Source organism: Anser brachyrhynchus (assembly GCF_964034855.1).
Source record: "Anser brachyrhynchus genome assembly, chromosome: 1".
Taxonomy (NCBI): Eukaryota; Metazoa; Chordata; class Aves; order Anseriformes; family Anatidae; genus Anser; species Anser brachyrhynchus.
The window spans coordinates 32,399,352-32,543,530 of record NC_137694.1 but is presented as its reverse complement, the minus strand read 5'-3'; the positions used below and the strand labels follow the sequence as shown (position 1 = coordinate 32,543,530).

The following is a 144,179-nucleotide window of genomic DNA, read 5'->3' as shown; positions in this document are numbered from 1 at the left end:
TGTTACCAGTAATAAACATCAAAATTTACTTTTACTGTATTTTAAGTTAAATGTTTTACATTATTGCAATAAAGTTAGTAATCAAAGTTAAAATAAAAACTTACATTAATACAGTAAAACAGTAAGAAATAAATAAGAAAATATAAAATTCCCCAGATTTTTCCCCATAGTTCAGCAAACCCTTTTGAATTTTCCAATGCCCTTCTGCAAAGACTGTAGCCCATAATTTTAAATATTCTGCATCAGAGTTTTCTGCAAAAGAAGGCCATGAACACCTCCTTCTCTTTATTTATTTTTTTAAAGGAAGACTACATCTCCTGCCCTCTTTTAGGAAGAATGTATCTGCCTAAGAAGCCCCAGGCTGGCGGCTGTGGCTGAGCAAGCCCTGGTCTGCTGCTCCCCTTGCGCTGCCCTGGGAGGGCCGAGGGCCTTGGTAGTGATTATTAGATAAGGTTGTGATTGTGTGCTTACTTTCCCCCCAAGAAAAGGGGCTGATTGTTAAAACATTCTCTGAAGAAGCTGTTTCAAGCTTTTCTGCTGTGCTAGGCTTCATCCCTGGTGATTAGCAGCCTCTTTGCTTTGAAGATTTCGTGCAAGAAAACTATACTTGTGTGACCTTTCATTTATGCTCTGAAACCTCTGAAAATTCTTGTTTGGCACAAAAGAAGCAACGCTCATGCCAGCCTGACAAAAGGAAAACTGCTTTCTGAAATGGACAGATACAAATTAGGCAGCAATTCCTCATCTTTGCCTAGCTGCATATTCACTTTTTCTTTCTCTAACACAAGTAATGTAATTTATTTTTATGAAGTAGTTGCCATTCAGAGATTGCACCACTTCTGTTCCCAACGTTTGCTGGAAGGCAGGGTGCCCTCACAGCTAAGGCTCTGACTTGACACAGCAGAAATGTGTTTGCAGTTTGTGGCTCCGCTTTAGACTCATTGTGCAGCTTGTTGAGTGACCGGGGACAGGAGTGATCAGCCCTAACAGGCATCCGAGAGGGAGACTTCTAAATCGAGTGAGTCACTGACAGCCTGCTAGGCTGAGCTGGGCTCTCTTTATAGATACAGATTCCATTTTCTCCTAACATAGACATTGGGAATAGGTCCTGTGATGGTGCCTATTTATTTTCTTTAACCATGGAGGGACTCTAAGGTGACATATTCCTACTTAGCATTAAACTTTCGAAAAAAAGAGTTCTGGAGAAAAGACTCCCACTTAAAGTCTCTCCATACATACTTTCTACCCATAAAATTTCAATTATGATATCTTCTTCCTGTTCTTTGTTTTCCTCTTCTCTTTAAATAAGAGATTTCTGGGGAAAAATCAATGTTGTATCATGTGAGTTTATGGTGCCTACTTTGGATGGTTGGTGGAGGGGAGTCTCGGGTTCAGGCAGGGCTCTTGCTTCATTGCTGAAGTTAGATTCTTAATTTTCACTGCCCAGCTGGTGAAAAGGTGGGAATGATTTACCTGGCTGCAACAAACTTACCTCTTGCCACAGATAATCCACGTCTAGCTTTCTAAAATGCACTGCCACCTCTAGCAAAGCCATTCTGTAATTATGTTCCTTTTGGCAGAGCTTTATTCATGGCAAAATATTTACAAATAATTACTTTGCGTTGCTCAAAAGTCATAAGATGATGTATATACTGAACCCCCTCCTGGTGGTTTTGCACAGTTGTTGCTTAATGATCCTTCCCATCAAACTATGGAAGTCTTGTTTCCAATCACCAGCATCCATATTGGCTTGAATTAATTTTTTCAGAAGCTCTTGTCAAAATATTTTTTGATGTCCTTTCCTCTCTAGCGTTTTCTAAACAGTTCACAACTGCCTGGTGATTTGCTTGTTGGTATCTAGATCTTCCCTTCCAGAGAACCACTGGAATACTGCAGTTAAGGAGTTTTCTTTGACATTATTCACAAACAGATAAATCAAATAAATTAGTTCCATCTGACTTTCTCTCATCTTACTGCAATAACTGGCTAACTCAAAGGATTTCTAAACAATGAAGAGAGTGAAGTTACTGAAGTTCATACATATTTGCTGTTTGCCTCCATTAGAGAGCTGGGTTTGAGTGGTGCAGAATGATCCAGATGGAGCTAGTGCCTGAGGACAGGCTGTCTAGCTGGATACTGTGGTTCGATAGATAATAATACGTCTTCCTCTTAACTAGCAGATGTTGCTCTTTCTCTCCTCAAAATTCACCCTATCAAAATAAAATGCTGTGAAATGATAGTTCTGGTCCAGGAGGAACTACTTGCGCCCCGAGGTTGCAAGTGATGCAGAAATAGTCATTTTGACAGAAGAGCTCTGGTAAAAAGCGGGTCACTTGGTAAGGTGAAAAAGATAAAAAAACAAAACAAAACATAATAACCCAACATCAAAAAAACAAGCAAACAACTACAACAAACAGAAAACAAAGCCAAAAAAATGAAGTAGGAGAAAGAATGGGAAAAAAAATAACATTGATGTTGAGGAATAGAGAGGCATGAAGAGAGGAAAGGAAATATGAGAACGTACTAAAGTAAAAAATTACTCTGCAAATATCTGGAAGACTTCTCAGAGGGAAAACACGGGAAGTAAAATTACAAATGAATAAAGGAGATTAAGCCACATGTTCAGAGATAGTTGGAGAGATCATAGCTTCATGCAGCATGATGAAAGCCTTTATTTATAACAATACACTCTACATCCCTTAAATAAGTCTGAGCTGATTCCATTGACATAATTGGCTTTCCATGTAACAGTTTTCAAATTGAAAAACATCAGAAAAGTCAGATGATGCCCCTGGAATTCATTGGATATGCAGCCATGTCACCTGAAAGCAGAATTTAGCAAAGTAAGTTGAGCCAGTGCCAGCAGTGATCGTTTTCTCTGCTGTTATTTTGGGATTAGTTTTATAAAGACATAAAGTTTGTTCAGAGTAAGTATCCAAAGTTTTCTTTGTGGTGTTAATTTGATGATGATCCTGATTTGATGATTTGATCCTGAGAGGTGTATTTTCTTGGACACACTCATGAAAATCTCCAAAAATAAGCCTAAGTCAGAAAATTATTACTAATTATCGTAATAATTCAATATAATAGCTGGTAAGTAAGCCTTTAAAACCATTTATTACCCAGCTACTTATTTCCACACTTATTTTAAGATATGAATTAATATTTTCTTCACCTTTATAAAAAATACTAGCCATAGAAGACTTTCATGTGTGCTTTTCCCATGTTTTTCTATTGGGATCAGTAGTGCCCTGCGGGTTACTGTGCTCAATTTTTCTTTCTTGCTGGAGGTTACGGCAGGTCCTAGGGACCATCCCTCTGAAGTTGGAACAAAGGCGATACTTGAGCCTATCCTTTCTAATTGAAGCAAAACAGTGGGAAAGAAAATTTCAGGCTCTGGGACTGGGGTGAGAGGTTGGAGTGTAGGAAGAGTGTAAACTTCTCTTTATGCTTTTTGATACATCGAACGGAGATAAATAAAGAGCAGCTATTGTCCAACAGATGTACTCCAAGCTAAGCCTTTATCAGTCTGATCATCGTTGCATTAATGAAGGGGGATAAAGAGTTTGCCCTGCAGAAAGTGACATAAGTCCTACTCTTTTCCCAGCTCCCTAATAATTTCCTTCCTTGATTTTCTTTTATTGCACCATCCCTATTATTAGATGCCAAAAGTTCAGAGGATTTGGCAGACTGCTGCTATCATGTGGCAACCCCCTTTGGTGCGCAGTAGATATGTTGTGGGTTTACATTGTGTATCTCCTTTCCACATGCTTGAATCAGAGCGCTCTTTTTATCCTGTACAATGCTGAAACATTGCCACGAAACTGCAGCTGGAGCTGTAAAGAACACCATAGGCTTGAGGGCCAGGCCTCAGAGCCACTTTATTGGGCAACAAGGCAAAATTTTAAACAGAAAGGAAGAAAAAAAGACACCAAGCACAGCAGGCTTTTTTCTTCCATTCCGCAGAAGTGGAGTTCCCAAGCAGGGCTGCAGATTTCAGCTAGTAGCGGGTTGCAATAGTTTGCCAGCTGCAAGCACCTTTAATACCACCAAAGTAACTATTAAAACTTTTATTCACAATACATCAGATCCCATTTTTGTAAGAGAAGATAAAATCAGCTGTTCTCTAGACCCTGCACGTATGGAAGATAGCACTACTTCCAACACAGTGCCACATCACATCCTTTAGCTCTAAAATCTTCAAATGAGGGATCTTTCATCTTACACTTTATCTATTAAAAAAAATAAAAACCTTAAAGAAATGGTAAAAAGCAATTCTTATTTTTAGTAACAAAAGAAATTAAAAAGTTTAATGTTTGGCTTACATGAGCAGAAAAGAATATTTAAATCCTTTTCTGAAAGACAATGAATGCATTTGTACTTTGGTGGACAAATCCAGCTGTGAGGGTGGAGAGTTTCTCATTTGTTCTGTTATCATCTGGAGAACAAGGTATTTTATGTCAGAAGTAATTTCATATATGACTGAAATCCTCTAGTTTCCTCTTCGTAGATGTTAGGAATTTAATTTTTCTCAAGATTAAAATAAATCTGTTTGCAGTCTTGTTATATTGGAAAAGAATTTTTGGAAAAGTGATTTCAATTAAATTCAAGAGTTACTGGTCCTTCACATGGACATTTTTTCACTCTCATTGTCATTGTACCTGAGCAAATTCAGTTGGCTGTAGGCATGAGGAGGCTATTGATGAGGAGGTTGTAAATGAGTCTGGAAATTGCATTCAGTCTTTCTCTTCAGTTTCATGTTTTCTGCCATACAGAATCTACAAACTTGAATACAGGTGGAAGGTGTAAAATGTCAAATTTTAAAGAATAAAGCTCAAATTACCAGATAAGGCTAGAATAAAAGCTATAATACAATAGTAAAAATTATGATACAAAATTAAAATTGCTTCTGAGCTCTCCCAGTGATTGAATCAGATTGACATTGCAAATATTCCTGCAATGGAGATGTCAGAGATATTTTTAAGATGCTCATGTAACAGAATTCAATTGGACACCTTCAAATGTTTCATAAAGAAGAGACCAGGACAGGTGAACCGACTTAATTCTTCTGGATTTTTTTTTCATTTTTTTTTTCTGAATCTTGTTAATACTGGGGATACACAGAATTTTCTGCCCCTCCTGCAATATGAGGTGAGATAGCAAGAGATGGGGTTCTAGTCTGACTGAAGATGGGTGTGAAGAAGCTGGACCTGGAAGAACTTTTTTCCCAATAGAAGACGATCCCACACAAGAAGGAAAACCTAGGGACTTGCATTCTTATGTACCAGAATAGACATTTAAAGGATTTTGTGACCCTTCTCCTCACACCTATCTTTGCCTTTTTTGTGGTTGAAATGTAATTATGAGAGTGGATTTTTTCTCCCTCTCCCTAAAGAGATCTGGAGGCTAGCTCTACTTCCAAGCTGATGAAAGAAATATGCAGATTGCTGCTTACAAAGGAGATTAAGAACATCAGGGTACCACCTGCCTTATGCTGAACCAACAGAATGCCTTAATAAAACATTAGGAGATGTGGAGGCACTTTCCAAAGGGAAGTGACCATCTTTTGTTCTTCTCCTGCTTTAGGTTATCAAAGAGCTTAAAAACTCAGGCTTGTCCATTCTCTTCCTCCAAGGCTTCCAATCTTGTGATTAATCTAGACACCATGTAGGGAGGACCAAGCAGGTCAGGTAGCCAGAACAATAATGGTGTTCTTTATGATTATGGATCATGCTGGAAACAAATATGTGACTTGGTGATAATGTGATGGAGTCTTAAGGAGACCAGTAAGAGCTGTGAGGGTATGACCCAAAGAGCTCCTTACCTTGGCACAAGGTACCAGCAGAATTACACAATTTATAGTTTCAGATAAAAAAATATCCGTGGCCAGATATTCTTCCCATTACACTGGAGAAAACCATGTAAAACTGGTGAAATTACAGCAGATAAAGTGAAGTTCCCTGTCCTGATACGTGTGTTAGTGGAATAAATGAAACCTTTCCATATTTAAGAAGACACAAAACAGTGAAATCAAATATTGTTACAAATACTGAATTTCAGAGAGATCAGAACAGCTAAGTGTAATGATATAAGTTAAAGATGTAGATTCACCCCTTGGTCTGGTAAGTGTTACAAAGGCCATTAAGTTCATTTTAGGAAATTACTAAATACCAAGGCTAAATAACAAGAGTTTGACTGCGCTTCTTGAATATTATATAAGATGGATCTGAGGACAGATTCCAGGACATTGAAAGTACAAAAGAAGAATCCACTAAGAGGAAGACAGCTGTCCTCAAAGCAGGAATGACTGCCTGTTGGACAGGTGGAAGGCAGCTGAAGGTTCTCAGCATCACAGATGCAGAGGCAATTTTAATGTCAGAGTTTGAGCTCAGTTGATTGCATCTTCAGAAGAAGGTTGGAAGCCCATTAAAAGTGAAACCCATCACTGTCAAAGGGATCAATATAATCACATATTGCTTTCCATGCATTGTAGAGTACCTTATAGATATTTTTGAAGACACAAAGCAGGAATGTTTAAAAGAGAAATGAAACCAACGATTTTCCAAATTAATTACATGAAAGTTGAAAGTCTTTAGCTTTCAAGAGTAAGCAAAAAAAAGTTTTAAGTTAGAACAAAGTTAAAAATGCTGAGATTGGGCTTCTTTTTAAAGCAGCCAAACCCAAATATTGTTACTTTGGAGTCTGGTTTCTTTGCTTATCAGAAGTTGCTTCCTGAGCAAGTTTTGCAATGCAGAGTGACTTTGTATGCAACTTTGTCCTTAGAAGAGAAGCCATGACTCTAGTCATGGGAGTGGAGTCCTCCCACCAGTGGGAGGAGTCCTTTATGGATTAATTACGTGGAATGTACTACTTTATAGGAGAAAGAGCTGTTTTATACTGTTGGCCTTATAATAACCATTGCTAAACATAATACTGTACACTACAGCACACTGTAGAAATACTAATGGAAAGTTTAATACAGTGGCTTTGGATTTTCACTAACTCACATTCGTTTGTTATTTTAATTCACTAGCAGGATGAGCCACCATGAAAAAAAAATTAGCTTTCAGAAAGAAAGTTATTCTGTCAATGCACAGCAGTAAAAAGATTCAGAGAATGAGGATTTTCAGATAACACAGTAAATCTGTTGAGTTCAATAAATTAAATATCTCAACTGAAGGAGTCATGCAAAGCTTCTGTTGTAAACATTTCCAATACAATTAAAGAATTTATCTTACAAAAATTTAGTTGATGAACTTGATGAAGAGTTAAACATAGAGAAATATGTTATAAAAGTCAGGGAAAAGACAACAAAATAGTGTAGTGGGTTGCTCCGTGAAATGTGCTGTAACGTATAAATAAGCGATGTACAGAGCCTTTCTGCGTGTTTATCAAAGCCCTTCAAAGCACCCAGAATAAAGAGCAAGCCTAAACAGTTTCCGGAAATTGAAATCCCCTTGTATAATGATCTGACTTGCCATCAGATGCTACAGAAGCCCAGCCAAAAAAAAGAGTAGATTCTTATGTTTATATTGTTCGGTATCTCTTTGACTTCACTATGAATTAGTTCTCATTTTTTACTTCCAGAGCAAGTCAGCTCAGCTATGCTCAGGGAGTAATGTGAACCATATTGAGGGCAAAACCTGCAGGGATTTAACAAGCATTGGAGCTATCTAGGCAGCTTGGAGCCCTGAATTAAAACCAAGTTCAGTACATCATACATAATTTCCTTGATTTATTTGAACTCTATTGTTACTGTTAATAGTGCTCCTTTGAATGCTAAACTGCTTGCTTGCTAATGACAAAAATATAAATTGTACATTAGGGAGGGATGTGGCACTAATAAAACATCCTAATTTCTTCCCTATGTGATGTTGTTTCAGTATTTGAATTATTTGCTATTTATATGCCTTTGAAAATGCCTTAGTAAAACCTACAGGTATTGAACTAACGTTGTGTTTTGCTGGCAGGAATTGCTGAAAGCTCCTGTGGATGCTCTCTGGTAATGGCAACATTGCTTCTTCTGGCATCTAGCTCACCAGGCTGCTGCTTTTAAAACGTTATCTGCTGAATTACAGCAATGTGGAGGCAAAAGCCCGAACAGTTGCCCATTTATGGAAATATCAACAGAGAATTGGTTGGAATCAGAGATTTTTTTGAACCTGGACAGTAGAAGAAAGAGTCTAAAGTCTCATGTGCTAGAGTATGGGAGTTTGGGAATATCCTGCAGGAGACAGAAAGAGCAGCTGAGGATAAAACGAAGGAGTTGGAGGAGAGAAAGAAGGAGTAGAGAAGAAATTTCTCAGAACAAAGCGGGCAGGAAGATGCTAAGCTTGGGGACAGTCAGAAATGACCAGGAGGTTCGGTATCATTCTTCAGTCAGCCTTTTCTCAACAACACAGTTCCCTTAAATCCTCTCCTGAAGATCACCAAGAGGTATGTTATGCAAAAGTAGATGTTTTTGTTTTATCATGTTGTGAGAACTGCTTCCTCAGCTCTGCCTCACCCTTCCCCGTGCAGATAGCCCTGGTTGCCCTTCCAGGAGGGAGGACTCGTGGAGTTCGGTGACCAAATGCAAAGAGAGCTCAATGAATGCAAAGCCTCACCATTCCTCAGTTTAGCCTCTCTGACAGAACAAGACAATCTCTGTACCAGTAGACAATTTAGGTCGAATCCTGGCCTTGCTGAAATGACAAAATCCCTGGTGAATTTATGGAGCCAGAATTTTTCATCCTTGTGTTCTCTTAGAGGACTGTTATATAAGGAGAATTAACTTACTGCCACAGAGGTCAGAGTAGGTCTCAGTGTGAAACAAGTTAAATTTAATAAATAAAAGGAATAGGAAATCTTCCTTTATTTATTTATTTATTTATTTATTTTGCTCATGTTTTTAAAAGGTCTGGCAATTTAATAAAAAAATTCATTTTGATTTAAGAAACAAATCTGTTCTACATAATAGCTCATCCTGTTTCTTAATAATAAATTGTATAATTTACTGTCAGAAGACACTAAAAATATGCTGTAAGCACGGTCAAATAGAATGACCCAAAATTCCAGAGATCTGGAAACTGTTGTTAGCATAAAGAGCTGTGTTCATTAAAGTACTTTTTTATACTTGCCCAGAGTACTAGTATATATAATACCCATCCATGGAACAATATAGAATTTAATTAACAGCTTTTGTTAAATTGAAACAACGCGTATATAAAAAATCACTCATTCAAGGAAATACAAATATCCACTTCCAGAAACTGGCATTTGAGTCATACATGGAGCTTAAAATTTGGAAATTGTTCCATGCATCTTATCTGCAATGCTGTTCCCTGCCAGTAGTTCCGATCTGCTTTATTTCAGTAGATCTGCTCAGGGTGAAGAACTGATTCCTAATTATTTCAGCTAGCTACAGAATACATGAAGCAAGGGAGTGCTGAACGTGAATCGCATCAGCAGAATCAGATCAGTATTTGAAAGCAGACTATGGTGTAAAGGATGGAAACTAATTACTGCAGGCAGCATATTTTGCTATTTCATTGTAGGCAGCTGTGTACCCTTTTTCTGTTTTCTTTGAAAATTTGGTAAAATCATAAAGAATATGGGAAAAATCCTTTCTTCCCTGTTTCCCATTAAAAAAACTTGTCCGTGAAAATATAATAAAATAAAAATTAAAAGAAACCCGAGTGTAAAAAAGTTAAAAGGGAGGTTTTGTCAGGGTAGATCAAACCCTGTTGCGCCTTACTTCATGTACAAGGCCCGTTCAGTGAAAGCTGCTGTCTTTAAAGTTATAGCTCTCTGTTACTCTAACCCTCTCACAGACTTTGGTTTATAACCAAAATCTTGGCACACAATTTGGCAAAAGTTAACACTGTGTAATCTGTCGCTATTTATAGCGCTTGCTGTCTTGCTGTCTCACTGATTGTAGCCTATTGTGATGCTTACATACCTTTCTTACTTTGTGATATGTAAGGGAACACCAAAACACTGCAAAGAGTGAGCACCTCAGAAGAGCTGTGCGTACTTCCCACTTGCAGGAGACAACGGAACGGTTCTGCCAAGCCATCACCTCCCTTTCTTTTAAACCCACTCCAGAAGGGTTTCTTCAACTAAAATGCGACATAGCACTAACAGATGACAACCACAAACAAAAATTCTAGTCAAATCCTCCTGGTTCACCTGTTCTATGTTTTCTGAAGGCAATAAACTCTTGCAGGAGAAGCACGTAGGTTGTTTGGGGCCTTCTCTGAGCATACTGTTACCAGTTAATAATTGCAGAAAACAACAGAGGAAAATTCTATCAGAGATGAACTGCTGAGCTTGCAAAACTGAATGACACTAAAGTTGTGAAGTTCAGAAATCCCCATGAAAATAAAACAGCTCTCAGGAAGCAATAAGTTCTCTTTCCAGAAATTAGTGATGCTAGACTAGGCCAAGAGAACAGCAATCCAGGCTCCATTAGGTCTGCGATAAACAAGAGACCAGCCCCTAGAATAAATCAAAATAACGTCAGCAGAACAGAAACTAATGTCAACAGAAGCAGAGTATGAGCATTTCTTGAAACTGCAGAGATCTGTAAGGACTGGGAAAAAGAATGACATTTTCCTGGAAATAGCAAGCATATAGAGAGCTACAGCCAAGTGTGAGTAGATTATTTAACCTGTCAGGAATGGGACTCTGCTCTACCCCCTGATTTTCTTTGCAAGCCACATGGCAGTGTGTTGGATCAAGGTCTGTGCCATGCTGTAGCTTCACTCACCCAGAAACGTGAGGGTCACTTCTGTGCTGGTACAAACCCAGCTACTATGGAGCCAAAAGCTGCTCTAAAGCCTGAGAGCTTCCAAAAGATTTTCAGCATCAAGGGTAGCTGCATCAAAATGTCTCCTCCTCTGTCAACAACATGGGTCCAGCTATGTGATTGAGCTCAGTTTGAAATTCAGAAACCTAAATACGGTTTGGAATAGGCACCAGTCTTTCTGTACATCTAGACTGCTCAAAAAGATGCAACTCTCTTTTGCTAAAGCATTGCATCAGTGAATAAATGATCCCAGAATAAAAAGGAAGGAAGCAATGATGATGTCTTCTGCACACATGTGCCTCTCCCATCAAAAATGACAAACTCATTTTTGTTCATTTCTGCAGAGCTTCAGCTTCTGCACTTATGCTTTCAATTATTTACATTTTTTCACCATGCTTTCAAATATTTATTATCATTTAAGCTTTTTCAGCTAAAGAGTTAAAAGATTGTTTTCACTCTTACAATGCAACTTAATTCCTGTATTGATGTTGCCTTGACAACCCTGAAGAATGGAGTCTGCTCATCCCCGGAACAGGTACAACACAAGCAAAACCACTGCATTTATTTCCACGTTGCCCTCCCAATACATCACAGCTGTTGCTCGAAGAGAGTACTTCTAGGAGTGAAACAACAGTTTAATCTCCATGTCCATTCAATTTCTGCCCTCTGTAAAGAGACTGCCAAAAAAGTTGCCAATTAGTGCTAATTGTAGGGGAGGTTTTTGTGATGTGCTCCCTTGTCCACTGAAAATTGGATTACAACCATCAACCTCATTTCCTATGCTGCCGATACGCTTAATTCAGGTCACCAGCACTTCTCCAGTTAGCCTTTTTTAAAATGTTGCCTGATCATACATGAAGAGAACAGAGGTTGAAGACTCATTGTTATCTTCACTCTCTTTTCTCCCAATGTGTTAGATTTATCTGGGGGGGTTATGTTCGTTGAATTTTCTCAACCACAATGCATGAAAACAAAATAAGACTTCAAGAGCCTTTCGGTTCTCATGTGGTTATGTAATAATACATTAATATAAAGGATTTCCATTTTTAGACATCAAACCCCTGACAGATGTTTTTGGATCTAGTTGCCTTTAGTTAGTCTCCATTATTATGGCACACTTTGATCTGGAGCATTCCTTGTTTGTGATCAAATGCAAAATGAATTCAGATTCATTCCCTTTCATCTCATGTGAGCAAGACGTGTGAACCATTTACTTAGCTCTGCGACTCTGTATGATGAGTATTGTCTTTTCCACTGGTTCCTGGTGGGATTTTTTTCTTTTTTTTCTTTTTTTTTGGTAGATGAACCAGCTCCTTTATATGATCTTACAAAAGACACTGGCAGAATGTCACTTCACATTTGTCAAGAGCAAGCCCCACAATCTCTTTAACAAGTGATGTTTTACAATGTCTTGCAGGAGATTTTTGAGAACTGATGTTAATTAGCCTAGGGAAAAAAAAAAGGAAAAAAAAAAAAAAGATAGCAATTAAGGCATCAAATCTGTCTTCAGAAAATCTGAAAGGTGTTACTCAACCCCAGAGAGGTAGACATTACAAAGGCTAACACTACAAAAGACTCCTTAACTCATCTCCATGTAACAAAGCATTGTAGTAATCAGACAAGAAGGATTGCCCCCGCTTAGCACTCCTAAGGCTCAACAAAGTGTGCTGAAAGAGATATTCAGTAATACTAGTTTCTATGTTTTCTCAGGTTTACACTATATCAATATCATAGCTGTACGCATTTCTTACACCTTGATATTGTTTCTACAAGGAACATGGGAAAGAGAAGTACGTAGAACAAAAATACTTTCCCTACACGCTTTTAGGATCAGTAGCTTAAAGTGCTAATACATGTGTTGGGCATCATGTCAACCATTTAAATTCCGAGCTTTCAGCGTCTGTAATATCTTCTGTAACCCATCAGAACAACTAAGTAATGTTCATACAAGTTTTGAAGAACAGGTTCCTACGTATGTATTTTGTACGTATGATTTTTTATACATGTATTTGTAAATTATAACTGACTCCTATGTTTTACGCTCACATACTTGAAAGCAAAATACTGCCATGGACTACAATCCCACGGCATATAAGTGTGCATTTAACTTCAGCAATTTAAACAGTCTTACAAACATAAGAGATGTCTGCTCAGCACTCACAGCAGAGACATATTTAGGCAGAATGGGATAGTTTTAAACCTGTGGGCCTGGGTGCTGCTAGCAGTTCAACCTCTGCAGAAATTTGTCTCAATAACCAAAATCAGCCTAGGGCTCTGCAACTCCTCTGTCCTTGTAAACTAGAAATGGAGAAGGGTAATATGGCAAATAACAGTATCAAAATGGATTCTAATTTCAACCTTAAGATACATTTTTTTTTTGTCCAGATTATTAACCTATGACTTCAAACCATGTAATAAAATCCACTGACCTTCTTGCTAACAATGACAATTATTTACTTGAACAATTCTTTACTTGAACATGTGTGATGCTTAATTTAACTCCCAAGTGGTACTGATGATATCACAAGTTGTTTTTATTGTCAGCCTAGTGCTTTGAAACTGCTTCTTCAGAGAAAGCTTCTTTAATGTCATATCACATAGTAGGTTAGAAAGGAGGAGCAAAGTTTATGAAATTTTGTGGAAAGATCAGTGACATTGATCGTTGCTGAACTGACTCAGTACACAAAGTCTGCGTAAGACTATCTTCATCTTTTCAGCCTCTCTTATGTCCATGTGGCAGCTGCTTTTGCAAGGACAGAGAAATTTCTGGTCAGTCTTTTGGAGTGAAAGGAATTAAAAAGCAAGTGCAGCAGCTGGCTGGATGTAAGAGCAGAGGCAGGGCTGGGGCTGGGCGCTCTGTGGGGATGAGCTGCAGTCCTCCTGCAGAAGCAGTTTCTGCACATAGGTTACTCAATAGCAAATAGTGAGTTTAGTGTCATAAGCAGAAGCATAAAACTTTTATAAACTATCTATTGCTGTCCTTTTGGGCAGCATTTTAGCCGATGGATGCTTGGAAAGCACAAATGTAATTTCCAATGTATGTGAAAAGGGACAATAAATACGGAGAGTTATGTAAACTTTTGAAAATTCACAGGTTTTCAAAATAGATGGTTAAAAGTATGATGTGAACGAGCTGATAATATCACCTTTTCCCACCTGCCATGGTCCAAGAGTGTGCACTCTGAGCATTACTGTTGTGCAGCTGATGTGGACATCTATCAAGCAGTGGTGGCAGCGCCCTTACAAATGCGTGGGCAGTCCAGGGCATTTCCAAGGCAAAACTCTATTTTCACTTTCTTACTGCTTTGTAAAACTTTCTTCTGTTTTGGCAGAAATTCAGCTCAGTGGAGTTTTCTCTCCAAGTTAAGCTTTTGGAGGGGACACTGAACAATAAAAGTATATGTTGGGGTAGTATGCAGATATTACGAATGGGAATACCTAAAGATATAAAGAAATAAAAAGATCCATGTGGAATGACCTGTAACTCTTATTGGCACTTGTTTGAAATACTTTCCATAATCTTTTTTTTCTCCTCAGTCATGTAGACAAGTATAAATCCCAAATTTATGCTGGTGAAATCTTAACATCACACAACCTTTAATCTTATTTCAGAATTTATTATTGTCATTTTAGTTATTGGTGGTTGGGATGCAAAGTCAGTGCATGCAACACCTGCCATCATTTCTGTCTGCTTTACTGATGGCTGAAAGTCCTTTGCTGATTTTATTCTTCCAACTTTTTCTGCTTCTGGCATGGTGCATACACGTAATTATTATTAATATTGGTTCTATATTGCCTCTGGATGGCAGTAAAGAGACTGATGTTAGAGAGATTATTTTTTCACACAGGGTATTTGTAGGCTGCATTGTGCTGTACGCTATGCCAGGCACTTTGAGTTCCCAAATGTTACAGTTCTGGGATAATAGGAAGGCAGTGAATCTTAGTCCCAAACTGAAGCATTCCAGGCTTCAAGAAACGTTTGTGACCTCAATTTTCTCTCAGTAAATCCCAACCTTTCTGGCTTGTGCACAATCCTGCAGGTTATGGCCACATAACTTAATGCCTTTTGAAATCATTTAAATGTCATGCATGCTTTCTCCAGCAGTACGCACACAGAATAAATTGAAACAGTCTGAAAATTAGCTCCTGCAAAGGTGCATAAGCCTACACCATCTTATTTCTTAGGCAACTGATGGAATGCTTCGACAGTCGAACAAATGGTCCAAAAGATGCCATCATTTAAAAATTCTGTATTTTGAACAGCGTTACATCCTGAAGAAATGAATACACAAAAGCTACTTTGCAGCTGTGGAAAAGATTGCAAATAGTTTTGTTCTGCCAACAACTGCCAGCCAGAAAGGGCACGCAGCGTCACAGTTTGCCGTTCTGTGTGGCCACGGTTATGTTTTCTGTATGCAACAGAAAAAGCGTTATGCACTTGTAGGCAAATTTCACTCAAAATAGTAGGGTTCACAGAGGGCCCATAGTTTCATCCCGTGAAGGGTGATAAGAAGAGCTGTAAACCAGGCAGACAAGGGGCTTTTTGGTGCTCATGAGCGTACCGGAATTACTTTGCTATTTTCTTCCAGGATGTTGGGCTTTCCCCTTCCTCGCATTCAGAGGGCAGAAAGGAATTCAGTGGATGTCAAATATTACCAGCGCAACCAAAAGAAACCTCCAAGGGACTGGCAGGGGGATCAGCCTGTTAGCAGATGTGTGCAGCACCCTTGGAGATGCCCTCCAGAAGCAGTGCCACAGATCCTTCCCCATGGCCTCTCCAGCATCCCCTGAAGCTCACGGTGTGCCTGAAGAGGCCGCAGCAGCAGGCAAGAATTTCGTGTTTCTGTGCTATAAATCTCTAAGGCCAATCCTTCATTTCCATCAGGTACTGCCAGTGAGTATTTCCCTGATGGCACTGCATATCCCTGTTTCTACACAGCGTGGTGACCCCAAAAGCAGCTTGGGCTCAAGTGCAGAAGTCATTTCTACCCAGGACTGTCTGTAACCTGCCTGCTGAGCTTGAACTCACCTAAAGAAAACATCTAAGAGAAACTTCACATTGGGTGTCAGTGCAGACAGAACTAGATATCTCGTCTACCTAAAATTACTTCTAGACTAGACTTATGTTTTTCTGGCTGTTGGCTTTGTAAGAGCTTGTCTTTTTGAAGAAACTCAAACCTGCAGTGACCAAACCAGGGAGAAATACAGGTAAACTAATGGAATCCTGAGAGAATCCTTTCTGCAGCTCCATTTTTGTTTCTGTTTAATTCCCAGCAGCCATTTTTTTTCAGAATCTTCGTGAGGAAGTCCTACAAAAACAGAATATAGTCCCTGTCTTCTTAAGGTCTGGACTATATCCATCTGAAAACTTTTCCTCTGTTAAATGTGCCATATCCATCAACAAATTTGGAGCCCTTCACTTTGGCTCACAGTGGAATTAATCTTCTGGCTCTGGTACTCGTACACAAAACTTTTTCTACTTGTGATTTTTTTTTCAATGCTATATAGTAAGCATGTTCTTTATAGTCACCTCTGAAAATTTGCTAACTGGTTTTCAGTGTCAGCAGGTAGGAAAAGTTGGGGAAATGTTTTTGTCTGTCTACTTGATGACCTGCAAATCTATCAATAGCAGCTTCTGACAAAAATAAAAGTAAAATGCCTTTTACACCAAAGTTGAGAGAAGATGGTTGTTGGACTACCCAGAGATACCACTTTAAACCATGATGATTTTTGTAGTCCCTGTATATAATGTCACACAGTGAATCAAACACATGCCAATGTATCAGAGAGCTGATCAACTTTCTGAGTTTCTTTCCTGCTGCAAACTTGAACAGGTGTCTTGGACAACACGTCTTTCAAGTGTTGTTGGAGTGGGATCATTAACTTACATTAGGATATTAGGTTATCAGGATTTTAGGATATTAGGAAAAGGTTCTTCACCAAGAGGGTGGTTGGGCACAGGAACAGGCTCCCCATGGTAGTGGTCATGGCACCTGCTGGAGTTCAAGAAGCATTTCGGCAACACTCCCAGACATAGGGTCTGAGTTTTGTGTGGTCCTGTGTGGAGCCAGGAGTTGCGCTCAACAATCCTTGTGGGCCCCTTCAAGCTGGGGATATTCTATGGTTCTATGATACATTCAGTATAACATACTTTGGCTATTCCTTTTTATTTTTTCTGCTGCCACAATGTGGGCAGCAAGATGTCTTTTGTATTGATGCCTCACTGCAGGAAGAGGAAAAACAAGCACATATCAGTGCCTTCTTGTCAATCATTTAAAATAATGGTACAGGAAAGGTATGACAAGAAACTTTGACATTTGTATGGGCAAGTTTGTTTTTATCATTGCTGTGCTAAAATGGTGAAAGTTCTACCAGAGTTCCACTAGTTTGTCCATTTTTCATAAACTTTTAGCCTGCTGCATTTCAGTCCTTAACATTCAGAGTCTTCTAAGGTGTTTCCTTCCTTTACAGAAGCTATTTCTCTGAGAACTGAATTCAGACAGGTTTACTGTGCAGACTCATGGGACTGGAAACTCAAACTTGTTCTGAAAGCCTCTGAGTAAAACACAACATCTCAGGGTCTGGTAAGTCGATGCTTTTATCACTTATGTCTGTCTCTAAGCAAAGAGAAGTGCACTGATATTCAGGAGAGAAAAAAGTAGCACACTATGATTCCTACATGTGTTTACCAAGCATGACAATTAGGCTAATCTTGGGTATTTTTCAGCTGTCAGAGAAACACTCCAGGATTAAAAGAGATGTCTTGCTAAAATTTTTATCTACCACATTTGGAAGGGAGGGGAAGTGGAGGACGTAACTAACTTTGTATTGTTATACTGGAACACAGAAACACAGCCATTGAAATCAATGTTTTGGAACTTGGTTAAACACATTCCTCCTGACAGTGCATGCCTCACATAACCTTTAGTGCCTCCAAGGAGGAGTGTGAAAGTGGTCTCTCTCAGATTGGAAGTACAAACTAATATAGCACTCTAAAGAATGTAAAGCCACATACTTAACTCTCTCTTCACTTTAACACCATTTATGAGATCCTTGCATACTATGCTAAGTGATATAATAACAAGGTGTTGATGATTTAGTTAAAGACATTTGTGGGAAAGTTATATTCACCTTGTGTTCAGACAAAGTCTCCAGCTACGTTAACAGAGTTTTATTGTGGGTCACAGCATACGAATGGTAAGACTTTAAACTGAGAGTTTAAATTAAGTTTGAAGTTCTGGACAAAGATCAAATACAAAGGCATGTTGCATTGAAGTGTAAGACTTTAGACTGAGAGTTTAAAATGTGAGGTCCTCATATCTGGACATGTTTCATGGCTCTGCTACAGATTTCTTGAGTGAAGCTAGCAAGTCATTTAAATCACGATGTGTTGCAGTGTTTTGATCTCTGAAATGAGGACAATGACAACTGTTCATCAGGAATGTCATGATGACTAATATCCCATCGAAGCATTTTGAAGGCTCTGGATGGAAGTTGCTCTACAAATATACAGTATTACTATTGTAACTGGGTAATTTACTCTCAGAGGTTGCTACAGTTATAATATAGATATCACTTTATGTCTTAAGTCTTTGTTTGCTGTGGTTATTTTTTGGTTATTTTAGGCTGCAAACTTATATATCCACCTTATCCCAGAAGCCTGAAGGAAAGCCATTCAGCTGTTAACAGAATATTTTAAAAAATGATTTCTTTCAGCTGTTAAAGAAATTGAGCAGGAGTATTTGGCACTTGGCTTCTAATATGCATGTGTGGTAATCGCCACAATGAACTGCTGCTTTGTTAAAAATAGTTTGAGATCCAAATTCAGTTATCTGCTTCATAAAGAAGAAGCATATTCTTCTTAACTAAGGAGATGGAAAATATAACACACACGCACACGTATTTGAATAACTAAAAACACATTGGCAGCTCCTATGGGAATATATGAAAAACGTAAGGGTAACTGAAATAAATAAAGTACAAGTAAGACAAGCTAAATCTTTTATACCGTGGATTCCAAACTACAGCTGTTGTGAGAGCCAGCAGCCCTAAATCTTCATCCCCTGGCTGCTTTGCACCAGCCTATCCATGGAGTGTGCTTCGCTCGGGATTTTCTTTATGGAGCGAGAATCTCTCCTGGCATTACGATAATTGTGCTCCAGCTTTCTGGAAGTGGAAAGGAAGAGGTTAGAGCAGGGCTATGCATCCTTAAATTATGTTTTTGCAGGCACTGCCAACTTTGCCTAAAGCACAAGACTTCTGAGTCTGGTATCGGTTCTGCCAAGGACTAAGCGTTGCCCCACTCCTCCCCAGCATTGTGCAGCTCAGAGAGGAGCATTATTTTGGCTCTCATCCCCTTGCCTTGTCTCCTGAGCTGCTTACCTGCACCAGAGTCTTGTTTCCATAAACTGTTGTCTCAAAATATAGTGAGGATAATACTCTCTGTGGATACAGTCACATAGTCCTGAATTAAGGAGAATTGTATCTCTATGCCATTGACACGGCTGACCCATAGTTTTCCTCCATTTAAGCTGATAAGATTATGCCAGTTTATCCAGCTGGAGTCTGAGCCAATGAGTTGAAAAATATTCTCCACCCCTGTGACTGATCGTATCTGATTTCTTTTTGTTAATCAAAGACATCCAGACTAACGTTAGTGTAAATGAAATCAGAATGGCATTCAAGACTCCAATTTTTGTTTTAACCAGTTACTACACAGAAACGTAGTATGCTTACTGCCCAAGTATTGCTGAATGTGACTGCTGTAAACCAGATGAGATTTACATACCGACAGGTGGGATTCGAGCCACGTACTCTAAAGCTGAATTTGGGCAGAAGTCTGACTCCCAGCTGTATAGACAAGGATAAATGTGCCCCCTTAGCTTGCTTGTTTTAAAGTCTGCATATTTTCAAATAAGGATATTTTTACCATGAATATCTACATTTATATATACACAAACTCATGCACACATACACGCACATTTTTTTGCTTGTATTCACAAGTGGTTTCCACATCTCAGGCTATAACAACATGAATTTCTCACTAGCACAGTCTTTTGTTCATACATCCTACCTGTACTCCGCTGCCTTGGCAGCTTGTTTTGAAGAACCCAGGCCTTAGCAGACGAAGATCAGTCTCAGCAGTCAGACAGAGCACTGACACTGATGTGCGCAGCTTTTCTGTGTCTCGATCTTGACAGATCACGTCAGTCTCTTGGTCTGTGGAGATAAAAAAAAGACAGGTCTGGCTTTTATGTCCTTTTGCAAGAAGCGGGGAAGAGCCAGCTAGCACATGTTTAACAAAATCATGCAGAAAGCCATGTCTGTTTTTCCTAAAGCCCCTATTAGTATAAAGATCCAAAGTATGAAATATTTATTTACTTACTTTCTGCTAACATAAGTAGCCATGGTAGATAAGACTTGTATGATTGCTTAGAATTAAGACTGTAGAAGGCAAACTTTACTGGATCCTGTTTTCATTGCTCATTACTTTACCAGACCTTGGATTGATTATGTTTGCAAAAATTCAGATAAGACATTGTAGCCATCTCTGATTACTAGATTACATGAAAAGAAAGTTGTTTTGTACTCACTGAAAAAAATGCTGTTTACTTAAAAGTTTCTTGGAGGAGAGATATGCTATATATAATAGTTTATTGGCCTTCGCATTCTCACAGGCTTGGCAAATTATAAAGCTCTGAAAATTCAGATTGCAGTAGAGATTTACATGGTTAAAGAGCTCAGTTCCTTATAGGTTCTGTCCACATGGAATTTGCTTTGTTCCCTTGCAGCCCCTGTGCTGATCAGACTGCATATATAGCATCCTCAACTTGCTATAAGTGAGCAAGCTGTGGAACACCAGACGAGACGTTCTGGCAAAGGGTTTATTACTGTGCAAAACAATAAGCTGCAAAAAGCTAAATTTAACCAGAAAAAAAAAAATCAACAACAACAACAAAAAAAACAGATCTGCCAGGAGCCACCAGCATAAGCTGAGATGTCTGCAAGGAATTCTGTCTTTGCCATGGGGACCTTTTTCCCCAGCTGAGACCTCCTGCAGGCTCAGTTCATGATACAGACAAAGGTGCCTATGGCCATGCACTGCTAGGGATGATAAAACCAGCCAGAGACACCCCGCTTGTGTTAGAGGACCTGAAAACAGGCATTGGGGCAGAGGAGACAGCGGCTATGAAGTGGCAAAGAAGCAGTCCCCTAAGGGTAGTGTGATTCCCTGTCCCCCTCTGGCAACACCTGATGCAGAAATCCTGGCTCCCTGGAGCTCTTTCTCTAGCTCTCCAGTGAAATTCCTCCTTCTTCCCCTTTCCTCCTTTCTCTCTCCTGAGACACAAGTGAACTTTCTCCTAACTTCATTTTTTTCAGGCAGCAAAATTTAGTTTTGCTTCCCATGCTGAGAAGCTTTGAGCTGTTTTTGACTTCACTGCAGGAGAATCAGGAAAATGATGAAAGAAAGCAGATCAGAATAAAGCACTTTCCACTAATTAAATATTTAGCCACACTTTAAAAAGCAGGATACTTGTAATGAATTCTGTTGCACTTTTATCTTGGCATATTTTAACACTACTACAGGTTCATGAAAACTAGCTTTAATATATTGAGTGGTCATAATTAAAAAAAAAAAAGAAAAGAAAACAGGTTGTATAATTTCATCTTTCTTACGCCGCTGCAAGTAATTTTGTATATTATATAACCTTTTATTGTCAATCAAACTGACTACAAAAAGCTCTTTTTAAAGAAGAGATATACTTTAATAATCAGCTACATGGTGGCATCTCTTGTAGCAGCTTTGGAAGCACATTTTAAGCAAGTGTAAAGTTATATTCTGGCATTTCTTCAGGACCCTGTTTCTTCCTGACAACGTTTTATTTTACAGAAGTGTAAAAGAAGTGACAGGTTATTGTGTATGTAATCATGGTTACTTTTTAACTTCAAAAACTGCTCTCTGATCTTAAAAGCTTTTAATTTGTTCATAGGCACAGGTTTGTACAAGCCCTGTGCAACATCTGTGCGCTGTTTTAATGATTAGGTGTAGTGGTAACTTGCTCCCAATCCAAAAAAGTTTAATTAGATTTGAAAAGTGGGTTAAGCTCTTGCCTGACTTTGACATGGACGTTCACACTTTGAACCTGGTACTGAAAGGTGCTATGGTTTTCATGGAAAAATGTCCCTTCCCAAATCCTGCTGAGACTGGTGGGTTTCAAGGTGCTCGGCATCTCTGAAGACATGGTCAGTGACTTGTTGAACTTCACTCAGCATACATGGGATAAATATCTGGGAACTCTGTAGTTCAAGTTCTCTGTAGTACAAGTCTCGCGTGCGCTTTGGTAAGGTTAGGAATTTTCAGTGAAGATGCTCAAATATGTACCTGATCCTTCAATGATATTAGGGGTCAAGAAAATAGAAAACATAACTGTGTAGGCCCATGTTCCCAAATATACATTCTCCACTACTCCAACATGCACTATATCACAAATACTCCTCTTTAAGAGGTATTTTATTTAAAAAGACCTAAACTCTGTGACTAACAGCATCACAAACATCATCACAGTTAAAATACAATGTTTACGTATTGTCGTGTGCACAAAAATTTACATATCATTCAACAGATGACTAAATACAACTAAAACTAATAATATTCATCAGTAATATTTTTAACTTTGTAGTCAGTCCAATGGCATTTGAGGAAGCCTATATGTACTTCAAAATAACTTAAAATTAGTTAAAGTGTTTCCTTTTCTGAAATTCATATCAATTTCCATTCATTCAAAAAATCTTGAAATAATTAAGCTCGTTCTCTGTATTTAATACTTAAGTAAGTAGAATGTCTTTAAATAGTTCTTGATATACATTTCTTTAAGAATTATGGCTATTTCCTAATAACCAATTTAACATCTTTGTAAGAGCCTGAAACACCTCTACATTTTTAATTTGTAGTAGAAGTAAATGTTGGATAGTTAGGAAAGATGGAATTAATTTTTAAACAATGACCAAAATTTGCTGCTTTGGTAGAGCTATATCTATTTATGTAACCGGAACATTTGATACTCTTTGTGTTCAAGCAAAAATACATGATTATTCTGAAAAATACACAGGTGCCCTTAGGGTCATTTCACACTTCAGTCATTCCCTTGTCCTCAACATTAGTTGCAGAAGTCCCGCTGATGTTGCCAGGAGCTGCACTGACCCCGTAAAATTTCTTCTTGTGCAGCTGGATCCGGCCTACTATCCAAAATCCAGAGCAAGGGGTGAGGTTTACGGTAACACCTATTTATAATTCCTGCTTGCTCCAGAAAGCACGAGCAGGGAGTGAAATGGGATATGTCTGCCCAGTTAGGTGATCTGAAGCCCGCAGGCGAGTGAGCACTTCTGGGCTTTAGAGGACGGACATGGTATGACCTGGGTCTGTGACCAAAATGCAGTCCTCTGCCACCCTCGTAGGTGTCACTTGCAGTTTCACGTTTAGTCTTCTTTGCTTTGGGCTCGCTTAGTGCATGGCATAGTTTGCTAAAAAGTGTAATTCCTAACATTCATCTTTCAGCTGCTCTTATTCAGGTGCCTTTTGGCATACCCCAGCAGGAGCAGATTTGAACTGCAGGTCAGACTTGGATACAGCTGAAGCTAGAGCAACCAAGGTAATCTCCCTCCCTGCTCTAAAATGGCTAGATAAAAGGAGATATTAATAAAGCAGAGGTTTAATATCAACATTCAGAAATAACAAGCTGTTTGCTCTGCATTTCTATTTTTTATGACGTAGCTCTCTTTAAGGATTAAGGTTTTAAAATTTAAATTAAAAAAAAAACAACCTACAACAGCAGTGATGTAGGAAAATATATCTATTCGCATTGCGTGGAGATCATCTGGTCAGTATTTCTACCAGAGGGTGCTGAGAATCGCCCGTTGTTGCTGGATGTGTCCTGCAGAGAGCCTGGGGGAAATGCGAGGACTTCTTCAATGGTGCCGTGAGTCCCGGCTGCTACGTGCCCCCTAACCCAGCACAGCCCCCTCTGGCTGGGTCTCAGAGCTGCTGCTCACTCTCACTCTTAGCTGGCCCTGCAGCTTCACGTCCATGCACCAAAGCCTTTCTGAGAGGTGTGTGCCACACAGCGCTCGCTCTGGTTGCTGCTCTCCGGTCACCCCGTGTGAGGGTTTTCCCTCTCTGCTTCTGGGCACACAGGAGAGGTAAGAGAGGACAACAGGGAGTGCTTGGGTCTGGCAGGGAATCAGCTACTCCTGGTGTACACGGTCACACGTCCCTTCTCTGTGTTGGTCTCTAAGCACAGCAAGATTTCAAAATGCCAGGAGATTTTCACTGCAGAAATACCTCTGAGTATTCATTTACACGAGCGTCCGTAGCTCCTCGGCTCCACACAAACGCTTTCACCTCCAGAAGCTTACCTTTCTGAGTATTTGCCAGCAACAAACCCGGCAAGCTCCAAATACTAACACAGCACAGGTCTATGTTTTAAGTCCCCAGGAATTAGGAAAGAGATGCTTGCTGTGCTTAGCCCGCTCGGCCTGCCAGTAAGGGCAAGGCAAGTGTCCTGTGGCCGTGCTTGGAGTCCTGCCCTCCGGCCCTTGACATGAATGGCTGGTGGCTCTTTGCCTCTTGTCACCTCCACCCTGGTGTCACCCTACCTCACTCGGCTTTCTGTCAGATCACTGGGCCAAGTGCTGCAGGAGGAGATCTTCCCTTTCAACTCCTGCTGGGCTCTTTCCTTGGCCAGGACCCTGTTTGGATGTGTGACATTCAGTCCACTTCTACTTTTAAACCTTTCTTGTAAAAGGATGTTATTTTCTAATTCTCTAGCTTTAGGGTCTTTCATTTAAATTTGAAGCCTTCTGCTGCTCCCTCCGTTTTTATGACATCCACCAATATGACAAAAAGTCAAAAGTATATAAGCTAAAGCCCACAGAGTACTTAACAATACTACCTGCAGAAATTATAGTTTAAAAAAGAAATCCAACATCATTTAATTTTTTCATAACGGTTTTTCAAAAAGACCATGAAAAATCTACCTAATATATTCAGATTTAGTATGTCAGGCAAGGAATATATCTGTTGCCCTGTAGGATTTTTTTTCTATGGTTATGCAGATCAAGTTTTAGATATTTTATCACCTATTTGAAAGGAATGAAGGGTCGGGTAGATTCTGGTTGTCTAACAGTTCGCCATAGTCGGTCATTGCTGCTAATTGTTTTCATCTTTAAAAAAACAGTAGGAAAGACACAGGTAATTGTATTTTACTGTCCCTCTGCAAGGTATTACATGTCTGCCTGTACACTGCAACAAACTGGTATCAGACAAATTCAATAAGCAAGCATACTGCAGTGCACGGGAAAGTTTGGTATTCACTAAGTGTGTAAGCAGATAATCATTTTCCAACAAGGAATGAGATACAGTAATAATAGTAGTATTGTGTAAGCAACACGGGTTAGTTTCTACTTCCAGATACATAATGTGCTGGCCATATTTCTGAGCGAGCCTTTTACTGCGCCTGCAGTATTATATAACGCGTTACTGCGTGCACACAAGAGCATATTGTTGGGGCATTCACTCATGCAAGCGGCGTGTGTCAAAGCCGGCTGCTGAAAGCTGTAGAAGTTTCCATGTATTATCAGTAGTTATCTCGTAGCAAATCGAGAACGTAATCTTCCCTAGCATGCTTTCGAGAAAATTGGATGTAAAGTGTTTCAAAACCAGAAAGACTGTATTCAATGACCACAAGCTATGAGTATTAAAAACTATTTAACACTACGCATAGTGTACAGCCTAGAGTCAGCTGTGAGAACAGTGTGTGTGTGCATGAATACATTTGTTAAAAAAAGAGTACATTTAGCAGCAAAATCCTCTAGAAACAGAAGTTTAAGGGAACTTGACTATTGAAAACAAAGCTATATTTCTTAGAAAATGCATTATGCATAAAGAACTGTTACAGGTATACCTGCTGCATTTTTAAAATCTATTTCTCTGTGAGGATATATACTGAATGGGTGGCCCAGTAAATGAACTGAAAGGAAGTTAGGAGAAAAAAAAATCATAAACTGTATAAATGAAAATATTGTTTAGAAAAGGGGAATAACAGAGCACATGACATTACCTCACCAAAGAAATATGATTGCATATTTTAAAGTAACATTTTCTTATTGATGGCCTGGAGTGCAATGAATGTAGGAAGAGGAGTGTAACAAGGACGTCATTGCTGACCCGCTGGGAGCAGAGAAGTTTGCAGGCACTTTGCAGACTGTGTGCAGACAGATCCACTGAGTAAAAAGACAGAGGGATCATGGAGTAATGGAGACTTCACAGTATCTTTGCACTCATTTTGAAGTGCAAATAGTAGAATCAGTATCAAAACTAAAACCCCAAAATAAACAAACAATACTGATATGTATACTGACTTAATTGTATTAATTAAGACAGCTCCCGCATTTCTTACATGCTTCTGATTTACTGCAACTGGTTGAAATACTTGTGAAATGAATCAGTAACACATATTAAGGAGGTATGGTGTTTTTCTCTATTTGTTGTTAATCTTCCTGATGAGGCTGATTTGTTTTTTATTAAAAGTCTGAGTGATGCCACCACCTGCTGACTTGGGATCACTGTATCAGATAAGGCACTATTTCCTTCTACCACCTGCTGGATGGGATACAGCTGGAATTCAGCTGATGTTTTTGGATACTGGTGACAAGATTATAACTCCTTCTGTAACCAGTATTTTAATCTAGGTGTTTCCCCAGGATTCTTCTGTTAATTTTAGCTAGTTCAAAAGGCTGCATTGAATAAAAAATTTGGACTCTGATGATCCAGATTTTAAGAATTATGCTTTCCTATCTCTTAATTTACTTTGGTTCCCTACCAAATCCAAGTATTGAATTTACTTTAGATCTTCTACTTTTTTTTTTTTTTTTTTATCAGTTGGTACTTGTTTTGCATTGGGTTACTTGGCTACAAGATGTCAAGCCACAGAGGATGGCACAGTACCTGTAATAATAAAATCTCATTATTTATAAAGTAGGATGTAGACTGTCCAGGTATTCCAGAAATAGAAGTAGGGTAGCCATTTAGAAATTACCATAACTACTCTTTTTGTCTGAATAGCTTACAAGAACGCAAACGTGACATACCTCCACATGCACACTGATTTGACGTGGCCAGTCTTAGAGAACAGGTAACTCTCTATTTAAACATAGAGGTAGTTTTGTGTCCAGAAGGAAGTGTGCATTTCAGCAAAGCAATTTTCCCTGTAAATGGTTTACATGCAGTTGGATAATTCTGTGAGTTGTATTACACAATGCACAGATCTGTATGTCAGCATATCTCCATTGCAACTTTTAAGAAAACCTTATTTTATTAATATTGAAAAGCCTTTTCTCAATAGGATAAACCAGAAGTAGAAAACATGCAGTTTGTCTATAAACATTTAATTCACGTTTTCTGTGCACATAAATGGCGCATCGTCTTCTGCAGTTTGAGATGATCTGAGGATGGGGTAGTAGTAAAGATCTTGACTGGTATCTCTATGCTAGGATATGTTTTCAAGAATAACTAGCACTAAACAAAGTTTCAAGAGTATCTAACAGATTTCATAAGTTTCAAGAATAGGCAATTAGCCAAAGGCACAGTTGCTCTTGTTTGGCAAAGGTGCAACTTAACAGTTATATTTCTGTAGGCAGTCAAATTCACAATAAGAAATGCTCTCAGACTTTTATTATCTATTGAATAAGACTGCTCATAATTGTTTAAAAGTGTCATGAAAGAGCTTATCGTTATGCATGTGTGGGAGAGTAATGCTAAAATCACAGTGGAACTACTTGGGGTTTCTCATTCTTTAATAACAAATGCATTATCGAGTACAGAAACTTAATATATCTTTGGTTTTAGAAATGAAAATGTTTAAAAGAAGAGGGAACTGGTCTTAGGAAGGAAAAAAAGAGGGAGTGAAAGTGTCTTGTTGCTAGATAGCTCAAATTCAAAGTGGTTTACAACTGACCCAAATATTGTCCATTTCGTGACTCTCCAAGTTCTTAAATCAAATGTTCTGGTGATTCTGCCTCAGGCCTTAGCAAACAGGATCTACAACACAAACCCCTTTGTTTGGCAGGAAAGTTAGGCCATCAGTAATAGGTATTTGGATTTTGCTAGTCACTAATGTTAAAGTTTGTGTCCTAGTTACAGAAGCACAAACACTCTGAACACTGGTTTTAGTGAAATGCCCTGGCTTTGTACCTCTCACTTGTTGGAAGTGACTTTATAAGTCTTACATCAAGTTGAACAGTGGCATCTCAGAAAAATAACATAAGCTCTTAATAAATCACTTTTTGAAGCACTGAGGAAAGTATCCTTGTACCAAAATACCAAAATACCCAAATCCCATCATTTAAACATTTTTTGCACTTTGTGACCTGTCCATCCTCAAATCTGTTCACAAATGTAAACATTAAAGGAAAATATTTCAGGTCCTGTGTGGTAGTATACAAAAAAATTAGCTTTTTGTTCAGGGGCTGAAACAAATTTTTATTTTAATTCCTTTGTTCAGACCTGATCTAAATATTTTCCTGACATTCTTGACTAGAAAATGTAAAAGGGAAATCTGGAAAAGCTTCTATTTTGATGCCATTTCTTTCAAGCTTTCAGAAGTAAAGCAGGGGACTCCAGCTATAAGGAAAGAAGTTCTACTCCATAACCCAGGCTTACAGACCTCAACAAGAATGATGCAGGATCCTGGAGTTTATTTTCTGTCACTGCCATAACGAGATATGAAACCATGCAACAGAAAGCTGATCTAACTGCTATACTGTAACAGATTTTCCACTAGCGAAATGGAAAGTATGTGGAAAATACATAGTGGAACATCATCAAGAAAATGGGTTACAAGCATGCCCAGCTTACTCTACTGCATAGCTAATGGAAACATCAGATCAAATCTCCTTTGGATGAAATAGGATTAAACCTGGGCTTTCCCTTAGATCAATTCTGCAACTGATGGCTGGGATAAAAAAGCTCTCATCCTTCATTAGTTTTGTAAATCTAAAACTAAATTCAGCAAAATCATCTAGTGAACAGAAATTTGTTTATCAAAATAAAAATCTCAGTGTATTCTCCTTGAATTTGTAACCAATTAGTCCAGTTGGGGCATCACTGCTTTCTGCAAAGACAGCACATACAACCTGACTACTGGGAGATAACCCTTCAGATTTAATAAAGACAGAGATACAATATTTCCAAGCCTTACAAAATAATGGGTTCCAAACCAGGGTGACTGAAGTAACTGAAATTAATTGATTTTGGTAAGTGTCTTAGTGTACATACTGGAGAAAATGTCTTAGTATACATAATGGAGAAAAACAACAACAACAACAACAACAACAAACACGACAAACTATTAAATGCACATGTGATGTTTCTATCAAGGAAAAACACTCCTTTTATAAAAGGAGGGTTCCTGTACCCATAATTCAGCTTTGAATATTGAGTGTGTACAGACCAGATACAATAAACACAGTTCCACACATACAGTTTTTTATTGCTTTGCCACTGGAGCCCTCATCCATTCTTTGTCCTGGTAGCCAGTTTTTCTTGTGACTCTTCAACTCGGAAAAATAGCGTATGAGGAGAGGTTAAAAAATCATGTATCTGAATGAACAGAATAAAGATGGTAGCTGGTGGTGTGCCAATTCAGTGACTGTCACCTGGCAGAGAGCTAACAACTCTGTTCCTAGAAGTTTCTTGCAAGGCGTGAAGCACATACTGTCTCCATGAATGGTCTGTTAATGCTATAGAAAATTTCACCCTCCCTTTGTCTTCAGCAATTGCGTATTCAGAATTATATATTCTAATATCTGAATGGTATTCTAATATTGAATGATAACATCTTGCCCAGCAACATACAACTAAGGCCCATGAATCTGAGATGTTGCTGTAATATAATGTCAGAACAGTGAAGTTAGTGCAAAAGAAGCTCACAGCCTCTCCGAATCGCAACACAGTGATATGAGGCTGTCTGATGATGCTCTTGTAGCCCTAGTGATATGCTCTTACTAAACTTTTTTATTTCTCTGTACAGCCATAGTAGCACAGTGAATTCACTTCAGATGCTTCTGAATCTTTCTCTTTGTGCAGCTCTCTCATGTTGACTTTAACACAAATTTTTGACTTTGAGGAGTCTAATTCCTGCTAAAGACAGCATTTCTAGAGGGTGCGGAATAACACTGCAGGATAACACATGCAAGCACTGGTTTGAATTACCACAATGAGGAGCTTTTTCACTTGTTATTAGCAATTTGATGTTCACATGATATGACTGTTGGTAGTGTCTTGCAATATTAAAGCTACATTCTCTTGTGGAGTAATTTTAGGGTGCTGCCCAGAGTGAGACTCTGGAAAAGGCTTGGTAGCTAGGAGAGTGCTATGTGAGCCAAATTATCCCTTGCATAACTAACAGGGTTGATACAAGAGATGAATTGGGCGCTATGTCTCCTTAGTGTAGGAATACTTTCTCTCGAGCCAAAGTAACAGCTGCAGTGTTCTTGTGACTGAAAAAAAAATAAAAAAACTTGCATTTTTGGCAGAGTGAGTGCACATGCTTTTGTCTTCACACTACAGAAATGCTTATTCTTCTGAATGATTTGTGTGGGGTCACTCGTGAATCTCAGGTTGGAAGTTTTTTTCTTATGCACTCACCTCCATGAGTACGTGGTGACCTACACTTGTCTGCCCTGGAAAGCTGAAATTCCTCCGGCTGATAGTGACAGGTGCACTGTGCTGACGGAGCTCCAAGACGGGGTGAAGTTCAGAGCAGGATTCCTGCCCCGGGGTTAGCAGAAAGCACAGAGCACTCTGCCAGCTCCTGTCCCGGGACACTGAGCCCGTGTACTTCCACGGTGATTGCACAACCCAGGGTGTGATACCATGTAGCTGGCACACGCTTCTTCACTTTCCTTCCCAGCTCATTTGTAATGATATCAAACTGCCTGTCTTCACCTGTAATACAAAGAACCTATTTGAATCAATCCTTAAATTAGTAGCTATGACTGTCTGGCATATATTTTATTATTTGCAAATAATAATTTTACCAGTAAGACAGCATTTCATTTTCTCAAATTGTCAAAAGACAATACTGCAAAATTATTCCCATCAAAAGTAATGCAAAATCCCAATAAAAGCTATGGGAAACCAGTTCCAATTACACAGTATGGTATGTCTTATCACTATGGCAGTCACTATGTAAGCCTGTATTTCACAAGATGAAACTTGGCAAAAGGCTGCATGTTAAATAACATAAGAGTAATGCACTTCCACTTACCTTTGATTAAGGGAAGAGTAAATGTGCAGACATTAACCTTGGAGTAAGTGATCACTGTTGCACAACTATTATACATTGTTAACATGGATAATAACAGAAATGCATACATACCATAGGGCAAACCCCACCATCTGAAAATCTTTTGAATCATGCTAAGAATGAAACAGATTATTGCATCAATGTGTTGAAATAATTTGTAATATTGTTCAAAACCCCTATAAATTTCTACTGGACCTCTATAAAATTTCATTGATTTCACAGAATCATCTAGGTTGGAAGAGACCTCCAAGGTCACCCAGTCCAACCTCTGCCCTAACACCAACAAGTCCTCCACTAAACCATATCACTAAGCTCTACATCTAAACGTCTTTCAAAGACCTCCAGGGATGGTGACTGAACCACTTCCCTGGGCAAAAACTGTCAGAGCCCGTGTGCCGTGGTACCGCCGGGGCGATGCCGTGACTCGGATTCGAACCGAGGTTGCTGCGGCCACAACGCAGAGTACTAACCACTATACGATCACGGCACGCTACCGGGGCTCTCGTTTCTCTCCTGTTAAATTCTCTGGGTTTGTGGGCTCATCTACATGCTCACATTGAATTGCTCCTCAGTACCCTGGTGTCCTCAGCACCCGCACCGCACACAGAGTAGTGCCCTCCTGGGTTGCCAGGTTGGTGGAAATCACAGTCCCTCTAGGGAGAGAGGATCAGACCATGCCAGGGTAAGCCCCCTGACTTACCTAAGAGCTTCTCCAGCAGCACTCCTGCTGTCCTCACACCCTCACCCATATTTATACACTGCTCAAGTCTCACAGACCTTGGCATCCTGCTCCCAAGGCTAGAGAAGACCCTAGAGCTCTGCTATCCAGGACACATTTTTAATAAACTTAGGCCCTTTATTAAGACCCTAAGGCAATTAAGCCTCTATTTTACTTGCATCAGTGGCAATATTTCATTGTGACCTCTGTGCTGTCCTCCTGTACCGTGGGGGTCTCCTAGACAGATGCCCTCGCGAAGCCCTGGAGCTGCAGCTGGGCTGGTGGGTGGGCAGCCCTCTGCCAGGGGAGCTGAGGGCTGGGCAGGATGGCATGGCGTGTGCCTAAGGAGGAGAAAGCAGGGTGGAGAATCAGACTAACATGGGCTTAAAGTTATTTGGAGCGCGCCCAGAGACCTTGCTAAATGGCTCTGATGGTGTTCTGATGGATGATACTGCCAGCTCCAAGTCTCACTGGAGAAGCCAAAGCTGCCTGCAGTGGCAGTGGCTGGGCACGCAGAAGAGCCCAGCTGTCACCACGCACAAGTCACCTGCATGAATCCATCCAGACAGATGTCTCCATCCAACTGGGCACAGCAGAGCTGTGGCACTGAGCAGCGCTCCCTTCGGTGCTGAGTGTCTGGGCACGGCCAGCCCGCTCCCGGTGACAGTGGCCTCAGCGGCCTCGAGCAACGGGTACTCAAGCCACTCCTGAGCTGGTGCCAGGGATCGGGTGTCTCCATGGTGTATGTCCCATCACAGTACAAATATAACCTCTGGGACTTCTCAGGACAAGCATCAGTCAAGGTGATGAACACAAGAAGTGACTGAGCAGATTTGTGCAACGGGCTTTGTCTCTTGACAAGAATGGTAAATAAAAAGCCTGGAGGATTGATTTAAATTGTACTTCATGAGACAGAAAAATGCCAAGGTATAGTAATGAGGATGTAGAATACATACTTCATATAGTCTCCTTCTCCAAATAAAACTTGTTCATCTATCTTGTTTTTAATAACAATTTCACTTAAATGCGGCCTTCACCTTTTCTAAACAACCGGCTTTTATCCTGCTACTATCTCCCACTTTATGATTTTCAGTCAAACCGCTTACAAAAGACCACTTTAAAAAAGCGGAGGCAAGGACAGCCAGAATGATTTAATAGCTAATCTGTGGTAGAATGTGCTGGAGCTAAGGAGGAAATTCATTAACCACTAAATGTGCATTTTTACAAATCCCACTCTTTTATCTGGAAAGCCTTATCTGCTGCAGTGCGTTAAGTGTACACTGCAAATATTTGAATAATCATGACATAATTGCGATTCAGTTGGTCCACGCAGTCCCACTGAAACCCAGAGGAAAGCAAGTGGTTTCAGCGAGCACACAATATTCTTGTATTTCATTCATTTGCAAAGTAATTGGCACAACGCGCTTCATTCCAAACATTTCCACTGAAAGAGATAAGCGAAAAGAATAAACAGTGTAAATAGATGGATTTATTTCACTGATGTAGGAGGCATTTTAAAGGCAACTGTTCAATAGCAAGCTTTAATGTCAGTGCAGATTTAATTAAGTCGGAATACATTACATCTCTGAGGACTGTGTTTGCAGTTGTAAACCAGCACAGTCCCATGGCCTTAGCTGGAGCTTTACCCATCTGCAACTTCCAGCCTTGATAACATGCCAAATATTTTCAGTTGCTTCTCCTTTCTATTTGTTCCATTTCTTTGTAGCTTTTCTCCTGCTTTTTCCCCTCATATCTCTGTTCTTTCAATAGGGCTAATGATTCTCTTTTTCCGAAGTGAAGGCACTTTGGTCTCTATGGATTTCTCCAGGACCCTTTTAAATGTGTTTAACAGAATCAAAGATTAATTTGGGCAGGAAGGAGCCTCTGGTGGTCATCTAGCCCAAGGTCCTGCTCAAAGCTAATTTCAAAGTCAGATCAAGTTGCTTGGTGACTTCTTGTCCCACTGAATTTCAAGTATGTACAAGGATGGAGATTGCACAGCCTCTCTGGGTCATTGTTCCAGCACTCAACCCCTCATTTATAGCTTTTTTTTTTTTTTTTTCCATATATCTAGTTGGAACTTCCCTTGCTGTAACTTCTGACCATTGCTTTTTAATTGTTTAAGTGTGCATCTGTGAGAAGCACCTGGCTCTGTCTTCCCTATACCTCTCCATCAGGTGCTTGACACAACTAGATACTCCTTAGCCTTCTCCTTTCCAGGCAAAGCAAAATTCATTCCTCTGCTTGTTTCAGTTCCAGCCAAGCTTGGGCCTTCTTAATTTTGTGTGCCTGGCTGGTGCTTCCATATTCGTTAGGGGTAGTTCGTTGTGACTTTCTGTAGGCTTTCATTTATTTATTTATTTGCTTTTGAGTTCAGTCAGGACGTCCCCATCAGCCACGCTGGCAGCCACGCTGGCAGCCTGCTAAACCTGCCTGTTTTCTTTATAGACAGGGATGAATAGTTCTTGTGCTTTGAGAAGTTGTTCTTGCCCATTGAACAGCTTTTCTGGTCTTCTTTGCCAGGGAGGGCAACCTAGATCCCACCTGCCTGGTTTTTGAACAAAATGAAGGTTTTTCTCCTGAAGTCTCCTTTTTCCAGGCTCTCCCCAGTATCCAAAAGCCTCCATCTGCAGCCAAGGTTGCTGTAGCGTAGGCTGCCATTGACTGCCCAGCCCCTCATCGGTTCTTTCTTTTGCAGACAGTAGATCCAGTAGGGCTGTCACCAATTATTCTAAAACCAATGCTATTTTTCAACTCACTCTTTCATTATGTATTTCTGCAGTTGTTCCTTAAAAAAGCTTCTGTAATTCTCCAACTCTGTTTCATCCTCATGCCTCACCATTATACCCCTTAATGTCATAGCAAACACACTATGTCTATGCCTTGTGAATTTTCTGATGCACTTATGTTTCCTCTTAATAAAAATATACCTCTTCCTTTGATATACAGGGTTATATTTACTTGTCACAAGACTCAAACTGATGCCATATGGGCAGAGGTCAGGTTGAATGACCGCAGCTTATTGCCCAAAGCCATTCAGGTAACATGAATACTACTACAACTGCCTAAAAAAATCCTTCTTTTTCTCCTTTGCTCTGCACAACTAGCCCATCTTGTGATTGACAATCAGCCTTGTGCATAATATCTGTAGGGCTTCTCTTTTTGTTAAATACAGTGTTCAGTGGTTTCTGAGAAAGACGTGGCTTCTACATACAAAAAGGGTTTAGATTTGAATGCTTGGCATGATCTAAATCACCAGACGTCTGGAAAATGTGACTGTATAATCTGGCCACTTTTTGAAATTTATTTTTTCTTTAAGACAAAAATTTGAAAAAATAATTGAAAAAATCGGCCCAACTGGCACTGGATTTTTAGCAATAGTCCCATGGCACTACCAGGAACTACTGGAACAACGTTTGGCAATCTAAATAAATGTTGTGAATTCTCAATTGCTCTAAGAAGTCCATCTTTAGACAGAAATGGACCTTCCATATTTACTATAGGAGTGTTCCATTCTAATGGGGAATACAGGAAAAGTTAAGCGTGTTAAAACGGTATCTAAGATAAGTAGTTATCATTTCTGAAATACTCACATTTTGAAGTAAATGTTGCCTTTTCTAAAATACTGGAAATACATACTACTCTAAATTTCCAACAAGACTCAATGTTCTCAAGATTGTGCCAGACAAAAATACCAATATGCTTTGGAACAATCCAGATACCTCTTCTACAATCCTGGACTCCAACAGAGGAAATCTGACTTGAGCAGTGAAGGTTCTTCCCCTACTACTCACCTTCATTCAAAGCCTGATCATCTCATCCGTTCTTCAGGAGAAGAAAGCATGTCCTCCGACTCCATTTCCATCTTACAAGATTCCTACAGTAACAAGTGAACTAGATTGCAAAACAGCATGAAGACATAAGAGGAACTTCAAGCTCAAAGGCCATTCCTGAGGCCGTTTTTCCTGTGACAGAACTGTCATTGACTCCTCCTGCATGCTGGTAAGAACAGTTGAAGAGGTTTGACAAGCTCCGTTCCACCTGTACAGACACTTCCAGCCATACAATTAGCACCATCTTGACGGCACTGAGTTGAAGGAGCTTGCAAACAAGATGGTATTTCTGACACACATGGCCATACTCTTCCCAGCAGTGCCAACATTGGTAATGGTGGCCAAATTAGTATGGCTTCCAATTAGTAACTATCAACAATAAAGAGAATTGTGTCTTCGCCTTTTTCTGGAACCTTGGTGCCCACAAAGACGCTGGCTTAAGTACCAGTCAAGTCACTGCATTTTAAAGCAGCATATAGACCTCTTTTCTCCACTTTTCTAATGCTGTTTCATATGATCTGATGAAGATTTATTCACACAGCCTGATTTAAAATTTAGCAGAGGCACTTTATTGGGCCCACCTCGGAGATGCAGCCTCCAAAGTTGTTCACATTATCTTGGCCACCAGCACACCGATAAACAAGCTCATTGAACACAGCACGTACCAAGGTTATAAACAGCTTTGTATACCTGACTTACTATTTGCTGAAGGAGACCAGAAAAGGTTGAGACAAAGCACTTTATAAAGAGAAGACAAAAGGAATATTTGGGGAAAAAGAGAAAAAAAGTTGTATGTACAGTGCACATTTTCTGGAGAGCATTTGCGGCTAAACACATGGATCTCTCAGCGTGCATTGACTAGACCAGTTTCCAGCTTACAAACCTTAGTCACGATAGGTATAAGCATTGTTGATGTTTTCATCTAGATTTCAGAAGCTAAAAATGATTCTTCCATTCCATGTACATTTTTAACAGTAATTGGTCATCAGATAAATGAATTCTCCAGCTTGGAGATTTTTTAGTGCAAGGTTAGACTTCTTTACCCCAAAGATATAGGTTTAATCACAACTGTAAAAAATAGAGTTGATTTGAGGGAGTTTTGTAGTTTGAGTTATGTACAAGGTCGGCCCAGTATGTCCTTGTGGCCTTAAAATCTGCAAAGCTATTTTCTGCAAAGGATTTATGTATCTGTATGTATGTGGGCTACATCCACAGAACTTAGACAGCAATGCTGAACGCTGCAGCATCCAATATTTAACTTGTTTGTATTGCACAGCAAAACTGTTTTTGTTCTCAAGGCTGTGAAAATACCGTCTCTCTGTCATCTTTTTCTGGAATATTTAGTTATTCTGAGAAAAGAGGAGCAGCTTTGACAGGAAGAACTGAGAACTTCTGTGGCTAAATCCCTGTTGCAGCAGCAGTGTAATCAGCAAAGTTTCCGGAATACCTAAGATCAAATCTAGTTTAAGAAGGAAGACTTTGAAAAAATATTTAATTAAGCTGCTCAACATAATGAATGTACAGAATGTTAGTTATTAAGCTGTTAATAAGTACTGACATTGTTTATACTGCGTATAATATACAGTATAAATACTGTATAATTAACACAGATGGGGTTGCACTCCTTTGAAGGGTTGTGGCTAGCACTAGGTTGGCACAGGCTTTGTGTGAGGAAGGGCTAGATGTATCTGGGGCCATCGATCCTGGAGTAGCCCTTACTCAACAGACTCACTGGGCTCCTCAAAGTCCTGTGTGGGGGTCAAGATGACTCTGCCTTACCCCAGGCATCCCACTGCCTCTAGGAGCCACTGGGACAACCTCAAAGTGCTGCTGTAGAAGGTACACAGTGATGCGACCCACACATGTGAGCATGGGGTGGGCTGGGGACCTTCCTGCCCTCTGGCTGATAGTGACTGCTAGTACGGTCTCCAAACAAACCATTTTCAGCAAGGTTGTTAGTCCATAATCTCCACATAATGGATGCAGGGCCTTCCTGAATGCTGCTTTAAGCAGTTTTATGAAGACTTTGCTCAGACAGAATAAGCAGGGGATTCAGCATTAAAGAAAAACAAGTCGAGTCTGTTGACACCGCGGTGTCAGCCTGCGCTCCGTGCCGAGATCCCCTTCCTTCAAAGCTGTGCGTGAGGAGGTCCTCGCCCTACAGGTGTGAGCAAAATCTCAAACAGGTACCTCAGAGGTGGTCAGCGGGGTGCATGTGGGCAACCACAGAAGCTGATGGGCCACCCCCTAACCGCACGGAGCTCCCTTTGCCCTTCTCAGGGTGAACTCGGGACTGCCAGCCTCCCTGATTCTCCTTCAAAAAAAGTAAACACAGCTAGCGTTTGCTCGAAAAGCCCCATTTTTCCCTTTCAGCCACACCTTTCCCTCGCCGGCCGGCCGGGCCCCGTCCCCCCTCAGCCGCCCCGCGGGGTGCGGGCGGAGGAGGCGCTGCGCGGCGGGCGGCTGCGCTCCGCCATTGGGCCCGGCCTGCCCCGGGGGCGGGCCGGGCCCCGGGGCCCCGCTTTGAAGCGCGGCTCCGGGGATGGCCCCCGCCTGAAGGCGGCTGGGCAGCCTCGCCTCCGGCGGCTGCGGCAGGGGCGAGGGGAGGCGGAGGGAGGGAAGGAGGGAAAGGCCGGGCCGCCCTCGCCCACCGAGGAGGAGGAGGAGGAGAGGGAGCTGGGGGCGGCATGAGGGAGCCGAGCGGTGGCAGCGGCTGAGGCAGCGGCCCCGGGGCGCGCCGCGGGCGGAGCGAGCCATGCGGGCGGCGGGGTGGCTGGCGGCCGTGCTCTGCCCCCTCGCCCTGCTCGGCGCCGGGTCGCGGGGGCTCCGCTTCCACCCCGGGCAAGGTAAAGGAGCGGCAACAAAGGAGGAGGCGGCCGGGGGGTGCCGGGGGGCTGCGGAAGGGGCCGCGGAGCGGGAGGGAAGCTTCTGGAGAGCGCTGCGGCTCGTCCTGTCACCGGCAGGGAGCGGGCGGAGGTGGCTCCCGAGCTGCCCGGGGAGGCTGAGTGTCCGTCTGTCCGTTGCAGAGACCTTGGTGAAGCGGCTGTCCTCCTACGAAATCGTCACGCCCGTCCGGGTGAATGAGTTCGGCGAAGCTTTCCCTCACACGCATCACTTCAGCAGGAGGAGAAGGAGCTTGGAGGGTCCACCGGAGCCCGCCGCTTTCCGGACGCACTACCAGCTCGCTGCCTACGGGCAGGTCTTCCAGCTCAACCTGAGCGCTGATGCTGCCTTCATCGCCGCTCAGTACACCACGGTGCACGTCGGGGCCCCGCAGGAGCAGGAGACCCCAGATCTGCGCCACTGCTTCTACCGCGGGCACGTCAACGCGCAGGAGGCGCACATGGCCGTCTTCAGCATCTGCGGCGGCTTGGTAAGCGGCTCGGTTGCTCCCTCCTGTCTCCATTCACGCTCTTTTCCCTCCCAGAAAGAAGTGTAGTGGGATGCCTTCGCCACGGAGCCGAGCTGGAAGTTCTCGGGCGTCGTTCCAAGTAGTTGGTCGCGAAATGTCTTGGCGTTGGCAGCGTGCGGTCATGATGAGCCGCTTCTGGCGGGATGTACAAACGCTGCTTTCAAAGAATCTGTTGCTGGCCAGCGACAGGATGGTTGATGTAACTCTTGACACTTATGGCATTATAATGGAGGGAAAAAACCATGCATCAGAAACTCAGTAAGCTATTGTTTTAGTAAAATGCTGCTGTGAGTTGGCATCAGCTATGCGTTTGCAGCTAGATGGATGTGATGTGGTTATGAGTGAGAAACAGTGGTGCTTGAGATGATGAGAGAACAACTAACGTTGGTACTTTTCTTCCTGTGCTTTCAGTCACCCTGTAGCCGTGTGTCATGTTCCAGTAGATGCACTGCAGTGCTCTCTAATTGTGTTTCTATTAAAGTGAATGGGAAGTTTCCCATTGACTTCGCTGGGAGTGTGACTGTAAAATGCTTCTTTACTTAACTGAATTGAGCAAAGGAATCAAAACTCTATTGAAGTGCGTTCTTTACTCGTACTTTGATAGCATTCCTTGTGTTTTTTTTCCAAAGGTATAATCAAGAAATAGTACCACACAGCTGTCTGTCAAAGCCATTGTACTGTGTTGCTGCATTTCATAGTTTTATATCTAGAGACAAGACTCCCACGTGCCTGGTGATAGGATGAGGGGGAATGGGCTGAAGTTGCGTCAGGCGAGGTTTGGGTTGGATATTAGGAAAGAATTTGTTTACTGAAAGGGTCGTTAGGCATTGGAATGGGCTGCCCAGGAAAGTGGTTGAGTCACCATCCCTGGAGGTCTTTGAAAGACGTTTAGATGTAGAGCTTAGTGATATGGTTTAGTGGAGGACTTGTTAGTGTTAGGTCAGAGGTTGGACTGGGTGACCTTGGAGGTCTCTTCCAACCTAGATGATTCTGTGAAGACATGATATCTGGTGCTTTACCATACTACTGTTTATTGAAATACTGAGGACAGCTACAATGGTTGCCAGACCAGCCATTCCTTTGCAGTGCTTTAAAATAGCTGCACACCTTAAAAATACAATGTTGTAAACTTTCCGGTGAATGGCAGTTGAGGTTGAGACAAGGTTTTTATTGTAGCCGATGAGGAATGTAAAGGTGCAAGACTTATTTCTGGGAAGTGAAAAAATCTAGTGGTATCATATTCTAGTCTCTTTCTGGTAGCATATAGAAGATAGAATGGAATTGGCTGGATGCATGTGGGCGAGAGAGATGCATATTAAAAGAAGGCAATACGTGTGGTGGAAAAGAGGATCAGAAGTAAATGGTACTTCCAAGAGACACCTCTACTGTCTAGTGCTTATTCTTGGATATGTGGATAGATGCCATCTTGTCTTCGGGTTTGAAGCCTGTAGACTTGGGCTGTTCTGTGGAAATTACTGAAGAAGCAAGCATTCTAAACCATTAATTCTGAATTCACCACAGTTTTGCCTAAGTATCTTTCTTTACAAACAGATCTCATTGGTTCATCTGCTTTGTACAAAACCCAACTTGAACCTATGCCAAAGCCTTCAGTATGTTGTACACCTAGCTCAAAGGGAAGTAGAAAAGAGGAGGAGTCACAAATAATTGCAAATAGGTTTTCATGTTCTTGTTCGTTCATATACCATGGGACTGGAGATAGTGTCATACCCTATAATAAACATGAGAAACTTAAAATCTTCTCTTTTCATGACTTTTATTGTCTGTTTTAATCCTCTCCCTGCAAATAATCTCTTCTTATTGCTTGAAGGGGCTGCATGTGCTGAAAATCATTTATCTGAAAAACATGTACCTACCACACTTCAAAGCTGTCCCAACTGCCTACTGCTTCATGGTTTTCAATTCTTCAGTGCAAGACCTTCTTTGCTATAGTAATTCGAATGTCTCACTTCTCTTGTTTTTTTCCCTATTTCAGTTGTACTACGGTCTGTACCATGCATTCTTCCACTTGTAAATCCTTGAACGCCAGTAAACTGAGCCTTTTCCTCTTCTAGATGAACCTTGTAAACTTTCACTACAGCTTCCAGCTGGACTTCATGTCCTCCATCATTGCCTGGCTGTCGTTACGAGTTCCTTGTCTGAACCACCACCAAAGGCCTTGCTATCCCAGAGCTTGCAGGACTTTCTCTTGCTGCTTGTTTCACCTTTTTCCACGCAGACAAAGCCATTGTGGCCGCCTTTCTGTTGCTAATGAACCTGGTATGGTTTTGAGAAGATGAAGCAGAGCCTTGCATGGTGGCTGGTGCACTTCTTGTGGTACATGACCACAGCTCCCAAAGAGGGATTGTTTGAGTGTGAGGAGATGTTGCTGATACCTGCACAGAGTACCCTCCTAACCTCACTTAGAGCTTTCAGCTTACTGTTCTTCATCCGTAGTCAGGCATTGGGACGGGTTGCCCAGGGAGGTGGTGGAGTCACTGTCCCTGGGGGTGTTCAAGGAAACGTTGGACATGGTGTTTTGGGACATGGTTTAGTGGGTGACATTGGTAGGGTGATGGTTGGACCAGATGATCCTGAAGGTCTTTTCCAACCTTAATGATTCTATGACTACCAGGGGAGCTAATTTCTTTGGAAGAGAAGAATGGGCATAAAAGCAGGGGGACAGAGGCCAGGTGGGTTTTCTTTTTCTGTGAAATCTTGTCTTCCTGGAACACATTCTGCACTCCTGGGTACAGCTGTCCTCATGTTTAAGGACTGTTGTAATGGACTTGTTGTAAAAGTTAGTGGAAAGATCCTTTTTTTTCTTTTTTTTCCCAGTGTTTTTAAAACGTGTTTGTTTTGTGCATTCAACAAATGTACCTGCAAAAATAGGCTAGTCAGTCATTTCTCTTTTATCGAACTGCACTCTGCTTTGTGAATAAATGCAAAGATTTAAGTGATTTAAGGACTACAGATGAGGTAAGATGAGGTATTTATTGTGAGATACTAGAAACTAGACTGTAGTGACTCAGCAACCCTGTATGATATTTATTTGAAGTAAAATCCAGTCTCTTCTTAGGATCCGTTTTCTCCCTTGCTGAACTTCGGTTTGGCGTATAGAAATTAAAATAGACGGGGTTGCTTAGAGTTATTAGGTATAATTGTATCTTCCAAACTTGCATCTATGAGGCAGTTGCAGTAGACCAATGCTGTAAAAGCTAGGGATTAAAAAAGGATGTGGACTTAGGAAAAAAACAAACAAACAAACAAAAAAAAAACAGGAAAACTAACAATGGAATCTTAAAAGTTGCTCTGAAGATCTGCCTGAGAGTGATCTGAAGTTAAACTAGGTGCTTGCACTCACTGTATCCTGTAGGCGCCTTTCCCCAACCTCTGCACTGCCTGCATTGGCAGCTTCACTGCTGGTTCCCAAGTTCCTTCTCCTCTTGTTTGCATTCTCAGGTTGTGTTCTCCCCCTCGAGCTCTGCTTTCCCTTTTCACCCTCAGTTAAGCCTTTTTCCGAGTGTGCCAAGAGCATGTACAGCCCAGAGTACCCGTGGAGCTTTGCTTAATGGCTCCTGACACCCTGTATGCAGTTTTGTTGTGTTACATTTCAGAGCGTGCCCTGGGTTCAGGGATGCAAATGGCAAAGGGAGGTTAGAAGGTCAGCGGGGAGCCTGTAGTAATTGCTAGGAGGGAGCCTGTAATTAGGGAAGTTTGGGAGGCTGTCAAAGGCAGAAGGTCATTTGGAGTGATGGCCTGGCTGCCTCGTTGAACATCTGATCACATACAGGCATATTTCTTACATCTTGAGAGTAATTTTTGAAATTTCAAACTCAATTTCACTTTATTTTCCTAAGTTCTATATCTTTTTTGCTTTTACTGCATTAGTCAACTTTAACTTCCTACAGACATGGGAAACAGGATCTGCTGAGGATGTCACTGGATTCATGTGGACTAAAGTGACCTCTCATACATTATCCAGACAGCAAAATCAGAGGTAAAAATGCTTAATTTAACTTTCAAGAACATAGGCTACAAGTTGATTGACAAATACCAATGAGTAAAGTATCAAGATGTGAGGCAGATATCATGAGTTTTAACTGGAATGTTACCAGCAGGCTCAGGAGAAGAAAAAAAAAAAAAGAGCTTTTTGAAGTTATTTTGCTTTTTATCCCGAATGCTATAGAAAAAAATGTTTAGTCCCTTGAGAAGCCTGGTATTCTTCCTTGGAGGTCAGGGATGTGTTGCCAGACTCTGGGGACAGCTAAAATTTGTTTTTGTGAACTGGGAGAGTGCCTAAATGCCAAAGGTATTTGATGTGATTTTACTCTGAGAAGGGAAATTAAGTGAGGAAGAAACCAACATTTCTTTGGGTGTGCAGTCTCTGGGGTATAGAGAAATGTCACATGCTAAGTGACTGGCAAAAGTTAGGAGTACATGTGAATTTTTTTTCTTGCATGGATTTGCAGATCAGCTTTCTGTAGTCCAGGAAGGCAGGGCTGCTGTGTTCTAGTGTAGCTTCTGCAGAGTAGTGAGGTCTGCACGACAAATTTCTTCCTCCCTTAGGAGTTCAAGGAAGCCCCTTTTTTGAACATCAAGCTTATATTCTTGCCATTCTCCATGTAAAAATGAACTGAAGTGAATCTTCAGAGTTTGCTCAGTACAAGAGGCTGTACTTATTTTTTATTATTGTGGATCACCGGATCACCTTTTTGGGAGATTTTGAAAACAATTCTGTCTGCTATGTATGACTACAATGGTCCTTTTTTTTAGGGAAAGTAGGCAGCTCTGGAATTTATTTTAATGAAATTCTAATTGGTTTAAAAAATAAATTGTGCAGGAGTTAGAAGCTGTCACTAGTGTAGTCAGCATACAGTTTCTTGTGGAGTTGTAGTGCAGGTGATGTACTCCTTCCCTTTATCGTTCTGCCCTCCACAGTTTTGTGCTGTGTGGTACTAGTAGCTTCAGCGAGTTAAACTAGTGATTTTTTTTTTTTCCCAAAAAGAACTTTTAACACTTGTAACTGAAAGATATGCTTACCCTAGGGCAATTTAATGTTTTAACTTAGTGGCTGCAACTTCAAGAAAGTTACCATGTAAATCTGAAAGGCAAATCAGTTTCCAGCATTCAGGTCACATTTATAAATCTTAGCCACATACTAGTTTCTATAGATTTTATCTTCTTAATGTAGAGATTCCATCATAAACAAGGAATAAGTCATGTTAAAGTGTCAAGAGAATCACTTCTTGTTTGGACAAACCAAGTCTTATTAGTGCTGACAGACTGACCTGATGACTTCTACTTGATAGTTCTGGTTTCACTTGTTGTATAGGTATACAAGGTGAGTCAGCTAGCCCTGAATCCCTGCGACGTAACAACAACAAATTGCAGTGCTACCACTACAGTCCCTTGCACTTATTTCATCTCTCACAAGCGCGAAATGAGTTTAGGTATAAGGAATGAACTTCAGTAAAAGATAATTTTTTTGTTTAATTTTTTTTTAGCTAAACAGAATGAAAGCGTATTAGGAAGTAGGTTGAACCCCACCTTCTCTATAGTGTAAGAATCTACATAGCAATGGAGTAGAAAAATCTCTTCATTTGAATCTTTCTTTATTTTTATTTTTTTCTTCTCTGTTTTCCTCTCTGATTATTTCTTCTTTTGCTATGGCTTTTGCATAGTCTTTTGCTATGGACTTCATTTCATTGCAATTTTTGTCTTTCTTACTTTGGCTTATTTTCCTGTTAGCTTTTCTCTAACCTGTATGCTCAGAAGCAGGACCATTTTGTTGTTATTATTTTTATTTAATTATTTGACTTGTGTGACGTTTGATCCTCAGTTGCCCGAAGTCTTCCCAGTCTTGCTCTGTTGGCCACAGAGTGGATGATGCAGACCTTTTTACTCTTGCTGTCTTGTCTTTTCTTAGCTTTGTTTTCCTGCATGAAGGCACTAGAGATCTTTTTTACATACATTAGAGAGCGGACCATAGTACTTGAAGATGGTCCTTTATCCCTGACTAAATTTCTGCTTGCGTGTTTGCCTGTTTTGGCAAAATAACTATTTATTGCACAATTCATTAAAAAATAGTAAGACGGCTTAAGTTGTGCCCCCCCCCCAACCGTTAGACATCAAAATATTCCCAATACATTTTTTCCCAATCTGTGAGCATCTCTGCTTCCAGAGATGCTCTGCTTCTACCCAGGAACCAGCACAGATCAGCAAATACAGGCAGAATTAATAAAACTTTAAAATGAGAAAACATATGGGGAAGGGAATTGTACAGCTGAAGGTCTGTCACAGAAAATGTTTATCAGAAACAGTAGGCTCTGAGTATGTGTGTGTCTGCTCTTTTGACCAGCCGTTCTACAAGAACTGTCCTTCATCTAGGCATGTCCCAGGCGGCTTAGCATCCTTGACATAAGATGTTCAGCAGTCTCTGTTCTGCCTTTTGCCCACATCCTGTGTCTGGTAGCCTCCTTTCCTGACAGCTTCCTGAGTGCATTCTGTTTGCCAGATAAATTGTTCTGGTGGCAGTGGCCTCATGGAATTGCTACTTTTTACAGGCAACAGTCAATCTTTCATTGGTTTGGGTTTGTGACACAGGTGGACTTGCTGGAAGGCTGCGTGCAGCCACAGAAGACTGGATTTGCTTATAAAAATGTTTTCATTAAACTCTTGGGAAGCATACAGAGGGTGTTGTGCATGAACATACTCGGTTGAGTTAGGGGAGGAGGAAGGACACATCATGTGGCCCTCTGTCACTAGAAGAACTAAATCACTGTTCAGTGAACTGTGTAAACCTGCTTTTCCTGCATTAAACTAATGCTTCCACCCCCTGGGGCAGGCAACAGTTAACTGTCATGGATCCCAGGAGATTGTGCGTGCTTGGGGAATATAAATGGGCTTTCCATGTGAGATATCGGATCTGCAATATGTTCAGTTCTACTTCCATGATCTACTTTCATGTAGAAAACGGCAAGGTTATGGTAGCTAAGTTAAACCATGAAAAGAGACTGTATCTTCCGGGTATACGTACATTGACAGAAGTTCTCCAGGTAACTACTGTGTGATTGACTAAAACAAGGTGAAAATCTAGCTATAGCTGTGTGTGCTTGAGTGATAACTGCCTGGTGATGTATGTGAGGTTGAGGTTGAAAGGTCCCTTTGGAGCTATTCACCTCCCTAGGAGAATGAAAGGTGGTTCTGCGTGTTCTTAAAACTAGAAGAAGCTAGCAACTTCTTCTTAGAAGAAGAAGCTGGGAACTTCTTCTCCCTGTTCTTCTAACAGGGATAAATATCAAATGCAGATTCGCTTCTCATTCACTGAGACAGGCAAGGTTATATAGTAGTTTCCTTCCAGACTCTAGTGTGGAGGATCCCTTAGGTCTGTGTTCTAGGGAAATACTTAGCTTGATGATAGCTTATTCACGTGTGTTTAACTAAATTTGTGTATACGTACACTTCACTTTCCAGTTTCGCTGGATATTACAGAATAGCTACTTTTCTATAATGAAATCTCTGTAATGTTTCCGCCGCGAAAGCTGTTACATTGTTAAAAAATTGATTTGTCTGACTAGTTCACTGTAAATTTTATATAAAGGTAACAATAAATAAACTGGCCCTCTCATTTCCTTCCACTCCAATGAATCTTGGTAATTGCTGTGATCCCTGCAGGCTTTTCTGCCTGCTTTTTCCAGCTGTCCTTGAGATTGTTGCTATAACACTCTCAAGTTCTCCACTATTTAGCTAGTCTGTTACTCCAGATTGTATTTAGAAACTTCAGAAATGCCATTTTACTTGGCTTCAGCCAGGCTTTTTGTTGTCTGGAATAGTCTTACCAAGAGATGCTCAGGGTACCTACCACTGGGTTTTCCACTTCCCACATGTATAGGCTTTCCCCTAGGCTGTTATGCAGAATAGAAATTGTCTCTTTTGTGTGTTCCTGAGTGGAAGTAACCCACTGGGGGGCTGCTAGGGTACTGGATCCAAGACTACAGTTTTCAGTATGGTTAGATCAGGCATGATCTAAACACATTAGTAGGTAAGAGCCCTTCAGGATTTTACGTGGAACTTAATTATGTAATTCCAAATTGGAACTTGTATTCAGCCAGTGACTAGGGACCTGTCTTCTCAGACGAGGATACTTCTGAGCAAGGATGGGTTGCCTTACTAATTCTGTTACAGGTGTGATTTAGTACGCCAAAGGTATGATTTCTATCTGCTAATGAAATCCTAGTGTCACTGAATTTGTGAGGAAATGTGAAGTCAGATCATATGGTTCAACTGATGATCAAATATTTTTCCCCATTCTTTTTGTAGCACTTTATTCTATCAGTCTTTAAGAGCTTGAAATGTAATGCTGCTTCTAATCACTCCTAAAAAGGTGTTCTACCAGGTAACATTTTTTCATTGCTAGGTAGATTTTTTTAATGTTGTTTTGCTGGTATATTATTTATTATTTTATTCCTATTTCCTTTATTATATTATCTGTAGTTGTAATAAGTGAGCTGGCAATCACTACATCTTACTGTGCTTCTCGTTTGTTTTCTGGTAAAAATCTCTCTTCCAGATGTTGGCACTGTACCATGATCAGATAGCCTCTAACACTTTTTTTCTTCGGTGAACTAATTAGGCTATTCTTCTCAAGTCTTTCATTAGAAAATGTTGTAACAGTGGAACAGGCAGAGAAGGGCGAAGGGCTTCTCACATTATTTGGAAGAGTTTTGAATTAACACAACACTGAACGAGAGAGAGAAAATAATACGAAAGAAAGGTATTTTCTAACTTTGACTGAGAAAGTACCTGTTCTGTAAACTACTTGCAGGTTTTTGAGCTGGAGTTGAGAAGCCATGCTATGAGGGCACGAAAAATACTTAAGCATAGGAGCAGAGCTTACCTGGGAGGGAGTCTGCCAGTTTGGAGTCATGTTTTCCAGAACTTCAGTCATTCGTTTAGCATTTTTCTGAAATCTTTCCAATTTTGCTGTTGGACATATTAAGATTAATTCCATGTTTCTGAAACCTGCTGTATATCCCTTATGTCTTCCATGTGTTCGTCCAAGTTGCCATTATACACAAGGATGTAATTTGTATATATGGGTATGGTCCGTACTTTACCCATAAATCCTGCAATACTTATTTCTACTACTCCTGGAATAGAGCAAACGCATTGATTAAGACTATACACTTTTAAGCCACTTTAAACCACTGAGACATACCATACAGAGTGAGTAGCTGCCTTGATCCATTGAACCTTGATTCAATATAACGTGTCTAGCTCATCCAGAAGATCTTAAATCCAAGAAATAAATTATCTTTCTCATGTGGGCTTTCTCATAAATTTCCTCAAATCTGTGCATACGCACACAGTTCTGCGTAGTGCTCACTCTTTCCTACTTTCTTTGGACCACTTATTTATGATGTGCAAGAGACTGTTTTCAATTTTGTATTCCACTTCCACCGAAGAGATCTTTTAAATGTACTTTTCCCTCTTTATCTGAGAACAGAAATAGAATGTTTAGGGCAGATTTCTTGTTACATGATTTCAGAGGCATCTGTGGCTGATAAGTAAATCCAGTTCATTTCTGATTTCATTTCCTGCAAATGCTTGGGCTCCTGTTTCAGCAACCTGCCTCTGTACATCTCAGTGACTTTGTTTGGTTTATTTGTTTTTACCAAAGTAATCTTCACTTGGATCTTACAGCCCTCTTCCTTGCGAGCCTAACTCACAGTAATGGCTCCATTTGTATCTGCAGGATCTGCCACCAGATCACCAGAAGAAGCAGCGCTTTTGTGAATGAAGGACTGCACACCAGGCAGAACAACGTATTTGTAGACCTCTGTGCTAGGCAAATGAGGAGAAAACCATGTGTAGCTAATCAAAATCCAGCTTTAGTCTAAGAATTGATATTGGTGGTTTCAAGCTTAGCTTCTCTTAACTTTTTCTTTTGACTGGGTTGCTTTCTGAGATGCTGGTTTCCACTCATTAATCCGACTGCGACCACATATGGGTAGTGCTGTCTCCCAGAGCTTGGATTTTTGTTAGTTTAGTATTCCACTCCAAACTTATTTCACTGGTGACTGTTGAATAAATTGTAATGTCTGCTTGGGTTTTAAATTACAGATATAATACGCTCTTCTGATGTTAGAGCACTTTTTCCTCATCTCTTATCCTTTGTGTTTTCACTTGCAATATAAAGAGTTCTCTTGAACTTGCACAGGGGATGTGCAACAAAATAAAGTTATCGTGGGCTGCTGCTGGGAGGTGTTCCTAAACAATGGCAGTAGTTATTGCTTGTGTATCCATATACTGTTGATGAGGAGAGAATTAAGGAGAGAATAAAAGTTTTTTGCATTATGGGTTTTGATCAGCCATTTTGTATACGACTAAACAGTGGTCCTGGGATACTGGGCCAGAGCGTGAACAAGAGAGAAGAAACCCAGCACTGTTTTTCTAAAGTGGCTAGCCCAAACATCTGGAAAGTTGGAATCTCCTGTTTTAAGGACATTATTATGCTTTTGGTATTAATCTGGTTTCAAACAAAAAGGAAAAACACTAAGAACAATTTTGAGGGCATGAAATATAATGGAGGATTCCTTCCTTCCAGCTGTCTGTCCGAATTTTTTGGATTGTAAGCGTATGATGTTTTGTTTTTTTCTTTGCTATTTTTAACAAAGGAGAATTTGTTTCTTTTGCTTTCTAGGCATTTTCTCTATTTAATGTAAACTAGAGGTAAACACAGTTACTGCTACTTCTGAATATCTTTTAAGAGGGAAAATTGCCTGCCTTTTTTCCCTAGGCAACTTCAACGCATCTATTCTTAGGACAGGATTCTGGATTTCAATTAAGAAGATACTTGTATGAGTTCTGACTGAGATATTTAAACTATAAGGTAATGAAAGTTACGCCCAGATGTTGCTAGGCATTTGATACTGTGTATTTGTTGTTAGGCCCCGTGGGATAGGCAGGCATTAGAGCACCTTCTGAGGTGCCCGATAGTCTGGTTTTGCAGTTAGCTTTTGCTAACAAGGCTTATTTTTTATTTATGTATCTATTTTCAGGAGAAATGGTCCTCTGTTCCCAGGTAACCCTTGCTGTTTTGGTTGAAAAATAATTTTCCTTGATAGGAGGCTTAGATTTTACTTGGAGAGGGGTTGGTGCACTTTTCATTGCTGCTGCTGAAATGCAGTGTGGGAGTGCACAAAGAGGAAAGGGGAAAGGCAGGAATGCTGCTGTTGGAATATCAGCAATGTTAGACTGACTTAGGTTAGCCATGATGCCTCGTGATGACTCTCTCCATGAACTGGACAGGTCAATGCATTCAGAAATGTAATTCCAAATTCCTAGGTAGTGTACCACTCACAGCATTTGATTGAGTACAGGATCAGGAATCTGAGTGGAGTTCTCAAAGTTATCAAACTCACTCAAAAACATCTTAGCCATTTTTTTTTAACTTTTTTTTTTTTTGAGTTTGAAATGGTAGAGATATAAACTCTTGTTCTTGCAGCTCTCTTTTTTTTTTTTCAGTGGAAGTTTGCTATTGTGGAAGATGAGTTTGAAAACGCAGCACAAACACTTTCCTTGTTAGTTCTGTGCTATTATTCTCATACTTGGTATGTTTCTCATAGCTGAAACCATTTCTTTGTAAGATCTGAAAGCCTGTTAATTGGAAAAGCCATTGACGTAGCCAATAAAGAACCTGCTCTAGCTGTTAGGGGTAGAGGGAAATAAAATGTACATGTGGGAATAAAGCAGCAGCAGTGAAGTCTTTGCTTTTATTAAATCTTAAAAATAATAATAATAAAAAAAGACTCTGTTACCTAGTAATAGGGCTTAGGATATGCCAGGAGAAAAGAATTAATTAGCGTGTTAGTGTTCACAAATCTAAATTTATGCCACTTGGGTGGTTCGGACTTGAACAGTTTAAATAAAAACATTGATGTGAGTCTTAGCATCCCTTCTTACTGCTTTGCCCCTTAGGGATAGGATCCCCACATCTGTGCCTGTCAATTTGCCCAGAAGGTTGCACCCACCTGGGTCTAACTGACAAGCTGTAGCATAGCTATTGCATAGCATAACTAACGGTCTTTTAAAAACAGAAAACTGGCCACTGCTAGAAGGGCCCTGAATTCAAGGGGATATTATAATTCAGGTGTAATGCCCTGGTTACAAAAGTAGTCTGCAGCAGATTTTAAAAGACTACCGTAGGCTGCTGGGGAAAAAAATATATATATTCTCACATCTATTCTTAGATATCTTGCTCTGCCGCTCACTCTTCGTTTGCAAGGTTGACTTGAATACCTAATCTCTTAATCCATATAATGTAAATGTTTACTGTTCTCTTTATAGATAAAAAGCCTATAATAGTTAGCCTACTAATATAATATGGCAAAACAGTCAACGAGATGCTATGCGCTCCCTCTTTCTGGATGCTAAATTGAAATTCTTACATGTTTTTTCCTCCTTCTAGCAGTTGCACTAGCCTCAATTGTGTTTTATAGAACTATGTCCTCATTTGTTGCTGCGTAGTTTCTAAGCAAACCTTGTGCCTGTCCTCGCCTCTGCTAGTTACACATCTTTTGTTTCACATCTTTTCATAATCTTCTGAAATATGGCACTAAAGCCATAGGAAACCATAAATTTTTGTTAGAAGTGCAGAGAGAAGGAAGAGATTCCACGTTAGGATTTTGTAATTGAATGGATTATGGGGTGGTGGGAAAAGGAGCTTAATTTTTGTTCTTTTCCTTTGTATGTATGCCAGTGCTTTGGTTGGTAATCAAGTTCTTTTGGTTCCCAGTACATAGTTAACCATGTGTGTCCCCTAGGGAAAAAAAAAAAAAGAGAGAAGAAACATATTTATGAAACTGTCAACCCTGAATTCCTGAAACTAGTTTCAGTCTTTTAAAAATACTGAAAAGAATATCAGGTTAACACTGTTGCTAATATGTGGACAAAACGCAATTTTAGAATAAAAGTATCAACGATATAAAGGACAGAAGGCCTCATCTAGAACTCAGACAACACAAATCCTGAATTTCTTGATGGCTTCCACTCCCCTCTGCACAGTTTCCCAGGTGATCTTGCTTGGTTATACCTACATTGTTTTGACTTCTCTGATCTTCTTTGTTTCATTAACTATGTAAGGCTTATGTAAGTTTTATTGGTAATACGTAAGGTGGTCTTTGTTGTGGTTTACACTGGTGGGACAAGATTCTCAAAGAGAAACTTTGCCTTACTTCCAGCTTCCGTCTCTGCAGCTCCTGCTGAAGTTTCCTCCGTCTCAAGTGCAAATTTATTTCTGTTATTCTGAAAATATTATTTTAGTTTACTTCCATTAAAATTGTTTTTATATTGGTATTTTAGTGCAAAATAATTTTATTACTTCTTTACTTTCAGATGGGCACCTTTAAAGCACATGATGGTGAATATTTTTTAGAACCTCTCATGAAAACGGATGGAGGTGAACACGAAGATGAGCATAACAAACCACATCTTATATACAGGCATGAAGAATTTAATAAAAAGTATCAGAAATCCCACAAACCATGTGAAGTTTCAGGTATAGTCCTACTTTAAATTTCAGTGTGACTTTTTCAAGTGTCTGTGTTCTGATATTTAAAAAAAAAAAAAAAGAAAGATTGTTCCACTAGAACTTATGCTTTTCTTTCACATAGGCTTGGCAACAATTTTTTTTTTCTTGCCAGTGGCTAGTTTAGATGTGGGAGAAAATGGGTATGTAGAAGTGTATCCTGACTTTTCAAGAACTTCTCTGTGGATTTATTTTTACACCTGTGTGTCATATGTAAACATTTAAGGAGCAGATCCACAGGAGTTTATGTTGCTTATATTCACAAAAGATAATGAATTTATTGCAAATCTAATGGATAATATAGGACATCTGTCCTTAAAAATGGAAGTATATAATATTACCCATCGATACAGGTGTTTTTCTGTATGGATATTTTAATGTAGTCATACTACAAAGCAATATTTAGCTTTATTTAAACTAAGTAGAAGCAAGGGGGTATAATATACAAGCATACTGTTAGGATGTATCACAAGTGAATGTGTCACATTCTAAATACTGAGATGTCATCTGCTTTGAGATATTATGATGTAGAAGCCTTTGAAGGCCCTGTCTGAGTAGTGTCCGTCTGAAGCTTTGCTAGTAGTGCCATTTTAAAAACATTTTTGCTGTATCTGAAGCATTTCTTATTTTTTAAATTTAGCGAGAGATTAAATGCCTTCTTTTAATAGATGCATATGGGCTTCATTTAGTGGGCATCAAAGAAAACACAACTGGGTGGAGACCCAAAATAGGAGAAAGCAGCTTAAATTTGGTTCAGCTTGGCATTTAGAAATATCCTGTCTAATTAAAATTCTCCACTTTACATGAGACTAAAATCTGCATTTCTTGCATTTTGAATCTACTTGCATTTCAGGAATGTTTATGCAACGCTGAGTACATCTGGAGAAAAGGAAATTCAGAAAGTCTCAAATATTACTTTCTTTTAAGGAATATCTGACCAGCTGTTTTCAACCATAAGTTGCAAAAATAGTGGAGTAGCTTGTGGCTAGTGTTAGAATTTTGGGAAATTCTTAGATCGCATTTTGTACTCAGAAAAATATGTTGAGAATTCTGCTTTTCTTTAGAAGATGGCTGCTTTCTGGCCTTAATTATGGTCATCTTCCGTTGAACAAATTCTGCTGAAATGTATTTATTTTCTTGAGTCTGTTTTTCTGGAAGCTGTTGCTACCTGTTTATTTGTGGTTGCTATTGCAGAACATGGAGTTAGTACTTTGAAAGCCAGGCAACTATTGATTAAAAATATATATATATATTTTTAAATTATGAATGGTATATACTGAACCAAAGAAGAGATCTTTAAGGTTGTGTTTTTTTCCTATGCTGCATGTGATAGAATATGCTTAATATAAACAATTTACTGTAAGAAAAGGCTCTCCCAGCATTAAGAATATGGTCATTTTCCCCTTTTCATGTATTGTATCAGCTACAGAAGACTGTGAGCCAGGGATTACTGTAACTTATTTTGAGGGACGGTGGACATTGCACAAATATATATGGAGAAAAAAGCTTGTGTGGTTATATTTCTCCTAAGAGATTTGTCTCCTTTAATGCTAGCCTTGCCTGTCTATTTCTTTTTCTTTTTTTTTTTTTTCCTTCAAGGAGAAACAGTGTATCTAGCAATACTTGTGATCATGAGAGTTTGTTGTTCTTTAGTTGGTGGATTTTGACAAGGGGATGTGGAGAGGCTTTCTATTTGGCAGTATTATTTCTAAGTTAAGCAGTGGATGTTTGATCAGGTTGTGATTTATAACAATAATGACAATAGTGATCCGTCTCATCCCACTCCAGACATTGTACATCTGCATTAGTCATCCTTAGCCCCTTTTTAACTTTAAAGGAGAGAAAGTCACTTATATTTACTATCATTCATGTGCTTATTTTGGACATGTTCTTTAGGGTAAGATGATTTGTTACCAAAAAATGTGAGTTTCATTGCACTGACTGTAAGGAGAAGCTGGATGATTAGACATACATGTTTAATATAGTCAGATGAATTCCATTATCTGTGTTTAAAGAAAATTAGTATTGGATATATCTAAATTTTCTTTGAATCCCTCATCTATTTTCTTTTGTTTTAAACTGTTTCTTACTTGTTCATCGATACAGTATCAAAATGTTAAATCTTTCATCTTGACTTGCCATATTCTGTTTTACCTTTACAGTATTTCCTAATTTGTGCATATATTATTTGTTTTCTTAAAATATATTACAAGAAGTACTGAAAGAAGGATTGAAAGAAAATAAGATTGCTTATGTTACTGTAGCAAGTCAAGGTCAACTCTTCCTCCATTTCTAATATTCATTTGTCAGATCTCTATGGAAATTACAAACTTTCCTAGACTTCCTATCCCTGCATGTAACTGTTTGTGAAATAATGTTTTCCTTATAACCATACCCACAGTTGCCTTTTAACAATTTAAGTCCAGGAGGTATTCAGCATTTTTTCGGAGTTGATAGTGTATTCTTTTCCTTGCAGATCTGAAGAAGGTCTGCTAGTAACATACTTCTCTTTGGAGTAAACATACCCTTTTTTCTAAACTGTTCTGTATGGATCATGTGTTCAGGTTTCTTCACATAGTTGTATTTTGCTGGATTTTTCCAGATTTTGTGTTTTGTATTTGAAAAAAAAAAAAACCACGAAAAAATATTAGTTTAATAAATAGTTAAGCTATTCAAATTAGTTTACTTTAAAAAAAAAAATAAATCCCAAAACACGAGGTTTTAGCAGAAGCAGAGTCTATGCTGAGCAGCGTGGAAGGAATACCTTAGATGCATATGGACAACGTAGCAATTTATACATTCCAAGATAACTTACTCTGTTGTTGTTGTTGTCTATGTCTGTCCTGTCCCATCCCCCTCCCCACTAACCCCAGAAAAAAACACTATTGTTTCAACTTGTCATTGACTGTAATGTTTGAGATCCTTTGCTTAAAAATAAAAATATGTTATTTAACTTGTCACTTTTCATCCCATGCATCTCTGGCCAAATGCAGAACTTCTCATTTCTTTCCCTTGAATTGCAGCTTTTCTTTTTCTAAGCCACTGCCTCCGTTTTTCTAGATCATTCTGAGATCTGATGCTGTCCCCCAACATGTGTAGTACTCTTCCCAACCTCTGACATCTGCACATCTAGTTTTTTACTTTGTGAATAAAATATTTTGAATAGCAGATATACAACATGTCACCTTTTGAAATCTCATTTAATACATCTTTTTAGTTTGGAATCAGGCCATGGTAATTACTTCTATAGATGTCTAGCTAATCTTTTTCACACTTGTTTCTAGTTTCTTTTTAACTTGCTGATGAAAAGTTAATTGGAAACTGTGCTATAAGCCCTACTCAAGTCAGGGTAAGACATCTGTTGCATTTCCTTTATTCATAAATTCTGTTCCCTCAGTACAGGGAAACTAGAAGAGTTTGTCACAACGTTTTTGATAAATATGATAGCTATTACTCATCCTTTTCTTTATTTATAAGCACAGTTATTTTTATTTGTTCGAGTACTGGAGCTGTCTTGGCTGGTCTGCAAATTTGTCTTAAACTCTCATTTTAAATACGGGTGCTGTTTTGCGCTTTTTCCAGTAGTCTAGTCTCAGACACCTTCTGTACCTTACTAAAGATGATGTGAATGTGAGACTGCTTCAGCTAGTTCTCTTTAATCAGGCTCAGTCAGTCTGAAAATATCTGATATAGGTAGGTACTCACTAACATGTTCCTCTTCTATGCCAGCCCCCACATTTCTTTTGAATTCCCTCTTTAATTGTTAGTGCCAATATTTTTGCAATTACTGTGCTTATATTTTGTGACTGATTCTCAGGTGACTACTCAGCAAACTTAAAGGTGCTTGCTGTTGTCCCTTTACTGCCATTTTGGACAAGAGGAAATGGCCTCAAGTGTTGCCGGGGAGGTTCAGGTTGGAAATGAGGAAACACTTCTTCTCAGAAAGAGCAGTCAGGCGTTGGGATGGGTCGTCCAGGGAGGTGGTGGAGTCACCGTCCCTGGGGGTGTTCAAGGAAAGGTTGGACGTGGTGCTTAGGGACATGGTTTAGTGGGTGACATTGGTGGTAAAGGGATGGTTGGACCAGATGATCTTGGAGCTCTTTTCCAACCTTAATGATTCTATGATTTTCTGGCTGTATTGTGCCCTGACTTTAATGGGGACAGATAGTTTACCTGTCAAAAGTAGCTTAAAGTTTACTGATGAGGGATCTTCCACTGAAATATGGAATGCATAGATTTAAATCCTCTCCAATTGAGAATGACACCGAGTCAGGATCTTTATAGTCAGTACTGTAGTCCTTCTAAGTCACTGGAATGATGTAGTTAGTTACTGGGACTATATTCTATATATTCTATATTCTATGGTTATATTATGAGCCATATTCTTCAGTAGCTGCTCATTAAGAAGACGTCTAGCCTCCAGAAAAACAGTGAAGACTGCTTCTGAGTGGCTTCTGAGTGGCTTGAAGTATCTCAGTAGGTGCTCAAGTTCCTGAGAACAGTTAGAATTCAGACGTGCTTCTCAGCTAAGTATTTCTGTGGGCTGCTGCTGAGGTGACTGTGATCAATGCATGGGTTTTATCAGGCATCAGAAGTCCCTGGTGGCTGGAGTACATGCTATAACTGGGAAGTGTTACAATACTAAAATGCCTCCAAACTATATCTTTTAAACCCTGATTCAATATGATGAATATTAATGAAGCTGTCAAGGAAATCACTTTATACAAATTTAATGATACATAAATGAAAAAGTCGACAGGGACTTGAATTCAGGACTCAGGTCTAGTCTTTGTCATGGCTTGCAATGGTTGGTTTTATTGATGTTAAAGGTTTGTGTGTAAAAATGGATATTTTAATTTGCTCTTTTCTTGCACTGCTTAGATTGTAGTACGTATCTCCTTCCAGCCTGCCTGTTTGAATTACGCTGTATTCCAGGAACAATATTACCACTGTCTAATTCTTAACCAACTTTCAACAATTAATTTGTATATGGAGGGAGTAAATGCTAATGTTCCAGATAGCTATTTTGGTGTTCCTATTACAGCATTTCATGTTTAATTTATTTTTTTGTTCTTGTACTGGTTTCATTGGAAGTAAGCTCATAATTACAATTTTTCTTTGTCTATTTTAGGCAGAGTTTTACCTGTCTATTTCTAAATTTAAAAACTGCATTCTACATTAAGTCTTTTTTTGCTTTACAGAAAACAAGCTGAAAGAAAGCACTTTACTACATCCAGACTTCAGCAATTTAAATGAAGAGAGAAATGTTTTACAGAAGTCCCCAAGTATAGAGTATGCTTTTAAAAATCTATCTTTAAAGGATGGTGGCAATAATTCACATTCCCGGAAAAAACGTTTTCTTTCTTATCCACGATATGTAGAAGTGATGGTTACAGCTGACACCAAAATGGTTCGTCACCACGGGCAGAATCTACAGCACTATATATTAACACTGATGTCAATAGTAAGTAAAACCAAAGTTCATAATTATTAGCAATTTTTGTTATTTCTGTTCTGGTGTTTTCTCTTTTGCAACTCCCCACTCTTCTGATTTGACTGAATTCTGTATTAAAAATAAAGATTCCATAAACAAAAAATGTAAAGCCCAAATTTCAGATTCGTCATCTTTCCAGCTTAATGCAGTAAGGTGTGTAGGTGAAATACTCTGACCCATTTCCTGATTTGCTGTTACATTAAAAGAACTGTTAAGCTTCAGTGAGTTAAACATACAGATTAATTACAGCAGACACAGAGGTTAAAAGGCATTGTGAAAAAATGCTTGATTATAGTAATCCTACTTTTTCAAGTAACTTTGAATTAATATGGGTCAGATTTTGAGTTGACATTTGGTTCAAGGAAGAATTCAACACAGAAAGAGCTCAACTAAAAGTCACCTCTTGTATTGGCTCTGAACTCAGGACAACATGCTCTGTAAAATCAAAAGGTTTACTATGACATCTGTTGAGCGGTTTTTCATTAAAACATGTGCTAAAACACTCTCTATAATTTGTGTTCAAATCTCTAGATTTGTGTCCTTGCATAAATTAAACTTCTTTAGTAGATGAAAGCTGTATCTTTTTGTTGGGCTTGCAGATGAAGATACCTACACTTAGGTTTCTGTGGAGGTATCTGGTTTAAATAAGAGAGCTCTTTGCTTGATCAGTTATAGACATCTACTTTTGGATGAACAGAATAGCTCAATAGTTTCCCCGGGGCTCAATTAATTGGCACTGGATACTTCTATGAAACAAATTAAGATGCCATAGGATATCCACCTTGGCCCCAGCTGCTGCTTCACAAAGGTGTGCAGGTCTCGTGTAGACTCTGTCATACGTGCTAGTTCTTTGTAGGGATAAAATATCGTAAAGCATCTGAAATGACACTAGATACAGGTATGTAGGCAACTGAACCGAGTTCTGTTCACTCTCATGACTACATGACCAGCTGACAGAGGTGCTGTCACCTCTTACACAGATGTAGGTATCAGAGTTTAGAAGTCTTAATGCGCCACATTGATTTTTATTTTTGATTTTTATTATTTTAAAAAATTAGGAGGGTGGGGGAGGGGGATTTTCAAAATGTAAAAACTGTTTTCTCCCTATTGTGCACCTTACAGTGCAATTACAGTAGCACTACAATCTCTTGTTAAATGCTGCCTTCGTCCTGTGCGGTTGCACACTTTATCTCTATCTTACAAAGAAAATTGCATTTGAAGTATGACTAACATCTGTATCATACTTAAATAATTTTTTTTTGTAGAGCTTCTTATATAACTTCAGAACTCTGCTATCATTGCACAATAGCAGAGTTGGATGGAATCTTCTTTGATCATTTTATAAGAAAAATTATGGAAATTAAATGTGTGCTGAATCTCATGTCAGGTTTTTAGTAATTCGGTATAGTCTTTGAGTTTTTATGCTAGCACTGAAGGTCTGAAAGGTCATGTCTGACCAAAAAAAATCACTGTTGGAAGGTGTTTTTTCCTTTTAAACTTACAGCGCAAATTCAGTTTGAAAATCATTTAGAAACTATTGGTCCTGCAAATGTCATTATTATAAAATGACATTTTAATACAGAGTTGTACTACAAATCAAAATGAAGTGGTCCAAACATAATTTTAAAATAGAAGCTGTTTTTCTATAAAAACCTTGCAGTTAGATGAAATGATACATTTAATTTTTTTTTGTTGTTTAGAGCAAACACAGTTCCTGCATCTGTAGAGGTCATTCATTCAGCCACTATGCCTTATAATGTTTGTTTCCTGTGTCTCTTCACTCACATAATTGGACTTCTACTAACTAAATGGGGTATTCACTGTATAACTGCTTCTAAAGAGAGCCTATATAAGCTGTTTTTAAGATTAGCGTTTAACACATACATGGTGAATGAAAAAAACACCAGTTCTTTGCTATAAATCTTGTGACTTCATTCTTGCATGCACCTGTCAATACTGTAGAACTAGGGCTTAGGTCATTTATTGCTGGCTTTGAGGTAATGGCACACAACAAAAAGGCACCTTTAATGTGAATTTAATATCTTTATCTACTACAGTTTTCAGCAAGATGTATAATGAGCATCTTTTGGCAGCTATTAGTCCACATGCACATCTGCTAATTCTGAAGGTAATCTTGAAACAGAAGCTTGTTTAAACCTTTGCGTAGAAATACTTAGCTTTTATAAATGCAAAACTTCTTGGAAATACAAAATTGGATCCTAACTGTGGAAAATTTTTCTTCACAGTTGAGTTAATTTTTCCCACCAAGAGTACGTATCCCAGCTTAGTGTCCTCTACTTCTTTAAGCATTTCAAATAGTCATAGAATCACTGAGTAATGTAAGTTGTAAGGGACCTCTGGAAAGTCATCTGGTCTAACCCTTTACACACATACATGTTGCTTTGTCAAACGAATCCAATATATGCATATGAAGATACTATCTTCGCTATCTTTTCTTCCTTCTCATGTATGCCCCAGCATACTTGTGCTTCAATAAGCTAGTAATAAATGTGGAGAATAGGAAAACAGGTAACTACCACTCTTTGCTATGTAATCTATATCAGAATTCATCAGTAGGCAGGTGGGTATTTTCTTGATGCACAGCCTATTCCTGTTTGAAATAGAATCCTTATTAGTCTTATTTCATTACCCACAAAGGGAAGAAATGAAACTATTAAATTTTATCCTTTCTACCATAATACAGATAGCTTTGATTATTAAACTTAACTGGTACTTGTGTCTGGTCAAGCAACTTCTACTGTTACAGGAAATTGTCAGATTGCTGGCATTTTAAATGAATCAAGCATTATATTTTGCTCTTATCATTCTGAAACTTCTAAGGATATCCAGTTTTGGCTTGGATTTTAAAGAAACCTAAAGTTTAAGCGTATAAATCCCATTAAATTTTAATGAAACTTAGATATCTAGCTCCCAGAAGAACCTTTCAGATCCTGGCCCATTTTTTTTTTTTCTTCTTATTTTAAACATCAACAAAACCAGAAAAGTAAACTTGCTGCTATAGGATATTTTTTTTTTTATGGGTGGAAAATAAGAACCAAAATGTACTGCTAAATATTTTTAGGGTTTTAAGTGTCTTGTCACTCATCCAATTCAACCTGAAAAGGCTTAACTCTCAGCATGCGAGTAATCCCATTGAACTGAAACTGGAATGCATTTAAACTGGAATGAGTATTCATAGTATTTACTCTGTCTTGGAAATGCTTTTTACTGCTGGTTGAAGGATGTATTTGAAAGTACAAAGAATAGCTTTGCCATGGAAAGGCTTAGGACTTTATCAAAATTTTTATATTGAAATACAATAAACAGTGGCATTATTTAATGTGAAGTGATTAATAAAAAAAATCTGCATTCACTTAACTCCCCATGTTCTTTCTTGTTCTTCTAAATGTTGCACCAACATAGCAGGTTCTGTCTTAATAGATGTCGTGGCTGGAAGACTCTGTCTTAGGCATTTAGGTTGCAGCAGTTCAAAGTTCCTAACAGTAAAGTGAGATCTTAGAAGTTGAGATAATTCATTAAAATTCATTAAAACCCTGGAGTTTACTATAAAAACACCAGAAAATTGTCACATCAGGTTCCATAATACACTTTGTGGCACTGTCTTTTTGTCCATCAGGCACCTTAGTACTGACCCATTTAAAGATATTTACAGTTTAAATAGTTATTTTGGAGTCTTCTTAGTCTATAATTAGCCTGCTTGCAGCAAGACCTGTGTAATCTCTTGTCTTTCTGAAAATAAAATGTGACGTGAAACCACCTGGGGTACGGCTCTGTTGGCCAGCTCACATTGTGGACTTGGCTGCTTGTCTGGTCGTGAGTGCCAGGGCTGCAGTATGGCAGGAGGGCGGCCGCACATTCACGGAGAGGATTGAGACAGTGTCAGTTTAGCTCATTTAGCTTGCAGGGGGTTTGTGGAATCATAAAATGGTATTATTCAATGGCAAAACAGTACCGTTATAAAGTAGTATTAAACCCTGCTATTTCTGTTTTCATCAAGTTCCTGCGCCTCTCTTTGTGCAGGGAGGCTTTTGCTCTTCATCGTTTTGTTCTTTGATCTGAATAAATCTGAAAGATTACACAAACTGCCATTGATATACTACTGTCATTTTAGTAACATTTTATGCCTACTATAATTTACTAAGATGTAAAATGTAAGGCACTGAGTAACAGCTCTTAACAGCAAAAAAAGAAAAATAAAAAAAAAATGCTTCTAGTTGTAGACTTGTTTATATAATTTTTCTCCCTTCTGACAGCATAGTGGCAGCATATCATCAGCAGCATACACCCTGAAACATTTTCTGTGTGGAAAGAATCCGTGCCTCAGCATGCTGCCCCCTTTCATTAAAAACCAGCTGAATGATTTTGTCCTAATATATACGGAATGAGTTTAAAGAATGTTTTTAGACTTTCATAGCAGTTCATGCTATGCAACTGTTAACATTTCAGCTTTCCGTAACAGCATGGGAAAATATCCAGATGCAGGCTAGCATTTAGGAACAGATAACGTTATTGAATCTAGCATACAGTCATAATTTTTAAAATAGGCAGTAGACTGAAATAAATTGTAGGTTAATCATATTACTTTTGTATGAGTTGGCATCTGAATGACAAAATACATTTTTGAGTTCAAAATCTTCTGATGAGTGTGTTTCTCTACTGCTGAAAGGCTGCTACTCTTGTATTTTACTCTTTCTTTTCACTCAGGTCAGTGTATTGCTATTAATGCTGCAGTAATGTTCAGTGCTTTACATTTCGCTTATCTTGAGATAAAGAGAGCCAGCACAAAGCCATTTGTTCTTGCTTAAGCTCATTCCCATACAAACTGTATCTTAACATACAGATATCTCTCTCTATAAAAAACACTTTTTTGTTTTCTTGACTGACTACCCTTACAACTGTTCCAGCTCCAGCGTGCCTGTTACCAAATGCTGTAGTGCCTCATCGTGTAATGCTGTATCTTGAGGTCCATCGGGTAACACAGAGATGGAAATTCTGCAGCACTTAAGCAGGCACGTACTGCCATCATTATAATTCACTGCTGTTAGTGCTCTTTACTACTATTGTTAGCTAGTTCTGTTGTTGTTAATTAGATATTTAATAGTTAGTTTAGTACTAATCTCTGTGTTGTTCTCAGCAGGATAGTGTTCAAGGTCTACCCCTGTGGTGAAGCCTTAGTTCTGTTTAATTATAACAAAAGCCTTGCTATAAGCCACACAGGACTCATGTATAAGAAGGAGACATTTTCCAAACAATACCATTGTCTTTTTGTGTGTGTGTGTGAAGCTTCTAAGGGGTAGAAAAGTCTGGCCAAGGAACAAATAATTGTTCCCTGTGAAATGATCTTTTCAGGTAGTTTCTTTCAGATACTAAAAGGAAGGATGCTTTGACATCTGAGCCATGTGTGGTGCCATTTGATGTGATCTGATTATAGCCTTGGTGTCTGTTTTCATCAAAAGACTGTAGCTGGTGATGACTAGGTTACCATTTGCCACGTTTCTGCAGCATTAAGGGGATATCTTTGCAACTGTCTTAGTCCCAAATTACGGATAAGACAGTGCCCAGGCATTCCTGACAGGGTGACTCACCCTTTAAAAGGGATGTGTTCTTTCTGTTTGTCTCCTTCAGAGCACAACAGGGAGTCTGCTGGAACCTCTGCTTGAATAACTCAGGGGATGGTAGATTGGAGAGGACGGTAGGAAGTGGCAGGAAAGAATGGTTTCTCTGAGCTGTGTAGGTATATCTGTGCAAGTTTGCGTGGGAAATCTCTACCAGTGTTAGGTTCCTCCAAAAAAAACAACTTTGTATAGGAAAGGTGGATGGAACAGAATAGGAGTAACACTGGCAGAAATAACACAGCTTTTCCTTATTCTCTCTCGGTGAAGCAATAAATGCTGTGATGACTTCTTTATCTCATGACTTCAGACAATTCTGGGGTCTTACGAAATATATGGCAGAATCAGGATATGACAATGGAAGAGGTGAAGGAGAAATCTCCCAGGTCCTGGATATCTCACATCCTTTCAGCACCGCAGTGATAAATAAGAGATTGTTGGAGCCTGCAGAAGACATGTGAGCTAAGAGCTGATACCATGTTTCTTTCAAGTGATATGAATGTTTGTGTTCTCCTGGTATCATGGTTGCGTGTAGCAGACAAGAAGAGAAAAAGAGGTCTTGTGATGCAGTATTCAGGGGAAAAAGATCTGAAGAAATTCGATTCTGTTTAGATATATCACTTCTTTTCCAGCATCTAGAGGTACTTGCTCACGTTCTATCCCCTTTTCTGAACTTGACGGTTTGCAACAATTCACAGTTCCAGTGTAATGGACAGCTACAACAGGGACAGAAAGAGAAACTAAACTCTGCTGTGTCACCTGGCAGCCACAGCTAAGGTGATGACATAATCTGACTTTAGTCTTTGGCAATTTCATGAAAATGAAAACCGTGATCCTTCCATTGAAGGTTAACTACCTTCATTCTTGCTTTTTTTTTTTTTTTTTTGCCTTTCTTTGTTGTGTGGTCTGAGCTGCTGTTCAGTGATGTAGGTGCCCATATCAAGAGTCTGAAAAATCTCTTGAAAGTTATTTCCCTTTGTCTTGGCTGTTATCTCCTTCTTTTGTGAAGCCTGGATTTAGATCACTATAAAGCAAGTGGATCTGGAAATTGTAAAGAAATGGTGTGTTCTGTTAAATTCCTATCCCATTTCATCATCCTTTTTTATGAATTCTTCCAATAAGAAAGCACTGAAAGAGGTGTCCCTAGAATATGGGGGCCGGGAGCACGTATCCCTGTACTTCTTACAATAAAAAAAGAAATAATATCATATTCCAGGACTTTGATATTCCTGCATTGATCTATCATTTCAAGTCTCAGCTGATAATTTTAGCCCGTATAGTTCCCTAGGTAAATCTTTTGAGATTGGTTTGTTGTTTTCAACTCTCAGAATTTTTCTTTTACCATGCGTTCAAACAGCTTGCAGGAAATATCGTACATTGCTGGTAGGAGCATCTCATTACCAGCACAGAGTCTTGCTCCTTGATCTTTCTAAAGCAGTGGTAGTAACAACTAAACCGTTGGAGGTCATGAAATCACCCATGAGACAGAGGATCCGTACTTTTGCTCGAGCATAGGGTTACTGAGAGCAGTGATAGCTTTTAAGTTTATTTAACAGGTGCTTATGTGCCTCCAGTACAAGAGAAAGTATGCTTCAGATTCTGGCAAGAACTGCTGGCCTCAGATATCTAAATGTCAAGATTTCAGATCTCACCTGTGCTCTAAACAGAGGTAGCCAGTAAGTAACTCAGATGTTGTGTGCATATGCAGTTAAGGTCCTACAACAGATGCCTTTCAGGTGTACAATGAGATATTCTTTTCTCTCATACTTAGTCTGATCATACATCTTCTCTGAGGTAAGAGCAATTTGCATTGCCTTTTGAAGAAGTGCTTTGCTCAGATGTTTTACATGGATGTTGTGTCAACAGGCAGACAGGAAGGCACCTGGCTGGGTTTTGTGCTGGTTTCTTTGCATCTGTTGTTTTCAGATTTTGCTAGCAGATAACCTCAACAAACACCAATTATACAACAGTAACAGATTTTTCAGAAACCTGTTACTGTATCTGAGGAAGGATCCATCGACTACAATAAGAAACAAGAACAAGAAATGCCAAGTTTTAATCCCAAGAAAGCTCCAGCTTGGACTCTTTGTTCAAATCCTTCTTGTCACCCAGGACCAAAAATGAGTCTTCCTCTCACATACTTATAGTACTGGAGGCCTTTATGAAATGGAAGGGTAATGCTGCACTGAAAATTATGATAGTCCCAGTTTAGGCACTTGTGATATTATTTCTTGTCAGCTGAACTTAGTTAAACCCCACCCAACCTCAATCACTTTGACTGTTGTAATGGAAATATATTCTTGTAGAACCGGACAAATCCCGTATCATTAATTGTTCAATGTATCTAGTGTCACTTTACTCTTTACTTGATAGCTCTTGACAGCCAGTGAAATAGAGCTGTTCCCTGAATTTCAGAGCATTCTGTTCCAAACCAAGGCATTCTTAACTAGACTGATTTACCTACTTAATTGAAAGATGTTTACCACATTTCTATAGCAATACCTGTTTCAGCATTGTACTCGAGACATAAAACAGTCTGGCTTTGTTACCTGTTCTATAAAAGATCTTTCTATTAACATTGTATGTGTATGGTGTTCTTGTATAGGTTTGTGCTGTAACAAATTCTCTGATTATGGTGTAAGTAGCTCTTATATCAGTTTAAGTGATAGGAGAGTCAGTCCTCAGGACAATTTTCTCCTTCTAGAGTGCATTATAAGCCAAAGACCCTTGCAGGTCTCATCTCAGATTCCTCTCTGACATGATTTTGGAATGCTGTATCAACCAGTTTTCTGTTTCTTCTTTGCAGAAGAGAAGTAAAACTTGAAAGAGTTGGGCTGGAATTAATCTCATACATCTGTTAGTTAGACATCTAGTCTCCCTCCATTGTTAAGTGGATGAAGAAATGAAATAATTTATTGTACTGTTTTGTTTGAAAATACATATATCTAAATACGTATCTTAAGATAGGCATGTCTAGATGACAGTTCATCTGTTCTTCTTCTCCATTAACTGTCGAACGAGGCTAGGCAGATAGCTTAATGTTTGTTAAATGAGATGAATGTGATAATGGTGTTAGGTTATTTTAAGAGACAATTGATTCAGAAATGTACCTAGGCTGTTTGTGATCATTCACAAGAAGGATAAATACATAGAAATATCCTCACTAGGTTTATTGAAGTGGATCTCAAACTATTAAAAAAAAAGAACAAAAAGCATTTGAGGCTGATAATTTGTGGTAGTTCAAAGGTAGTTTGGTAGTAGTTAAATGGTAGTTTATTCCGTTCAAACTCAGGTAACATCCTCCGCATACATTCTTATTTTTAAATCTATAGTGCCTGAGCTCTACCTGCACAGGCACCTGTTCTTTCATAAAGGTCTTCTGAATGTTTCTATTCCTAATTGAACCGTTCAGCATGTGCTCGAGAGATGCTCCACGGAATAATCGGACACTTGCTGGTTAGTAACCAAGGATGCAGTCCATATGGAAGGAAACAGACAGATAGCTGGGCTTCTCTGAAATATGTTTTCCACATGGATTACAAAACTCAGCCTCCTTCCCTGCTATTATAGAGTCCTCTATATCCGGCTTGTGTGCCAACAAAGGCATGAAGGACAGTGCTGCGCATTGTACTCGATCCAGTGTACAGAAAGGGATGGTATGAGTCATGGGGAGCCAGGGCTCTGTCAGTGCCAACTTTTAGCAGAATTACTTGGTCTCAGGTATGTAGGATTCACCGAGAGCAAGGTTATGATTTTGCAAGCTGTTTGAGCCAGTTCAAGTGCAGGCTACCATTGAAAGAAGCCTATTCTTCTGCACCGTTCCCTCCGTCAGCACTTGTCTTGGAGAGGCTGCACCAGGAATGAGATCATGGTAATCAACATAACGTGATAGAAGAAAAAGAAAAGAAAAAAATACTGTTTTCAGCTACATCAGTTCCTTGATCCTGTTCCTTTTGTGGCCTTGCAGCCTTAGCACAAGCCAGAGGGGTGGAAGGTCAGGGCTTCTGTGTTTGATGGCAGCTTTCATTTAGATAATGCTGTTATTCAACAGCTGCTATCAGCCAAATGGTGGAATCCATATGGATGGGGTGTCTCAAGCAGTTGTTGAGAGTGAATCAAGATTTTTACTGCCTTTATGAAGAATAACTTCCCAAATGGTTTAATTTGGTGTATGGAAATGGCTTACAGTTTTCACTCTCTGGGACAATATTATACAGAAAAATACCTGTTGGTTATGTAAATACAAATAAATGAATGAGTAAAGAAACCTTTGTGCAGTGTGTCATGTATGTTTTCAGTGCAGGCTTACAACTCAGTCCTGCCTCTGTGAAAAGTAGAGGCAAAAATGTATTGGTTCAAAGTTGCTTTCTGAAGCCCTCTAGTATTTTGGTATTAATTCTACAAACGATCTCTGTAAACCAGCTTATATCTATTGTGGTCCCAGTGGCATTACTCTTTTTCTGTCTTTGATATTTTATCAATAAACTACAGGTCTTCCAGGGTATAATAAGTGTACTTGCTACACTAAGCTTACCAACATACTATCTGTTTGGAAATGAGAATGAAATTATAACTCTTTGGATATTTTAAAAATGCATTTGTAGCATTTAGGAAAACTTTTGTAGGATAATTACCTTCTATGTGGCGAGTAGTACTGGAAAACATCATGCATGCGTATTCTGACCTTCATGTGTGTAGTAAATGTGAGTTGTTTTGAGGTAGCATCTTAGTTTAAAGCTGGGCAGCTACTTCAGGTTCATTACCAAACCCTTGGGTAAAAAGGTACAGAAGGATGCCTGAGACATCTGTTGTATAGAAACGAGTTATTCTTTGATAACTTGTTTGCATGTCAGAATGATTTGTCAAATGAGTGTAATATCTTGATCTTCTGACTTCTTCCTCTTTAGGTTGCAGCAATCTATAAAGATTCAAGCATTGGAAATCTTATAAATATCGTTATTGTAAAGTTAATTGTAATCCACAATGAACAGGTAGGAAAAATAAAAAATAAAAATATTTCTAATAGAATAAAAAATATACAAATTTGCATTATAATTCCAAACTTTAAAGTATTTTAAATACTTTTTTTTTAATTTAACTGTATAATTTTATTCTAGAAAAGGAGAATAAATATTAAATGTGCTCATAGCACAGTGCATATTTAATGAATATATACAGAGGTTAACTGCAGAGCCTTTATTTGATGTGTGTATTTCACCATCTGTCTATAAGCACCTCCTGATGACCTAAACGGGCCTAAATCAGAAACTGTATGAAAGGTTTTGACATAACTATTCATGCAAATGCAACTGGGAAAGGGCAACTTTTAGAGGGTTTTGACTACAAGTTTTCAGCACCAACAGCTGTAATATTTTAAATTGTAAGAAATACATATTTTTCAGGTATATGTTTTTTATATTTATTTATTATAAATGTCTGCTGCCCTATTTTTCTGTATCTAACACAGGATACATTAAGAAAAGGGTCTCATGACTGGTGACTTTTAGCTAAGTTAAGAACCTGATTCTGCAAACAAATCTATGTGGGTGAGCTCCTGTGTGGAGTCCAACTCAGGACTCCTTTCCACTCACAGTCATTGTTTTGAAGATTAGGGGCACAAACGACAAAATAATAAGTGCAAGCATGTGAATATTACAACCCTTTTTATTTCTTGGACATTTCTTGCTTAGGAAGGACCAGCTATCACTTTCAATGCAGCTACCACACTTCGTAATTTTTGCTTATGGCAGCAAGCACAAAACATTTTGGATGATGCTCACCCTTCTCATCACGATACTGCTGTTCTTATCACTAGGTATGGTATCTGAAATAGCCAGAATTACTCAGCTAGCTGAGACAAATGCTTCAGTTTCTTTCTTACGTCATCATTTTTAACTGTCCCACAGACACTGTTAAGAGTTAATTGGAGTCAGTAAAGAATATCTTGCATTTCCCTAACCACAGATGATCAATATGTGAGCAATTAGGCTTGCAGTGCTGTGTTGGTAATTAAGCATTTGATCAAGCTTATGTTAAAGATAACAGAAATTATTTTGACCTGAAATTGTTACAAGGAAATGAGTTCTTCAACCATTCAACGCGTAAGTTGCATATAATGGACTCAGCTAAAGGATGCAGTGATGCAACTCTTTATAGTCGGGGCATAATTAGAACCGCTAAAAGCTTACAAACAGAAAATGTTAAAATATTAGTGTTGTACACTGATTTCCTCAGTGGAGGTTCTGACATTCATTCACTGAAGTATATTCTCTCTTTTTTCCTTTTCATTAATTTTTTACCTGTTGTTCAAACTGGACTCACTCCAGCACTTAAAACTGTATGATATATTTCCTGAAATAAGTTGTTATTTTGGCATCTGCTCCACTGCATAAGGTATTTTCAAGTAGGCTGGAATCTGCATGTTTTCAGCAGCATTTTATACTTGTGAACATAGTGGAGAAATAGCAAAGTACATCGATTTTTATTCTTTGCAAGCTAGATAGCAAGTAATACTGTGAGTGTTGTGTCATGAATATAAATTCTTTCACAAGAATACAAATTGTTTGAATGGACTGCAAGATTAAAAATTGAAAATTGAGATTTGAAACTGCTGTAACTAATATAGCAACAGTGAAATACTTTACATTAAAGTACATTTTATTTGCTCCAGTAATTTCAAATAAATCTTTTCTTTCAAGGGAAGATATCTGCAGAGCTAGAGAGAAGTGTGATACTCTAGGTGAGTTATTCTTTTTTAATCAGTATGATTTTACAAGAGAAAATCTGTAATTTTACTTTTTTTAATTTTACTGTAGGAGATAAACAGGGAAAAAAAAAACAGAAATAGATGTAAAATTTAATTGAGAGACAAAAAAAAGTAATCTTTTCAATACTGTGATCTCAGGTGGAAGTTGGTTTAATGTAAATTTGATTGCATAGTTCATGCATGACTTTCAAGTCTTGTGCTTTAGCATTCATTTATAGAGTCATTCCTATGTGAAAACTTGTTCTATTAAGCTTTTATATAAGAATTCAATTTTGCAGGTTTGGCAGAGCTAGGTACAATGTGTGACCCACTACGCAGCTGTTCTATAAGTGAAGAAAATGGATTAAGTGCTGCTTTTACTATAGCACATGAACTTGGACATGTGTAAGTACTTATTTCCCTGCGGGTAATTTTTTTTATTTCCTTTTGAATACTACCAGTTTCCAGTGATGGGCTCTACTTTTCCAAGAGTGAGCAGTCTGCTACATCCTTTTAGAACAGTCATTGTTCTCGCCCCTTGCAAAGTCAGGTCTGCCAGCCACCTAGAGGTAGAGAATCCATGAAGTTTATAACCTGGCCACTTGCTAAATCTGGATGATTGGAGATACTGGCCATACAGCCATCTTCTGTCCTTTTGTCATATCAGCTGGTTGGGACACTGGAACAGGTATCGCAGATGTGAAATATAGTCCTGTTAACTCCACTTGCATTCTAGCCCCAACAGGAATTTAAGGAAAGACATTTGTTAATGTAACGCAGAAATATTCTTCCTTCTCTTTGATCCTTTTAGAATACAATAGAGTAACACAAAGAGAAATACTTTACATAGAAAAATAAGAGATGACAGCATTTTGTTTTATGAAGCGTACCTCATCAATGATGACAGAAGGGTGCTATACTCTAGCTTCATGAGGTGGAGGTAACCACAGTGTAGGTAACAAGGGCATTTCAGAGCTTGGTAACTAGCTAGTTGATTTTCATAATCCTGGAAGTTCACTTATAGACATGCCATTTATCATCTTATTTAAACTGAATTACAAAGTATGGTGAAGTATTAGCTGCATAAATATGACGTTGATGTGCTCTGCAGTTTGTTATTGAACAGTAAGAGTTATGATGTGAATGTTGGGGTAATCTGTTATGGTCAGTCTGGATATGACCTGTATATTCAGTTCAGTAGATGGGTTGGTCATTTAAAATGTCGCACTCCCAAAACACTGGGATTTTTCTGGTGAACTAAAGAATTACGCAATTGTAAAATTCTTACTGGGTTCAGCATTATTGCCATAATGTCAGATAGCCATAATAAGGGAGACCCATTACTATGCTAAGGCATTTTCAAACTCAAAACTGGAGCTTTTGCTGCTACAAGAGAAGTGTTTCAGTTAATTATTGCTGAATTTGTTTTGGAGTTTTTTTGTTTTGCTTTTTAGATTCAATGTGCCACATGATGACAGTTTTAAATGTAAAGAAGCTGGAATTAAACATCAATACCATGTGATGGCTCCAACTTTAAATTACCATACAAGTCCATGGACCTGGTCAAAATGCAGTCAAAAATACATCACGGAATTTCTTGAGTAAGTACCAGTATAAATGCTGTGCACTTTTTTTTTTTTTTCCTGTTTTGTGTCAATCTGGAAAGCATTTTAAAAGTATTGCTGAAGTACCACTTCTGTGTTGTTGTTGGCTTTAACAACTGACTTGTAGGGCCTCAGTCCTCCAGAAGTGACAAGCGTTTAACTCTTTGGATGATGATTAGTTCTGTGGCTTCAGTAAAGTTACCCTCAAAATGTAAAGCTAAGAGCAACTTTTTTATGTATTTTTTTAATATCATGGCCTTGGTTATTGAAAAAGTCTTTAGTATGATTTTAATAGTCAGGCACACTTCATTTTAGGGAGTTTTTATTTCAAAAAATGTTAAGTTAGGTATAATTTTAGTCAGTAACATTTTTTCTTGTCAGATTGTAAAAATGAGAAGTGACAGTCAGAAAACAAAGACCCTAAGCTGTGTTTGGTAGATATAACATATAATCCAGTAAAGAAAAATCAAGTGACCTAGTTTATTTTATTAATTACAATTAATTAATATCTTTATATAGTCAGGTGTGCGTGCAAACCCATAATTGCATTGAGATATGCATGTGTAAGCGTTGTGTAAATATGCTCCCAATGAATTAATTAGGAATGATTAACTCACATTTTGTTCCTGTTTGTACAACAGTACTGGTTATGGTGAATGTCTTCTAGACAAACCTAGTGGAAGAATATATGATCTTTCCTCTCAGCTGCCTGGATCAATGTATGATGTCAATAAGCAGTGCGAGCTTATGTTTGGTCTTGGGTCACAAGTCTGCCCCTATCTGGTGAGTGAACTAGACACAGACTCATTCTTAATAGGTACTAAAAACTGCTGAAGGTTAGGCTTAAAAATGAAATCTCAGTCACTCCATTTTTGGAATGATTTTATCCTTAAATATGTCAAAGTGCAGATTCTATACTGCTGAAGGGAAATCATTCAGTGGAAAGCGTTTTCACATTGCAACCACTATATTACGTTAACAGCTTTCTTACCTGATTTAAGTACTTTTATAAATTTATAACTTTAAAATTTATCTATTAATTGAAATATTTTCTCCCAATGTTTGGTCCAAATATTTCCTCTACTTTGTTAAGTATTTCCATACATGTTAGAGTGTACATTTGATGTACTTCACCAAAAATTTGTTAATGCAAAATTGGCATCTGGAAAGAAAGTAATAATATAAAGAATTGAGTAGATAAAGATTGAAACTTTAGTTGCATTTTGAAAACTTAATGTGGCCTGTTTGCCAGTACAATATATAATGACAAGTATAGCGTTATGGCTTCATTTGTTTCTGTCAAGATGTCACACAGAGATTTTGGACCAACTTGTTGAATACCTGTAGTTGTATTGCATGGCTTGTTGGAGCTGTTTAGAGGAGACAATTTAAGATCAGATTCAGACTGAATTAAGTGGAGCTGTTGTTGAGGTAAAGTACTGTTTAGGAAGAGTCAGGCTTTATGGGAATATTATAGAAAAGTAAAGAGGAATTCAAAGACCTAGGGATGGTTACTGAAGACTGCTTTGTAAATTTAGTAAACCGTAAATGGTATTTGTCCATTAAGAGTCTTTTTAACAATCTGAAAAGAAGGTTTTCTTCTTAATATTCTGGCCAGCGACTTTTTAAAAATAATTCCAATAATGTCTTTATCTGGACATTATTCTCAAACTGTGCTGCATAGTATCAACCATAATCTCATACATGCTTTTTTAATTAAATCATCTAATGAATTAGAAAATAGTCAGCTATTCTTTCTGATCATGTCTGTTTCAAATATTCCACATTCCTGCCTAGTGTTATACAAAATCAATTTTTTTTGGGGGGGTGAGGGAACAGTTATGTGTGAAAACTAATAGTACTAACAATGCAAATATCCCAACTGATATCTGAAGTGGTGTTACAGGCACAAAAAAGGTAATCTTTTTTTTTTTTTTTTTTAAGAAACAGTGCAAGCGCTTATGGTGCACAAGTACAGAAGGAGTTCACAAGGGATGTCGTACTCAGCACATGCCTTTGGCTGATGGAACAGTTTGTGGTGTGGGAATGGTAAGCCTTTGTTTTTCAGAGCTTGCATATGGCAAAGTCGTTGGTGGAAACCAAACATCCCAAAAGCATGTTCCCCCAATTTCTCTAGTTGAGGCTGTTTCACTGAGCCAGAACTAATTAAGTATGAGTGACTTAGGTACAGGAGTACACTTTTTTGGAAAAAGAGTTTGTATTAGACTCCTGGCTTTAGTAGATATTTGTGTATTATGTTTGTTTCAGACAAAATGTGAAAGCACGTATCAGTACCTTTTCATCTATTCCAGTAAGTACCTTAACAACACATATCTCACACATATTCTGCTTTGCCTACTGTAACATAATTCAAGATACTTGGATCTGTTCAGGGCTAAAAACCAGAACTTCTCATCCATTTACACCATAAAGTGTTTTATTCGACCTGGCTGTGTGAGGGACAGATTTTTTGAGACATAAAAAGGAACAAATTGAAGCTGGACTTCCTATGTATACTCTGCTTGTTGGTTTATTTCATAGAGAGTGTTTAGAGGATGAGACAGCAGCTCACTAATTCCTTATCTGGCAGGTGTGGTTTTGGTGTTGTTTTTTGTTTTTTCGAATGCCGATCTTGATCTGTATCCTCTGAGAACATAGCCTGTCTTGGTCTTGGCAGGGAGTCATGAACAGCTAGTTACTAGATATAGTCAAGGCACTTAAAATACCGTGATAGAAACAGAAGTACTGGTGGATGGTAGTCGAATCCAGTGTTAACAGTGAGGATTTGAGGGTCTTAGTTTTGGATTTACATGTAGCTTGGGACATGAACAGAAATAAGATGCTCGAGTTCTTTGCTGACCTAGTCTTCGGCCTCTCCCTGTCTCAGTTCACTACCAGCAAACAGAAATATTTTCTCACCCATCGAGGGACTGTGAAAATAAATATTTAAATATTTCAGAGATTTTGACATGCTCAGATATGACAGTGTTTATCTTAAGTCTGGCAGGTTTATTATGCTGAGCTGTTTGTAATAGTAGTGTGCTTTGCCAGCTTCAGGGGCTGTGGGAGCAATGTTAATTTTTATCTTTTAATAATTTTATACATTCAAATATGTTTTTTAAAATTCTGGTCTAATTTCTATGTGTAATAAGCTATATTTAACTCAGTTATTACTAAATTTTCCCCGATAACTTTTAATCTTTAAAGATTGCTTTTTTATTTTTTTTTCTGTATTTGATAAGACATAAGAAGTGAGAAATTTGAAAATACTGTCCTAATGGTTAACAATTTAGTGGGTAAACTGTCTCAGAAATCTCTTCTCTCTTGTAAAATTAGGAAAAGTTATTTGAAGGTTGCAATGGAAGCTCTGCTTGTTTATGTCTGATGATATGATATATAACATTAAATCCATTTTTCAATCTGTGATTGATCAGAAAGGAAGTTCATAATTTATATAAACTTCGTACGTAACATTTAATTCAATTGACTCTAATTTGCCAACATCAAAGCGCTTCTTTTATGTAAGAATACAAAAACCTATTTTATGCAATTACTGCAGTGAAACCAAACAGTTTTCTCTAGGAAGTGAAGAACTAATTACAGTCATTACCTCTGAAAGATGTAAGAAAGAGCAGCAATTAATCTGACAAATTGTCATCTGTTTCTATCTAAGGGACAGTTCTTTTCAAGCTCAGTGGGTGAGTTTCTTTTGATTTTAGTGAGATTAAGGCATGGTGACTAGTAATTGTAACTAGTATTTGTGAGCATGCTGAATACATTTATATTTGGTGCTTGTAGCATTTTTGCTGTGATAAATACAAAAAGATCTATTTAAGGCATTTGCAGTTTATTTTATTTGCAGTTTATTTTATTTGCATTTTAAGCTTAGATTTGACACATGAGTTCACTTTCACAGTAATCTTTTGTTTTTCTTCAATTTGTGTGTCTGATTAGTGGATCTTGCTTTATGGAGTGCTCTATAACAGTCTGTACTTTATGTCTGTACTTTCCCAAAATATAAGAAGGTATAAATTTAATATTATCAGAGACTCTCAAGAGAATGAGCAAACTGCTCTTTCTGAGCTCAGTGGAATATCTTTTTGTCATATGCAACCTGTCAGCATGCAAGCTTTTTGAAAGAGATTTTTTTAGTACGTACACTCATCTGTAGAGCTCAGTGACTTCTTAATTTATGTAGTATCGGTAATAGGTATAGATAAGATTTTCTTGTGCGACTAAAGGGAAAACTCAGCCTAACTTACTTCAGGGTCTTAGTAGAGAATAAATAAAATATTTTCTTGGGAATTTGAGAGATTCCTGTATTAATTCTATAGTTTTAATATTATTAATTATCTAGAATTAATATTGCAAAAATAGAAACCATTTACTACAATTTGCTGTCTAGTAAAACTCATTCGATTTGATCAAACTGTACTTTGTTCATCCTAGAGTTATCTGCAAAAATGAATTGTTTTTACTTGCTGGGCTTCTACCAAAGGTAGAAAATTTCTCTCCTCCTCCTCTTCTTTCTATACATTCTCATTACTTAGATTTGACAGCAGCCTGTATGTAGCCATTCTGCCGTCTCTGAGAACGGTTTTTCATTCCGTTGATACTCGTGTTGTGTTACATCACTTCAGGTGCTTTTTGTTTGCTTTTTTGACTTCACAGAGATCCATAAGAAGTCTAAGCTTCTGCTAGGTCTTCTAACATCACACAGAACTTCCCTGAAGCAGATGATGCAGTCTTTAAATTCTTTGGCCTAATTGGTATTTCAAAGAGAAAATAAGTGTAAATATATCTTGACATGCTGTATGTGAACATTTACTAATTTTGCAGTGGTGAATTTCTGCAGACCATGGGAATACAGTAGTCATTGCTTGAAAATGTTTCTGGTGTTTTTTTTGTGAGAGACATCCAAAGGTATTCATTTCCTGGATTGTCTTCCTAAAGGCAATAATATATATAACCTTAACATATAGTTATTATTTAAATTTTGTTTTTAGTTAAATGTTATTTTTATTGTGTATTGAGGCACAATGATATGAAAAATATTATATGGTTAGTGCTTTTTTGTCTTGTCTCTGTAATCAGAGTTACCATGGGAATATCTTTGGTATTAAGAACTATGCTGTATGATTAGTCTGAGGTAGGCTGCTCACTGGATCCCACAATGAATTCAGTATATCACAGAATCACAGAATTGTTTGTCTGAGAGGATGTTCTTATTTTCATCCTTGCTCATTGCTCATGCTCATTCATGCTGAATCTGTGTAACTTCTAAGGTTCGTACTCTTTTCCCATTTCTATGTAATTTGAGTCTACTTTAAGAGTGCTTATATTCAGACTTCTGCTATAGGCCAGATGCTGCATAGCGAACAGATATTATGCTTCTGCATTGCCTTTAGTGTTTATCTGTTTTGTGCCACCAGGTATGCCTATTTTCCTTTCACACATTCAGCCCGCTACAGCTTTCTCTTCCTGTTCTATCCACTGGCTTAGTCATTCTCAGAGCTCTGTCTGGATATCAGGAGTGAAAAAATCATATTTTTTAAGCAAAAAAATTAAACAGAACACTATAGCTGGATATTTGGAAAGCAAAATACAAACTATAATGTCCACTTCTGCAACACTGTCGTTTTCATGTCCCCCTCATACTTTTCTATTCTGTTGAATCGTCTTCTTTCCTTTTAGAAGCACCAGCAGCTACCAGCAACATCTCTGGAAACATGTTGGTGTTTCAAAGCAGATGAACTATTTTTTCCGAGCCTTCTTTTCTGCATGGCTACACAAGACTCAGATTCATGAAGCTATGTCCTCTCACACTGATTGTCATTTCAATCTTTGCCCCAAGGTCTTCAAAAGCCATGGCGGTAGCTCTGGAGAATGCAGGCAGCAAGAGTGAACTTGGAGTCCTTTTCCTGTTGAATCATACCAAGCTCTGTATGAAGTCCTTGATTTCTGAAGAGCTCTGGTGCTGTTCCATGTCCATCTGTCACTCTTCTTGATTCAGTCGAAGTTGATCTAGCCTGACAACGCCTTTTTTTTTTTTTTTTCCTAAACTTTCTTTCCTGGAAACTTAGAAAGCACAACAAGCTACGAGATACCCTGGAAGTACCTGAAATCAGTTTATCCTATCATAGTTTAATCCATAAGTATGCGTCAAGCTACTTATTGTAAGCAGGCAATTAAGAAATATGAATATGGGTACCTGTGGGTTCATTGATCCCAAACTTGAACCATTAACCCTCCCTCTCCTATCTGCAGATATAATAATTACATGTGGATTTGGGTCAGAATTACTGCCTTTTTGACAGAAAAGCTACTCTTGACCCTAGCTAAAGCAGAGTTGCCACTTGCTGTAATCAGTATGTTTGGAATTACAAGTGATAGCCATTTCACATGATGCATGCATTATATTTGCCATAACAAATGTAGGAAAAAAATGCTAGTGATTATATTTAAGTTTATGAGAGTTCTGTGTATCATAGCGTTCTCAGTGAAGCAATGATTCAAGGAGGCAAAGAGGAACATCTGGAATGCGTCTGGTGCCTGAGTTTTCTACTGTGACTTCATCATGTTGCTTCTGTAGGAATGTAGCAAAATAATAGCTGATACAAGTTTGTTGAATAAGCTATTAAAATCCCAGATGTGAACATGTGCTTTGCATTTTTATGGATCAAAATAATGCTGTTGTGGGTATAAAATTTCGTTTTACAACTCTGTCTTTTTCTGAACTCTCCCTTCAAGTTATTGTAAATGTTTTTGTGGATGGGAGAAGGATGTAAACTCTAGGTCCTAGTCACGTATTTGGATGGGGTATTTCTTTTGTGAAGTGGGGCTTAGAATCCTCAGACTATAGGAATCCTCAGCCTGTATATGAAAAATTATTTCATAAGATGTTAATGACAATTATTGGAAAGGCAAGATCTTAATGTTTCTTCATGTTTACCTTGCTCTTTCATATAGTGTAGCCGTATCTTTTATGTTAGTAGTTGCTTTAACTCCTAAAGGTACTAGAAGGTTGAGGTATAGAGGTACCCTAAAGGCATCTAGAAAAAAGTAATAAAAGGTAGCAGTAAGCACTGCAGTGATATGCAGATACCCACTGAAAGCATGGTGTCTTTTTGGAGTTAAGTTATAACATTAGTCTGAGCATTAAGTGAGTAATCTGGCCAGTTTGCTGAATCATTTAAATAGTAATTTAGCAAGATAGATCTAGCTTTTGTTCTGTTTTCGCTTTGTGCTGGAAGTCATCTTAAGTGGTAACATTCTTAGTTAGAGGAGGGCATTCAGGGCTTAAAAGACATGGCCAATGCTCAAGAGTCAATGCAACCTGGCAATTTATTTGCAATATTTGGCAATTTAATCCAATTTTATTGCCAAATTAGATTAAGAGTTCAGGCATTATTCAGAACGGATAATCTGATTCTATAACAAATTCCTGTTTGGAGAGTAAGGCCCTGGTCCTCATGGGGTGCTTCAGCTGATATTCAGCTGATATAGCTGGAGGGACAACACAGCACAGCATAAGCAATCCAGGAGGTTTCTGGCATGCGTTGATGGTAACTTCCTTCTCCAAGTGACAGAGAAGCCAGTAAGGAGAGGTGTGCTGGTGGACCTCATGCTCATCAACTGTGAAGGGTTTGTTGGGAATGGGAAGGTCAAAGGCAGCTGTGGCTGCAGTGACCCTGAGATGGTGGAGTTCAGGATCCTGATGGCAGGGAGGAGGCTGAATAGCAAGTTTACAACCACAGACTTCAGGAGAACAGACTTTGGCTTCTTCAAGGATCTGCTTGGTGGAGTACCATGGGATAAGGCTCTAGAAGGAAGAGGAACCCAAGAAAGCTGGTTAATATTCAAGAATCACCTTCTCCTAGCTGAAGAGAAGTCCATCCTAAAGAATAGGAAGTCATGCAGAAATGCCAGGGGGCTTGCATAGATGAACAAGGAGATCCTGGCCAAACTCAAACACAAAAAGGAAGTGCACAGAGGGTGGGAGCAAGGACAGGTAACCTGGGAGGAATACAGAGACGTTGTCTGAGCATTCAGGGATAAAGTTAGGAAGGACAGAGTTCAAGTGGAACTGGACTGGTAGATGAGGGGAGAGCACTGGATATTGTCCAGCTGAACTTCATTAAGGCCTTTGACACTCTCCCCCATAAGATCCTCATAAACAATCTGTAGATGTATGGGCTGGGTGGGCAGACAATGAGGTAAAATAACTGGCTGAATGGCCAAGCCCAGAGAGTGGTGGTCGGTGGCACAAAGTCTAGTTGGAGACTAAATGTCCAGACCCAGGTTAAGAATAGGGATAAATTTTCTTTCATATATAGTAACCTTTTGCTTGACTTACAAATTTTGCTTTGTTTGTCAACTGTGCAGCACTGCCGCCACGGAATTTGTGTGAGCAGAGAAATGGAGACACGTCCTGTAGATGGAGAATGGGGACCATGGGGACCTTACAGCTCATGTTCAAGAACTTGTGGAGGTGGAATCAAGAGCACCACCAGGCTGTGTAATAGACCGGAGTATGTTTTTTGCTGTTCTTTTACATTAGAGCGTAATGAAGGTATTACAACGTAATGGATTCATTCAGAACAAAATTAAGGTATTATGGTTGCATGAATTTGTTCAAAGCTCCAATAAGCAAATGCTTTTTTCATCAATGTTTGAAAAGAGGGATAAGTCTAGAGACTCCAAAATGCAGGGAGTGTTTAGATTTCTTTTGTCTCACATGTATCATTCACATTTATAGGTAGATCTGAAGACTTAACTTTGTTAAAGTCTTTTTTTTTTTTTTTTTCTAAATGTCGAGGGTTTATTTAAACTTTCTGATACTTTTTATGGACTGAAAGCTGCAAAATGAAAATAGATGTATTGCTAGGTAATCTTTTTAGTGAAACACTTGATTTGTTTAGATTTGAGGCTCTTTGACAGCATCACCACCAGTAATGTTCACAAGGAACCCTGGTTACAGCAGGGTCATTTACAACTTCCCTTTATAATAAGAAACTTCCACTGACTGAATAATTCCATGTGGGTTTCATTCTCTGTAACAAAGGTCAGTGAGAACTTTACCCTTAACTTCTACAGAACAAGAGCTGCAGCTATGGTTATGGTTTTTATTTTTACGAAGTCATGTCAACTTGATATTATCGGCAGGATAAATGAACCTCAATCAAATCACCCCAGATTATTTTATTTTTTTTTCTGATGAGTGGACTAGATTCCTATTAAATATGGCTATGTCAGTCTTAGTATCTGGTAATATCAATATGCCATTGTTTAATTTATTTTCTTTTCCTCCACAAGAATCTGCTAATACTGAAGTAAAGTGTAACAGGGTTTTAAGTCAGGAACTGTATGTTAGACTTAAGAGTAAATGGGCTGTTGTCCACAATTCTCCCTTTTTAGGTCTTTTGATCCTCAAACTGAAACTGACATTAAGACTAAAGAGAAGAGTGTACCAGTTCTTAATTTTATCTTCTTTCTTTGTCACTCTTTTAACATAATAATTTAAAATTACTGAGGGAGGTGCTTCTGTGAAAACAGGGTTGTAATCCTGGCTAAGTTAATGGAAGCATTGAAGTTCATTTGCCTTTTACCAGGCAAAATAATAATAAGAGAAATAATAAAGCATTTAATATAATAGACAATTAAGATATTAAGACATTAACATCAATAACTTGATTACCACCACCCCCAGCAGTAATCTTTTATGTGGACTTTTTTATTTTCTTCATATGGGTACAAATGTATACCCAGTGCAATAGAAGATGAGGGGTTTTGGGGGGGAAAGTCAATACCAGACTGACAGAATGTTGCATGTTCCCTTTTAGATCAGTAGGTCAAACCACTTTTCATGGAAAACAGGAATTTTAGAAACAGAGAGAGATTGTTTTACATTTAACTGTTTTTATTAGACCAAGAAACGGAGGAAAGTACTGTGTTGGCCGCAGGATGAAATTTCGATCATGTAATACTGATTCATGTCCAAAGGGCAAAAAAGATTTCCGGGAGCAACAGTGCTCTGAATTTGATGGCAAACACTTTAACATCAATGGTCTTACGTCTGCTGTTCGCTGGCTTCCAAAATACAGTGGTAGTAAGTGATTATATTTTTTTTTTCAATTAACAAAATAAGAATGTTATTTTAACTAAAGTCCTAAAACAGTCAAGAAACCTGTTGGATTTTCTTTCCAGTTTCTATGAAAGATCGCTGTAAACTTTTTTGCCGAGTTTCTGGAACAACTTCCTACTATCAGCTGAAGGACAGAGTTGCTGATGGTACTCCCTGTGGAGCAGAAACCAATGACCTTTGTGTTCAAGGCTTATGCAGGGTATTTAAATCTAAACTTACTAATTATTAAAATCAATTTTAACAGATGGTTAAATAATTACTAAATAAATATACATCCAAATAACCATTACTGAAAGTATGTAAAGCAAGCTGTTTTGAATTTACTTCAGTTAATTTTAATCCCTACCAAATTAAGATCTGGAAATGGAGGCAATTAAGTGAAGAACATAGAGTTGAATCTGAACACCCACAGTCTTTCCTCATTAAGCCTGATGTGTGAGAGGGTTAATATTGTCCACATGAGCTGAGAGAAGCTGATCCAAAATTGGTGTTAAAGGGAGTAAAGAAGCATGCTGTCTGTTTATTGCCATCGTATTTCTGCTAGCAAAGAAGTGAAAAACTAAAAAATCCGAGGGTAGATAGATCACACATTTATGGTTTCATTGCAAAATCAGGTGGAATGGACCCCTGAAGGGGATCATTTCAGCATTGTTTGCTTAATAGCAGTTAATAGAAGTGCCACAAGATTTTGTTAGAACACGCATATTATAAAAAATCAAGACTTTTTTTGTCCATCCCAGGTAGAATCATAGAATCATTAAGGTTGGAAAAGACCTTCAAGGTCATCTGGTCCAACTACCAATGTCACACACTAAACCATGTCCCTAAGCACCAGGTCCAACCTTTCCTTGAACACCCCCAGGGACGGTAGTTTTGCTGATTGCAGTGAAACTGGCTAAATTCAGGATGAGGAGAAAATGTAACCTTTTTTAGAGTATATATCAAGAGGAAAGGGGAAGTCCTGTTTATGACCATGTAAAAAAGAGAAGATTAAGTAAAGATATGTAAATGAAGTGTTTCTATCCTAGTCTACATATTTTCCTTTTCTTGTTTTGCAGTAATGACAGACTCTAATAGAATTGATGTCTATATACAAATACATACTGATTTTAGGATTCAAAGAATTTTTAATGCAAATATACCTTAAAGTTTATACTCTGTGTTGATATTTTTATACAAAGTCTTTGCACGCTGTTATGTATTCTTGTACAGTTCTTGGCATATTAAGTGTATTTGGATTATACATTCTTAGTACAACACAACTGTTGTGTTTTGCCTGTATATCACAGCACCCGAAAACATAAAAGGTTTTTCATGAATTGCCAAGGAAGACTAGATATATGCAGTGAATAAAAATGTTTTAGGGGAGTGGGAAGTTTACATTGTATGTTTTCATTGTTTTATGTTGGGCTGAATGACACGGGATTGTATTTTTTTGTAGCAAGCAGGCTGTGATCATGTTTTGAATTCCAAGGCAAGGAGAGACAAATGTGGAATCTGTGGTGGTGACAATTCTTCATGTAAGACTCTTGCAGGTACTTTCAACAGTGCTCGTTATGGTATGTTTTGCTTTTCTTTTTTTTAATCTTAATGTACGTTTCAGTATGGCTTAGAGATTGTATTGTATGTTTGAGGAAGTGGAATTTCAGTGTATGTTCTTTAGGGCCTCTGCCAACAAAAAATATCTCTGATTGTCAGTCACACGTGCCCTCTCAAAGATGCAAAAGGAAGCGCTGTCACACACTGACCCATTCAAGGGGCAAAAACCAATCTGCTGTAAGGTCAAAACAAAAGACATTAAAGAAGATATGATGAGGGCAGAAGTACTTTAAAAGGAAGAATGCTTCCTGCTGTGCACATTGTGATCTCTCTTATCTGGAAGTATCTCCTTTTGGTTGTGTAAGGAGATATCACGAGGGCTGTGGTGTGAGCAGCTGGTGAGCTTTCTTTTTCCCTATAGTGAAAGCCTGTGAAATGTGACCCTTTTCTTTCCAGAGAATATGGGCAGCAACATTTATGTTCTTTTCTCTTCATTGGCATGTAAGGAATGAGAAAGTCTTCTGGAAAACTCTGGTACTTTATATTTCTTTGATTTAATTTCTCTAATAGAGCTACCGATAGTTCTTGTATATAGTGATAGTTCCCATTCTGGGAAGTATGGAGAGACCTTCATATGTATGTAGCAGTGCAGGTCAACAGTTAGAGTGTAGAACATAAGGACAGAAGTCTCTGGATTAATATCATATTCCAAAAGGCCTCTTGATGCGGCTTCATTGGTTGAAAGAGACCACAGGCGAAGTGAAAATGACACCTGGAGAGCTGCCAAATAGGATCTTCACAGGACAAAGGAATTGCTGGTCAAAGAGGAAAGTATGCCCAGTATCCTGTTGGATTTTTTTTTCCTGGCAGAGGGCTTGTACCATGCAAAATGTACCAAAAAGCTTAAGGGTGGGCTATAAGTATCCTTCCTGTACAAATACATGTAACTTTTCTTGTGTTTGTCCTGAGATGCTGGAAGAAGACACAAACAACTATTGTTATTGGAGACTGGATTTCTGAATGTGTGGTCAAAACTCTGAAGGAAAATAACGTATGACTTTGATAACTCTGAGTAAAGGACTGTCAGTCTTTTTGTTTTCAACCACTATGAAAGATCTTTTCATTTACAAGTATCGCATGAATTATGTCACAAATACATTTAATACAAATAAGCAGTATACTGAAACTGCCATTCATTCAAATATGGTTGACATTAACACTCTATTGTTTATCAGCTTTGTGTCATCTCAGATTTATTTGCTCCGAAGTGAAATTAATTCCACAAAGTAATAAAAGTTTAGTTTACTGTATTTTTTTAACAAAATGATTCTTCTCAAAAAAAAAAAAGAATCCCTATCATTTTATATTAAATAGTAAATTATGAATAATGGAAGCTCTTTTTTTCCTTTTTATAGTCTATGACATAAGGTAGTCTGATTTGAAAGCTACTGCTTCATTTGTTTTCCCATATACTTTAATTGACATAATGTAGAACTATGTATTCTGAGGGAAAAAGCTCAGTTAGGGGTTCATACTTATATTGGGAAGATAGATGACTGAATTCACTGTGAAGAATATGATTAAACAAATTTCCCACCTTGTTACCATAGAAAGGATGGAGGGTCCTGAGTTCTTTCCGTACATTCCTTGAACAACTGCTGGATGGAGCCACTGCTGGATGTCCTTCAGTTATTGTGGACTCTCACTACGCTGTAATTCAATATGCTTTGTGTTTTGTTCTCTAAGATTCTGCCTTTATACATATTGCCATCTTGGCTTTTTTTTTTTTTGCTAAAAATACTCATTTGGATATTTCTGTGGCTTAGCTGGTCTTGCACAGGGCTTGAGAACAAAATTCAGTATGAAAAAGACAAAAAAGATCAAAAAAGATTTTTTTATTATTTATTTTATTTTTAGGATCAGGAAAAACTTGTTTTAATATTTTGGTGGGGTTTTTATACTCAGTTGAATGATTTACATTCTGTTTGCATCTTGGAGTTATATAAAAGAACACACTGAACTATACTACTGGTTAGTAAGCTATAACATAAGGGATTATCACTCAGCTGCGCTCAGGCAGGAGTGCAGCACTGCAAACAAGAGGTTGTAGCTAGCCGGCCACCAAACTCTGTTCACGGGAGGCCTATGACATCCCCAGGCTAATGACTGAAAACACTGTCTGAGGAAGAGTCCTGAGTTAGGCATCACTCAGTAAAAATGCCAGTCTGTGAACCTGGTCTTTTTCTTTTAACTGTAAATGGTCCTGTTCCGTACTGTCACAAGCCATTTTACTGAGGCCGAATTTGGGATTAGACAAAAGCAGTCAGTGGTACAGGCTCGTATTCATACAGTTATGATGATGATTGTGATGTTGTCATTAAGTGTTTAAACAGCAGTGAAACAGTCATAAGACATTCATTACAATGAAACGCTAATTTGCTTATCTCCCAGTTTAGGAAATGGTCATCTCATTATGTGCACATAGTTGTTATGTTGTCTATTACTGCATCAGACTAGAGTATGTGATGATTTCCTGGAAAATTGTCTTTCTCACTGCCTTAGTACATGATCTGGTGTCCTGTCCTATATGTTAGGCAGTTTTATTTATAGTTTCCTCCCATATTTTTTCTTCTGTCTTCCTATTACCGCAAGGTTTTCAGTGTGTGTGGTGAGGAGCTTTTTAGTGTGTTTTGGTTTTCTTCCCAGTAATTTTGAAAGATTACCAAACATTTATTCAGAGCAAGCGGCATGGCGATTTGCAATTGCAGTGCTGCCCCCAGCTGGTAACCGTGGTGGACCTGTGATTAGATGAAATGTTCATTTTAAATGCATGACATAGTTTTATTAGATTAAAAGCACTGGGAAATTAGCGAATTAAGAAGTTGAAAGAGGATATTGCCATTTAATTTGCATCCCACATATGAGTCAACTAACTAAAGTTAAATTCAGTCGAGTCTTTAAAACACAGCAAAACAAGTGGCAAAGTTAGCAAAGATTAATGTTTCAGATTGCATGTTTGTGTTTGTTATTGTTTCCTGTGTTTGCCATATTCAGTTGTTCTTAGACATTGGGATCCTTTTGAATTTATAATCAGTATCTGTGAGAAACAACTTTTTTTTTTTTTTGTTAAGCTTATATGGATGTACAGATCAACAGTTCTAATACATAGATCTTTGTGCATCTATTTTGATACCTCTAGGCCATAATTCTCATTGGAGGTATTATAGGAAACAATCGCTCATTATCGAAGCATTTATATTTTAGAGGGCACACACTAGGGTAACACTTTGTGTAGGAGAACGTGGATCTGGCATGGCCTGTTTACCCAATACACCTACATCTACTGCAGCACTGCACTATTTGACTATTTATGACTTGCTTTTTAGAGTGTTGTCATGTCTCTTGTAAGGCAGAGAAAAACTAACCCAATTGTACAGACAGGGAATGGAGGTACCTGAGTTTAAGTGATTTATTCAGATATCATTCAGAAAGTTTTGTGGTTAAACTGTGAGCAGACACCATGTTTCCTGAGTCCCACATGAGATACTGGACTGCTCCTTAGAGTACTGCTAGCTCTCAAGAGATTTTTCTGAATAGGTTTAACTCATGTTATTGTCAAAGAACAGAATTCACTTTGCTGAACACAGGAATTATTTTTAACTGTCTCGAGTTATGAAAATAAATTTCAGTTCAACTGATTAAAAAAAAAAGGAAATTTAATATGCATAAAAATACTCATATTTCCTTCCTAAAAACATGAGGGTATTAAGCAGCAGTAGTTGCTGGTGCACTCTAGGTTTTTGTGAATAAAACTAGTTAAACTTATGCTGTATTTTTGTCTGCAATTAATTTGTGAATAATTGCATTGCAGGTTACAATGTCGTAGTAAAGATTCCCAAAGGAGCAACAAACATCGATATTCGGCAGCACAGCTACTCAGGGAAACCAGAAGATGACAACTACCTTGGTAAAAGCCTCCGGTGTATAACACTGATAGATAGTTTTTGCGCTTTTGCCAGAGGTCTGCTCTAAACACACAGCCAGAAGTCTTTAGAGTAAATATGTAGTCATTATCATCATTTGCCTGATTCTCTCTGTAGATGTTAGTTTTAAGAAGAATGAGATGATGATAGGTTTCTAATTCCTAAATGTGTGTTCAGTTGTCAGAGAAGGAGAATTAAAGCACATTGTATAATTTTGTCAATTTTTGACTTTGTGGTGGCCATGTTAATTAAATCATCATGAGTCAACTAAAGAATAATGCAGGCATTTGTGTTTCCAAACACTGGAATCATGTGGTTTATTTAGAGATCAAGCAGTCATCAAACATCAGTTATTTCACGTTTCTGTTTTTTTTTCTGTCATGTCTGGGTATAAAGATCACATTTTAATAAATTTCTTGATAAATCTGCAAACGTGAGAGAAACAAAGAACAAGTGAACTGTACCAAGTGAATTGTACTAAAAATCTTGGTTGTCTTATTTCACAATATTTATGTTACCTCTGAAGTGCCTGAGAGTATATTGATGCATAATTTCCTTCTTTCTTTTTTTATTACCATGCTATTTGATAGACTTCAGAGCATTCAAATTTTTTTTTTCTTGCTGCCTGATGCCCTGCTGTTGCTTGTGCATCTCGCAGGATACACAAACAACCCTCACTCCCTGACACATAACATGCCTTTACTAAATATTTTACTTATTTTTACTTTGTTATTCATCTTTATTGTTATAACAATTGGTTATTATTTTTATTGTAAATACATAATAGTTTATTTTTACTTTTAAATTTACTTTTAGTAAATGACTATTTAGTTAGCCACTTAACTAAAAATACCTCTAGCAAGTACAAGAATGTGGACTGTAAAATAGGACACAAATATGAATAATGTTTGTTCTCTTCTCCAGCAGAATGTAACACTGTAGTTAGCTTTTAACAGAACAAATATTGTTATAGTTAAGTGTTATTGCAGAGAAAATCCATGACAACTGCTCAGGTGAAAGCTACTGATGATTGGGATTGAATTCATGAACATTTAGAAACTGTTCACTAGAACTGTAAAAACTTACACATGGACTAAAACAAAGTGCTGATGCAAAGACATTTTTAGGAATTTTGATTGATAGAACCTTTTAATCAAAATTGTTGCTTTACTTCCAGTATTCTTTTTTTTACTTACAGCGTTATCTGATATTCATGGAAATTTCATTTTGAATGGAAATTTTGTTGTAAGCATGTCAAAAAGAGAAATCAATATACAAGGAGCCATTTTTGAGTACAATGGTTCAAATAATACAATAGAACGAATTAACAGCACTGATAGAATTGAAGAAGAGTTAACCTTACAGGTGAATGTTTACTTTTTTTCATAAGCTTAAAAATTTTCTACATGGTCATTGTGTTCATTATCTTATGTCACGCTCAATTTCACTGAAAAACAGTTATCGTTTTATCTCAATTAAGGTTTTGTGTGTAGGGAATTTATACAACCCTGATGTGCGTTATTCATTCAATATCCCAATAGAAGACAGAAGCGAGCTGTTTACGTGGGATCCTTATGGACCCTGGCAGGACTGCAGCAGGATGTGCCAAGGTACTGTGAATTCTTTTGTTAGCAGATCCAAAGACCTGATGCCATTTAGGAAGGGACTAGTCTTAAGCACTCAGATTTTGTCACCTCTACTAATGAAGAAACTCAGCATTCTCAGTAAATTTTAGGCACGCATAGCATTTAAGTGCAGAATAGCTTCTGATTTTGTTTTCCTGTTTTCAGTATTTATGCAGCACAATTCTATATCCAAAATTACATTTGTGTTCCTTTCCCTTTTAGCCATAGGAGTGGTTTATAGAAAATAGTTGAATCGAGTATAATGTATCCTTAGTAAGTGGAATTGTATATCTACTAAGATGTATTAAGCTTCTCTTATATTTCCAGATGGTGCCTGAGGGGTTGTCTAGTATCTTTCATATCTATTTCTTCAGCTTGTTTTGGTTATCTGCTATTTGGAGTGAAGCTATTTGGGAATATAATTTTAAACTGGCATGCTATAGGCCATTATAATGCAAAAATGGAGCCACAATATGTATGCAGTGTATATATGAAGTGTACGTACTCAGATTTTTGATAAATACTTTTATACAGGAGCTAGAAATGCCTGTACTTGAGACAGAGAATGGTGAGTTTCTTTGGATTTTGAGCCAGGCTGTAGACATACTCATGCGTTAGGGAAGCAGCGCATCTGTCAACTGTGCTACTTCTCCAAACACTCTAGTTATTTTAGGTACTCCGATCAAACTTTCTCTTTTCCTGAAAGAAAGGATCATGACCTCTTAGATAATATAGTGGTGTTCAGTAATTTGGTAATTAGGAAAGCACAGATATGATGCAAATGGAATACGTAGCCTGATGAGTAAATTTGTTGTTGTACTTTGTATTAAATGTAGTTTTCTGGAGTTTGAAATCCTCATGAGACCACTGCAGTGTAGCTGGGAGATGGCAGTGGTGGTGGGCATGACCAGGACAAGTCTAATGTTTATGCAGAATCTCCTGTATAAAAAGATTAGTGCTAATGGGGTGTCTCAGTTAAATTCCTAAATGATTAATGTAATCCATTACTGTAGAAATGCTCTCTTATTTCAGCCCCTTTTTCACTTTTCTTGTTTTCAAGGTATTCGAAGAAGGAGAATGACATGCATACGTAAAAGTGATCATGTGGTAGTATCTGATCAAAGATGTGAATTTATACCTCCTGTACCAGATGTCTCAGAAGAGTGTAATACAGAATGTGAATTAAGGTACAAAGAGGTTCCTAACTGATGAAACTACTGTGGTCTTTCCTATTTTTGTTGATAGAGACTGAAACAAAGCAATTGACTGCTTTATTGTCCCTCCCACCACCTCTTCTCCTTCCCTCATTCCTCCCTTCTCATGTCTTTCCCTCCTTTCCTCAAATCTGTCGATATAATGGGTTTATACTTTAGACTTACACCTTTGAAATTAAGTATAATTAATGTATTTTTTCTAATTCTTATTCATGAAGTTCAATGTCTTTTGCTAGGATTGTGAATCTGTTCTCTATATTCTGTCACACAAAAATTGTATTACTGGGTACAATATATTTTTCACCAGAATTGTACCCTCAACTGGAACTAATTTGAAACACAGACGTGTGTTTTTGCACTCCAAAAAAGCCCACACTGAAGTGTTCAGAAGATGAAGGATTAGAATTATAGCTTACATTTTTCAAAGTCTCCTGGGAGATTTAGACAAAAGGACCTTTAAATTTCAAAAGATGAGTCAAATTCTTTTATATTGTTCTGAAAATTCCAGTCATGATACAGATTTTATAGTTTTAGCCGTTGCCTAAAATTTGTATTACAATTTTAGGTACACTCTCTGAGTGCTTAATTAACCATAGTTTTACTCTTTAAAACACAGTTAGCTTTCTATAACAGTTTATCTTTGTAGGTGGCACAGTATTGGCAAAAGCGACTGCACATCAAAGTGTGGCCCAGGGTATCGGTCTATAGAAATCCACTGCATGAAGTACTCTGTTTCAAAAGGACTCACTGCTCCAGTGGATGATAGGTACTGTGCCGATCAGCAGAAACCACCAACCAGAGAGCCTTGTCATGGTGACTGTATGTTGACAAGTTGGCACTACACAGAATGGTCAGAGGTAAAAGTTCAAGACCTTATAATTGTTGCATTATAGTTCTAGTTAGTGTTCATAACAAATCTTAATTTCTATATATTTTTTCAGTTTAAATAGCTAAAAGAAAATAATAATTGACAAATCCATTGTTGTTGGAGGAGCTAATATCAATCTCTATATTTTGGTAACTGCTGGATGTAATTCCTTGTATGTTTATAAGAAACTGTAGCTGCCTATAATAGTTCCCAGCTTGTATTTGGACGTCAGCAGAGAAGATCTGGGGGATAAAAGTATGTGTTTTATTTGAAGTTTTAATAATTTAGTTCTGTATGGATTGGAGTAAAAGAGTTCAGCTTTCATCTTCATAAATGAGTTTTATCTTGGAACTGCTAAACAAGGTGCCAAATTTATCTCAAGTTGACATAGTAACAGTCTGTAACTTAGATGTAGGATACATCTGTCTAACATAATCTTTAATGTCTCACATTTAAGACCGACAGTGCATTTTGACCTGCATTTATCATGCTGTGTTTCCTGTTTCATAAAATCTTCTGAACACTGTAGTGTTCCAGGAGCTGTGAAAGAGGTGTCAGAACCAGAGAAGCTTTCTGTTTGAACAACTTGGGTCGTCATCTTCCTGACAGAGAATGCCAAGAACTTCCACGAGTTGTAACACAGAGTTGCAATGAATTCTTATGTCCAAGCTGGTCTGTTAGTGAGTGGAGTGAGGTAACGAACCATGTAAAACTTATTACTACTTCGGGCCTGGTCATTGATATTAAAATAAGCTGTTTTGAGTGTTTGTTTTTTGTTTTGGTTATTTTCCAAAGTAAAAGCTCTTTAATCCTAGGACTGTGTTGATACATATCTCAGATGTACAATGGCATGAAAACTTCTGAAAAGCACACCTGTAATTAATTTCTTCTCTGAAATTTTGTTACATTAATATGAGATAACACAACTGCTTAATCTATTTAGTCATACATATACCTTCATTTTTTTCTGAAGCAAAGAGAATTATCCCACCAAATGAAAAACAGAATTATATCCATTTTATTACAGTTTTTATGTATATAATACAATGATTGATAGTTTAGACATGTTCCCTGTGATATGTGCACTCACATTTTAACTGTTTTTTGTTCTGATGGAAATAAGTGAGCTGTACATTGTTTTGTATTGTATAGCTTTGGAAACTTAGTGTTATGTATTTGCACTGATATTTACAAGAAATACAGAGTTCACAAAATAACTAGTTTTGTTGCATGATGAACACTTATGAAATATTTTTGTCATTTATGTGACCTTTAAAATCCAACAGATTAGTACAAGAAAGTGAAGCAATTAATAGAGATTCATGTCTTTACAAACAGATGACTAATATTATTTTACAGTGCCCTGTTACATGTGGCAAAGGAATGAAACATCGGCAAGTATGGTGTCAACTTAATGATGAACAACTGAGAGATGACTTCTGTAATCCAAACGATAGACCAGGTTCAGTAACACCATGTGAACTTCATGAATGCGCATCTTGGCAAGTAGGGCCTTGGGGATCAGTGAGTACATCAGGATTCCTGGCTTTTGTCTTGTATTTCAGACTATGAGTGATCACAAAACAACACCATTTAAATATTTTAATTGGACCTTAAGCAGCTACTTGAAGGTGAATTGGTTCGCACATTTGTTTGTTCCTATTGACTATCTAACCTGTAATTTAGAAACACCCTTATGTAAGTTAGGTGCCTAAAACAGACACTGACTCTGAGCCTTAATATCAAAAATCGCCAATGCTATTTCACATGAATGTATTTAATTTCCAAAATAATGAAAATGTAGATAGCAAAGCATTCAAATGAATGAGACAGGTAAAAGACCAGATATTTATAGGTGTGTCAGCATATTTAAGTGATAGCTTTAATTAAGATCATAGAATTATATATGCTAATAATAGCAGACAAAAAGATTTAGTATTTGTTTCCTTTGTTTTGATCTTCAATGATGAAAGAGTTTCTATGTCTTAATGTGAGAGTGCTGTTCCTTTGTCTAATGATGCTTATGTATAGCAGAGGGGCTTCAAAATTCCAGAAAAAGTTGAATTAATTTTTGAAGGAAGCTTTTGTCACCAAATAGGTGAGCATTAATTAAAAAATAATAAGGTACTCAATGCTGTGGAGCTTTCTCATGATCAAATTGCCCAAGCCAATAGAAGTATTGGATTGTTTGGTGTTTCTTGTTAGTGAGAACTCATAACTGAATAGCAGGTAATATTTATTTTTTACATATAACCAGTCAGTTAAATACATAATAAATAAATCCTTTGAAAATTAAGCATGTATTTAACTTACACATTTCTTTTGTATAGAACTTTTCTCATGTCATATTTGTTCATGTTAGAGATAACCATGCTGTTGTCTAACATAGAATCATAGAACCAAAGAATCATAGGTTGGAAGGGACCTTAAAGATCATCCAGTTCCAACCCCCCTGCCATGGGCAGGGACACCACCCACCAGACCAGGTTGCACAGGACCTTGTCCAACCTGATCTTGAACACCTCCAGGGATGGGGCATCCACAGCTTCTCTGCGAAACCTATTCCAGTGTTTCACCACCCTCATAATGAAGAATTTCCTCCTTATATCTGATCTAAATCTACCCTCTTTCAGTTTAAAACCATTCCCCTTTGTCCTGTCATTATCTGACTGAGCAAAAAGTTGCTTTCCATCTTTATGCATCTCCATAAGCCCCTTTTAAGTATTGAAAAGCTGCAGTAAGGTCACCCCAGAGACTTCTTCAGGCTGAACATCCCCAGCTCTTTCAGCCTTTCTTTATAATGTTGAATTCCTTTTGGGTAATCTTCTGGTTATAGGATGCTGGCATCCTGGCTCCCTACAAGCTCAATGCAAAAATGAAAGAGGAAATTAAATTTCTTTAATTTCTTAAAAATTAACCCACCCCGCCTTACCCCAGTTTTTATTACTGAGCATGATGTTTTATGGTATGGATAATCCCTTTGGTCAATTTGGGTCAGCTGTCATAGCTGCATCCTTTCCCAGTCTGTTGCCCACCTCCAGTATACTAGAGGGGACAGAGTGGGGAAAAAAAAAGGACACTGTGCAAGCACTGTTGGGCAATAACCAAAATTTGGTTTGTTATACTATTTTAGCACCATATGGTCTGCTGTGAAGAAAGTTAACTGCATCCCAGCCAGACTCAGTTCGCATTCCTATTCCTATTCTATGCTAGAGAGAGTTTTAAAATATAAAAATTGTAGTTAAAAAATTAATTTGGATTAAACATAGTGCTATTTCAAGTGTGTGAAATTATTAACAGTGTACTGTAACATGTGGACGTGGATACCAAATGCGTGCAGTCAAATGTGTTACTGGGACTTACAGAGTTATTCTGGATGATGACAGAGAATGTAATGCTGCTACTCGTCCTAGAGATAACCAAGTAAGTTAAAAACACTTTTCAGTCGGTTGTGCATTTTAGTTAAAATAATTTAAAAATGAATGTGGTCTAGTGACTTTTTGGTGAAACTTGCAAGAAACAATTTCTAGAATGAGGAAAAAAAAAACCTGAAACTGTCTGGTCTTTTTCTATGCTTCAAATTTGGCCTTGGTAATTAAATAAAAGAAAAGTAATAAGGAGATCGGAGATTTGAAAATCTGGCATATATTGACGGGGTCAAAGACCTTTTGTTACTTGTAAATAAAAATCTTTGAAGACCCTAACATAGAACAATGTGAGGTTGACTGCTTGTCGTGATGTTTAGTAATCACACCTAACAGGCTTGATACTCTACTCTAGAATTCTGTTTGTTCTTAAAAGAAAGTCATGGTTACTTGAGGAAAGCTTTGATGGTGGCAGTAATGCTAATTTGAAACAGTATAGACTTGAATTATATATAGTTCAGTATGGTATTAATATGGTTCTCTACATTTCCTCCCCATCTCTGTTTGCTTACTTTTTCACTTCTTTTAATTTAAATCTATTGTTTTTTAGAAGAAATGTCTTTAATACAGTCAATGGGTTTACCTCTAACTGAAACCAATTATTGTCTAACATGCTATGGATTAATATGTTGATCTGGCTACCAGATTGATTCTTCACATTTATATCCAGTTAGGCTGGTAACCACTTACCTCTCTGAGGGCAAGCTCTGATTCTGATCTGTTTTTTAAGAATAAAAACCATAGGGTATTGTGGTCCAGAATAACCTGGTCACAAGTCACCAGCCCTGTGAGGGCTTCTTGAATAAGTTTTCAAATTATAAAAGCCAAACAGATTAAGTACAGATTAATTTCCACTCCACTCCACTCTAAATTGGTTGGAGTATGCTTCTTATTTTGAACTGTGGTACCTGTTTATCTGTTGGCTGAAACTGAAGAATTTCCTGGTTTTGGTAACTGAAGGTATAAAGTGGCACAGCCACTTTCTTCATTCAGTTCTGTACCGCAGGAAACAGAACAGTCATGTTCATGCCCCTTGTCTCCAGCAAATTACCTGATATAGTTCTTTCTCAAAGCACAAATATTACCAGTTATCATAACTCATACAGCGTTAACATTAAATAGTCTTTGCCTCTCAATTTGAAATAAAACAATTTAATAAAAAGCTTTGATTATAATGCCAGAGGAAAGTAAAAGATGACATTTACTATTTAATTAATGCTGACTTATTGGAATAGTAGCATCTATCTGTTTGTATGAGCCATCTGCTTTATATTTGTTTTTTCCAAATCTCATACTTTGAAAGCTTTGTTTGTTTATTTATTTATTTATTTATTAATCACCCCCACAGGAATGTGAATTGCCCGCTTGTCCAGAAACTACAAAATTATGGACTACGTCGCTTCCTCTAATCCATGTGGGGAAGGTGACCCAATGGAGATATGGATCATGGACTCCGGTATGTAATGTAAAAGTGATCACAGCTGCCAGAGCAGTCTTCCCTTCTGTCACCCATTTTTCCATAAAGGTGTCATTAGTATATCTTTCAGACTGAAATCTCCTTGAGACGATCTTTAAAGAAATTCTCTTTTTTTTTTTTTTTTTTAAGAACCTGTTTCTTTAGAAGGAGATAGACACTCCCAGCAAATTCTGTGTGTTTCAAATCTAGCTAGGGAAAGTAAAAGAAAAAAAAGATTTGGGGGATGGGAGTTCTGAGTAGAACAGCTTTGATATGATTGAGAGTGTTCGAGGAAGTGTGTTTCAAAACAGTTTTGATCATTGTCTGAACATGGAGAACATCTTTCATTTTCATAAAATATGATTTAAATCTTGTATGTGAATAGCAATATTAAATAGTTTGGGTCTTTAAAGATCCAATTTCATACAACTCGTAAAATAAGTGTTACACAACAAACTAATTTATACACAAACTCTATTTAATCAAAGAGTGTTTGATTTTTGATTTTCATACTAATGAAAATTAGTTTTATTTGACAGAGATATGAAAATTTAGAATCATCTGTAAAAATATAGGTGTTTGTTAATCCCTTGAGGTTCTTAATCAAGAATATAGCATTTTTATCTTTGCACAAACTGTTTTAACAAAATAGTAGTAAAGAGTGCATAGACTGGGGCTACTCAGAAGCTGTTTACTAAATCCCCCTGCAACTGTTCATCTATAATAGCATCAGAAGGGGCTCAATTTAATATGCTGATATGAACTAAAATGGCAAATGAATTGTGAATATCATTTTTTATTATTATCAGTTGATGTAAATATTGCATCACTGTGAAATAACTAAAATGTTCTGGAAGTTGCTCTCTAATGTGTCTGGTTCTGGTTCTGCTCTCTAATGTGTCTGTGTATGGTTCCATATTATAGTTGAAATGCTACCTGTTAGATATGTTGAATTACTTTCCAAGAATGAAGGCTATGCACTTTAGTTCCAAGCCAACAGGAATTCTTAAGGCCTACAACATCCAGCAAAATTTTGCTTTCCTTCTTGAGTGCATGGCTCTATACTTGTATATTGATTTGAGATAAAATCTGTTTCTCAGTGTTTAATTCTAAAGTTAAGCTGATACTAAGCTGTGTTAGCATTTTTGATGCTTGCATGATCTTTTTTTGGCCTCATAAAATGTGGTGAAAATGGATTGTTCTCTGACAGTGCTCTGCATCCTGTGGGAAAGGTGATCGTGCTCGCTATGTAAGCTGTAGAGATGCTCATGGAGGAATAGCAGATGAATCTTTCTGTGCTCATTTACCACGACCAGCTGAAGTTTCAAGTTGCTTTAGCCCATGTGGAGAGTGGCAAGTTGGAAACTGGTCCCCTGTAAGTATTGCTTGGAGTGTTTTTTTTCATGTTTCTAGTTAGAAATTGGGACTTCATATTCTGTACATGTATTATTGAATTTGCATCCTTTGAAACAGTGAAGTATATGTTTCTTATTGTCAAAAGTAAATAGAAATGTCTTTGGTTATTAGTTACCAATGTTCTATCACAAATATTGGGTTAATTTTTGGTCAGTGTACAGTTACGTGTGATAGTGGAACAGTAACAAGACAAGTTATCTGTGTCAACTATCATCAACAAATCAACGAGAATTACTGTGATCCTGAAGGCCGTCCCTCTAAAGAACGAGAATGTAACATGCCACCATGTCCACCAGTTTATCATCATACTCCAAGAATACATGACCGTCCAAGTAATTTTCCAGAAATAGGTTATCTTCCAATACACCATCCGCAAGACAATACAAACCAGTGGAACCATCCTTCTGTAGGAGGATATCAATGGAGAACTGGACCCTGGGGAGCAGTAAGATTTTTTTTTAATATATATATTAATTTGTTATCTCACTTTTGTGTAAACATTTCTAGAAACATTATTGCAGTACGGGTTTGGTCAAAAGAAAAATACATTTATTTTTTAAAAAAGTACTATTATGAAAAATACATTTGATCTGAAACATAATTTTTGTGCAATTTCAACTTTAAAATACTTCAACATGGTAATTTTTATTTGCAAATTTCCAGTTTGGAATGTTAACATTTTTTATTTTTTTTTAAGTTGTAACCAACGTTATACATTTTTCTGATTACGCAATGGTGATATATATCTTTACATGTTTTGGTAGTGCTCTAGTACTTGTGCAGGTGGATTTCACCGTCGGGTTGTAGTATGTCAAGACGAGGAAGGAAGAAGCGCTAGTTACTGTGACGAGGCAACAAAACCTCCAGAGTCAAGACACTGTGATTCTGGACCCTGCCCACGATGGAACTATGGGAACTGGGGAGAAGTAAGATCATTTCACTTTCAAGTGGAAACGTTATTTACATAAGCTTAGATATAGCTTAGATATAATAATTTGAATGTGAATGAAAACATTTTTTTTTACTTATTTAAAAATAATGAGTTTCAACCTGTTTATCTAAAATTTGTTCTTTGATGAAATACAGAAGTCTAGCATAACTATGGGTAGTGTAAATATACATCTAAAAGATGTAGGTATTGTGTGATGCTAAAGGTGTACAAAATAATTGGAAATACATTATTGTATTTTTAAAAAATACTATAGTGATAACTTCAGAAATTCTAGTTTTATTAACACATGGCTGGTATTTCTCAATCCATTAAGTCATTAAGTACTTGCTGTAAAAGCTTATAATTGAATGTTGTAGTAGTATATCGAATCTTTAAACAGACAGAATTATTTTCCTTTATAAAAAGATGAATTATATGAGGAAAAACCACAATGTAATAGCTAGCCTCAGAAAAAAAAAGTGAGCACAAGAAGCTTAAAAGAAAGGCTTTTACTTCAAATTCCATAGGCGCTGACTGGAATACCTGCAAGCAGGTATACTTATTATATGTATGAAAAAATGAAAAAAAAAACCAACCCTCCCACCCCCCACCCCCCCGCCAAAAAAAATAAACAAAAACAACCAACAACAACATAAAAGAACTTCCCCCTCCCTTGATTGTTGTAACAGATGAAAGGTATGAAGATAAGATGGTGCATCTAAAAAGTGTGCCAGGGTTAGAATGTTTTAATGCAATGTTATACGTTGTTGGGCAAAGAACGGTTTCTCCATTCTATGTATTGTCATTTTTGACCGTGCGTTCCTGATCAAACGCTACAGAAGGAGTTAGAAATGTTTTGTCTGACATTCATTCTGCTATAACCTCTTACGGTTCCTACCCTCTTCTCTTACTCTTGATACATCAATATCTAGATTTGAGAAAAGAAGAAAAATTGGGTGAATTTTTATGTATTTATTTATTTTCTATTTTGGTCAAATCTAGTTGTTTTGTTCTCAAGTCCAGTCTCAGTGTCATGTTTTTTCATGTTTATTCTCACAAATAGTTATTTTTCCTTGAAAGAGTAGATTTTCTGTAACTGAAACTTTTTGTATTTTTTATAGTTTGGTAAATTATAAAAATGTAGCTTTGTAAATGTTTTGGTGAGAGAATAATTTTCTTATTATATGAAATTAGAGTGTAAGTTCTTATTCTTGAGTTGAGCACCCAGGGAACATGAAAGTAGACATGGTAGATAGTAACATGCATCGATTATTGCTATATTGCTTTACATCAATAGTTTTTGATGACCCTTAACAAAAAATCTGTCTGTAAAATTTTATGTTTTAGTGTACTCAAACGTGTGGAGATGGAATAAAGACAAGACTGGTGATTTGTCAGCTTCCTACTGGCCAAATGTTGGGTGATCAAAACTGTGAAATTCTAGACAAGCCACCTAATATGGCACAATGTAATGTGCATTCTTGCCCTGGTGATGTTTCATGGCATCGGGGACCATGGAAATCGGTACGATAGCATTCACTAATATTTTTCGCTCTTTGTTCTTTCTGTCACTCTATTTCCCCTTGCCTTTTAAAAATTATATTATTATTTTATTTGATAACAGTGAAATAATAATGCATGTGGAAATATAGTTGCTGTATTTTTATTAAGCAATTGCTCCTGCTGTCATTGAATTAAATGGGAAATAGCCATTTATTTCAGTGGGAACAGTATTGTGCTCTGTAAAACATCATAGAGAATATTCTGAAATTTACCAGAAATCATTATAGCTAATAGTGATGCCTATTAGGTTGTTCTATTTTGAAGGATTACGATTTGATCTGTGTTTTAATTTAAAAGTATATGCTGTAATTTATACTGTAGCATTATCTACATATTTATATTTGTAAAAAAAATCAAAAAAGGCTTTCTAGCGCATAACTTTTCACTAATAGAATATTTAAATATAAGCTATCTCACACATGTATATTACACTCTGTCATCAAACAACATATTACTCCATATTACGTGTACATTTGTGTATAAAGGTTTATATTTGTGGTTTTAAAACAGTGACTAATTAAAGTTGTCTGTGTATAATTATGTATGTAACTATAATATGTTTTTGTCTATATGTCACTGTCTATTAATGTATAAAAATGACCACAGTAATTACCATTAATCTTTAAAATTGCCACTAGCAAATAATTAACATGGAGAAGTAATCATAGTATACTCTACAATAGAGAGTACATTATATTTCCCAAGCTATGAATTTGACAACAATATTTATTAGTTATTGTGCTCAATTTTAAAGAGATTAATGGCAATCAAAGGAGGTTGGATCCAGTTCTGGTTCCGTTAGAAATCAGTTCAAAACCTGTCATTAACATCACTGGGAGACGGACTAGGATAACAGTTCTGTACACTTATTTAAAATATATATATAATCTGGTTCTTTGAATTATCATGGAGACATTAAAAAAATATTATCCAATTTCAGCTTTAAAAAATTGATTAGTTTATATAATCTAATTTATTGCAAATACATTTTAAAATGAATGTTTGAATTAATAATTTACCACAGTTATCTTTCTTCCACTGTGCAAACAGTTTTGGGTTTGTGTTTAACAGACACCAGAGTTTCATCTTTAGCCGTTATTCAAAAAATTAGTGGTGACTTACTAATACTTTATTAATATATTACTTCAGGTGCTGAGGAGGCAAACAGGGCATTTGGCACATCGTTGCCTTTGCATTAATAGCTTACCTATAAGTTATTGCAATGTGTTGTAAGTGGCATATATGGCTTAGCTTTGCAAAGATTTTCTGGTTGTTTTATATCACAGTTAAAGCCAATGTAATCTTTCAAAAACTAAGTTTAGAATGGAATCTTACCAAGGAGAGAGTTTGTGGCTTCTGTTTTATATGCGATTGCAAGTTCTGCAGGTATTCAGTAATAACTTTAATTTCATGAGAAATTTCATCTGTGACGTGGTGTTGAGCAGAAACCAACCAAGTAGGTTCAGGAAATAAAAGTAGGCTCACATGCTAAATACGGTGTCACTTTTCAGTAGTTTAGCTAGTCTGAACACTGCCAACACACAACCTTCAGTTAATTTTTGTCGCTGTTTAAATAGAACAAACTTTCTTCATTGAGGACAACTACTATAAAGTAGTAGAAGCTTTAGTCACATAAACACTGATGTACCTTAGCACAACTGGCTCTGTTTAGTCTTCACCTATGGGTGGCTGACCAGCTATGTGACAGTCTGGCCTTAGATGATGGCTCTGCCTGTCCCATGCCTTCCTGGAGTACAGTGTGCTCTCATATAGGGTGCTCTTAATGGTACATTAACATAAATGCTGTGCATTTAGATGTAGTTTTGTCTAAACCATGACTGAACTAAAAGCTTTAGCTTACTGATTATTTCAGCTTTTACAAAGCCTGATAGTTTCCTTTTGATTTTTGTGTTCAAGCAGAAATGGATTCACAAAAAGCTCAATATTAGCAAAGACTAATCCAGAATCCTTAGAGTGCAGAACCTGAGCCACAACATTGAAAGACTGTTCTCGTTAATCAGTTTTCAGTGTCTTTTATGTGGAAGTGCGAACCTCCGATGGTGCTTGCCCTCTGTTTAGAACGTAACTAAAATTACACTGATCATTTTAATGATGAATTTTGGTTAGACTTTTGAAGAAGTTTAAGGTTCAAATCACTGAAAGTTGGCCATGTGCACTGCAGTAGCTGTCCACTGTTCTCTCTTGAAATCTAATCAATTACGTGGGGAAGTACCAGGTATTTGACCTTTGTTAGTCTTTGAATTGCTTCAGACCACGATGAGCAGGCATCTAGTGATTTGTAATGCCTGGCTGCTTGAGCTTGTCCAGTTCTGCAAAGGAAAGGAAACTGATTAAAATGACTCAGAATAAACTCTTCAAAATAATGTTTAATCTGTCTTCTGAAGTACCCATTTCCTTATCTGAGTTTAATCATATCATGCGAAGATAAGGGAGTCAGGCAAGAGCATTTCCAATGTCTGCTCTGGACAGAAAGGCTTTTACTATGTCCAGTACAGACTTGTAAACCATTTATTGTAGGGCTTTTTTAACAGTAAAGATTGAGAATTAAAATTGTGCAATAGAAATAATGATCCCAGATGCATAAATTTGTGTGACTACCTTGTATTTCAAAAGAAGCAGCTTCTGACCACTTCAGATAATTAGCTAATTATTGATTAACTAATTCCATACTATTGATGTAATAAATCTTACAAAAGCTGCTGGTTAGAGCAGATACAGAACGACAAGGTGAGGTTTGCAGCACGTTAATGTACAGTATCTTTCCCCCTTCAGTGCAAGCTGGGTACTTCTGTTTTAGGATAATAAGCTTGCTTATACTTAGGGATAGCTCTAACTCAGACGCAAGAAAATTTACTACCATGTGGAAAAGAATGTTAGTTCAGTTAGTTCAGGTCTGTTCCAAAAATCAGCAGTAAAAATGTTTTTGGTTCTTCATCTTGATATTCTAGGCTGATACTTTGTACGGATATTTTTAGAGTTGTGAACTACCATTAACAGTACAGCATGAGAGAAGTAGTAAATTACTTATGGCTGAAGTCTAAATTAATGAGTCATTATCTAATTAATTTTAATCGGATTCAGAAACTTTGATTGTTTGAATTCCCGAAACTTTATTCAGTCCAGAATTTTCATATTCATGCTATCCAAGCCAGAGAAGCACTCTGCAGTTTTACAGATGGCTAAGAAACACAGCCTTTTGCTTGTAAGTTGAATTCATTTGACCTGGAGGTCACTGAGAGACTCTGGCAATGATCTTTTTATCTTTAGCTTACTTTTTCTGCCCTGTTATTTTTTAGCAGGAACTGAATTCTGCTCTTCTTTTGTTCAGCCTTTGTATCAAATTCCAGAAAAAATGGAGTGTGTTTACACCGTCCCTGCATCCTGAGGGACTTTGGATGATTGCCTTGTTTGTAAAGAACATTGGTGTCAACTCCTAATGTAAATGAGGTTGATAAAATATTGTATGAACATTCCTGAGTTCAAATGTTTTAAGATAATGTTTTAGCCTGAGTGGTTTGTATCTCAGTACACTACCTCATTTTTGATCCATGAAAATTATGATACATATATATTTTGATGTGTACATATCTATAATGAGTTTATAAGTTATTATTTACTTCAGGTAAATACATTCTTTGCTTACTTTAATGGAGTTGCACCACCAGTAAATCTGGCCTGTGTGTCTTGGGTATTTTTCTTTTAGGCTACTCTGGTTTCATTGGTGAAGGGATTGAGGCAATGATCCAAAACTACACGAAATAATGAATAAATTACAAGCTACAAAGTATGGAAACCATATGTCACGTTATATAATGTCAAGAAAAATTCCATAGCATTCTGACAGCTGGCTGAGAGTACTTTGTTCTAATACAGATTTTTATTGTATTCCTTCCTACTTTCCACAGTGCATTGTTGGGTTTTTGGTTTTAGTCCATGCGGTAAGACTTGAGGGTTTTTGTATTAATTTTCATCGTAGTGGGTCAGGTTTTCTGACCTTAATGTCAATAAGTTATTTTTTACCCCAAGCATGAAAAGGGAGAGTATAACAAATTTACCAAGATACCATAAAATTTTAAAACTGAACTGTAGTGACTAGATTTAACAAATTTCTCCTAGAAGTGCTTTAGGATAATGTGACTTTACTTAGTTCAAGAATACGGTTATTTTATTTTACTTTACTTTACTTCATTTCATTTCATATTTCATTTCATTGAACAGCATCTCCCATATCTACATGCTTTAGTACTCTTAGCCAAACTATTGTCTCTTACCTGACAAAAAGTTATGTGGGAATATAATCGAATCAACAGTTAATCAGTTCAATGGTTATGCTTAGATACACCAAACCTACGGTGCACATGGTCTTCTAAAGCTTTTGTGGATACCAGTAATGTAAAGTAGGTATACTAGAGAAAAAAATACTATTTTTAGCATATAGTACACAATAATATTAAATGTAATTTTCTTATGAATCCAGTAATTGACGTATTTATCACACTCTAGTTTTCCGAGACTAAGGACATAGAAAGTGCTGACTGGTAGCTGATAGATTGACCCACTCTGCTGCAGAAGGTGCTTGTTACAGCAGGTTTAAGGACTCCCCAGCTGTAAGCTGTCTGTAAACTGGAAGCTGTTCACCTGCCAGGTGAAGTGCAGTACTTGGCTGGGAAAGAGTTTGACGCAGTAGCAAGTTAAGAGATTTCTGGTGCCAAAGCACTGACCTGGTACCCAAGCAAAATGTGTAATGTGAACATACTTTTTGTTTTACTCTTCCTTCTGCTGTTCAGTAACTGATGACTTGTTTGAACAATTTGTCCTGAAACTTTGCCATATACCAGTTGTGCAGTCAAATTGTAATTGGAGGATTATTTTCTTATTTAAAGTTTTAAAAAATATTTTCTGTAATTAAAGGGACCTTAAATTAAAAGGGATAAACAAAACTTTCCTAGGAATATTGCTTTTGCAGAGTGCTTTCACACCTGTTCAAACTATTAAAATACCGAAACACTGACAACAAACTAGTCAGCTCAATTATACTTTGTTTTTAGTTAAGAAATTGAGTGTCACAAACAAGTGTTTCACTAACAGTTCAAATTACATTGAAAAAGTCCCAGGGGGAAAAAAAACAAAACAAAACAAAACAGTTTAGGAATATTAGGTTGTTGTTGTTTTCAGAGTTCTTTCAGAACAATATAAATCTGGTTGTGCTGTGTCTTTATGGTCAGTGTTACAGGTAACGTTTGACCCTTACAGAAAATGATTATATTGTGTTTGTGTGAACTGTTGATAAAATAAGGATTTTCTTCCTTACTCTTATAGTTTTTACATAATTTTGAAAGTATTATTTGTGATTTCATATAAATTTAGGCATAAAAAGAGTGGATCAGCTCATCTTCTAAGTTAGCTTTAAGTGTCTGAAATTCTTATGAACTGCCTTTCAGACACATACCGTAATAGTCTTCAAAGTAGCTGTTCTTCTAGTTTTTCAGTTTTCTCTTGAGTTATTTGCTTCAGAAGAATTTCTGTTTAATTCTGTCTTTGCAGTAGTGGAAGAAGTCTATTATTACTTTTAAGAATATAAATTATTTTTTTTAAATTGACAGTTCCTTTCCAGTGATGTTATTGCCAGGCATCCTATCAATCTCTGCAGGAGCAGAAACAGCCTAAACATGCATAAGTAAATATTTATTTGTTTTCATTTTAATGCAAAAAAAAAATAATGCTGTGTATGATAAGTGCCTTCATTCATTTTTTCTAATGTGTAAAAAGTATTTATATCTTTAAAGATAATCTTTTATATTAAAAGGGAATTCAGGATCCGTGAACTTGGTTTTCAAAACCAGCTTCAGTCTTATACCTCTACTTCTGCTGCTGCCTAATGTCGAACTTCAGAATACCTCATTACCAGTACAGCACGTTTATTTAATATCCCACTGGCTGAAATCTTAATGTTAGCATATGCTATTCATTTTTAAAAATTCTGGAAATGGGGAGTGCCTTTTCAGAGATAACTGATAACATATGTCACTACCCAAATAATGTCATGAAACAGGCTTGGGACAGTGGATTTCATTTAGGGTAATTCTGATAAAAATGAAAGAAAATACTTGTTTTCAAAATTCAAAAGCAAATATTTATGTGTACTGTTCATCAACTTTAGAGCACGTTTCTCCATTTTGGTGCTATGTTACCTGTATAGCTTGAAATAATAAATAAGTTATAATGTATGTCTGATAATTTAATTTAATGACTGTGACTTGTGTCTGTGAAATACAGTTGCATTTTAACCCTTCTTTTTGATGCATGTTGTGTGGCTTTGTGCTTATACTTAATGTGTCTTTTATTAACGAATGCTGATGTTTAAAGTCCTTAGGAAAAAAAAAAAAGAAAAAAGAAAGGAATTAACTACTTTTGCTGAAAGTGCTTTTTTAGCATCGAATAATCTTTGTGTTGCACTGAACTTCTTATGATATTTTAATGACATTGTTTTCATGGAGTAAGCACCTTTAAAATTTCCCTCTGTAAAAGATTAAAGGTTGCTGTTCCATAGAATTTGTAAAGGATCTTATACTTGAACAACAAGAATAAAACAAACTTGTTTCTGATAAAATCAGCAATTGATGCCATTGCTCAATTAGACCGAAATAGGCTGATGACTTCTGATCTCCTATGATACATGTCATTTAATGCCTTTTGCTGGAGCTGTCATTTTACAGCCCAGTCCTGCTCCCACGTAGTCAGTGACAAAAGGCATAGAAAACGGAGGATCATAACACAATGCTCAACTCATATAATCTCAAAGAGAGAACACTTTCCCACATTCCTAAAACACTTTTACATAACTTTCAGACCTTTCATGTATGAAGAGGACAAGTAAGAGGGGAACACAGTCAAAGTAAAAAAAAGAATATCATGAGAGGGGAAAAAAAGGGTGATCTTGGTGATCTTTAACGCCATTCCTAAATATATATAGCCATTCACTGAAAGTGAGTGTAAAGCTACTCATATATTTATTTCTTTTTGTAGTATATGAATTTTCAGAGAAACCTCTGGATTCTGTGTGGCCAGATCCATAAAAAAAATAAAACATTCTGAGCTGCCTGTGGCAGCTATGTGGGGCAGTTCTGAAAATTCCAGTCCATGCTCATAAACATTGCCCCAAAGCGTTTTTGAAATCCAAATTTAAAAATTACTAAACATAGATTGAAGTGTTAGCATTGTCTAAAATTTATGGAGGTTACTACACATTTGGTTACCTGGCATCTGTTAGGAAGAGAACAAGATGTTCCATAGCTCCCTATTAGGAGAGTTCCTAGTCCTTTCTGTGAAAACAAGTTATCGTGGGAGATAGCCTGCTCCACTAATGCTATATTGATCAGTGTATGTGCTAGCATGAATCTAGCTATGGCCTTTGCACTTCATTGAGAGCAGGATTAGATTTCCTGCTGTTGCAGTCCTTCAGAAGCTTGGGTATATGCTCACATTTATGCACATAACTGAGTAATGTTGAAAAGATCGGTCTGTAAGTAATTGAAAATATACAGAAGAATGGCTTAGGTTGAAAATAAACTGGAAGACAACATGCAAAGGTGGGTAAAATGTTGTATTTCTTATGTTCTAAAATATCCTTATAAACATCTATTTTTGCCCAGTTAATATTTAAAATAATGTGTTATTTTTCTTAATTCTTTAGCTGATATTTAATGACATTCTTTAGAAAGAGTTATATTTTTGCATGCTTCTAGAAAGTTTAAACAAATTGTGACAATACTGTATCATTGCAGTATATATTGCTCTGTTTCCTTTTTTTTTTCAAAGTTTAAATTAAAATAAATAAATGAAAAAAAGTGAAGTGGTAGATTTTGTAGAACCGACAGACAGAAAAAATCCATATGTATTTGGTATTGCTTTAATTTCTGATCTACTGTTTTGCTGCAGCTAACATTATTGAAAATGATAAACCAGAGACTGCAGTTAGTGGGATCCAATGTTCCCTTCTGATCATGTTTACCTTTTTGCAAATTCAGCTTAAAGTAATTCGTCTGCTATAGTAAGACTTCATTATGTCATTATTTCTGTAGTTTGTAGGTTGAAAAGACCCTATGTCTTAATATAAAAAAGGAGAATCCATAAAATGAAGTTTTAAATTGTGAAAAGTATAGAAACAAATCATTTTATCTGTGCAATCACTCTGTGAAAATGTGGCTCCCACACCAGAGGTCCTCTATCATATTAAAAATATAGTCCATCTTTTACTGTGAAAATCTATATATCACTCTCAAGGGGCAAACATTACTTTTCAGTGAGAATGCAGATCATGTCATTCCCATGCCTTTGTTCAGTCTTCCCAAGCTTCATAAGAGGCAGAAGGCTATATCCAGACTCCCTGTGATGCACTGTTAAATTGTCCTGTTGTTGGAAGTAATAATGGATCAGTTTGGGTTTTATTGTTGTTTTTGTTTTGGTGGTTGGTGGTTGTTTTTTGTTTTATTGTTTTGTGGAGGTTTGTGAGCACAACTGCTGGATGGACACAGGTACATCTGTTGTTCTCCCTTTGGAAAATACGTCTGGGAATTTATCCTTTGATTGGAAACAAAAAAGAAAAAAAAAAATGGTGTTTCTTTTGCTCTCACCATATCTCCTATCTCCATTTCTGCCTCCCTTCTTTCATGATACTTGCACTTTACTTACAATTTGTCTCCAATGCTGCTGCCTTCATCTAGTTGCTTAAAGGGGTAACTTTTGTTACATTCTTGTGGAAAAAAGAAAGAATAAGACTTGTTGAAGTCTAGCCACACCAGAAATTTTCCATCTGCAATGGTGCAATGTTGAACATGCCTGCACTAAATATTTTCTGGGAGTTATCTCAAAGAAGGCAGAGAACAGAATTGCTGTTCAGTCTTGTAAATTTGCCACAAATTTATACCCATAGATTAAGATTTTTCAGAAAGACCTAGTGAGGTTCTGTCTCTGTTCCTGTTTGCCATTGATTTCAGAAGGAGAGGTAAGGCCGAATTGTCTGGTTTTGGTTTTTAATTTTCCACTGTTCTTTTGTTTTTACTTGTTGGTTAGCCTCAGCCATCTGTCTCCATTGTATATATCATCAACTGAAAGGTGATAAAAGTTAGGTACATGTACCAGATACGCTGTTGCAGGAATGCTTAATGGGCAATGCTGTTTGTCAGTTCTCTTCCCCACCCTCTTTGCTTCCCCCCAGCAAATAAATAAGCTGATCATAATTCTCATTGTTTTAATATATGTTCTGATTAATTACAGTGATAATGTTGCTTGAATGAGGGGTGATGGTGAAGTTCTTAGCAGAAGTATATGCAGACCCTTCAGTGACATGTAAGGCCTATCCAGACCTGCACATGAGGTAGCAGAGCCTGCCAAATGGCTGCTGAAAGGAGACAGAAATACCCATTGTTTTTCTGATTCTCAGGTGGCAACCAGATGCAATGGACTCAAATCAAGAGCAAGTAAGGCAGGAAGAGTAACTATACAACTGAATTTTTACTGTAATAGAGAGAAGATGAAATAGAACCCATAAAGGAAGTGTTAAATGAGTTACCAAATGTGACATGTCATTACTGTTGAAGGCGATCACATTAATCATCCACTTGTGAAATAGTGACTTTTATTTTTAAATTTTCAAAAATATCAAACATATGTTACTAGCAACAGAAAATATCTTCAGTTAGCACAAGGCTTGTTTTTGCATCTCACTGGCGTTGTCATATATTGGTGCTAGCATGTCTGCCGCTGGGTGTCCTTTAGGTTACTGTTGTGTATAATAGTGAGCTTGTCTTCCAGGAGAGCTGAAACCTGGAAGAAAATAATATCTGGATGACAAGTCACGGCATCTGAATACAATTTGGGACTTTGACTCAACTATTCATGTTTGAGATCTCTGAAGTATGACAGTGGTCTTATTTTCTGTGAGACATTTTCCTCTTGTAGCCCATTTTTGCCACTGCTTTGTTCATCTTCCTTTCCTCTTATCCTCTTCCACTGTGCCACACAACCTTCCATCAACACACTAAAATCCCCATAGTCTCTGTGAACTGGCTTTTCCACAACACGGAGTACAACACAGTTGTTCTCCAGTGCCTTGATTATACTCTCATGGAAAATGGGAAGATGGTAGCCTCCACAATATAAGCCATGTTGACTTGTCCAAAATTGGAGTGAACTTTGGTTTATTGTTATGAAACTCAGACTTGAATATTACCTGTGCCCAGATTTTCCCTTTCAAATCACATGATTATGGTTTTTTAGGCTCTACATTGAACTTACACGAGAGGTTGCTGTTTCATTAGTCCTCCTCAGGCTTGAGATTTTTACCTGGCATCAGGAATCTTCACATTCCTTGTAGCAACCGCATACTGGAGTCACCTCCAGATCAGACACATCTTTCTTTTGAAAGAAAATGGATCAGACTTTGTCTAGAAACAAAATCTTGTACTCCTTGCATGGGGAGAAACATCTGTTCAGAACAATGTCACCCAAAAGATTCAGACGATGACAGTTCATATCTGAACGTGTGTGATTCTACTGTGCACATTCTCACATACTGGTACTCTGACTGTAACTATACAATTTATTTATTTATTTAAAAAGCAGTCTCCAGAACAAACAGCAAAGCAAGGAGTATTCTGTCTCCTCCTGTTCAGATGTGACAGGTGTTTTTAGTAGCTTAGGATGAAGAACTTTGTGAGCACTGGCAAACTCCTTGGAGAGCTAGGGAATTGCACTTTAAAAGGCAATCTAAATGTGCTTACATCACTTACTAAATCTCTACAGTAAAATTGTCCTCTATAAATTCTAAACTAATTATTTCTTAATACATCTTACATTTTTAGAGACAAAATGTAATTTGAAAATGCCGGATGAGTAGTTATGCAATATGTAAAGTATGATCAGTCCTTTACAGAAAAAAGTTTCTGATTTCTTTTTCTTTACTGAAGGCACCTGGAGTAGCACCTGTGGAATGTACTACTTTGAACACTGAATTATTACCTGAGTATTCCCTTAAAAAAGACTTGGGTATAAGTGAGTACCCAACAGGATCTAAAGGTATAGGTAGAATAAAAGCCAAATCCTGTAGTTCCTAAGACAAAGTGGCAGCTGTTTTGTCTGTTCTGTTTTTCTTGTGTTATTGTACTAACTAAGATCCTATTGGAGGGTTTAATTGTACGTGGTATCTAGGTAGAACAAAGACAAGGTTGCTGACTGGAAAAGCTTACAGTCTCATTACGAGATGTATGTAGACAAATTGGGAATAAAAGGCACAGTGAAACCCTGCTGAATAGGACCTGGTAGGTGGGGAGCTGAACTTATTTTTCAAATGCTCTGTAGTTGGCCTCAGAAATGATGCCAGGCTTTAGGCAGTGATGGACAAAATGGTGGTGTTCATCCTGAGCAGGAAAGAGATGGCGGGGCCTTTGTAGATGGACCTGGTTTTCTGATTTGGTTGTGCTGAGCTTGAGGTAATGGGCAGTGCTTTGATGAGATGCCAGAGACATAGGCCAAGTTAAAAAACTTACTCACAAATCTAACTAGAATAAATAAATGAAATTCTGTGGGTGATCATTAAGTGGAATTTCAAGAGTTCTGGTTTTGATTTTTCCAACAGCTGCACAGAGTATGGTTGTTCATCTGCCATCTAGGCAGATTGCTGTTTTGGTGAGAGGTATCCCTCATTAACACTACAGCCAGTTGCACAAGACAAAGAAATTCAGACCACATGGTGGCAATTCTAAATACTATCTAAAATGCCTCTGTAATACCATCAGTAGAATTGGACTTGTGCAGACAAGAAATCAACTTCCCTTCAGCATCTGTCCTGATGAGACTGGCTTTAATATACTGAAAAAGGTTTGGTTTGTGTTTTTCTAGTTGTTTTGTTATTTAATTGGGATGTCTTTATTTGTAAGGATATATTAACATACACAATCCTAGTAGGTGCCTTACAGATCCTCTCATAGCAGTTTTAGCTTCCTGCTCTCTACATCAACCCTAGAACGTCCTTCTTTATTCCTTCTTCATCTCTTATTTTTCCACATATATATGTGTATATACTTAGTTTCTCATTTATATCTACCTCCTAAATACTTATTTACTCTACTTAGTGTTGGTGAGGCTGCACCTGTGTCCAGTTCGATCCTCCCTCCCCACAGTACAAGAGAGACAATAGACATGGACATAGTGGGGAGAGTCCAACATAGGCCATGAAGATCTTTGAGGGTGTGGAGCACTTCTCCTGTGAGGAAGTCTGAGAGAGCTGGGGCTGCTTACCCTGGAGGAGATGAGGCTCAGGGAAAATCTCATCAATGTCCATAAATACCTGAAGGGAGGGTACAAAGAAGACAGATCCAGGCTCTTTTCACTGGTGCCCAGTGCCAGGACAAGAGGCAATGGGCACAGACTGGAACACAGATTTCCTCTGAACCTCAGGAAGCATGCCCTTTACTGTGAGTGTGACAGAGCATTAGCACAGGTTACCCAGAGTGGTTGTGGAGTCTTCTTCCTTGTAGTTCTTCAAAAGCCACCTGGACGTGGCCCTGGGCAGCCTGCTCTGGGTGTCCCTGCTTGGGCAGGGGCTGGGGCAGGTGGGCTCCTGAGGGCCTGCCAGCCTCAGCCAGTCTGGGGTTCTGTGATACGATTCAACATGCCTGAGAAGCAATTATTCAGAAACTGGGCATTTTTCTGTTATCTTTCAGATTAAAGTTGAAACAAAATTATCATCTTAAAAAGAGACAGACAAAGGTTGCCTTTCCATGGAGCAAAGAGCACTTAATCCTGTCAGAAAGGATGTGGCCATGGACTGTGGACAGGTTAGATGACCTCAAAAAAAACTGCTGCTGTCTTTCACTGTTCTCAGCCATCACATTCAGAGTTACCTGTTAGGCCATACTGTGCTCATACCCTCCAGAGTCCTGTACTCCCACACTGGATTCGGTTTGGAGTCCACTGGTGTTCATGTCCATGACACATACCATGGAAACCAAAGTATGGATGATAGGAAGTTGCTGTGTGTCTGGTTCCTACCCTGTTATGCAGCCAGTCCTTCTGAGCCCAGTTTCAACCCCTTTCATTTCTCTAGTTGCAAAGGCAACTAGCTTTTTAAAACTGTGGTAGGGCAGATCTACAGACCACAGCTGCAAGGAGGACTTAGTTTAATCAAAACAAAACATTTTCTCAACATGAGAAGTCTGATATAACACAACTTTTCAAATGAAGCTGTGCTCAATGAGGTGACAATGTCTTTAGTGCAACTTCTGTAGTTAGCATATGTCTAAATCTACATGTAAAAATAAATAATACACATGCCTCTTGGAATTCAATCCACTTTCTGAGAGTGGTGGATTATTTGTTCTTTTGTAGGCATGGTCCTTTCTGATTGCTTGAGCTAATGGCATGAGCATATGTGCTCGTTTTAGTGAAAAGTTCCTGACTCTGAATCCAAGAATTCAGTAGGACCCCTTCTCAGAGTCTGTGTTACTTCTTGACACTAGTGTACAAATGTAAAGGGAATGACAGTTTTGTGAAGGCTTTCCTCTGAAGGCTTTCATTTATACCTGTTTCATGCTCAAGCGTCACACGGACCTCTGGGGAGATGCAGCTAGTAGAGAGGAGGCAGGCACAGGAAGAGCTAATTCTAATACAGCAAAGGAAGTGTTGAAACAACTCACAACTGAGTAGTGCTCAAAGGCATGTTTTATGAGTGTCTTGTGCAATAGTGGTCCCAGTCTACCTCTAATATAATTTTAAAAGAGCCCAAACAGACTCTTGGGCCAACCAGAGATCATCAAAATGCGGTTTGTCAGACAACTCAAGCAACTATAGGACTGGAATTTTTCTGATCCGTTATCTTTGTCATGTTTTAAATTCTTCCTGTCCAGTCATAGAAGTGCCTGCCAAAAAGGAAAAAAAAAAAAAAAAAGGAAAAAAAATAGAAAAAGAAAAAAAAAAGGAAAGAAAAAGAAGATAAAAACCCACACTTTCTAACATTTGTAATATTTGTTATCATGTTTAGTGTCAAAGCACTGCTTTTGGTCACATTTGTGTGTTAAGTCTCTTTATGGCTAATATGAATACAAAGAGACCCTGTTATATGCTTCCCATTTACTGGTTTGTTCTTCAGTCTCTTGAAGCCCGGTAAGCTCCAGCTAAGCTACACAAAATGCTCCCTTGAAAGAAAAGGTTAAGAAAATTTAGAATGAAATCCACCAAATAATCCAAAGTCTTCAACCTTGAAATGAAATAATACCAATAGTAAAAGCATCAAAAAAGGTTTTTTTTAGTATGGTTTTTGTGAAACCACATCTGTCAGCTGCAAAGAGAGCCTTAATTTGGTAGGACCTGATCATGGCATGCCTGCCTGAGCATCAGTCTGTGCTGCGGAAGGCACCAGGAGTCCTGTCAGGCTGATCCTCGTAGAATTTTACTGCTATGAAAAAAACAAACAGATGAATCCTAGTTACCAGTGTTATGGAATGACTTTGAACAATAGTAATCAAGTCCAGCTTTTTACTGCAGTTTTATGTTTTTAAAAGAACCTGACATATGGGAAATATTACTTTAGCCAATGTTGAGACAAGTGCTAGAATTTCTGTGTAAAATGATTACAGGATGTTTTTTTCAACTAGTATTTAAAAAAAAAAGTTCGTATTTATTTTGAGATTTAAAGTTCTTATGGATTTTTTTCTACACATGCAATCCACAGAAAATGTATGGAAAAAATGTCCTCTCCATGAGCCTCCAATCATGTGGAATGTGGTACAAATGAAGCCACTTTACAGATGTCTTGAATTGTAAGGACCAAGTTGTTCTTGACCACAAGCAAATTTATTGAGTAGAAGGAAGTCAAGCAGCAAGAGAGTTAAGTGCCATTATACTTCTCCCAGTCAGGAGAGCTTTGCCTTGGGAAGATCATAACCAGAGCATCTCACAGAACAGAGTGGGCACCAAGCAGCGAGAGGACCAGATTCCACAAATAGCGTGTAGTAATGTAGTAGGAGCTTCAAATATATGCACACAGGCTTGTGGAGGGCAAAACTCACCCTCCTAAGGAATGCACTATGGTCTAGATTCAGTAGAAGGACATGAGTGGATACCAGAGCACAGAGCGAGGCCTTTGTCCAGTGCAGGTGAAAATCCAATGCTTTGTACTGATGCCCTAGGTCGGTGTGTGCAATATGCAACTCTGAGGAAAACATAGATGATGGCGATGGAGCTCAATGCAGGACACCTCACTGTAAGCTGCTTGTAGATGCTTCTAGACGCTTGGGATTCCCAGTCTGGGATCTTGCACAGAACCTATGTTTCTCGTTTAAAGAACTGAGCAACAGCTATGATCCATCTTTACAGAAAGCTAGAACACTCATCCCTACTTCATATTGATTAAAGCTTTTGATTCATCATTTGAGAATTCTTTGGTATTTACTCTCTGTGCTGGAGGACAGGCAACCCCCACCGGGCCAGGAGTCACCAGTGGGAAGCTGTGTTGGGCAGGAGCAGTCTTCATTTGCCTTGCTGAGGGTGGGCCACTGTCCACTAAGGAGCACAGCTGAGCCTGCCTGCATCCGATGCCCAGGCATTTTGGGGAGGAAACAATCCTTCTAAGAACTATTTTTTATGTATTATCTATCATCCAGAATGTGTCCTCTTTCGGGAGAATACTGTACCTGCAGAATAATATGCCCTCTTGAATTTTCCATTGATGATCCTTGGATCATCTACATCCAGAGTGAGGATTTACTTTTGAACTTCATTTACTTTTGAACATATTAAAGAAAAAGAAATGGGAGCATTTCTCTTTCTTTGTTTGCATTAACTATTGTCTATCAGTGTGTTTTGTAAGGTGCCTGCTGTGCTACCAGTGTACACTTAAGAGGAATTTCTTTTTTAGCCTGACAGTGTGGAAAGGGAGAAAAAACTGTTTTTAGGATATTGATCATCCTTATGGGGAGGTAAAGAACTGAGCTGGTCAGTCTGTTAAAGGATTGTGCATGGTTGTAGAATTACTACCAAAGAAATTTTTTAATGTTTTAGACTGTGGCTCAGGGCTGCCTAAGTGCTTTTGCAGCTGACGTGGATGCAAGACTAAGGATAATAGTCTTGAAATCGGTTGTCTAAATTTCATCCAAGCCCCACTGAAGTTACAAAGGATCTGATCCACAGATACTTAAGTTTCTCTTCCTCTCACTGGAGTTGGTGGGAGATGCTTGCTGCAGTGCATATAAGAATCTGTCCTGTGCTGGAGGTGCCAGCAGCTTCTCCAGGAGACACAGTACCCCAAGAGCCTGACTCAAGCAAAGCTGCTTGCAGTTACTTAGTTTTGTGGTTTACTTGTTTTTAAATTTGCACAATCAATCATATTTAAGCAGAAGTTTACAGCTACTTACTGTCTGCTGTTTTTTTGTTTTTTTACTAATGTTTTCATTCCTTCAGTGAAACAACAAACATGCATTAACCTAAATGATTTAAACTTCAGCATTTCTTCATGTCTTTTTCAGTTAAAAATAATATAAAAAAAAAAAAAGAACAAAACTTCAAAAAGCTCGTAAGTTGAAACCCATAGTATCAGAACACTAGTGAATTACCTCTTGCATAATGAAGTTTCTGTTTTACTGTAAGATCTGTTAAATAGGGGGTTTAGATACATGGAAATACAGGATCAGATCTGTAATTTGACGAATATGTGAAAGAAAATGATACCAGATCTGTATACTGAAATGCTGTTCCTGTGTTTCTGGAAAGCTTACACTTTGCCCATAAGGATTTACTGCACTTTGCAGATTTTTTTCCCATAATCCTGGCCTGTTGAATGCACCTTTTTAGTTTATTACATATAACATTACATTAACATGAAGTGAAAAAGCTCCCTGGAAAAAGTATTATTCAAAAGTGGATAATTTCCTCCTATGAGTTGGCAAAATTCTGTAACTTACTGTCTCTCAAAGCAACAAAAAAGAAAACTTCAGATGATTTATCAGTTGCATTAACTGGAAAGCTAAAATGATCATAGAATCACAATATGGTTTGGGTTTGAAGGGACCTTAAGGACCACCCAGTTCCACCCCCCTGCCATGGGCAGGGACACCTCCCACCAGCCCAGGCTGCCCAAAGCCCCATCCAGCCTGGCCTTGAGCACCTCCAGGGATGGGGCATCCACAGCTGCTCTGGGCAGCCTGTGCCAGTGCCTCACCACCCACGCAGTAAAGAATTTCTTCTGAATATCTAATCTAAATCTGCCCTCTTTTAGTTTAAAGCCATTCCCCCTTGTCATATCGCTACACTCCCTGACAAAGAGTCCCTCTCCAGCTTTCCTGCAGGCCCCCTGTAGGTACTGTAGGGTACCCAGTATATACCCTTTAGGTATTGGAAGGCCACTATAAGGTCTCCCTGGAGCCTTCTTTTCTCCAAACTGAACAACCCCAACTCCCTCAGCCTGGCTTTGTAGGAGAGATGCTCCAGCTCTGTGATCATTACTGTGGCCCTCCTCTGGACTCACTCCAACAGGTCCAGGTCCTTCTTGTGCTGGGGACCCCAGGGCTGAACGGAGCACTCCAGGTGGAGTCTCACAAGAGGGGAAGAATCACCTCCCTCAACCTCCTGATAAATTGAAAGGTGTTTCTTTTGAGAGCAAAAAGATTTAATTTAGAAACATTTACTGGAATTGTCTAGCACACAAGTAAAAGGCAAGTTGTCACCAAATCAGCACCCTTAGCATTTTGCAAATATAATTATAGTTGCAGGAAAAACATGCTATCCATTGCATTGTGTGATAAAAGAAATTTATTACTTTATTCTGCAATGACTTAGTTTTAAACACATTGGTGGTTTAAACCTTTAATATTACACATATCAATGTTTACAAACATATACAAATCCCTTTATATCGAGGGCAAGAATTTCAGCTGAGATTCTATTTAATGAGATGAAGTTACTCTTATTGTGAAAAATGTTTTTGTATTAGCAGGCTAATTTGATATAGTTTCTTGTTCTGTATTTTAAAAGCTTATCTCTAGCCAGGTTTTTTCTGGTTTTGTACTGAAAGCTGTCTGTTCTGAGCTTCATTTCCCGAAAATAGAAAATTATGTGTATTTTAAAGTGCTTGAATGTAGTAATGTAGTGTGTAATGCTAGTGACACAGAAAACAATATAAGATAAAAGGCAGAGAAGTATCTTAGGTACTTGGAAATGAAGTCAATATTTATATCTTCTTTTTTTTTTTTTTTTCCATATCCATGTAGAAATTAAATTTTGATTTGAGTATCAATTCTGTAGCTGATTGTAAAGGAAATGTTTGTCCAAGTATAAAAGTACAGGGTAAATTGTAGAACAAAGTAAATGTGTTCTCTTTCCAGACACAAAACAAAGTGTCTCCATTTAACAAAACTTTTTGTTAGTATAACATAAAATAGAAATGTTAATTAAAAAAAAAAAAAGAAAAATAAGAAAAGAAAAAGACTTAAGTGCTTGCTTTTTGAAAGTTCACGATCCAAAATAAACCAGCTGAGTTGCCACCTCATTTATAAATGCTTCAGATACTCTTTGGCTGAAAGTTCCCTGGGACCTGCAGTTCTGCTTTGCAGGTGACAGGGACAGCCCTGGTCTGAAGAGTTCAAGACCAACCTCACTGCTGCCCAGGAGGTGAGCGGAGTAATGGCTCATTTTCCAAAAGAGAATGATCTGTCAGATGCACCCTACTCATGGCAAATGCATACTGTTGGGATGGGCTTCACAAAATATGTCTGCAGCTCCATTGGTTTTATGTCAGAGTGGGAGATGTCCTAGAGCTAGCCTGGCATATCGCAGCAATTTTCTGAAAGAAACAGAAGAGCCAGGGGAGATCAGGGGCAGGGCCAAATCTCCAAGGCCTGCTCTGTAAACTGGAAAGTCTACTTAATACATCTTCTCTGGCCTCTGTGCCACATACAGTGAGATACCCAAAGCTCGTGGAAAGGAGGTGTCAGAGCAAGCTTGAGTTCATAGCCTAATAGTTGGAAACATCATATCCATGATTTTGCGTTTTTCTTTCTTTAAAGCTTATATTAAGCATGGTAAGCATACTGCTTACATGAAAATAGCAATATGCTTAGTAGAAACAGAAGGCTGATTGTGAGACTATAATGTCAAGCTGGCATGGTAGACTGAGCTCAGATATGCATCAGTGACTATTTGAATGAAAGAGCAATGTGTGATAGGGATCTGATCAATAATGCTAGGTACAAGAGAAATGGCATAGAAATTTCAGAAACGTACAGTAGATATGTCAGAATATAGAAGCTTATTCATAAAGCTGTAGAGTCCATTTGGGGCTCCTCCACAGATTCTTCTGGTTTTCTTATTACTCTGAGATTCTTACTGAAGTAATGAAATATACTTCTCTTTTCAGTGTTCTGTTTCCTGTGGAAAAGGTTTGAAGTATCGTGATGTGCATTGCTTTAATAGCTTCCAAGCTAAAATAGAGGAAGGAAACTGCAGACATTTAAAAAAACCACGGACATACAAAATCTGTAGAGCTGGAAGATGTCCTGCTTGGAAAGCGAGCAGATGGAAAGAGGTATGTGAAATCTGCTATAATTATGTTCTTCTCTTCTATAAAAGTACAAGGCAATATCATATTCATAACATAGTGCTTCAATAAAAATGTGTCTGCAAGTTTTTACATGCAAATCACAAATTTGAATATCTGTAAGAAGTTCATTGTTTTTCTTTTCTTTTCTTTTCTTTTCTTTTCTTTTCTTTTCTTTTCTTTTCTTTTCTTTTCTTTTCTTTTCTTTTCTTTTCTTTTCTTTTCTTTTCTTTTCTTTTCTTTTCTTTTCTTTTCTTTTCTTTTCTTTTCTTTTCTTTTCTTTTCTTTTCTTTTCTTTTCTTTTCTTTTCTTTTCTTTTCTTTTCTTTTCTTTTCTTTTCTTTTCTTTTCTTTTCTTTTCTTTTCTTTTCTTTTCTTTTCTTTTCTTTTCTTTTCTTTTCTAATAATTTACAAGAAATATCTCTGAAAATTGAAAGTATTTGGTAATCTGAACCTTGTACAGAATAGTTACTTGCAACTTTCCTTGACTTGAAAATTCAAAATATCAGTAAATTTTAGAAGCTTACTTCTCACCTACAGTGACAAATTCAGTGGTACTGCTGTTATTGCTGTCATAGTCTGAATATTGAAGTAAAGCCAGGTTTGTGGGGGGAAGGAGAAGAAAAACGGATTGTGGACACAAATACGTGATCCCTCCACCCCACTTTGATCTTGTAAAATATCTCTCACCTTGTTAGAATTATAAAATCGCTTAGGTTAGAAAAGACCTCTAAGATCATCAAGTCCAACCTAGTTAACCTAGCACTGCCAATTCTACCACTAAACCGTGTCCCTAAGGACATCTTCTGAATGCCTCCAGTGATGGTGACTCAACCACTTCCCTGGGCAGCCTGTTCTAATGCTCCACAATGAAGAAATTTTTCCTAATATCCAACCTAAACATCTCTTGGTGCAACTTGATGCCATTTCCTCTTGTCCTATCACTTATTGTTATGGAGAAGAGACCAACCCCTATCCTGCTACAAACATCCTTTGAGGTAGTTGTAGAGAGCATTAAGGCCTCCCTTGAGCCCCCTCTTCCCCAGACTAAACACCCCCAGTGCCCTCAGCCTCTCCTCACAGGACTTGTGCTCCAGGCCCTTCACCAGCTTCGTTGCCCTTCTCTGGACACGCTCCAGGGCCTCGATGTCCTTGTAGTGAGGGGCCCAAAACTGAACACAGTACTCGAGGTGCAGCCTCACCAGAGCAGAGTACAGGGGGACAATCACTTCCCTAGCCCTGTGTTGTGGTTTAACCCAGCTGGCAGCTAAACACCACACAGCCGTTCGCTCACCCTCCCCCCTCGCTCTCTGGGATGGGGGAGAGAAACGGGAAAGTGAAGCCGGTGAGTTGAGATAAAGACAGTTTATTAAGACAGGAAAATAATAATAACAATAATAATAATAATAGTGATAATGGTAATAGTATTAACAATAATAATGTGTAAGAAAACAAGTGATGCACAATGCAATTGCTCACCACCCGCCGACCGATGCCCAGCCTATTCCCGAGCAGCAGGCCCCCCCACCCCGGCCAGCCACCCCTATATATTGTTTAGCATGACGCCAGATGGTATGGAATACCCCTTTGGCCAGTTTGGGTCAGCTGTCCTGGGTCTGTCCCCTCCCAGCTCCTGCTGCACCCCCAGCCTGCTCGCTGGCAGGACAGAGCAAGAAGCCGAAAAGTCCTTGGCCTGGTGTAAACACTGCTCTGCAACAATTAAAACATCAGCATGTTATCAGCGCTCTTCTCATCCTAATCCAAAACATAGCACCCTACCAGCTACTATGAGCTACTTAACTCTGTCCTAACTGGAACCAGGACGCCCTGCTGGCCACACTGCTTCTTATGCAAGCCAGGATGCTGTTGGCCTTTGGCCGTCTGAGCACACTGCTGACTCATGTTGAGCAGGATACTGACCAGCACCCCAGGTTCTTTTCCACCAGGCAGCTGTTGTGAAATCGTGTTAAGCTCAGCACATGGCGGTATTTTGCATTTCCCTCAATATTTTCCTACCGTCTCATATAGGAAAATGCCACTTTCCATTTAGAAGTCTGTTCTAAAGCTGATCCCAGCTGATGCCTTGTTTTCTTTTAAATGCAAATATATATATATATTTATTTATTTAAGAAATAGAAACCAGATCTTCTTTTTAAACAAATTAACCTAAATGGTCATTCTCTTGCTACACAGATCAGTGAATAATTTCACGGAGAGTGAAATAGCTCTTTTCCATTTTATTTTCCTTTTAAGTGAGGTCAATGGGTAGTATGTTGCTTTAACTCAACCAGTATGAAAGAAAACCAAAATGTTCCAGACAGGTTTTGGTTTTGTGGTTCATTTGGGGACTTTTTGTTTTACCCTCCTGTCTTAATCAGTGTAACGTTTCTGATCACAATAGAAATTCCTACTATGGAAAAAACTAATCAGTCTCAGATAATTGCTACTAGCAGACCGAGAACACCCTAGAGAGGGAGAGTTTAAACATTTATCTGTCTAATGAAATGGGTGCAGTAAGGGCCTGGCTGCTGCCTAAAACAGGGGCTAGAGGCAGAGATTGTACAAAAGTCAGGAATGTTCTCCAGAGTTAACTCATAAACATGCTCTTATGCTTATGGTTAAATAGGTGTTTTGCTCTCTCTTTAAGAAACTGAACTAATTCACATATCCTGATAAGACTGATACATGTAATTTCACACATCAAAGAAATTGGTAGGCTATTACACTCAGACTGAAAAACAACAATAAAAACCAACTGACTTTAAAGAGAGAATATGAGTTAATACCCCAAGCATTAAAGACCATACCTGAGTGATAAGGAGTGTTGAAGGATACACAAAGGTACAGAAACAGATGCTCTCTAGTGTTATCTAACTTTAACCATTTGGTAATTCTGTGATTTCATTAAAAGACCCATACTCTTAACCTTTTATAGGGAAACATGGAAACTTTGGATATTACAGGAGGAGGTGATGCAAGCTCTGTTCCAAAATGGTGGTGATAAAATGCAAGCTGCCATTTATTACTAGTCTCCACAATTTGGCCCCATCTGATAGAGCAATATCTACTTTATGATTAGGTTGAGTCTTTAGGTATGTTTTGGGACCTAATTGTGCTTCTTACTGGGGTAAAAGAGAACATCTATTGCAGCAAGTCTTTGTATTAAGTACTGCTTAGTAAACTACCATTGTAGTTAACTCCTTTTGGCCAGGGATAAGGAAAAGAGACATATGGTAGACAGGTTCTGAACCTTTTTAAGCTCATCACGATTTAAAACCTTTAGTACTACCTGCAAAAGAAAGACAATAGCCTCATAATGCTGCACCATTTGCAAGATTTTTCTAGAATGAAATACTGAGGTTCTTTCTCTTTCAGTTTGATATTTGCATTTTAAAATAACAGGCAAGACTGACATTCTTCAATTGGATAATGAAATAAGGTGAACTCAGGACTTTGAACTGTTTGATCCTGCAAACCCTTAAACTTCTGTTTTGCATATGCATATGCTGATTGTTCCTACTGTGAATTAAGATAAGCAGACAGATCAATCTAGGCATGTTGGATGCATTTATTTTCGTATACCTTACGGGCTTTGATTTTAATTGTAATGTACATTTTCATCATAAATTTATTCAGATAATATGGTGGGGTCTGTGGAGTGTATTTTAAAAAATATTCTAATAACACTCACTAACGGCAACTGCACCACTTTCTGTTGACTGTCTCATTTCACACTGACATAACTAATTTTGATCCATTTCAGTGTTCTGTATCTTGTGGAGTGGGGATTCAGCAAAGGGACATCTACTGTCAGCTGAAGGGCCTGGGTCAAGTGAGCGAAGCTGTGTGTAATCACGCTGCACGGCCCGCTAGCCAGAGGCGTTGTTGGCTGCCTGCCTGTATGCAGTACCGCTGGTTGGCAGATGAATGGGAAGATGTAAGTAAGGCTTTCAACTTGTATGAAGTAACTATGAGTGATGTAATGAGTTTTCCTACTTTTTTCAGCTTTGGATACATTTCTAGTAGCCTTTATGTTGCAGAATAACAAGTGAACATGCTGGATATTTTAAAGGTCAAATTTGCAAAACTGCTGTGGTAGGTCCCTAATGATAGGATTGTGTCATTTTATTACAAAGGTCTTTATATAATGCAAAAAAGTTTTAATAAAACTTCATGATGAAATATGCAAAAACCACATTTTAAGAGGAGAAATACAGATGAAACATCAGCTGGAAGTAAAAACCTCAGCAATAAGATTTTTGGGAATTATTTTTTTTTCAAGAACTTCTATATGGCAGACTAACCAGAAAAGAAGAAACAAAAACAAACATGTCATACTCAAGAAAATCTAACGACTAATCTATCTTCAGGAAACAACTTTTTTTTTTTTTTTAATGTGATGACTATTTCCTACATGCAAAAATAAGTAAGTTTTGTATCCATGTATGCACACACGCACATATGGACAGAGGGAGAGAGAAAATAAAACCTAGATAAATACGTGAAATGGTGTACAGGAGAGCCTGTCTCTTACTGTAATGTTAAACAAAAACTCAGTTTGTGCAGTTGCAGCATCTTTAATCTGCAGTGTTACATTTTTTAGGACAACCCCCCTGAAACTTTGAATATGAAGACTCATGTGTCAGAGATGCAATGCTGTAGAACTGGCTACTGCTCGTATGTAAATTATTTGCTGGTGTTTTGCAAAAACCTGGATAATAGTCATGCAATTCTGGCATATATTCCTCTGTTAAGCCACATTGAGAGAAAGGTGACAATATAGGTTTCTCCCAAGTGTTCACTTCTAACATGACTTTGTTAAAATTAGGAATTAGAGTAGAAATGGCTCAGAATGTCCTTTTATCAGAAATGCAGATTTTCAGAGAGTGAGGGTGAGTTTTCCTTTCCTATCAAACGCTTGTATATTCCAGCTGGGTATTATGAGCTCTTCACTACAAATGCATTGTTTCACTACATGATCTGTCTACTTCCTAAATTTTTCCACATTTTTACTGCTGTTTGCTTGAAATTCCCATGTTCAGTTACCTTCTCTCACCAGCTTCCTACATAACCCTGAACATCTAGCACTGGTAGTAACTCTTCAGGTGTTTATCTGTATTCCCCTCCTGGTGCAGTATGTGCTCAAACTCAGAATATTTTCCCCAGCTGTCTCTGCTCTGAGTGCTCATGTGTCATTTCCTTGCCTCACCAGTCACAGCATATGAGAAAAATTTCCAGATCTAGCATTTGTACAGCTTATAGCTGGGAAGCTGGCTATTAGCAGCAGCCAGCTTTTTCATACCACATAGGCATTTTCACACTAAAAAGAAGAATCTCTACTGGAACAATATATAAGGCATAGTGAAAAGTAGCCTGTCCTCATTACCTAATGATTGGGTTATTCCTCATGTGCCTAATATTTTGACCTACTCCATGCCATTAAAAGATGACATGTCTCTGTAAGCTACACCAGCCAACTGTATCCACACTGCACCTCTGATACAAGTCCACACATCTTCACTCTCTGAGTGACAGGATTTTTTAAAGGCTTAATGCACATATGGCTTCCACTGCTGAGCCCCATTCTCTTGTAGATCTTCTGAACAGGCAGGTAAGCTCTCTCTCTGGTTTACATCCGTTATTCTCTCTGATTTCCCACCATCCTGCTTGTGGCCTCACCTTTTCAAGAAAGTAGGCAAGCGCTCAGATTGCAAGACTAGGAGATTATAAGCACTTAATTCCCTAATCATGAGTCAATACTTGAATTTCTCCTTCAGGTATTAAAACCTTACTCCTACCTAATGCAAGTGAATTTTTGTCTTTTTTTTTTTTTCTTCAAAAAAAGACCACTACAAAGAGTGATGAGAAGCTGTTCTCAGATGTAATAAGGCTGTTGTTTTTCCACATCAGTAACATGATACCACTGATTGTTTTGCCTATTAATTTCTTGCTCACGTGAAGAGATAGAAGGCTAAAGCTTTTCATCTGAATGATTGTTTACCTGGGTCTCAGCTTGTTTAGAGCTTTCTGGTCAAGAGTGGTTTGTAAGCCCAGGTGTGTATTTTGCAGCTTCTTTCAACAGTGTATTTATGTCAGTGAAATTTCTAAAGCAGTTGCTTGGGGCTCAGTGCTTGCTCATGAAGTTTGCAGGTGACACCAAATTGTGGAGACGGGTTATATACACTGGAGGGCAGGGCTGCCATCCAGGGGGTCCAGACACGCTGGAGGAATGGGCTGACGGCAACTTTCTGCATTTCAACAAGACAAAAGCAAAGTGCTGCCCTGGGAATGAAGCAACCCTGCAGCAGCCCAGGCTGGGGAGGAGCAGCCCTGAGGCCTGGTGGCAGCCGAGCCTGGCCCAGCCGTGTGCCTGGCAGCAGTGACAGCCTGGACCGTACAAACAGGGACATGCCAGTACATCAAGTGAACTGGTATCTCTCTCATCATTTGTTAAACCATGACTAGCTTCTACATTCAGTTTTGGTTCCCCAGTTCAAGAAAGACATCGATAAATGGAAGGCTGGATGGGGGCTGAGCAACCTGCCCGTGAGGAGAGGCTGAAGGAACTGGGCTTGGTCAGCCTGGAGAAGAGGCGGGTTGGGGAGACATATCAGTGGCCTTCCAGTATCTACAAAAAGTTGCCAAGAAGATGGAGCCAGGCTCTCCACACAGCGTTGCATGGTGGGAAGGCACAACAGGAATAAAGTGAAGCCAGAGGTTCGAGCTGGCAATTATGAAAAGTTTTTCCCCCATGAAGACAATTCGGGCAGTGGAATGGACAGCCCATGGAAGATGTGCAGTCTCTTAAAGGTTTTCAAGGAAACTTGATAAAGTTAGAGGTTTCCTCTCACAGAGCTGTTCTACCCTACATCTATTTTCTGTACTTCAGGTTGCCACTTTGAGTCAATAACAATAAAATTTGAATTATACATTTGGCCTATACATCAGACCTTGATGAGTCTCCTAATTGACTGTGGTTGGGTCCAAATCCATATTAAGTTATGCTCAGAGTCAAAAGTACCAAGTAGACAGTGGTATTGATTAATACATCTGCTCAGACTGGAGTTTGTGTATTTGAGCCTTACATCTTTATTGCAGCCAGTTCAAACAGGTTAGTTTAAGCATCCGGAGCTGGGGACGTGCTGTTGACCTGTATTATTACATAGCCTGTCCCTCTGTGTTATGTAGCCTGGACTTTTCTGGATTCAGGTGGCAGCAAGGTTCTCAGTCCGTGCTGGCAGAGCTGCTGACGATACTCAGTCTCACAAACCTGCCATGGAAGGAGGTCTGAGGACATCTGGGGCAAAAGCACAGTCTCAATAGAGACTGCTGCCCCAAACTGCCCCTGGTTTTACTAATAGGCAGTTCTGCTTTCTTTTGTTTTATCAGTGTAATATCACGTATGTGCCTCCAGGGATTATTTATGTTTTGTTTCCAAGACCAAGTTATTCTTTCCATATTTCACTTAAATCCTATCTTGACTGTTTCCTTTTCATGCAGAAGAGCTTTTTCACTCAACCTATCATCTTAGTCTGACATTTTTATTTTCTGCTCCATCTCACCCAACAATTACAGTGTCATGCCATTATGTACTGTTGTTTTTGCAGCTGATTGGAGGTATCTGAACACTGAAAATAAAGGATTTTGATTCAGTGAGTAATTTGGTCCAACTCTGATAACACGTCATAAAATTTTTTGCTATCTGAATTTTAGTGATATGTGACAATTGACAAATAGCTTTATTCTGTAAATGAGCAGTTTAGTTCCACATACTGTGATTGTTTTTCTCACACTCAGTGCTCGACATCATATAGAAGAGAGGAAATACACCGAAAGGTTAAGTGTGTGGATGAAAACCAGATCCAAGTGGGTGAAAGCTTCTGCGATCCTGCCACAAAGCCTCCATCAACCAAAAACTGTAGGGTAGCTCCCACTAAGTATGTTGTGCTTACAGGAGAACTGTCACAGGTAAACTAATGATATTGCTCACACATTTTCATGTGACGTTACACTGAAGAGTATTATACTGCTGCAAAATGTACTTCATGAGTGCAGAGGAAAAAAAGCATATTTTCATCTGAATGAGGGTGCCCCAACTTTCTTCACAGTGAACCTTCCAGTCAGTCATGGTTTATTGTAGTAAATCTGTCTGACTACTACCAAACTCTGATTAGTAAGGGCTATGGGATACCAAGTTATTAGAAAGAAGCAGTGCTTGGTTTTAGAGAAGCTTATGCTGTAATGAGGGATGCTAAACGATGCGAAAATGAGTGGTGGTGGGAACATGAACAGGAAAAGGCAGTGCTAGGGACTGTTTGCTAAGTGTTATGATTAAGGGAGAGTCACCATAAATAATACCATACGGGGTGAAAGAGTGTTATCTTTGCCACTTGACTCTGACCGTCATCTGGTAGCCTGCCTGGGAGCTATGAACACCTGCCAGAGGACAGCTGCCCTTACCACCAGACTCCTCTGCTAGCTCCAAAGGAAACGTCCTTACAAACTGAAGCAAACAGAAATCCCTTCCTTGATTTCAGTGAAATGTGGGATCAGTCCCTCGTTTCCCTTAGACTACCTACATGTGCATGAGAGGGAACTGCTCTGGAAACTCTGTGAGCTCTGAGAAGAGCTGCATGGAACTTTCCCTTTCCTCGGGTGTGTAATTATGGTAGACCTTCACTTCTGCACGCTGATTAACTGAGATGTCACACATAGGATTACAGGCTTTTGCCAAAATGAGGATCAGTGATGACTTATCTGTAGCTGCAATGCTGTGGGAAGGTTCAGCTCTGCAGAAATAATGCCTGTGCTTGGGGATTTTATTTTAGTGTTCAGCCAGCTGTGGGCTGGATTACCAGCAGAGGATCACATACTGTGTTGGAATCCATTCTGTTCAAAACAAGCATGCCTACGGCCTTCGAACTGTGGCGTACCGAGAATGCCCAGTAACACCCTCCCCATACATTTATACGTGTAATATCAAAGGATGTTCACAAGGAGCTACCTGGAGAGTGGGGAAGTGGACCAAGGTGAGTACAGATGTGCAAGCTTATTTTTGATAGCTGCCTCATACACAAACCGATGCCAAGGTATTTGCTGACAAGCTTATGTTAATTATTTTCTACCTTCTAATCTAACTTTTGATTGCTATCCTTATCTAGTGCTCAGTGACTTGTGGAATGGGAGTAAAGGAAAGAACAGTAGCATGTATGACTGAAAATGGCTTATCCAGTGACTTGTGCCTGACGCGTTTAAAACCAGATGCCAGAAAGATCTGCCATGCAGAAGAATGTAAGTGGAAGCTGTAATTTTTAGGTGAACTTAATGTTTTCCCAGGTTATTTATTTTAAAGCAATGAATATATTTGGAGGATAATTATGGAAAAGTCCTAAAACTAAACTCTGTTCAGGAAATATTAATATGATTCAATCCTTCATTTTGAAGGTGAAATACTTTCCACCTGCAAAGATATTCAGATTAAAAAAGGGATTAGAAAAGATGGTGAATACCTACTCAACGTTAAAGGAAGGATGATAAAGGTACTCTTAATATTTATGAACATATATTTTTATTAAATAATACTTTCTAAGAAAGATTTTGCTAAAGGATTATATTTTCTCTGGCAGATTTATTGTTCAGGCATGCATTTAGAGAATCCCAGAGAATATTTGACGTTGGTAAAAGGTGAAGCAGACAATTTTTCTGAAGTATATGGATTCAGGTACAAATATGGTTTTGTAAATTTTATGAAGTGCATTTATATCTCCCAAAATAAAACAATCAAATAATACTTACCTTTGCTAAGAAAAGATTAATATATATATATATATTTTTTTTTCCTTTATTTTCTGTTTTGAATATCTAGGCATATGAACACATGCAGAAACGTGGATACTTCCAAGCTGGACTTGAGATAATTGCACTAAACGATTATAATTTTTTTTCTATCTTGATTTTAGTAGAAAATGATTGAATCCACATTAGTATTTCAGCTGAACCAAGGCTAATGGCTGAGCTTCTTGTTCAGTAACTGCTGGTTAATTTTCTATATGTGGCATAGTTCAATGCAATTATTTTTCACTATGATGTTCTGTTATGGAAAAATGTCAAAAGGAAAACTAAATCTTTGCTGTTCTCTAGGTTACAGAATCCATATGAATGTCCTTTCAATGGAAGCAGAAGGCAAGACTGTGCCTGTCGAAATGATTACCTTGCAGCTGGCTTCACAATTTTTAGCAAAATAAGATTTGATGTAGACTCCATGCAAATTACAAGTAAGCATTTTAGTAGTTTTAGCCGACGTGAGCCTTTTTTGATACTGTGCATGGTCATGATTACCAAATTTTCACTTCAACTCACTTGTGGATCTAATGATGCCATTTTGGGGCAAAGAAAATTCTTATTTTCTTTAGGAATTCAATATGAATTAAAAAAAAAAATAGAGAAACCACCGCTACTTCCTTTGTTAGTTTGTCCCTAGTGGTCAAGTGGCATGAATATTACAGTTTCATATTTAAGTGATTTTGTAAATATTTTGTTCCCATTATTCCATTTCCTTTTAGCCACTGGCACATTTTTCTTGGGAAAGTCTTGTCATGCCATAGTTAATCCCTCTCAGACTGTGGTAGAAAGGCTAAAAGGACGGGGTATCTTGCAGCACTTTGAAGCCTCTGTCTGAAGGTGGCAAGCTGAGCCACAGCCAGCTCACGTGGGCTTATGTCCAGGTGCACGTCAGTCCTCTTCCTATCCCCATACTGTCTCAGAAAGCAAACTGGGCTTGTAGGTTGGGTTGTTGTGGCATAAACTAGAATTTCAAAAAAGAAAAAATAAAAGATTGTTGTTTCACACAGTTTTCACCTAATCTTCTAATGCAGCGCTTCCAGTGTTGAGTAATTTTCTGTTTTCTAGCCACAGATTTTCTTTTTGCTCAGACTATACTTGGGAGAGCAGTTCCATTTGCTACAGCTGGAGATTGCTACAGTGCTGCCAGATGTCCGCAGGTATTTATGATTCCTTCTCCCCTTGAAATGTGCACATAGAAGAAAAAAAAGTCTGCGTGACTGGTTTAGAGCTGTAACTCTAAAGCACTTAAAATCTGTTCTGTCTGATCTGTGTATGACTTTATAAGTGTTGTTTTTTTTTTTCTTACTGCTTTCTCTCCTGTTTCACCATCTCTTTTTTTCTGTTTCTACCACAAATTGTTTACTCCATGATTTGCCTCTAGGCCTGTAGCTGTATCATTTTTTGTACTGCTTTCATGTATTGCTCTCCCTCCCTCTTGAGTACCTGGATGTGAGGTATCCTTTGTTTTCCCTTCTCAGTCTTCATTCTCCTTTTATTTAACGCTGCAGTTTTTTTCTTTTCTAATTTGTTTCTTTCCTGACTCTGCATAGCTTTGAAGGCTACCAGAGAAATCGATCCTGTTTAGCACATGAATTCAAATTATACATCTATTGGTGTGTCTATGTTATTGTTTTAGTTTGGATTGGCTGGTGCTTCTTAAGTGAATCTCTCTATTGTCCCAGTTTACTGTTTGTTGTTTTGCGCCATGGAGCAGTCTTGGGACACATGAACCTCCAGATGAAAGTAAATCAAAGCTCCAGAAGGACCCTAGTGCATGCCAACTGCTAACGAGAATTCAGTCTGTGGGAATCCATGAGAGTTAGCCCAGTGTAAAACTCTGATTTGTGTACTGTGTACTGTACACTAGGTTCTCTGACCCAATTTTTTCACTTTACAGGTTTGCTCATACTGCAGCCTACTTGTTAACACAGCCATAGCCCTAGTCTGAGCAAGTCAACCTAGGCTGCCCTTGGAGTCCACTGGCAGAAATGGGATTCCCTAGAACACAGTACCTCTAACCTTACCCTGTTAGACATTTTATGGTTACCATCCTCTGTAAGCGCATATTTCTTTCCACTGATTATAAAGAGAGTTAAGACTCAGTAGCCCAGCCTTGCATGGAGGTGAATCCCTGTTTTCTGTCTAACCTGGGTGCCTAAAATTAAGACAGGCTATATGCGTGGATGCATTCAAGGGCAGCTAGAGACCTACAGTTTAGGGGCAAATGAAGTGCCTAAATTATGCCTAACCTTAATCCCTAACATGAAAACAGTTGGAGTTCATTACAGTATTGGATACCTTCAACCTGCAAACTCTTCAGGCTTAATGCAATACATGTCTATCTGCAATCTGTAACTTTTGTTGGAAGTCATTTTGCTCATGTGTTTTTCACTGATATGTTTTCATCTGTGACATACGCATTGAAACTAGTGCTCTGTGTCTGTATGTAGATAAAAAGCCTCAGTTACATCACTCTGTCCTTGAAATCTGCTCCTGGTCTTGAGTTTACTACATGACAGAGAGCTGTTATGCTGTCATTGTAACTGCACATAGCACTTTTCATTTATTTTTACAAAATGATACCCCTGTAAATGTAGTTAGTTTGGGCCTGTTAATTGTGGAAAGCACTTCACACTATTTGAATGAATATCCCCCAGCTGCTTTATTTGTTAATAGAAATCTATAGAAACAATAAAATACAGAAGCTACAATATGTAATGAAGATTTTATCTTTCCTAAAACTTTGATCTTGTGTTTTAAGCAATTTTAACTAGGTCTGAATACAGAAATTCAGGCCTTCAGTGAACTGGAGGGGGGTTTTCAGATTACAGTGTTGCCTAAAGCAACAGTTAGGCTCTTTGTGGAGGTAACATATATTTTAAACATACCGCACTTCTCTGTGAATGCAATTTAATCATTTTCTGTACCCCAGTTTGTTTACCAAGGTTAGTTCTGTTAGTTCTGTATTCAGACTCTTCAAACAGATACTGCAGATCAGCTGGTTCACAGGTGCTACTTACTGCAGAATAACTTGTTCATGCATCTCTGTGTCCTGAGAGTCAAAAATTAGGAAATATGTGATGTAACCAAGCCAGGTTAAGCATGCCCCTTTGAGTACTTAATATCTAGATATACCCTAAGTTATATGTGTAGCTATGCCAAAGTAAAGTGTTTTAGTGTTTTGAACTCTGCTCACAAGCTCTGTATTTTACCTTTTGTTTTTGTTTTGTTAGGGACAGTTCAGCATTAATTTGGCTGGTACAGGTCTGAGATTATCCAGTACAGTTAGGTGGATTGCTCAGGGCAACTATGCAACTGCTGACATACACAAATCTCACGTAAGTCAATGTTGTTTTCCTTTACCTACTATTATGACTTGCAATATTATACCTCAAGAGGTGCTGCTGATGATTCTCTAGTGCAACACTAGTTATGAATCAAGCGTAGAGCTCAAAGTCTCTGATCTGTCTAAATTTTCTTTCAAGTGCAGTATGAGACCTAAGCCTGATAATTTCACCTTAAAAATCTCATGGAATGTTTAATGACACCTCTCAGAATCTAATCCAGATCAACACTGCCTACCTAGCCTTCCCTTACTGGTTTTAAGGGCCTATTGCCGTATTAATTAGGTTCATTAAAAAATTGGAGATACCTAATACTGCCTCATAAAAAATACCATTTTATTGAAGATACCTACTACAGAAGATTCTTACAGATTGCTTACCTCCAACTTGATTCATATGGGAAACCAAAAGACCTGTTGAAAAAGAAGAGTAAAGATGCATACTTTAGGAAAACATTGGATAGTAAGGTGGGAAAGAAGGTATACAACTATAATGATAAAGGATCTCTGTGCCTGTTCCATTAATCTGATGCCCTCTTGATTTAGTGTTTACAGGTTTGATTTGTCAAAAGGTCTATTGTGTGCAAACCTTGAGGATCTTTTTGTACAACTATGATTACAGTTACTTCTCTTGATTGATTGCTTTCTCTGTCTCATTTCCAGGATGGTACTAAAATATATGGAAGATGCGGAGGATTTTGTGGGAAATGTATTCCTAACACAATTACTGGTCTCCAGCTTCAAATACAGTGAGGACTTTGGTGTGGTAAGAGCATCAAAGCACAACATCTGTCATTTAGGTGCAAATTGTAGGTGCTGTGTATATATGTATTTTTTTAATTTTCATCTCTGTAATGCTCATGACTGTAATGCTCACTGCTAAGAATTCCATTCTATTTTCTTCAGTGTTTATCTGGGGAGGTGCTACCTGTTTGTGAGCTAACAAGTGTGTAAATCACAATCATAAACCTTCAGGTTTTCATGGAGAGGCATTCATTCAATGTATAGTAGGTATATCAACCAGTAAATTGCACTGAGATTGCTAGCATGGGTAACACCTTGAACTGTGCCATAATTGCAATACTGTACCTACAACTAATTGGTGCAATTCTGCATGCAGTATTCAGTAAAATTCATACTGTACTGATTTTCTTGATCAGCTACACTAAAATGTGGAAAGGAAAGAAAAGTCATTCCTATATAGAGAAAAGAGGTAATAATTTCGGATCTTTCAACTTTGTGAAACCTGTTAGGAATTTCTGTCAATAATTTACAACCAAAAAGTATATAACCAGTGTATTTTCTCCTGAGATCAATAGATCTGTGTGTTTCTCTGTCAGTAAAAGCATTTTTCCCCATACCTGTCATTATATCTATTGTGGTGCTCAAATACTAGCAGCAATGCTGAAAAGTGTGGTTTAACCTCTGTAGTCTCTATAGCACATGTTAAACATCTAGGCTTATTTTTTTGTGGTTACAGGAAGAGATAAATAAGGAGAAAAATTGCTTGGAAATCTGATTTTAAATCCCTGCCTCTCAGCTAAGAATGCTGTAAAAGGAGCGTGGTCTGTTTACATACCACTTGTATGTGATTGTATGTATATGCATTTACTTAAACCGTTTCCATATACCCCTTATTCCAATAGCATATTCGTAATGGCTATAGTGTGCTTCCCTTTTTAAATTCCAACTCAATACAGTTTTCAGTAACCTTAAGAAAACTCTGGGGCAGAGGCAGCATCAAGCACACGGTGTGGCTGGTGTCCATCTTTGACTCTGTTTGATATTTTTGAATGGCTATAAGTAAAGCTCTGACATCTGCTAGTTAAAATTATTTCTTCCAGAAAAGTAAGTGTATGAGAGAGTTATACAGTTTTAAAAATGATCTAGGTGGTTGATTTGTTGTTTTGGATCGCCTTACAGTCCAGAACCGTAGAAGTATATGCTTATAAAGATAATGTGTTTCAGGGCCCAACACTCAGGTATTCTGAATAAAATTTACTACCTGCATAATAACATGTATGATGTACTGGATAACTATACATACTTTTTTTCTGACAATGTGCATTCTGTAAACCAAATATCTGTTTTGCATGCCAGTAAAATTGTTAGATCAAATGGCAGCTATATCATATTTCTACCCACAAAGAGTTAGCCATGAATTAGCAATATGTATTAATTAAAACCAAGACTGTACCACATAAGTCTAAGCAGCTACTTTTAGATAACACATGTAGGTAATTATTTTGTGATCTCTGCATCAGAAATGTATTTTTGCACTATGTGCCTTATATTAGTTGTAAACATTAATAAGAATATAAAACATTATTTTCCTAGAAATGTTTACATTTATAATTAAAATCTTGTAATTTATAAAGTATTTATGTAATAAATATGCTTGTGTGAATCGTACTTGAGTACTTTTGCTTTTTTTTTTTTTAAATCAAATACAGCACAGAACGTTGCAAAAATATATAATCTTGTTTATGCATCGAATAACTACAATATTAATACTGCCTCACCATTATAGATAAAGACTTATACTGGAATAACTGTCACACAGGCAGGTGGTAGTCATACAGACGTTTTCAACGGAAGCAAATGCTACTTCAGAGGTACAAACTCCACATCTGCATTCTCTTTCCAGCCCCTACCCCCCTGTTCACCTATACATTTTTTGGGGGGTTGCCCCATAGATCATTCACTGAAATAATCTAGGTCAGTTCTTCTGATTATTTTATAGCATGGTCCCTCAACAGCTACTTTGGCATAAGGTGAACTGAAATCTACCTCCATCTACAGGAGGATCATTTTCTTTTCAGCCCTGAAACACTGGTCACAGGCTGGGAAGTGCTCAGCTCTTCTGCTGCAGAATCTCTCTGAAAATCCACTACCAGATCAAGTGACTTTAACCCGATATCCAACATAGCATATTCTTGGGTAATGGTAGTGATTTTTGAATAAAAAATTATTTTCTATAATTAAAGTATATCCTGTGACCAAGTTAAACTTTTGCATGAAACAGCATTGCATCCTATTATTTTTTTCATCCTTTCTTTCCTTTTTTTCTTGTTTTGGGATTTCAGCCCTAGTCTAGGAAGAAAGTACTTTTGTGCTCTGTCATTATATTTTCATGTTATTATTCTGATTTCACTGAGAAACAGGGCTTAATCAATCCATTTAAACTTCCGATAATTTTCATCTTGTGGGCAATTTGAGGGAAACATGAGCCTGATGATTGGCTCTGATGAATTTGGAAACTTGGTGATGCTGACAAGTTAAAAGGTTTAATAAAAGGAGAATCGTGGGTTGTACTTACAGTACTGTGCTTGTATTCCCTTCAACTGACGTGCCCACAAGCCTGCATCGCAGCCCAGCTGGGTGCCAGCACAGCCGGGTGCTCGGTGAGAGGCTGAAGGCTCCACCAGGTGGGTCTGTGCCTGCCGAGCTGGCACCACTGGTCACAGACAAGTGATTCTCCAGCTTTGGCTGATGTCTAGGAAAGGAAACATTGAACTGTCCCATCACTCATCCTTACAGTAAAAAAATAAACTAATTGAGCAGTGATAATAGAGGACTGTAATGATGCTTTCCCCGGATGTCCCCTAGACCACGTTCAATCCCATCAGCTGTTAGGTGACACAACTTGCTTGTGTATGCACACACGCACATTGAGGGCTTGTCTGAATGTTGAAGAGGGACTATATGCAAAAAAAAACTTGTTGCTCACATTCAGCCCACAGAACGTCTCTCGGTGTGCTATGAAATGGTGGTGTACTGCCTAGGACCTGTGACATCTCTTCCCAGAATCTTTCTCCTACCCTTATTTCCCCTGAGGTGGAGCCAGAAACCCTGGCTTTGTCTCCTCTAATGGGTCTCCAATTTGAGTCGAATTCAAAGGTCTGTTCTCTCGCCCTTTTGTGCCCCTCTCCCTGCAGAGGAGCAGAATGCATGCAGAGGTGTGTTGTACAAGCAGCCCACCCCACGTTCAGGGGAACAGCTGTGGCTGTGATTCCACCACGTTTGTGTCTGTGTGGATTTTTGATGATGGTTATATATTTTTCTTGTCTAACTGAAAGGCTCTAATATCCAAGATGTACTTGAAATAATGAGGGAAGCCTTGTGGTTTGTTTTTGTTTTTTTTTTTTTCCAACTCCTGTAGCCTTGAATGTGGTTAGCATAACTTCTCAGATTTGTTTACTATCTGAAATAAAAATTACGCATGACTAGGAGGGGTTTTATGTCTTAACAGTTTTATTGTGGTAACACATGAGATCCCTGAGAAATTCAGAATCTGAACAAAATACTACAAACAGATTCCTGAAACTTGATGACTTGGTGTTCTGTGGCTATCAAAACTGCACATGAATTAGAAGTGAAGCAGAGATATGCTAAAATACTTTAACCTCACATTAAAAATTAGAGAACCAAAAAATAACATACAAAAACAGTTTTAAAGCATGATAGTTGAATTTTAATAGGAAATAAATATTAAAATGAGCATTATATATATACATTGCAGTTGAGATTCCATGCTCACCATAAATCCATGCTGAAGCTATTTACTTATTTATAAATTAAAACAATTCCCAGTTGTACTCTAAAGAACCCCACCAGAACCTTTTCCAAAAATTAACTTCCGTGATACGACAGAATTCCCTATTTCATTTGTAGATGTCGTACTTGAGCCATGAAATGCCACAGGCTAGCCTTAAATGCATTTATATTTGCTCAAGTGTTGAACAATTCTGAAGTATTTTGCTCACTTAACCCAGGTAAGAGTAGCCTGGCAGAACTGATAGGAGATAACATCCTCAAGGCTAAAGAGTGGCAGCCCTGGGGAAGAATTTGCATCCTACGGACCAGCTCCTGGTCTTGTTCTTGTAAGGCCTGCTCTGCTCTCCTGGTCATCATCTCCTGAGCCTGTATGTTTTTTTCAGGATGGCCTTGTTGTGTTTATGCATTAACGAAAACTTTGAGGGGGGTCTCATCAGCCCCCTCTCTCTCTGGTGTGCTTTGGAAATATGCGGAAAAGATCATAGAAGAAGTAAGGTATTGCTTTAAAAGTTCATTCCTGCTTCACACTACTGGCTTAGAGCAATAACTATGATAAGAGCAGAGGAAAATTACCTTCTGCATTATATTCAAACAGAAGAAAAGGCTATCTGACTTGGAGCTGAATCCAACGATTAATCTTCTCATCCACAGAAGGTGGGTTTCTTTTGCACAATTAAGTTTATTTTGCAATACCGCAGCTTGAGAGGCTTTTCTGGGCTATGTTTATCCTGGCCTTAGAGAAGTAATCTGTGCTCTGTTTCTGATAAATTTCTCCTTGTGTTCACTTATGACAGATATTCCTTTGAATCGGCTGTATAAAAATACTGTAGCAGTAGAGCAGAGCAAAGATCTAACTGTATTTATGTCTATATTCTGTCTTTAAACATGAACAGCTGTGCATACATTCATCTGTCTCATGTCTGACTCTGTGCTGCCATCCAGAACCTTTTCCTTTTTAATAAACAAATGTTTCCTTCTTTAATCTGTGTGTGTGTTTTTTCTCTGTTCCTGCAACAAAATTTTCTTGTCTGCATATGTTTTTCAAATCTTATTTGTATAATTAAACAAAGCATGCAACACAGAGAGCCCACTCGGCAAATGGTCGCTCTCTACTCTCTCTCAGAGCAGCTGAAATAAAATACACTATTTCTGTCTTGCACACCATTACTATTTTGTTTTGGAAAGCAAAATCCTGCATTTATGAATACTGAAAGACTCTTTTTGAAATCCCTGTATGGTCTTATTTTACAGTCTGATTTACAGAAGCAAGGAACATTCAGGGAGAGCTCATGAATTTTCCATATGCAAAGGGCTGGAGTGATTCATAGCAGCAACAGATATTCATGCCTGATGGGATTTAATCCTTTTTTACACTTCAGTTGTCTCTGGTGGTTGTTCATTGATCATGATGATGATGCTCCGGGTCAGTTCATCACTCTCTGTGAGTTTTTTGATGTTCCTCTGGAGGCTGGAATAATTAAAACTGTGGTTGTACAGAACATATTTACATTTGTGCTAGTAAATACAGGGGGCAGTGGTTTTTTTTTAATGCTTTGTGTTTAAAATGTCCTGCAGAAAAGTCTTATTGTAAAAATATTTATTTAACACCTCTGTAAAGAAAACAGCAGCTCTGCTACTATTTGTGTTCCTTGAAGGTCTGCAGCTCAAACAAGGCCAAGACAGCAGCCACCAGTAGCCCCTTTCATCAGGGTTTACAAGGTATTTAGCTAAGAATTCTTTTGCCCTTCCGTTATTGCTTTCTGTCTTGAGTTTATTACTACTCTTGCCTGAAAAGGAACATCATCTCCAGCTCCTCAAACAAATCCCTGCTAGCAAATTCTGAGAGAAAGGAAAAAGAGGAATCAATTCATGGTTGTTACCTCAAAGGGAAAACACATAAGCTGTGGGTTTGGATATTTTTTTTTTCAGCTAACACAAAAACAGTACCAGAAAGAGCCCAGTTAAAAAAATAAATAAATAAATAAATAAAATAAAAGAGATTATTTTACTTCTAGAGTTGTATCTTCCAGCTTTAAAGATTCATTGCAATTCCCTCTTACACGGTTGGGTATATTTTTGGTACTCCTCAGCCAAATATTTACTCGGAGGGATTATTCTAAGATGGATCTATGGGGGAGAATGCAGATAGGCAGGCTTAAAAGAGGGAGATTGTCTTTGGGTTTGAAGTGCACTCTTCTGCAGTGTGTTTGCCTGGCCAGCTGTCGACAGCATTGCTTCATAAGAAATTCAACATTCAGAATATTTTCGATGAAGCAGAGGAAGTGAACTCTGGAGCACTGCTCTGAGCAGCAGCTTATGCCCCTGTTTAAGCAGAGGCACCCAGAGGACTTTTTCTCTAAAATGGAAACAAGCTTCTGGCTATCTGAAAAGCTTACCTATCCCATAATCAAACAAAACCCCCACTATTGTTACCAGTGCTCTGCGTGGTCTGCTGTTACTGCCCTAATAAATTATATATAAACAGTAAGAATCATGAAATTTTAATAAAAATACATCTACAGGCAATTCTCTGCTATGCGGTGTCTTTTTCTTTCTGTGTGTTTTGTTCCATGTACCACAAACACTGTTTCATACCCTTTGGATGAACCTGACATTTCGAGCTGGAACAATGTTCTTTGGAGGAACTAGTTCTTCAAAATGCTTCTGCTTTACTTTTGGAAAATGTAGGATAGCATATTCTAATATTATTGCCCAGGGAGCAGATATTGAAACAACCACCCCACACACGTACACTCCTTATCAAGCCATTGCAATGGTGTTTTCTGTGTCAGAAGAAAGAAAGAATTTGGCACGAGCATGAAAAGCAACTTGGCAAAGAGGCTTTTTTTTTTTTTTTAACATGGTACAAGATTTTATGTGTGCTCACAGTTCAATACAATAAAAGACTGCTGATCCCACAAGTCACCATACCAACGTGTATTTCTAGCCCTTTATGGAACCCCAATAATACGCAGCACATAATCCTATGCTGGTGCACAGATCTAGTGGGGGGGACCTAGCTCCCTGCACTTCAGACCTTAGGCTGTGGGGTTTGTTTTGGTTTGTTTCTATACATATCTGTGTGTGTCTGTATGTAAATGTATATACACACATATATATGTATAAATATTAGTGTTTATACACTAATATATACACTATATATTACAAATATATATACACACACACATACTAGGAGCTACTTTTGCAATGAAGTTTGTTCCTGGTTATGTGTCTTCCTCTAGTGTTTTGTCCAGGACAAAGCACGTGGTTATTTTTCATACATATTTTTCAAAATATACTATTGCTAATAGTAAAACAGGAGAAATGAAGTAACACATTAACTCTTTTTGTTTGTTTTTCATTTGTTCTATATATTTATTTTTAATCATGAGTTGCTATTTAAAATTTTAATTTCTCATCTTACTAGGAATGCTGCCAATTAAATTCCCTAGAGCTACTCAAGAGCTACTCACTCTGAAAGGAGGAATTACATACAAATCTGAGGGCATATTTTGCTTTAAAGATATATCTAGTTGTACACCGCGCTGCTAATTTACTGTGCTTTAACAATCTGAGCCAAAGCTAAATGATATGATCAGTGTCATCCCAAATATGAGCTAAAAATATTAGCACATTAGATATGAGGTTATTCAAATGCTTTCCTAGCATGCAGGAGACTCAGGCTGTCATTCCTACATAGCTCCAACTAGCGTAAGAGAGTCTTAAACCTTGATCTTCTTCCTAAAAAGAGTATGCTCCTAATTGCTGAATTTCAGAGCATATCAAAGAATCTCTCTTGCATATTTTTATTTGTACTTGTAAATATATGTATAAAGCTTGTTAGGCTGGAAAGTGATTTAGTTTTTTTTGCACTGGGTTGACCCAGTCCTTGCTCTGGCGATGTCACATTGATTCTTTATCACCAGGAAAGGGCTTGTCTGTGAACCGCAGGAGGAGTCTCCTGTGTGGACTTCAGTGGTCAGCTTAGATCTCACACCTTAGCATTTCCTAGAGGCAATGTGGGTAGCTTGTGCTCCAGCCATACTGGCCTTCTGTCAATGTCACGGCCCTAATTTTTCCCCAGGTACTGTCAAGGAACATCCTGCATGCAGCTGCGGCTCTCAGGGCCTGGCAGAGCACCTCGGGGGCTGCACTGAGGTCCCTGTGGTGTTCCACTCAGGACGGATCTCCTTTCCTCCCGCTGAAGTTCAGGAGTCGCCTGTCTTTCAGCCCGTTGGAAGGAGCAAGACAAATAGCAGGTGAAAGGTGTCCTCTTCAAATGTCCCATTGTCTTAGGGCTTTTGGCTGTTCTTAGCATTTATTGTCTGTAGCAAATTTCACAGGTCCATTACAGAAACAGTAAGAGGGCCCAGCAGCTCTCAGTGGTCTATTTTATAAAGTCCTGTACAGCCAGGTGCCTCAGGGCCAAAGGACAGTAATATATTGAACAATGAAATATGTAAGGCGACATACGCTGTTGAAAATTGGGAAATAATCTGTTTCACAATTTCCTATCCTGGTCACTGTATACCTGCATTAGGGTCAAAGGTGCTTCTTAACAAGGAAATGTGACTGTCAATCCACACAAGAAACATTAAACAGCTCTTGCCTGGCATCAAATAAAGTCTTGCCTTTGAGGTTATAGCTACTCTACTAAGCAGAGGCACAACATAGATCACCTCCGTGGGTGTGTAGGTACGAGAGCCCCCACCAAGGCAGGGGTCCCTGCTTACTGCTGGGAGCCCCTGTCAGGGGCAACTCCAAACCATGTCCACAGCTCATCTGCGGGGTGGTACAGGCCCCAGCAGTGCCAAGAAACGTGGCACAAGCAGTGAGACAGTGTTGGGAAAGCCCACAGCAGCTCCCCTGGGGTCCAGTTTAGCTGTGGAAAACCTGAGGTGAGAGCCAAGTCCCTTCTTGTCCCTCTCTCACGCAGCTTATGCTCGTCACCTCGGCTGCAGCAGCAGCCTTTGTATCAACCTTTCCCTTTGGTGCAGAAACCTCTAACACCCCAGGCAGGGATGAAACACTTGCTAATGTGTTCCCATGCATGGAGCTGTCACGCTGTTTCACTGCCACCCTCCCCTCTTCTCATTACAAGCACAGCTAAATTGCATTGCTAATTTTCCCTGGGTGCGTTTTGAAGGAGGAGGATGCTCATTTGGGGAAAACATCTTGAATTTTTAAGAAGTTGCAAAAGAGTCTGTAACTCTGGCAGATTGTGAGGGAGAGGAAATTTGTGGTTTTGAATAACATAAAGTGGCGCCAGCTCCTCTACATTTATTCCAGGGGAAATTTTATTAATGGTTGGGAAATACAATCTGACTCCAGATTTCCCTATCTCAGACCTTTCCGATAGGCTGTCCTGCCTAACGCAGCAGCAGCATCGGGGCTTTCTGCAGGGTACCTGCAGGTGACACAGAGGGATTGCAGTCATGAGCCCCTGAGGGCTTGGCACCTCAGTCAGAAGCCCACAGAGTGGCGTGTTTGCTCATCACAAATCCCTTTTACTGTGCTAGGCCCTGCGCAGTGACCCTGGAACGAGTATACCCTGCATTTTGGGGTCAGGGTGCTCTTTCCAGCAGATGCTGCATTGGGTCTGGGTGAGTAGGGGTCTGAGCAGTGTGCTTACGGAGACAGCCCCTTGCCCCTTTGCAGCTCTGCAACCAACACGCACCGGGTAGAAGCACAGGACAGGTCACAAGTCAGGGTTTGGGAACATCTGGTTCACATTTATCCAGAAAAATTTCCATCAGACACCAATGGCTTGGACCGATGGAGAGAGGGAGTGTATTTCTCAAGCATCTTCAGACTAGGCAGAGTTTCTGAACTTGAAGCAATAAATTAAGGCTTAAGGAAAACATTTAATACCCAATGGCTGAAACAGGCCCATTCTCTGAGAAGACATAGCTGTTTATGTTAGAAATCTGGTTTCTCTTACATCTCTGTTGTGCCAACTTTTGTAAGAATCTACACTTAACCTTTGGGAGAAATATTCTGCCTGCAAATGGGAAAGTTTGCTGAGCAGCACAGTAAAACTGCAGGAACTCCAAAATGCTCATTTTACAGTATCATGCGCACCAATACCAGTGCAGTACTTAGAGCAATCGCTTCCTCCTTGTTTCTGGAGCACATATTGGGTGCACAAGTTGAAATCAGAAGCTTGCCAGATGTTACCCTAACGTCCCACAAGATGGTGACAAAATAATTCTAATTACATAACACTTTGATTTGTGGTACATGCAGACTTAGTGACTCCAACTATTTTCTTACCATGCAGTTGCATTAGACTCTGCTGATATAACATACTATGAGCGTATTTTAATGTCTTACTCATTTGTAAGAGGTTCGTTCTTTCAAGTGCTTTTTTGATTGTATTTTAAATTAACTTCAGGACTAGATAGAGACTTTCAGTCCTCCCACATTCGGAGTCACAAGTTCCCTACACACTGGAGAAGGAAAAGCAGTTTTATTGCTTCTGATCTATC

General features: G+C 38.2%; 1 protein-coding gene across 5 annotated transcripts; it reads left to right on the top strand.

Annotated features, from left to right (window-relative positions):
- Window positions 1-38,226: 38,226 nt before the first annotated feature.
- ADAMTS20 (ADAM metallopeptidase with thrombospondin type 1 motif 20) lies at window positions 38,227-135,963 on the top strand. Of its 5 annotated transcripts, none has more exons than XM_080576668.1 (39): window positions 38,227-38,549; window positions 38,730-39,076; window positions 52,511-52,673; window positions 57,905-58,167; window positions 68,738-68,821; window positions 69,521-69,645; window positions 70,529-70,569; window positions 70,875-70,980; window positions 72,030-72,176; window positions 72,821-72,962; window positions 74,130-74,228; window positions 80,565-80,710; window positions 82,106-82,287; window positions 82,386-82,522; window positions 83,765-83,882; window positions 87,734-87,829; window positions 89,044-89,210; window positions 89,326-89,455; window positions 90,531-90,657; window positions 91,331-91,541; window positions 92,082-92,246; window positions 92,912-93,076; window positions 94,853-94,975; window positions 96,326-96,433; window positions 97,644-97,808; window positions 98,004-98,294; window positions 98,614-98,775; window positions 100,128-100,304; window positions 119,770-119,937; window positions 123,712-123,885; window positions 127,746-127,916; window positions 128,777-128,977; window positions 129,110-129,239; window positions 129,393-129,487; window positions 129,575-129,669; window positions 130,089-130,222; window positions 130,857-130,948; window positions 133,025-133,129; window positions 133,798-135,959. In XM_080576668.1, exons 1-39 carry the CDS (start codon window positions 38,459-38,461, stop codon window positions 133,885-133,887), a joined length of 5,733 nt encoding a protein of 1,910 aa, XP_080432794.1. In that variant the 5' UTR covers window positions 38,227-38,458; the 3' UTR covers window positions 133,888-135,959. The 5 variants fall into 5 exon arrangements, with proteins under 5 accessions (XP_080432794.1, XP_080432795.1, XP_080432793.1 ...); XM_080576669.1 differs by having other exon boundaries at window positions 74,124-74,228; window positions 83,765-83,858; window positions 133,798-135,958; XM_080576667.1 differs by having other exon boundaries at window positions 74,124-74,228; window positions 133,798-135,957.
- Window positions 135,964-144,179: the final 8,216 nt, after the last annotated feature.

Bases quoted from the DNA above. Each gene is read 5' to 3' on its own strand.
- ADAMTS20 (XM_080576667.1), top strand. From the start codon at position 38,459: ATGCGGGCGGCGGGGTGGCTGGCGGCCGTGCTCTGCCCCCTCGCCCTG. The intron at 69,646-70,528 runs GTATGGTATCTG...TTTTCTTTCAAG, and splicing joins ACTGCTGTTCTTATCACTAG to GGAAGATATCTGCAGAGCTA. The intron at 130,223-130,856 runs GTAAGCATTTTA...TCTGTTTTCTAG, and splicing joins AGACTCCATGCAAATTACAA to CCACAGATTTTCTTTTTGCT.